Raw genomic sequence first — 144,179 nt, forward strand, 5'->3', positions numbered from 1 at the left:
TGACAAATGCTAAGCGAATAAAGGTTAATTTGGCCCCCAACAAACAGGCCATCTTGAAATTTTATCACTGACATATCATTCAATAAGATCGGATGATTTAGTGAAATACTTTCATCCCTCAAAATGCAGCAGACAAAAAACTACCCCTTTCCATAACCTGGAAAGGACTTCCCTTTCATTTTTATTTTCAAGCTCTCTTTTTGTACATTAGAACCCATGTGGGAAAGAAAAAGAATAACTCACCCTCAAAGAAGCTTCAGCTTCTCAGAGGAAATAGACACAAAAAGGACACTGAGAACAACTTTGTATAGTGTAGCACATAAATAGATTTAGGGGGATTCTTAATATATCTTGGCATGCAACATCTGCAGATATTTTCTGAAGGAAATGAGAGGGAAGTGAAATACCACAAAAGCTGTTCTTCTCTTATTCATTGCTTTTCTGAGTATCCCAAAGCTATCATAGATGCCAAGGAACACAGGAAACTGCATCAGAAGTGGTCCATATAGCTCAGCATTGTCATGTTGAGATTTTAGGGCTGAGATTTATGGGTGACTTTTGGTGATATCACAGATATAGTGGTGCTAGTGGTGCTACATTGACACTGTTACAAGGGGCAGGCCCAGGTAATGTCAATAAGCATGAAACATTAAACTTCAGTCACAGTTGCATGGTGTTATGGTATTCAAAATAAACACACACACAAAGTCTAAAAAACAAAGAAAACATATGTGCATACATTTTGCAAGACAGTAGCCTTGAGATATCCTTACTCTGAGGATCAAATAGGAGAAGACAGGCCTTGTGACCTGGGAACTATAGCCATGGTTCTTCTCTCACAGCTTTACCCCAGCAGTCTCTAGTCCACTTCATTTTCAATATTAGGCTACAGAATGTAGGAAAAGGGTTTCCTCCTATGGCATTTCTGTTGTTCTTCCCTGTGTTCTACTTTGCATCAAAATTATGGAGACATTGTAAGGCTTTAACATTCTGAAGAGCAAAGATTCAAGGGCAATGATACTGTGCTGATGGACTTCCAATTAGATCAAGCAGGGTTGCTCTTATAGTCTAATAATAATAATAATAATAATAATAATAATAATAATAATAACAACAACAACTTTATTTTTATACCCCGCCCCATCTCCCCGAAGGGACTCAGGGCGGCTTACATGGGGCCAGGCCCGATAAAACAAACAAATAACAGTAACAAAGCAATAAAACAATTTTCCCAGTAAAAAAACACATAATAAGATGAATACAAGTAATTTGGAATGTAAAAATCTGGAAAGAACAAAATACATTTCAGTATGTTGGGGAATTGTATGGTGAAGAGGGGAAACAAATGTGTAAAGAACCCTTGTGAAGGAGGGTCAGTTGGGTATCTGTTCATTCTTCAAACAAATTCACTTGCAATTCTTGTAGTTTTGGAGTCAGTGAGGGCAGGTCTCTCCGTTGTTTATGTTGTGTGTATTCAATTTATTTCTGATTCATGAGACTCTAAGGCAAACCCATCACAGAATTCTCTCAGCAAGATATATTCAGAGGTGGTCTGCCTTTGGCCTCCTCCGAGATTGAGAGTGTATGACTATTCTAAGATTATTGAGTGGGTTTTGATGGCTGAGTGGCATTCGAATCCTTGGACTTTAAACAGAGAAAGGGAAAATGGGGTAGTGGAGGAAAGAGGAGTGAAATGCCTTAACCTGTTCCCTCCTGTCTTTCCCTGTCTTTTGGGATGGCCAGCCATATCATGTGCCTACTGTGCCTTTCCATGCCTTTCCCTTGCTTTCTGCCATTTTCTGATGCTTGGATTTGGGTAACATCGACTCCTGAAGGTGGCTGCTAGGCTCTGTTTCCATGCACTGCAGAAATGGAGTCCCACGGGAAGTGCCCTGATGGTTCTGTAGGATTTTTTTAGGGCCTAACAACGTCTGATGAGATCTTTGATCTTCAAAGTCATAGACCAGTGTTCAAACCATACCACTCTGGCTTACAATATCAGGGTTTGCCCTGATTACAAATAATATCATACCTTTCAACCAATGACTGAAAGCAGTTTTAATCAAAGTCTTCATCAATCCACCCTGAATCCGTGAATCCTGAATGTGTGTGTGTGTGTGTGTGTGTGTGTGTGTTTTCAGGCAACAATGTCCTTTGCTCAGAATTCTCCATTGTTTTATCACTGCTTCTTCCATTTTTCCTTAACTCATAAACTGCATTAAGAAGAAATGGGCAGAAGAGCTGTACAGTGAAATCTAACTGCTAGTATGATAAGCTTTCCAATCTGAAGATGATCTGACCAGCAATCAATAAAAGGATACACTTCCAGGACATCCATGCACTATGTGATAAAAATCTCATTTCGTCTTGATAAGATTTACAATTAGCCTGATTTTGACAGCATCTAATCCCTTACAATCTCATCACTTTGACAGGGGAAATCATGGGTGACTATCCCGTTAAGAGTAGAGAATTGCCCCCTCTTATATTGTCAGCAGTCCTGTTTTGAATTCTGCCTCCCCATCACACTCACATGTGGAAACTGAAGAGCTGGCAATACATTCCTCTTACATTCATCACATGATCAGTATTATTTATAATAATAATAATAATAATAATAATAATAATAATAATAATAATAATAATTGTATTTCTTACCCGCCTCTCCCTGCAGCACGAGGTGGGTTACAACACAATTGTAATTAGGAGAAACAACAATATCCGAAAACCAAGAGATCCCTTGCCTGCCCAAAGCCCCTTACATTAAAAACACTGACACCAGTTTAAAAACCACTTCTTTCCATGGGATAAAATTGTTCTACCCCAAATCCCATTGGATATGAGACAGTGATCCAGGTTAAAACCCATGCTTTCCATTGGATCGTATTATTCTGCATCAAACCCCATTAGATATAGGAGACAGTGTTCTAGGTTAAAATCACTGCTTTTCATGGGGTCCTATTGTTTCACATCAAACACTATAGGATATAATAGACTGCTGGTAGTTGGGCCATGAAACAAGATGGGAAACTTTGATGCTTCCCATCCCACCATTTTTTCAGTTGTAAAAATGGGAGTAAAGAGGTATAAGAGGTAGGAGCTCTGAACACAATTGTTGGCCTGTGTTCAGATTTCTCTCCTTTCAGGACATTCCTGCCTCTTTTCAACCCTGGAACATGTGATGAACTCCATGCCTATCCATGCTTGAAAGGAGGCTGAAGTGTCCTACCAGGGGGAAAATTCTCAATGTGATGATTGATTGCTAGAGTTCCCTCTTTTCAGGACACTTCTGCCTCTTTTCAACCATGGAGGGCTACGCATGAGATCCAGAATTAATTTAACTCATGTGATGAACTCAGTGCCTCCCAATGCTTGGAAAGAGGCTGAAGTGTCCTACAACTGGGAAATTTCTCAATGTGATAACGTCGTTAATATGTGCACATGGGACCACAATAGAGTGTTCAAGATTGTGGTAGAATATGAACTGAAATTATAGTGATATCAACCTTATCATGCTCATACTTGTTAACTTTGAGTTTGTATGTCTCTTTCAAAAGTTTAGATATATAATGTATTCAGGTCTTTTCCTACTTGCTAGTCTGAGCTATGCCCTCTATATTTCTACATCATTAGTTTACAGTTAGTATGAGTTTCTTCATCCTCAGTTTTGTAGTCTTTAGTTCATGGAGCCCCTCCATGTTATAGGGCTTCTCATCATGAGATGCTGAGAAAGTTTTAATTTTTATATGTAAACCTTTTTATAAAGAGGACTAAACTGACTTCATTTATCCACTCGACCATGGCTTGCAATCTGTTAGTGACATATGCAGATATAAATGTATGTGAGAGAGACTTTTTTTTGCCCACCTTCTGCTTGTGAATACGAATTACTTTGTCAGATAACTACTCTCTCAAGTCTCTCAAGTTTCCCAACATACATTACTAGTGAGGACAGCAAATGTGGCAATCAGTTGTTATGACCTTTCCGCTTACATTTGCTTTAACTCAGCAATCAACGGTCTCACTCAATTGCCATGTTTACTTAGTAAAAATTTAAAGTACTGCCACTCAGATAGATCTAAATCTCTTGAGAGTGTCCATGAAAGTATAGATAATCAAGTCTACACTTAAAAGAATACGTGGACACTTATGTTTAAGCGACATTTCTTTTCCCCTGACAAATGCTGTTATTGTATGCCTTCAAGTTATTCTGATTTATAGTAATCCTAAGGAGAATTGATCATAAGGAGAATTGATTATGGGGTTTTCATAACAAACTGTAGTCAAAATTAGCAATCATTACTCCCACAAGTTTGAATACTACCACAAATTGCAGCTAAATTAAAGCAGAAGCTCCTTTGTATAAGATAATTCAGAAGGATGGAAAAACTGATGGTACTGAAAATCTTTAAAAAGTACAGAGGAACCAAAAGGGATATACACTTTTTGTTCTGCTCCCAGAACACATCATGTGCTGTAGTAGCCAAAGCTGTCTTTATTTCATAAGCAAAGCTGACTAAAATGGATCTAAATAATCCATTTTATCATGAAATCCTGAAACTGAGATGCCACAATGTGTTTCAGTATCTTGTCCAGGAATGGAGTCAAAGGTGGGCAATAATTAATTCACTGCATTGGAATTTAAGGAAAGCATTTCAGCCAGATTCTTACAGGGACTTTTTAGAGACATGTTGAGATTCTGCTTTGCTAAAAACAAGGTTGCCTTTACACGCTTGGCCAGTCCCTTATAAGTGTCCTCTATCACATAAGACAACATAATGACCTTTCTGAAATAGTGGGGACATGGGCAGAAGTTCTTTAGGAAATTTAACACAATGACTTTAAAATCTTAATGCTCCAGCAATTATTGTGATAACTAATTGGCACATAATTTAGACATACAGACTGGGAAATTTGGAATTACACTTCAGGCAGGTTTTCTGAGTGACATCCAAGTTACTGATCACCGTCTTCTTAAAAATCACTGGTTGAAATGAATTTGTTTGCTGATTATCACAGTTTGTGCAATAAAGCATGCCTCAAATATGCAGGGGGTGAAACAGATTTAATGAACCATAAAAATGCTTATTTTTTTTCCTTGCATCTATAATAATACCTAGATGGATGCTACTTGCCTGAAACAAAGTGGTTGAAAATACCTTCTCTTCACATTATTTATTCTCTCATGCAAGAAATGCATATCCCAGAGCACAGTATTAATTCAGCCATATTTGCCCTTTGTATTGCATTTCATTCCAAGCAATGAATACCTGAGGCATGAATCATTGGGTCCATCTTTATCAGAGGAGCATCAGGAGAAGCAAATAGATGGGAAGTATCAGCCTGTTAAAGGAGAAATGCTGAACTGGATTTCATCCACTGATATTTTAAAGCTTTTAAAGAGGAAAGGTTCTTAACTATAGTTAGACTGATGATGGATTAGCCAGGAATGTGTTTGTAACTTTGCAATGTCCTGGAGCTTTGGCCAAAGAATGTGTCCATGTAGCATAAGAGTTCAAAAGGGTATTGGAAAATAGGTTGCACGCTTCAATTGAGGAATGCTTCCATTGCTCTTCAAATAACTGAATCTTAGGCTGCACACTTAAAGACAAAGAATAGTGAGAAAAGCCCATTGATTTTAGCAGGATGCATTTTTTAGTAAAGAGGCTAAAGTACACTGTTATTTTTCAGTACATCTGAATTTTACAAGGTAATAATAAGTTTCAACATACCAGAGAGAGAGAAATTTAGATCAGAGATGTGGCACAGAAGGTGGGTTATTTAACATCTTCACTTAAAGAATACTGCCTTAAATTAACTTTGAGCATGCTCGGAAGCACTCACACAACAACCCAAGGCTATTCACAATGCAACAAAATGTGGTGCTGAGGCTGCATGTGCTCCCAAATTTCCTTCTGACCCTCAAAATCCTCTGGATTTTCTAGGCTGCCACTTTTCAGGACAAAATGGAAGGGTGTGTTGTCTTAAGGGCCTAATCACATGGAGGTCGAGAAGCCTGGTGAGAGTGGGGAAACCATGGGACAGTGTAAAGCTTTGTCCCCTTATAGTCAGTGGTCATGGGATCTCGTCCCATGGCATTTCCATGCTGTCCCCAGCTGCCAGTCACATCCTCCCTAGCTTCTTGTATGAAGAGTCAAGTGTACACCTGACTCCTTTGAGCTCTGCTTCTTGGCACTGCCAGCATGCTGCCAGCACAGAGTCCGATGGAGCCCCACCGAAAATAGACCTGTGTCATTTAATGGGCTCTTTACCACCAGTGGTCATGGGATCTCATTCCACGGTGTTTCTGTGCTGTCCCCAGCTGCTACCCGCATCCTCCCTGGCTTCTTGTATGAGGAGTCGGTGTACACCCAACTCCTCTGGGCTCCACTTCTCAGCACTGTCAGAGCACTGCCAGCACAGAGCCCAGTGGAGTCCTGCTGGAAATAGAGCTGCATCATTTGATGGGCTCCGGCAAACTCTATGCTGGCAGTATGCCGGCAGCACTGAGAAGGGGAGAAATTTACCCATGTGATGAGATCATAAAACATTTTAGCTTGAATCTCCACTGCCTAAACCTTTACATTTTATTATAAAATGGCTAGTAATCTTAGTTATGTATATGTAACTTAGTAGTGTCTTCCACCCTGCCAACCTGACTTACCAGGCAGTGGTCACTATGAACAGCAGGGGTTTATTCTTTTGTAGATCAGAATAAAGCAAACTGACCCTTCCAGCCCACCTTCACCTTGTGAGTAAGTCACAAAAAATATCCTTATTGCAATTTCATCTTTCACAAGAGATTGCTCTCTTGAATCAGTTATTGAAGCCTAACTCTCAGTTGTAGATTGTAGATTCCAATTTTCTGTAATTTTGAAATCATATTTTGGCTACATTCACTTGATTGATGTTGGGTTTTTTGACAGTCCACACAGCCCTCCAGAAAACTCCTAGACCTGCCATAGTAACCCACCTCTGCCTCATAAATTTTCATGCAAGAATCATTGAACAGATTCTTGGATTCAGGTTGGTTGTGTCATGGCTCATAGTATCCCTTTACCTGAAATCTCCATTTCTACAAGAGTTGTCCCCCCCCCCCCCCATTAAGTTTCAGAGTTGTTTCAGAAACCCATTTACTGTGGGGAGGGGATGAAGTAATGTGAAAAGCAGTTTTCTCATGGTTCCCAGATGGTGCCATTCTGCTTCTAAATTACTAATGCAAACAAAAGTACCGAATTGTCACCTATTCATTGGAGAAGTTAGGCTATACTGTCACCTCCTGATAACACCATTTAGCAAAGCATATTTTACAGCAAAACTTATTGGCCAGTACATACAGTCCTCTGGAAAATGCATCTGCAAGGCCATTACCCTGCCTGAAACCATTAATGCTTTGCCTAGATCTGAAGCCATTTGCAATATCTACAAACAATCAAGTGACAGTCGAAGATACAATTCCAGCCCCTCAAATGCAAAAATCCATTTCAAATAGACGGGAGCTGTAATCGGTACAAAAATGATTAGATTTCACACATCCACCAGACTATTTTGACAATTTAGTCCTTTGAAATTGGCCAGAATAACTATCCTACAAACAGAAAGGCATCAGCTCAGCATGATAAAAATTTTTAGATCTTCACTTAATCTTTACAAATAAAGTGACCAAGAGTGGAATTATTCAGCTTTTTGAGTCACTGTACTTTACAAAAAGTCAAAAGGCTCTTTCTGTTTGTTATTTCTCTCCTCATTTCAGGTTATTCTACCATATTCCAATTAATCTTACAGTTTAGTCAGATGGTTCTTTTTTCCTTTTGTGTATAAGGCCCAAGGTAAGTGAATTACATAAATAAGAAGGTCATTTGTTGAAATCTGACCCTTATTTATATATAAATGTGATCTATTTATGCTATCATTCTTTAAATTGCTGTCTGATTAATGTGCTTCCAACTTGATCTGAAGTACATTATCAAGAGGATTACTGAAATATTGAATGGGTGCAAGCATGTCAAAGGACCAAGTCTGATTGTAATTGAATCTGAGCACGCCACAAAGAAGTGAATAAGTCCTAAGGATGCTAAATCAGAATTTGAGCCCACAAAGACTGCCTGCATGTAGGTTGTCACAGAAAATAGCACAAAACAATTTGGTGTTAAAATAGGCAGCTAAATTGTGAAAGTTTTTTGATGGATAAGGGCAACAGTCAACCCAGTACCTAATTTTGCTTCCAACAGTTCCTAGATAGTTGCCTCAAGAGGCTAATATTCACAATGTTGAAGAACTCTTCCTGTTGTTAAATGCCATCATCTGACAATCTGAAACACGGTTGACGACAATAGTTGAGTCTGAGGACATTACTACATGAAGCTGCTATCCCATGGTGTTCCTGTGCCCTGGTATAGGGCTATTTATCAACAGTATCATTTTCTTCAGTGCACTGACACTAGCATCACGTCACGGGAATCCTTTCTGAATCGTTACAAGTAACAAGAAGCACCTCTCTTCTCTTTTTTTATTTGAAGTACCAGTGTAACACATTATCCTGTTTCAGAGGAGAGAGACCTTCTGTGAGTGTTCAAAGGCACAGGTCTGTTCTTCCACAAAGGAGAATAAGTATGGAGTTTAAGGCAAAGGTAAAGATAAAGCACCTTTCACCTAGTTATGTGTCTTCCTTTGTCTAATGGTAGGGCCATCCACATAAGGTCAAGATAGAAGATGCAGTGTAGTATAGAGCAAAAGTGTACTTAGGAAAGATGGATTTAAATTTCTGCTTAGTAATTATAAGATGAAGGCCAAGATCTCTGACAGTTTTCTAAAAGGCCCCTACTATTTGAATTTCAGGAAAGACCTCCTTTACAATGGGATTTTCCCTCAAAATGCAAACAGCAGCTTTAGGTAATCATTTTTTAACTTGTAGGGAAAAAAGGAGTTCAGAAGCAATACCTTCTGGCCTCCATGGTCCTGAGATTATTGTGCTCCAGAGAAAATGTTTTTGAACATACAAAAATATGCATTCTAATTTTATCTAACTTATTCAGAAGGAACCAGTGCAATAAATTAGTATTGGACTTGAACCGATGCTTCAGAGATTCATGGTCCAGCCCTTATTGACCAAAAGCATGAGGAACTGGAAATATTGAATAGAGAAAGTTTCTGGAAGTCATTGTCCAAGAAACATTACATTTCCAGTCTGATCTTGCATGGTATACATCATTCCTTGAACAGCATCTTTGTTAAAATAAACTATTCAGTGTTCAGATAGACAAGTCATAAACTGCTGAACTCAAAGCAGGCATTTTACCACAGACGTAAAGGCTAATTCTTCTGAAGTTCCCCATTCATGTAAGCCTTTGGCCCTAAATTAATCATCCAGTCCACTTAGGAAGGAGACAGTTTTCATCAACTTCCCCCATATCTGTAGTCTCCATAACATCTTTTCCAAGAGGCAATGGTCAAACATGAGCAGTTTTTGAAGGATCCAGAGGAAGGCTAAAGGGGAATGAAGGAAGGAAGGGGTATAAAGGTTGGACTGTCCATAGAAAGAAAACTGGGATCCAAGCCCAACTCTTTAAGCAGAATTGAGATGCCCAAAGCTTCATCTACTTATAGGAAAAAATATTTGAGAAAAAAATGCTCAGGATTTCCAGGTGTGAGACTTTCAACAAGAATCATTCCACATAATCTAGGATGAGATTTAGCAAAACAGAACAAAGTCAGTGTGTATCCTACTGCAAAATTTCAGCAGAGGCTAAATCAGATTTGTGCAGACTCTAGAATCAAGCTCTGAATAAATGCTACCTGTTCATTTTCAGCTAAATTGTGGCAGCTGCATAAGACTCCAATCGAAAGTGTAGCGGTACTGATTAAACCTAAGCAGAGCTGAAGATTAATGTATAAGGTTAGATGGAACTGAAGTGAACACATAACAGATGATTTCATGCTGTTCTAATACTGAATCATGTGAAAGCATGAGTATATGGGAAAGTATGTAATGTACTTCAAGTATCTGGGCCTGCAAACCCTGAAGAGGCATCATTGCAACAGTTCTAGCTGAATGAGCTCTAATTTGCCACTCAAGAGGCAACCTACCAAGTAATATCTATGAGACTTGTATGGTGCTCCTAATGCAATGTTCTGTAGCTCTGTTTTTAAGCCACCTGCTGATATATATGTGGACCAGCTTCATCTACATTTTCACTCACTATCTATGCTGTCGCTTCCTTCTTCGTCCCCTTCCTCTTCAGCCTCCTTTTCAGAAATTCAAAGTTGAGCAAACCCTAAGAAATTCAAATGTGCATTACATGAAAGCACTCAGCCTGCTTTTGCTTATTGCATGCTTCCATGCCTTTTAATGTGTTGAGATCTTGCTGTTATATCAACAGCCAAGCTAGGTGTGCAAAGGAGCCCAGGTTCAATCCAAGCTTGTTTGTATTTTAAAGGACCAGATGGTATCATCCTATGTATAATTGTACCACTTATTAATGGAACATGATCAAGTAATTGGCTTTATCTTCAATTGCTTATAATGCTTTTTTTTTTTTACAGATATTCAGTTATTTATTTTTCCTATTATTTTTATAATACTGGGATATGAGTGTGTGTGTGTGTGTGCGTGTGTGTTATTCTAATAGAAATCAAACTTCCATGCTTTAATGTAAGTAAATGGTATTTCCAAGAATTTGTCATAGGGCTTTAAAAAAAGATGGTAAATAAAGGTTTGTTAGCAACCTTTGAGATTTGCCATAAGAGCAAAACGATCACGTAAGAAAAGAGTTATATTCACAGCACTGCAGAAATTAGAATTCATTTATCACCCAAATAGAAATTGGTTCACACACTCACACTGCCAGCCAAATAACAACCAGTGGCAATTGATGGTTTCCATGTCAATAGAGTGATGAATATATCCAGAGTTTATTCTGAATTTTAGCAACTATCTAAGGTCCCTTCCACACAGCTGTATAAAATCCATATTAAACTGGATTATATGGAAATGTGGACTCAGATAACTCACTTCAAAGAGAATACTGTAGATTATCTGCCTTGATATTCTTGGGGCCCATCCAGACAGGGCTTTAAACATGGGAGTATTATTAAGGTACTCACATTAGATATTTAATTGGTTCATTTCAATTGGTTTGAAGTCTATAGATAATTCAGTTATATTTTAATAATAATCTTTGTATGTTTATATTTATGACTTCATTGTTGTTGTGTGCCTTCAACTCATTTCTGACTAGTGACAAGCCTAAGGCAAACCTATCATGAGGTTTTCTTGCACAATTTGTTCAGAGGGGGTTTGTCCCTGCTTTCCTCTGAAGCTGACAGAGTGTAATAAAGTCACCCAGCACTCATTGTCCCTGGTGGCGCAATGGGTTAAACCCTTGTGCTGACAGGGCTGCTGACTGAATGGTTGGATATTAACCTGAAGGTTGCTGGTTCAAATCCAGGGAGAGTGCGGATGAGCTCCCTCTGTCAGCTCCAGCTCCCCATATGGGGGTATGAGAGAAGCCTCCCTCAAGGATGTTAAAACATCAAACATCTGGGCATCCCCTGGGCAATATCCTTGCAGATGGCCAATTCTCTCACACCAGAAGCAACTTGCAGTTTCGCAAGTTGCTCCTGACATGAAAAAAACAAAACAAAAAAAAAAACAAAAAAAAAACAACCCAGCAACTTTCCATGCATGAGCAGGGAGCAAATCTTGGTCTCCTGGTATCCTAGGCCCCTTCCACACTGCCCCTATATCCCAAGATGTGATCCCATATTATCTTCTTACCCCAGATATCTGGCAGTGGAGACTCATATGATCAGCAGATAATCTGGGATCAGATCCTGGGATATAGGGCAGTGTAGAAGGGGGCAAAGTACAACATTCAAACCACAACTCCATTCTGATTCTCATTTATGACTTCGTAAGTGTTTTATTTGTTTGCTTATAATTGGCTTTTGTAAACCATGTTGAATCCCAGTATTGGGGAAAATGTGGAATATTAATGAAACAAACAGAGAACCAAATATACTTTTCCATCTCCATAAATATATTACATTACAATCGATTCCAAATTAACATTCCACTTTGCATCTCTTGCCACATCACGTTCAAAGAAACAGCAAAAAAACTAATCAAGCGACTCAAAATAAATCATACTTAAGGTGTAAATGAGATGAAAAGTACAAGAAAGGGAGAGAGGAGAAAGGATGGAGGAACAGCGAAAGAGGTGAAAGAATGAAGAAAATTACATTTCATGTCTATTTTGTTTATGTAAGTGCTGAAACCTGTCTTTCCACATTTCATTCTGTCAAGGTAGGCTTTTATTTATCTGTCTCTTTCTTTTGATACTTTAGAATTGCATCTCTATCTCTTTTTGATAAATTTTGTAGCTTAATTGATCATTAACAAAAAATGTTGTGTTGTTCAGGATTTTTCTACTCCAACATGGCTGTTTTATGCTGTTATCTGTTTCCAACATGACTTTCTTATTCTGTAGCTTATTTTGGTGGCCCATGATGGATGAAACTGGGAGAATTTATAATTTCTTGTTTTTTTAACATTTATGATTTTTCAAATACTGTATTTGTTTTGTCCTCAACTTTTGGCTTTCCCATGTCCAAAATCTCACTGTAGAAGAACATGCGGGTCAAGAATAGGGCTCCACAGTCACCTATGTATCCACTGCCAGGCCACTACACCTGGAAGACAATCATACTCAGACAACGAGGAATAATCTAAGTAAGCAATTTGAGTAAACTTAATTCTCAGTACATGTTCTCCTTCACACAATCTTCCTGAAGGGCCTCTTTGCAGTTGTATGGAATATTGGTATTTGTCAGAACTGTTTGGATCTGGTTTTTATTTACCAGTCAACAAATTTCAGAAACAGAAGAATCAATACAGGGCAGGCTCTAATAGCTATTTTCTAAAGTGAACATACTTGAAGTTCGGGCGGGGATGCCAACTGAGCTAGGCGTATCTCTGTCTGCTTTGCTCATGCGATTGCTGCCATTCATTGGTCTTGCCTGTCTCAAACATTGCCAGAAACAAGATGTTTAGATTGATCTATGCATTATGATTTTCCAGAACTCATGGCCAAGAGAAAGGAATATCATGCCACAAGAAGATTCCTTGGATGACCTCTCTGTGGAAAGCATCAAATGTGCCCCATTTCTTGACTAATGAGACACATTTTGAAATAGCAGTATGTCAGGGTGTGCACTATGGCATTTAGTGTCCCTATTATGTATTGCTGTCATTTTTAACACCCACTTAAAAATGACCCATTGGCCTGCAGGGAATCATATATGGCACAAGTAAATTGAAATATTAAATTTAAAATACAAATGAGTTACAACCCGAAAATGAGTTTGATATCAGTATAACAGTAGGTTGCTGTGAGATTTCTGGGCTGTAAGGCCATGTTCCAGAAGCATTCTCTCCTGACTTTTTGCCCACATCTATGGCAGGCATTCTCAGAGGTTGTGAGGTCTGTTAAAAACTAGGCAAGGGAGGTTTATGTAACTGGGGAATGTCCAAGGTTGGAGAAAGAACTCTTGTCTGTTTGAGGAAATGTGAATGTTGCAATTGGCTGCCTTGATTAGCATTGAATGGCCTTGCAACTTCAAAGTCTGGTTGCTCCCTGCCTGGGGGGACCCTTTGATGAGAAGTGTTAGCTGGCCCTGATTGTTTCTTGTCCAGAATTCCCCCCCCCCTTTTTTTTTTTAGTGTTGCTTCTGGAACATGGCTATACAGCCTGGGAAAACTCACAGCAATGCAGTGATTCTGGCCATGAAAGCCTTCAACAACACATAGTATAAAAGTAATTTTTAAAATAAAATTATTTCCTTGTTTTGCAAAGCTAGTTAAACCATGTAGCTGTTTTACTTTTAAACCACATCTGAATGCACTTAAAAGAACATGAACAATAAAGAGATATCCATCTTCCTTCACCATAACCACCACCACTGATTCACAGTACATCCTGATTAAAACCGTTCAAAAGTTACAATTATGTTCCAAAAGAGGTGGCATAATTCTTCATTAAGCTGAAAGTATAACATAGTAATGCAATCACTTAAAAAGACAACTAATTACTTATGTTATTTTTCAAGCTGAGGGGCAATGCATACTTGGGTGGCAGGTTGCTTTCATTTTCAATTTGAATGCAATGGAATTTCAATCTAGAAATTGGATGTTGGATTGTATTCTAAAAGAGATGGGATATAGCTGATGATCATAGCTCTTCATTGTTCCATTTGACCCTTAAGGCAAGTTGGTTTCTGCACCTGTCTGTGACAAGTTGCAAAAAATGCTGATTTACTTTAGAATTTGTTGTAAAGATTACAAGATAATAGAGTTGCAAGACTGGGAAAGCCTTCATCTGTTGTTCAACTGCATCTCCCAGCATTCCTCAGCATTGGCTATGCTGGCAGAGCTGCTGGGAGATTCATTCCGGAATTCTCTCTTGCAGTCTACATTGTGCAATTCTACACATATTCAATATGTAGCAGAGCTGCAAATGATGTATTGTGGAGATACATAACAGGACAACAGGAAGGCTGTTCTGTTATGCATCAGATTCTACTAATTCTCAGCATACGTTGGTCCCAATGAGAGTTAGTCCTTTGTGTTTTAAGTTATGATGCACATCAGTCCTATTTTGCATTGGTTATGGTGTGGATTGAGCCCCATTATGCATCAGTCCTAATGTGCAATAGTCACTTTCCTACATAGCAACATAACAGGAGTCCCTAGATAAATATGGTTATTGGAAAACTGTTAAATTCTATTTCCTGCAGACATAAGTTTGTTTACAAAGATGTAAGTCCCCAAGAGTATTCCAGCCACAATTTCCACCTCGGGGTAAATATATCAAATACAACTAACATTTGAAATTGCCTGGTGTGTTATTGTAAACTCAATACAGAGGAAGTAATATAGAGGAAGTAGTCAGAAGCAGTATGCTCAATGTACCATTATTGATTGCAACATCTTGTTGTTTCATGTTTAGTTTGTTATACATCATAAACCCTGGTATCTTAAATTGATCACTTTGCTTATGTTAGGCTATCTGTTACAACAAGTCAAATGTCATGGAACAGTGAAAGAAATGTCCCTGTGTCTCTGCATATGTATACCTTCATCTTGCCTGTTGACTTATGGTGACCCCATTAATTTCTTAGCCAGGGAACAGTCAGAATGTTGTCAGTTTCTTCCTCTGAAATATGCCTACAATACCTGGTTTTCATTAATGGCACCCCGCCCGAGTGCTCACCATGGCTGCCCTCGCTTACCTTCTAAGATTAGTCAGAATCTTGTGCTTTTTTATATTTAGGTAACATCCATGTCCAGTTGTTAGCAAATATAAAGATACTTGTTTTTAATGAGGGACACATTAGACAAAACTGCACTACATAGTTATATCAATTATATATCACTTTAACAGTCACAGCTCCATCCTATACAATCCTGTGGTTTATAGTTTATGGAAGTAATATGAATTTTAGTTCTAGGGAGACTACACTAGAGATCTTTAGAGCCAAGATTGTTAAATGTTTGAACAGACTACAAATCCCACAATTCTTTAGGAAAGAATTGCAATAGTTCAAGTTATCTCAAATTAATATAATTGTGTGGAAGAGATACTAGACGTGCTTTTGGGAAAAACTTTACGTGGTTTAATGTCCCATCTTTTGCTGGGGGCCCCAATCCATTTTTGGGAGCATCCTGAAATTGGGAGGGTAGATATTTGTTTTCGATTTGGGGCTCCAAAAATCAGGCCATGGGGGGGGGGGCTTCCCACCCCCATGCACTTTAAGGAGGCTTCCACTCTTCTTATCTGACACCTGCTGTTTTTAATCTAAAGTAAGAGGCACTCGGCTGCAGACACTGGCAGGCAGTCATGCTTGCTGGGCCTGCCGCCACACCGCACCACACACGCACTTTCCTTGGAAAGAAAATGCATGTGGCGTGGTGGCAGGCCTGGAAAGCATGTGTGCCTGCAAGTGCCTGCAGCCAAGTGCCTCTTACTCTAGAGTAAGCGGTGCTCCGCTGCAGGCACGCTCTGGGCCTGCCTGCTCCCCACCACACACACACTTTCCAAGGCAAGCAGGCAAGTTCAGATGCAGATGAAAGCAGGCTTTTGTGTTGAGCAGATTTTCATGTGGGGAGGGGGCTTCCTATTTCATGCTCCTGAAGAAACTGAAGACATGCAAAAAATGGTAGAAACAGTAGGAACGAATTCCGTGGACATGTCTAACAGATGCACCACCTTCTCTGCTATTTACTCAGAATTTCTTTGGCATTTTCATATGATAGAAAACATGTCCTCTTCTCTTAGCTGAGTTCAACATGGATGTCAGTTAGTGATCTATATTAAATCACTCAGTGATCTACCAGAATGCACTAATAGTATTTAGACAATAGAGGGAGCCATCCTCAACGAAGTCTGAGCCTAGCAAACTGCAGCAATAAACTAGACTGGGAAGAAAAATCTGAATGTATTACTTGTTATAATTTTTAAATTTTTTAAATATTGTTACCAACATTCCAGGAATGCCTTTAAAGGATTAAATAAATGGCTTTCAGTTATCAAATGTATCATCAGTTCTGCACTTGCATTATCTCATTTTCCCTTTCACAGATTTAATTATTTACCAATGAAGAAAGGTTTTTCAGGTCTCTGGAGATGTCTGTTTTCTGACAGTGCATTGCTAATATTTGTTTTTAACCTCTTTAGTAAGCTGCAATCCAAGTGATCAATTATCTAATAGAATGTAACACATCGATGCTTTTTCTTCAGGTAATGGTCAGAATAAATAAATTGTTCTAAAATCAACACTATTCATTATTAAACATACAGACCATCCTGAACAAAAGGCTTCATCAGGATTTTAAAAAATTAAAGCATTTTCCGAAAGGGGCAACTCAACCATACCCCCCCCCCCCCAAAAAAAAACCCCATTATTTTCACATGTTGTAGCAGGAACAGAGAACTAAAGGAATCTTGTTTTTCTCCATCTATAGACAGCATATTATATGCAAGGCATCTCTTAGCTCAAGGGTGGTGTTTCAAATCTGTGGATAGTCACTTTTGAGGACTTAAATGGGCTGCCAGCACTAATATTATGAGAATTGAGATCTCAGTCACTCTTCTAGGCATCTATTTATGCAAATTTGAATGGCAGATTACTTCATCTTCTTCTGCATCCTAGGCATTTTTGACAAAATTATATTGTTCAGACTAGATATCACAAAGAGTTTCAAAAGGCTTAAATGTGACTAAAATTGATTGTTTATGGCAAGCAAGGACGTAATGGTATATATCCCTAGATATGGAATATCTAATGTAATCCAAAGATTCCAAGTCAGAATGATTCCCTACAATTTTATTCAAACATGCCATTTCCATAGACCCATTTTATTCTGTTTCAGAACAGGGCACAGGATCAAAATGGCTGTAATGCTGGACTTATTAATCTTTCTGTATCTTTCAGTGTGCTGCACCCCTAGGCTGCGAAGGCACCTCAAAACCACACTGGAGCCCCAGAATATAAACAAGCAAGCTGTTTATTGAATATTATATGCAAGCAATAGCAAATCAAAGTTCAGGGTCAATAGAAGGGGTTTAAATCCACAAGAACAAAGTACTGTATATACTTGAGTATAAGCCTAGTTTTTCAGCCCTTTTTTCGGACTGAAAAATAAACCTCCTCAGCTTATACTCGGGTGGGCTTATACTCAGGTATATATGGTATATTTATTATTTTTATCTATTATTATCGGTATTGTTACATTTATTATTTTACTCTATTAATTATTATTATTACATTTGTTATTTTACTCTATTATTGTTGTTACTTTTACATTTATTTTACTCTATTTTATTATTATTAATACATTTATTATTTTACTCTATTCATTATTACATTTATTATTTTACTGCATTTACTATTATTATTATTACATTTATTATTTCACTCTGTTATTATTAAAAGGATACATAAGCACATTTACATTGAAGAAGATGAAAATAATGATTTAATCAGAGTTGAACAGTCATATCTTAAATCAAGGTACAAAACTGCAGGAAATAACATGGAATTCATAGGAGCATGAAGCAGAGATCTTCCTCTCTTGAATAAGCAAAGTTACCACCTCTGAATCTTTCAGAGAAAGCAGCCCTTCTGAAGGGAAACTCACATGTTGCAGACTCCACTTTGTAGCCCCATTTCTTAAGGTTGGCTCTACATCTCGTGGTGCCAGAGCGCAGTCTGTTCAGCGCCTTCCAAGTTGCCCAGTCTTCTGTGTGCCCAGGGAGGGGTCTCTCATCTGGCATCAGCCACTGATTAAGGTTCTGGGTTTTAGCCTGCCACTTTTGGACTCTCGCTTGCTGAGGTATTCCTGCGAGTATCTCTGTAGATCTTAGAAAGCTATTTCTTGATTTAAGGCATTGGCAGGCTGGCTGATATCCGAACAGGAGATGGGCCGGAGATGTCAATGCCTGTCACGACCCAGGCTACAGAGCACCAATAACCATACGCAGAGGCCAGATTCTATCTAATATCTTTATTAAGGAAATATATAAGATTAATAAAAATAAATGTAAAAGTTAGTTCAGAAGCAGACCTTTCAGGAAAGGTCAAAATTAGTCCAAAAAAGCAATGTCCAATATGAAATATTATGATCCAAAGTTGTAATCCAATAACCGAAACACTCACTTTGCCAGGCAAAGTGAGGGGAGATGACAAGGTCCTTTAGTCCATAAACTTGAGCAAGGCTAGGAAATAACTTGATACTTGAAGCAAGGCTTAGAACGTGGAACAAGGTAACAAGGAACAAGAACAAGGTCCGTGGAATAACTTGGTAAAATCCGTGATACAAGGCAAGGTATAGTCCTGGAAAACAAGCAAGGTCCGTAGGTAAACAAAGGCTGGAAACTGGAGCGAAGGCTGGAAAGCAGGGCAAGGCTTGAGCAGGAACGAGGCTTGAAACGGAGCGCGCTGTCCAGACACAACTCGCTCCGGAGGCTGACGAATTGACTCCGCGAAGTTACTACGCGGGTAAAACACCTATATAGAGTCTAACTTTCTCGCCGAAGCAGTTCTCTGGGAACCAGAAACGAAAGCTAAACTCTGGGACCAGATGTTTGACTCCCTAAAGATTCTCACGGAAAGCAGTCTTAATTGGCTACATTCTTAGCTGCAATTCTAGCACTCCTGCGCGAAGCTGCTTCCAAACCCCTCTGTTGTTTACAAAACTCACGGCGCAAGAACACGGGAGATGTGGGCTCTGGGTTTGTTTGACATACTTCTGGGACACAACTTTCTTGCAGGTGCAAGGTTCCCAGATCTGCCTGGGAAAGATCTGGCTGAGAAGATTCCAGTTCTGACTGGGAAGGTAAAAAACCCAAGTTTTCTTCTTCATCAGGGATTACAATGTCCTGAGCAGGACTACAAGGCCCATGGGTCATCACACTATCCCCCTCCTCAAGGCCCCTCCCAAACTGGGGCCCTCTCCCCGAGGCGCGAGGTCGCGGCTTGGCGGGATAGGTCTGATGAAAGCGACGGGTTAGATCAGGAGCATGGACTGTAGAGGCGTCTTCCCAAGAGCGTTCCTCAGGGCCAAAACCCACCCAGTCAATGAGATATTGTAGGCGGCGGCGGTGAAAGCGAGAATCCAAAATGTCCTCAACCTCGAACTCCTCCTCCCCATTCATCAAAACAGGAGGGGGGGCCGGTTGGTCTGTATCAGGACGCACACCATCCGCCGGAAGGAGCAGGGAACGGTGAAACACTGGGTGGATGCGCATTGAACGCGGAAGTTGGAGTTTGAAAGTCACGGGGTTTAATTGCGCCACCACTGGATAGGGGCCAATGAAACGGGCATCTAACTTCCGGCAAGGGCGGTGGGAGGGCAGAAAGCGAGTGGACAGAAAAACCCGATCTCCTACCTTGATTTCGGGGCCCGGCTGGCGATGTTTGTCAGCGTGGCGTTTATAGTCCTCCTTGGCTTGGTCTAGTTGCTGGAGCAAAAGTTGTTGTACCGCTGTGAGTTCCTGCAGCCAATCCTCTGCTGCGGGAACTTCTGAAGTTTCAATGACAGGGGGAAAGAAACGTGGATGGAAGCCGTAGTTTGCAAAGAACGGCGTTTCTTTTGTAGAAGCTTGAACTCCATTGTTATAGGCAAACTCTGACAGTGGTAACAGAGAAGCCCAATTGTCCTGTTGGTAGTTTACATAACAGCGAAGATACTGCTCCAAAGTGGCATTGGTGCGCTCCGTTTGCCCATCTGTTTGGGGATGATGAGCTGAAGATAAGCGAGAGTCTATGCCCAATAGTTTTTGTAGTGCCTTCCAAAAACGAGAGGTGAATTGAGATCCACGGTCTGTGACTAAACTCTTGGGCAATCCATGTAGTCTGAAAACATGTTGAAGGAATAGATCTGCAGTCTCTTTGGCCGTGGGAAGACCTTCACAGGGAATGAAATGGGCTAACTTGGTGAAAAGGTCCACCACCACTAGGATCGTGGTGAATCCACAGGAAGGTGGTAGGTCAGTGATGAAATCCGCAGAAATTATTTCCCATGGCCGAGATGGGGTAGGAAGGGGATGCAGAAGCCCTGAGGGCTTCTCCCTTCTTATCTTGGAGCGCTGGCATACTGGGCAGGTGTTGACATATTTTTCCACATCTTTGCGGATCTTGGGCCACCAAAAATCCCTTAGGATCAGATGCATGGTTTTAAATAGTCCGAAATGCCCTGCTGGTTTGCAGTCATGACACAGACGAAGCGCTTTCTCCCTGCCCGGTCCGGGTGGGATATAAACATGATTTCTATAGCATAGCAGTCCATCTTTAAGCGAAAAGGGAAAATGCAGACCTTGACGAAGTTGGTCCTGCGCCCAGGCATCTGCTTGCTGACTAGCCCTGATTTCTTGAGCACAGATGGGTCCTGGAGTAGAGGAAGTTGAACCAATGGGAGTGGATTTGGTGTTCCCCACTGTGAGCGTGGCAAAGTTCTCGGGTTGTAGTAATTGGGATTCAAAGGTTTCCTTGCGTCCTGCAGCGTATTCCGGTTTACGTGACAGGGCGTCTGCTTGCTTGGTTTGGGCTGGGGTCACATAATGAATCTGGAAGTTAAAACGTTCAAAGAACAAAGCCCAACGTTGCTGCCTCTGATTTAGTTTGCGGGCAGTTCTTAGATGTTCTAGATTTCGATGATCAGTGTGGACTTCAATGGGAAATTTGGCCCCTTCTAGCCAATGTCTCCAAGTTTCAAAGGCTGCCTTTATGGCCAGTAGTTCCTTTTCCCAAATGGTGTAATTTCTCTCTGGTGTGGTTAGTTGACGGGAGTAAAAGGCACAGGGATGAAGGTGGTCTCCCACCGGTTGTAAGAGTACAGCCCCAATTGCCACATCAGAGGCGTCCGCTTGCACAACAAAAGGGGTTCCAGGATCTGGGTGCTGTAGAATTGGCTGGGACGTGAATAATTTCTTTAGTTGCTGGAACCCTTTCTCTGCTTGATCAGTCCAGCGGAAGGGCTGTTTTCCACGGATGCAGCTAGTGATTGGGTCAGACCAGCGGGCAAAATCTGGAATGAACTTGCGGTAATAGTTCGCGAACCCCAAGAAACGCTGCACCTCTTTCTTGTTAGTTGGCGCCCGCCATTCCAATACTGCTGAAACCTTGGCTGGATCCATGGAGAGCCCTAGAGGCGAGATACGGTAACCAAGGAAATCTACCTCTTGTAGGTCAAAAGCGCATTTTTCCAACTTGGCATAAAGTCCATGATCCCGCAATCGTTGTAACACCATTTTGACGTGGTTCTCATGTTCTGATTGTGATCTAGAAAACACCAAAAAATCGTCCAGGTAGATTATCAAGAACCTATCTAGATAGTCCTGAAAAATGTCATTGACAAAATGCTGGAACGTTGCGGGAGCTCCGCATAATCCATAATTCATAACTCGGGACTCGAATAATCCGAATTTGGTCTGGAAGGCGGTCTTCCACTCGTCCCCTTCTCTGATGCGAACTAAGTTGTAAGCCCCCCGAAGATCCAGCTTGGTGTAAACCTTGGCTCCTCGAAGCCGATCCAGTAGATCCGAGATTAAGGGCAGGGGATAGCTGTTCCGCTTGGTGATATTGTTCAATGCTCTGTAGTCCACCACCAAGCGTAGTTCCCCTGACTTCTTCTTCACAAACATCACTGGGGAGGCGGCTGGGGATTGAGAGGGTCTAATGAATCCCTTACGAAGGTTTGTCTCTATGAATTCCCTGAGAGCTTCTTGCTCTGGTTCAGTCAGGGAGTATAGGTGCCCTCGCGGGATCGGGGCCCCCTCCACCAGGTCAATGGCACAGTCATAAGGTCTATGTGGGGGTAATTTCTCGGCTTCTTTTTCATTGAATACATCCCAATACTCGGAGTACTTCTTGGGCAGGGTGATGATGGGCTCGGTGTCTGTGGCATGGCAGACCTTGGCTACAAGACAATGGTTTTGGCAGTACTGTGAAGCAAACTGCAGTTCTCTGTTGGACCAGGAGATGCTTGGGTCGTGGAGAGTCAGCCATGGAATTCCCAAAATCACAGGGAAATGGGGAACCTCGGTAACAAAGAAGGAAATCTCTTCCATATGTTCCCTTATCCACATCCTGGTGGGTTCCGACCACTGACTTACGGGGCCCGTCTTGAGGGGGCGGCCGTCTATGGCTTGCACCACACGGGCATTCTTGAAATCATGATATTGTAATCCCAGAGAGTCGGCATACTCTCTATCAATGAAATTGTTGGTGGCTCCGGAGTCTATCATGGCGTGGATCATGACGGGTCCCCTTTTTGCTGACCATAAGGTGACCACGAGAAGGAACAGGACCCCGGTTGGCGGCTCTTGAACGGGTTTTTTGACCGGGTTGGCGAGCCTCTCTACGCCCGGTCGTTGGCTTCCCCCGCCGGCTGTGTGCCAGCCGGCTCAGACGCCTTCGTCTCCGTGGAGGACGCCGCCGCAAGACGGGCGGCGGGCTTCCCTTTGGCTGGGCACTCTCTGGCGAAGTGGCCCCCGTTCCCGCAGTACCAACAGAGGTTTAAGCGTTGACGACGGGCCTTCTCGGCGGCATCTAATCTGGGACGCACGTTGCCCAACTGCATCGGCACCTCCTCGCTTCCTCTGGGGTATGGGGTTGGTGGTGGGGGTCTCCACACTGGACGTGGCTGAACGCTGGCGGGAGCGGGGGGTTTTGCCCCAGCTCTACCGCTCTGGCCTCGAACCCACTGTTTCCTGTTGGCAATCATGACTTCAGCCCGTAAACATTGATCAATGAGTGCTTCGAGGGTCTGGGGAGGATCCACCTTGGAGATTTCCTCCAGCATTTCGATGTTGAGACCCTCCCGGAATTGTCCTCTGAGGGCTACATCATTCCAGCCGGTGTTGTGGGCCAGCACTCGGAACTCGGCTATGTACTGAGACATAGGTCTGTCTCCTTGGAAGAGGCGGCGGAGTTTGTGACCGGCTGCCTCCAAATTGTCCTCGATTCCCCAAGTCTCTTTAAGGTGGTCCAAGAAGCGTTGCGCGGATCTTAGGTGTGGAGAGGCTTGGTCGAACAGTGCCGTCGCCCAGTTGGCCGCTGGCCCATCTAGAAGACTGTAAACCCATGCCACCTTGATGTCTTCTTGGGGAAATTCGGCAGCACGGGCCTCTAGATAAGCTTGGCATTGGCGACGGAAAACATGAACCTTAGAAGCTTCTCCAGTAAACTTGGTTGGCAACGCCATGGCCGGTAGACGGATTCCGCGTTCCTTCAAACCTTTTATTTCTCCATCCTGGGCATTGAGCTTATCACGGATTCGATCCACCTCATCCTTGTCGATGGTGTAGGTAATCGGCTGGCCGCTCGGCCCAGGTACGGTTCCGGTAGACATTCTGGCCGAGGTTAATTGGTGCTTAGGGAGGCGGAGTCAAACTGTCACGACCCAGGCTACAGAGCACCAATAACCATACGCAGAGGCCAGATTCTATCTAATATCTTTATTAAGGAAATATATAAGATTAATAAAAATAAATGTAAAAGTTAGTTCAGAAGCAGACCTTTCAGGAAAGGTCAAAATTAGTCCAAAAAAGCAATGTCCAATATGAAATATTATGATCCAAAGTTGTAATCCAATAACCGAAACACTCACTTTGCCAGGCAAAGTGAGGGGAGATGACAAGGTCCTTTAGTCCATAAACTTGAGCAAGGCTAGGAAATAACTTGATACTTGAAGCAAGGCTTAGAACGTGGAACAAGGTAACAAGGAACAAGAACAAGGTCCGTGGAATAACTTGGTAAAATCCGTGATACAAGGCAAGGTATAGTCCTGGAAAACAAGCAAGGTCCGTAGGTAAACAAAGGCTGGAAACTGGAGCGAAGGCTGGAAAGCAGGGCAAGGCTTGAGCAGGAACGAGGCTTGAAACGGAGCGCGCTGTCCAGACACAACTCGCTCCGGAGGCTGACGAATTGACTCCGCGAAGTTACTACGCGGGTAAAACACCTATATAGAGTCTAACTTTCTCGCCGAAGCAGTTCTCTGGGAACCAGAAACGAAAGCTAAACTCTGGGACCAGATGTTTGACTCCCTAAAGATTCTCACGGAAAGCAGTCTTAATTGGCTACATTCTTAGCTGCAATTCTAGCACTCCTGCGCGAAGCTGCTTCCAAACCCCTCTGTTGTTTACAAAACTCACGGCGCAAGAACACGGGAGATGTGGGCTCTGGGTTTGTTTGACATACTTCTGGGACACAACTTTCTTGCAGGTGCAAGGTTCCCAGATCTGCCTGGGAAAGATCTGGCTGAGAAGATTCCAGTTCTGACTGGGAAGGTAAAAAACCCAAGTTTTCTTCTTCATCAGGGATTACAATGTCCTGAGCAGGACTACAAGGCCCATGGGTCATCACAATGCCTTGGTCCTTTCATTGTTGGCTGCTACTTCCTGATGGATGTCAAGTGCCAGCTAAGCAGTATAATTTTTTCAGTGGTGTAGGACGTAGACATCCTGTGATAATGTAGCATGTTTCATTAAGAGCCACATCCACTGTTTTAATGTGGTGAGATGTATTCCACACTGAGCATGCATATTCAGCAGCAGAGTAGCAAAGCGCAAGGGCAGATGTCTTCACTGTGTCAGGTTGTGATCCCCAGGTTGTGCCAGTCAGCTTTCGTATGATGTTATTTCTAGAGCTCATGTTTTGATTGATAGTAAAGCAGTGCTTTTTGTAAGTCAGAGCTTGGTCCAGGGTAACTCCCAAGTATTTTGGTGTGCTGCAATGCTCCAGTGGGATTCCTTCCCAGGTAATCCTCAGAGCTCGAGATGCTTGTCTGTTCTTAAGGTGGAAAGCACACATCTGTGTTTTAGATGGATTAGGGATCATCTGGTTTTCTCTGTAATAGGCAGTAAGAGCACTTAAAGCTTCAAAGAGCTTCTGTTCAACCATTTCAAAGCTCCCTGCTCAGGTGGTGATGGCATGATCGTCAGCATAGATGAAACTCTCTGTCCCTTCTGGCAGTGGCTAGTCATTTGTGTAAATTTTAAACATTGATGGAGCAAGCACGCTCCCCTGAAAGAGGTCATTCTTCTGTTTTCACCATCTGCTTCTCTAACCCGGGAATTCAACAAAAAAGCTCCTGTTTTGTAGCAGATTTCCTATGAAGCAGGTGAGGTGGTAGTCCTTTGTGATATTATAAGTTTTTCTCAGAAGAAGGCAATGGTTTACAGTGTCATAAGCTGCTGACAGGTCTATGAAGACAGCTGCTGTAATCTGCTGCTTTTCAAACCCATCTTCTATGTGCTGAGTCAGTTTCAACACTTGTGATGTTCAGCTTTTGCCTTTCCTGAAACCAGCTTGCTCTGGAATCAAGCATGGGTCTCCCCCCCCCCCCATAATTCTATTGAAAATAAGTCTCTCCAAAACTTTGTAAAGATGGCACCACAAGGTCTATAGCTTTTGGGTCATTACAGTCTTTACCTGGTTTCAAGATGGCTATGACTCTTGCTTTCCGCCAGATTTTGGGAATCTGACAGGATGCAATGCAGTTGTTCATCATCTTCAGCAGCCAGCACCTTCCTTTTGGGCCAAAGTTCTTAATTTGTTCCATCAGAGACCATATAACAGTGACCTTAAAACAGTTGCATTGACAACCAGTATACTGCATTGATGATATTAAAATCCTCAATGTCTTTGGAATCTGATATTTGAAAAAGCTATTGTTTTCCTCCCACCACTATAACAAGTTGGCACATTGTTTAGTCCACCATTTTTTCTGATTTCCCTTTGTGCTTCAGATGCTATTATGCAATTATTTATATTTCATACTAGCTTGGGGTCCTTTGTGCCAAGTTTGGTCCAGATCTGTCATTGGCTAGATTCAGGGCTCTCTGGACAAGGGTGAACTATAACTCACAAAATCAAGGTCCATTCCCACTAACCTCTGCAGTATGTTCAGTTAGTCATGGGTCTCAGTCCATTGTCAGTGGCAGTACCAGTGAAGGTACTGCAAGTCCCATTATCCATGGCACGTTTGGTCCAGATCCATCGTTGGTTGGGTTAACAGTGCTCTCTGGATGTAGGTCAAGTACAACTCTTGCAAATCATGGTGAATTCTCCCCAAACCTCTTGTTCAGTTCATCATCATCATCATCATCATCATCATCATTTAATTACTTATTAATCGCCCTCCATCCACGATGCTCTAGGCGATTTACAAGATAAAATTGTAAAGGATAAAAATACATACATACAAATATTGATAAAATTAACACAGATTAAAAGCTCTAGTAAAGAGCCAGGTCTTGAGTGCTAGGGTAAAAGGCCCTAACTCACGCATGGCTCTCATATAGGGCGGCAAGGCATTCCATAAGGCAGGGGCAGAAATAGAAAAAGCTCTGCGTCTGGTCCTTTCCAAGTGCACTTCTCTAGGACCCAGTACATAAAGTAAGTCTCGTTGGGATGGTCATTGCGACCTCCGATGATGGGAGAAGGAGAGACGGTCCGTAAGGTACGATGGGCCCTGGCCGTAAAGAGTTTTAAAGGTCAGAACTAGCATCTTATATAGACCACGGTAATCAGTTGGAAGACAATGCAGATGCTGCAGCACTGGTGTTATATGGCATTTCATAGGTGTTGTTGTGAGTAGCCTGGCTGCCGCATTCTGAACAATACAGAGCTTTCGGGTCATGGACATCGGAAGGCCAACATACAGGGCGTTGCAACAGTCCAGCCTAGACGTGACCGTGGCATGGATGACTGTTGCCAGAGCCTCATCAGATAGATAGGGTGCCAGTTGCCTTGCTTGTTGTAGGTGGAAAAAGGCTGGCAACAGCGACTTGAGCTTCCATTGTCAGCTGTGAATCTAAAACTACACCCAGGCTCTTAACGGTAGGTGAAGGAGATAGGGCAGCACCATCGAAGGTGGGTAGCAAGTGGGTCAGACCAGTCGAGTGGCCATGCCAGAGAATCTCAGTCTTCGCCGGGTTCACCTTCAGTCTACTAGCACGTAGCCAGTTCGACAGAGCCTCCAGACATAAGGTGAAATTGTCTGGTATTGACGTTGCTCCAGGCTCCAAGCGCAGAAGGAGTTGGGTGTCGTCCGCATATTGATAGCAGTCTAGGCCGAAACTCCGAGCCAAACCAGCAAGGGGTCTAACGTAGATGTTGAAGAGAAGAGGGGAGAGAATTGCACCTTGGGTTACCCCACATAGGAGGGGAGATCTGTCAGAGACTTGATCCATATACTCCACGCATTGGCTCCGGATTCGGAGAAATGAGTTGAACCAATTGAGGGCCTGACCGCGAACTCTGGACATGGCAAAACGGTGAATCATTAGATCGTAGTCAATGGTGTCAAACGTTGCGGTCAGGTCGAGAAGTACCAGAAGCGCTGATCTGCCACTATCAGACTGGCAATGGAGTTCATCTGTAATGGCAACCAGGACTGCCTCCGTCCCATGGCCAGGACAGAAGCCTGACTGGAAAGGGTCCAGGCCGGCTGTATCATCCAGAAATGGTTGCAATTGTCCCAGTACAGCCCGCTCTATCATCTTACCCAAGAATGGGAGGTTGGAGACAGGACGATAGTTGGCAAGGGTCATGGGATCCAAGCTAGGCTTCTTTAGCAAGGGACGAACCCTTGCCTCTTTTAGGTTGTCTGGGAAGACCCCCTGTTCAAGAGAGCCATTGATTATATTACTCAACGGATCGAGTAGACCTTCGAGGCAGCTCTTCACCAGCCAGGAGGGACACGGATCAAGGGAGCAGGTGGTTGGTTTTGCAACAGCCAGGATTCTAGCGACATCTTCCCTGTCAAGCGGAGTAAATCGGTCAAAGATAGGCCCACTAAGCAGCCACAAAGTCTCAAGCTCACTTAAGGTATCAACTGTAGGGGGCAGTTCCTGCCGAAGCACGGTGATTTTATCAGTGAAAAACTTCTGGAATGCCTCTGCTGTAAGAGCCGTGGTTGCTGGGTTTTGGACTAAGGGATCAGTTGCTGATCAATGCCTCTGTGTGCCATAGAAAGGGGTAGGAAAGGGTTAGGGTAGAGGCAGTGGGAGGGGTCATGCAAATGAAGGAATCCTGGGATGTCCATTTTGGAGGAAAAACAGAACATCTAGGATGAAATTGTCCCCGCATGAAAGCCTTCACTTGGGTCGGGGTCAGAATGATATCTGTGGAGGACACTGGCAGGGTTTGGGCTACATGTTCATGACACTCACTATAACTTGCATGTCAGTAGAGAGAGGGCCATTGGTGTCTCCTGCTTAGTGGGAACTATATCTGTCTGTGGAGGCAAGAGGCTGTCTCTGTAAGAGGACATCTCCTCCACATATACACATACACATTTTTCACTTTTATTATGTGTATAGATAGATTATCTATTTTCTCATTCTTCACTTTCATTATTTCTAATATTTATTTTGTTAACCATTTCCTTTTAAAATGTATATTAAACAATTGAAATTGTTACTGACCCTTCCTACTTTTGCCTCTGTTAGTTTGAAATAGGTTGCATTTATATCTAAGCTGTTTGAGGAGATGATACCATCGATACTGTCATGAATCCCTTTCCTAATAACTGTAGACAGAAATGGATTGCTTAATTGTTTAATTTCTATGCATTTTCTGCTTCTTTAATTTAAGATAAGCTACAGAAGCAAGAGGATTATGATTTTAATCCTGTTAACAAGTGTGAAATTGTGGTGGATTTCCAACACATACTCAGAAGCTGGAGTCTTACCAATCATAATTCATTCTCAGGTGATGGCCTGTGACCTGGGCAGTGGAGCTTCAAGAATGTGATATTAAAAAGCTTATAGCACCCTAAAGTATCTCAAACAAATTTGGGGAAAATGTTGATGAAAAAGGACAAAAGATTACTTCAGTGAGATGGAAATCACAGAACCAACAACCTGACTTCAAAACTTTCCAGCAAAAACTGATTCAACAATTTCTCAAAGTTTCATGTTACATTTTGTTCCTTATTTGAGATGCCCCAGGTTTTCCAGGGGCTCATCCACAAGGGGGGAAAGTCTGTGGAAGTATTAATAATTTTCAGATTGGTTTGTTTTGATTTGACTGACATATTCCCAGATTTCGATCCAACCTCTTTCTTGAAATATCCTGATTTCCCCATACCCCCTCCGTTGTAATTAACCCCAATGATAACACATCAGATATATACTCATGCAACAATAGGTTAAGTCTGTCTTAGGGACACTAGAGATTGGAAATGACTTGAAGGCACATAACAACTACAATAATGACATGAACATTTCAAATATTGTACTTTAATAATATTATACTAGTTCGACATTAAAATATTTTAATTTCCTGCAAACACATCTTTTTCCTCTACTTGATCTCTGTTGAATCTATGTCCTGAAAGCAATAGTTGTACTTTACTGGTGGTGGCAGCAGCCACTTTAGCTAGTAATACAAACAGACTGCCAAGTTGAGGTACATTTCATTTGGTAAAATACTGGATTAATTTAAACTAACTTGGAAAGGAGGAAGGAAAAGCCTTTAATAACTCATGGTTCTCAGTAAAATATGTTCCTTTTACAATCACATTGCAGACTTTAGCTAGTTGGATAAAGTACAATTGTGATGCTAGAGATGTGGCTTTCTTAATTTAATTCTCTACCATTGTGTCATTAGAGATTCAGCTTTCTCAATTACATTCCTTGCTGACAATTATATGAATTGATTGACCTCAATTATTGGGACCCCATTTTAACCTAATAAACATGTTAGCAAGTCAGTGGAATAGGTCAGTTATAGCATACAATAATGACCAAGTGCTTTGATAACTACTTCTTAAGCCAATACATTGCCAATGCCATACTATTATTCAGGGTTTACCAGTTGGGATGCAAATAGATTTCAGGCCATTTGGTCCATCCCACTTGCCCAATTACAATGGTGTTATTGCATTCCAGTCCTACTCATTATGTAATTTCATAGGTGATGGTTTGCAGGCCTTGGCTAAACCAGAGAGAAGATGGTGGGCACTCCACCATCTGCCACAGGCAATCATTACAAGCCTCTGCAAAACTCAAAGAGAGCATGGGGAGTGTTTCACCATCTGTCGCAGGCCTTTGCAAAACCCAGAGATGATGTGGGGAGTGCTTCATCAACATGCAACTGTTACAGTTCTCCAGCAAATGCAGACAGAGCCCACGGTGGTGCAATAGGTTAAACCCTTGTGCCGACAGGACTGCTGATTGAAAGGTCAGCAGTTCAAATCCAGGGAACAGAGCAAGCTCCCCAAGCAGGGACATGAGAAAAGCCTCACAGAGAATGGTAAAACATCAAATATCCAGGCGTCCCCTTGGCAACGTCCTTGCAGACGATCAATTTTCTCACACCAGGAGCAAACTTACAGTTTCTCAAGTTGCTCCTGACATGAATAAAAGCAAACCCAGAGAGAACATGGGAAGTGCTTCACCATTTGCCACAAGCAATCACTGTGGGTCTCCTACTGTCATATTGCCACAGTTGAGTGAGTGTGGAAGAGAGGCCTTAAGTGAAATGTTTTCTGGCTTCTACAGTTTGAGGAGCACAAGAGGTCTCCTCTGAACTCTCATTTAGTCATTCACCTCAGTGGGAATGACTCATGTTTGTTGAAAGGCAAGTGCTGGTGTTACTGGTTTTGTGTGATCTTTGTTACCAGCAAAGGTAACAAATAATTTGGTCTGATGTTCTACCATGCCAAGTTTGGTATGGAGAAGAGGACCCAATGTGCTTGGAGGTAGCGTGAAGAAAAGTGTACCAGAAAATTTTTAAAAGTCTTGAAAGAAAGGTTTGGTTATTATCTCCCACATGGCAATATTGTTTTTCAGAGGGGGATTATATAGGGCTGAAGGCATACAAGTTTTGGAAGAAGGCTTTTCCTGGGAGGTCTGTGGTAGGGAGCAAGTGTGGTTTTGGATGGCCTGTTGTGGGAAAGGTACTAGACAAACATTTCCATTGGCAAGGTTTGAGGGAGAAAACAACAAATCAGTGTACTCTTTGACAACATTTAACTGAAAGGTTAGACTCTGGAATAACATTTTTGTGTACGGTGTCCTGGGAGCTGAGAAGGAGCCTGCCCTTGGGGCAAACATGTGAATGGGCTCTTCTTTTTTGAGTTCTGGGGCTTGGGGGGGGGGATTTCTTAGGTCTGCCTTCCAAAATAATGGATCGTCCTTGGGGTTACGTGTTTTTGTCTCCCCTTGCCTAATCTCTAGCAAGCCATTTTCATCTCATACAGCACTACCCTATATCTTCCCAACCACCACTGACTGCCTCCTGTTTATTTTCTTTGAATTAGCAATTATCATTGGCTTCACAATCCTGGTCAAAATATGCCATAAGGCAGTCTAGGAATTTTGTAAGTGAAGAGAAAACTATTCATGATTTATTGTCTCCATATCCTGACATGATGCTGTGATTTGATGGCTGGACTAGCACCAAGAGCAACCAGGGTTTGATTTCCTACTTGACCATAGAAATCCACTGGGTGTCCAGTTCTATGCCAGAAACAGCCTCCCCCCCCCCCAACATCTATCCTCCAGACTGTTCCACTTTCATGTGTCCCTGTCCAAAGTGGAGTACTCCTCTGTCCCTCTCACTCCGAGTTTTTATCTTTGTGTCCATGCGGCCTGCCCTTGTTTTTACTGTTTCTTTGATTTTTTGATGTAATGTATATTATCATCCATTGTATTGTTTTAATTGTGTTATGATATGCTGTTTTATATTTTATTATATTGTATTGCTCTGGGCATGTTAGCCCCCCCGAGTCCCCGTTGGGGAGATGGTGGTGGGGTATAAATAAAGTTTTATTTTATTATATTATTATTATTAGACACAAGTGAAAGCAAATAAAAAGAGCTTTACTTCAGCCATAATAAAAATAATGCAATTTAGAAATCAGAAAGTACTATTACAATGTTAATCTTCAAGCAAATGCAAAACAAAAGTATTCACAGCAGACATCAGATAAAGTCTTTAATATACAGGCTTACGAGTTGCGAACAGCAGGAGGTTTCAGAGCTTTCACGGTAGACACAATGTTGGTAACCGACTCTTTCTCGAAAATAAGATGGTTGCAGCCAGCACTGGCCTCTAACCTTGCTGCTAATGTATAGCCTTGAGCTTTCCAACACAGCTGGCCCTAGGTCGAGGTCTGATTGTTCAGCGTTTTCTCTGCTAGCCCAGCTGACTTTCTTCTGCTTTCTTTCTCCCTTCATTGCTCCAAAAAAGTAGAGATCTCTGTCATATCTGTTATATCTCCTCCCAAGTCTTCTTCCTCACCAGTTAACCCTAAATGCCCAAGTGCTGCCTCTTCAACCAGCTGTCCTCCTTCTCCCTCAGAATCAGAAGAGTAATCCACAACACTGGGTGACCTCTTTCAGCCTCAGTGAAAGGCAAGGACAAATCTGCTCTGAATAAATTTCAATAAGAAAAACCCTGTGATAGGATCACTTTAGGCTTGCTGTAAGTCAAAAATGACTTGAAAGCACATATCAACAAACAAAAACCATTTATTCTTGCCATTAATATCATTATTTTGGTTAGTTATTACAGCCCAGCCTTGCTATACCCAGAGATACATTCTAAGATTCTAAGACCATGGATGACTTTGCTAGGACCAGAAGGCTATCATAGAACAGCACTGGAGGACTTGGGACTTCATCAGATGGGGGGGGGGTAGCGCTCTAGGACACTTTCACCCCATCTTCTGGATGAAGCCCCATGCCAGCCATCACATGGTTTTATGGGACTTCCATGGGAGGCCCCGCCTCTAACTGGACACTTTCCTCACAATATGGGAGGCTTCCAAGTGGGGCCTCACTGGGAGGGTGACACTTCCCCCATGTGATGGGGAAAACACCTCAGAGAGGGAGGTGCATGCAGGACAATGGATATGTCTTGCTTTTCCTCTCCTTTCTTGGTGAAGTGGGGCACTTCATCTGAGCTTTGTGATGAGGCCCCTAGAGAGGCCCACTAGCATGTCTGATGAGAGCTATTTTTTTGGAACATGAGTAGTTAAAACCCATAGATAAGAGAGTTATGCTGTATAGAGAATCAAGACAAATTATTGAAATTTGGTGTTTGCCCTGTTGTCTTCACATCTTGTTGAATACCTTGTTTGTAGTGAGATTAGAGTACATCACATCCACAAATGGCCTGGCAAAACAATCATTCCTATTACATGCCTCTTCTCCCAGCTGAATAACTGGACAGATTGGTCTTTATCTTTTATTCTTTGTTCACAAGATATATAATGATTTTTAAACAAACAATTGCTTTGTTCAGCTGGACCTCTATACAGGCCATCACATGATGCAGGGTGACCAAGGAGATCCAGCACTATCACTTGCATGAATCTGGTTCTTTCCCAAAAAAATATCTAACACCCTATCACTCCTATCCAACAGAGAGACAGCAGATGAGGCAGTTTATATCTTTCTGTGGGCTTCTTTCAATTCCATGAAATCGTTAGGATTAAGGTCTCCCTACTTAGTCTAGGAGTCATCTGACCCTCTGGTTAGCCACTGTAGAAACTGTGAACTGTAGAAACCCAAAAACTGATTTGACTTTGATCTAATATCACAATTTTCTTTGTAGTTTTTATTTTTAAAACAACACCATATCTGGACGATAGATGGTGGATGTTCTGAAGTGGGATGGTTGCTAACAACATGGTAAGGGTGATCCAGGATATAATTTCAAGAGGCTTTTTGCCTTTGTTTTGAGCTAAACAATGCTCTGCATATAGAAAAGAGCAGTTTCAATGATAAGGAAGAGAATCTATTGAGCCTTTTCTTATTTGCTCCAGCGATAACATTAAAAAACAAATAATCCCAGCACCAAACAAACCTACATCTGCATGCAAATCTGGCTAACTCATTATCCGAAAGATGGAAACCACAAGAAAGATCAAAGAGGAGCAACAAAATAATTATGGGCAGTAGGGATTTGCCTATAAGGAAGATTAAAAGAACCAAATAAATATGTAAAGTTTGGCTAAGCGGTATCTGAAGAGAAGCACGCTAACCATCTACAAATATTTGATTGGTTTAAACACTTGGGACAACAAAGGAATTGCTGAACACAGAGTGAACAGGTACAGTAGAAAGATGAAATTAAGAAATGGAAAATTTAGGCAGAAGCAGATCTCAGTGCCAATTCTCCTGATGGGAAACTGCACTAAAGTGCAGGCGATGTAGAGGCAAATATACAATGGGAAGGAATTCTGCACTGATAGGGAAAGGGAGTTGATGACCTACTGGGTCTTTCCAATCTCAAATATTTATGATTCTGTAATTAAGTATTATTAAATATAATTGCCTGTACCAATGGTTGTCCCTCAGAAATCTTTGGCTAATGCCTTAGGTCAGAAGTGTGCAATTACCACCTGAGCAAAGGCCTTTCACTTTAGCTCATCCACTCTACTGAAATTACCTTGCTGATTTTATGATTTACAAGTGCTTTCACAAAAACCACCTGTTTGATCTGGCAGCAGTTTGAAGGGTTGAAAATTGGTGCAAGAGTGGCATGTGAAGAACAAGTATTGAAGAGATGACTTGTGCATAACATTTGATTTAGATTAAAATGGGGCTCTTTCCAAGTTGTTAGACAATTGTTGCATATATGTATAGAAAGTACCCAATATATACCTTCAATATATGAATACACTGAACATGTTTTTGAATCTCCATGACCTCACCAGTTGAATGGCCTCCCTTTACTGTTATGGGTACTGATAACAAGGGTGGGTTAATATTGAGAAACTGATGTAATAAAGAAGTTTCAAGGCATCACCCTAAATAGCATATTAAAAATATGAGCAATATAATATAATATATGTGTAAGATAAATAGATACCCACTATTGCTGTATAACCACTCTTATGCACAAAATAAATTTTCATTCAGCTTTTTGAAGACTTTGGTAACTATTGATTAATCTAGTTGGTGGTTCATCCCCTTACTTGCCTCTTGTAGATGGCATAGAGAGCAAGGGTGGTACACATATTGCTATCCCTGTGTTTTCATACCTCAGTTACCAGCATTCCTCTCTATTAGCTATATTAGCATTTGCTGAGTTATAGTAGGTACCCCATAATTTTCATAGGGTTTTCTTAGACAAGGTATATTCAAAGGTAGCTTTGTCAGTTCTCTCTTTTGAAATATAGCCTACAGCACATGGTATTCTTTGACAGTCTTCTAATCAAGTACTATCCAAGACTGACACTTCTTAGCTTACAATAGTGGTTCTCAACCTGTGGGTCCCCAGATGTCTTGGCCTTCAACTCCCAGAAATCCTAACACCTGGTAAACTGGCTGGGATTTCTGGGAGTTGTAGGCCAAAACACCTGGGGACCCACAGGTTGAGAACCACTGACTTACACCATAGTAAAATTTGATGATCAAATTTACAGTTGACTAAAAGCACTAATAAAACTATCGGAAGCCAGACACTATTTGTTGCAGTGATTTAATAGAAATCATGCATACTTACAAACATGCAAACACAGGTTCTGTTCCTGATCTAAATTCCTATATTGGGAGACTTCCTTCAATTGCTTCTGTTATAACTGTTTTTAATAAAATTTTAACAGTTTATTATTTTCATAGCACAAAGCCTTATGCTATTGGAAAGAAGAAGCATACATAAACTTTGTAATGAGAAGACTTCCTTCTAAAACTTCAAAATAGTAAACACATACACATTCATCGGAGTGAAAACTAATTTATTCATTTCCTTTTACACTGGCTTTCCACTGAGTAGGAAGTAAAAATACATACTTTGGGAGTTATAAAATATATAGCTGTTTATTCATGCATGGAGAACAAATTACTTTCTGGTAGTCTCAGAATATTAGACTTCAGAATCGAGGATATTTGGCATTATCTTAAAGAATAATGTCAAATCTTCCCTCACAGGATAATTTTTTTAAGACAACAATAAGAAATTACTTTGTAGCAGTGATGCATTGTTAAATTCAAAGCACTCGCATATTCTGATTGTATTGAGGCCTTTTTTTACCCATAGTTTCCTGGATCACTTCTGTGAAAGACAATTTTCTTCTTTGACATCCTCCAAATAGTGTTCTGTAGATGGTCCTGAAGAAAAAAGAAATACACCCCTATTAGTGGCAGAATATGACTATTCTTTAGCAATCAACATTCTGAGAGAATTTTTTTTTCTCCCTCACATTTCTTTGCCTGGCTTAGAGTAATCTCTAGAGTAATTTTAAGCAGTTTTTGAGCCTGTTTCTCTGTGTACTGCAGTTATCTCTCTTAAAAATCAGGCTTAAGATAATATTTCGTTGTGTGCATATACATACATTGACATTGTTAAAGGAATTTCTAACATCTCCACAATAGAAATAAGCAGGGGCAGACTCGGGAAACAGGAAAAATCAGCTTCCAACATTAAAATAAACAAAAACAGAGTTATCACTATGTAGCCTGCAGTAAAGACAAGATGGCATCTTCCACCCATTCCACTTATGCCAACCAGAATGGTAGTTACATTGAACAGTTCTTCACAGAGGCTTTATCCTGGGGCTCATCCGGACTGTCAAATTCTGGTCCTGTGGCATTTTGAATGCCAATCTCCAGACTCCTTTAAAGGAGTAATCAGATCATAAAATCCTAATTATTCAGGAGCCATGTTGTTAAAAAAAACCCAATATAAGTAAGCACAGGCCCCTTTTCCCCTGCCATATAATCCAGATTATCAAAGCAGATAATCCGAATTAACTGCTTTGAACTGGATTATATGAGTCTACACCGCCATATAATCCAGTTCAAAGCAGATAATATGGATTTTATGTGGCAGTGTAGAAGCAGCCAAAGTTTCATAGCAGCTAAGCAGCAAGTAACAAGAATATTAAAAATGATGATGATGATGATGATGATGATGATGATGATGATGATGATGATGATGATGAAGGAATGGCTGTTAGAGTTTGATTTATATTTCAGGTTCCTTATAATACATGGGCTGAGGAAAGACAAAGGGGCAGATTTCCCACAAGAAAAAAAGTCAGGTCACATTTTGAAACAAGCAGTGGATAGTAAGGAGACAAAGTGTTGCAGGCTGTTGGAAAGGATGAAAGAAAGTTAAGTGGGTTATACTAGCAACCTGGAGACTCTCTGATGAATGAAGGCCTCTAAAGGGAAAGAAAGAAAGAACAGAATCAAAAACATGGTGCTCCTGAAGACATATGTAATGTAAAGAGAAAAGGGCAAAAGGAGAAAGGAGGTGCTGGCAGGATAGAAAAGTCTGAACCTATGAGAAGCAAAAAATCTGAGACTTCAAACAGCTTTACAAAAACAGTGAAGGATCTTTCAGAAAGCAAGATGGTCACATGTGGTGCCCATTAGAGACTCTCTTGGACAGATATTGAAAACACACGAAGAATAAAGCTAGGAGTAGGAAAGAGCACTTTGATTCCATATTATATTACTCACAGAGAGGGAAAACATCATTGTGTCTTCTTGAAAAGGATGATCGTGAACAGGACACAGATGAAGAATACTGCGCCATGCCAACTAAATGCCAGGGAGGCAATGAATATTACAGTTTGTAGCTGTTGATAGTATTGTTTTTCTAAATGGCTTCAACAGTTACAGAACAAAGTGTTAACAAGGGATTCTGTAAAAATGTCCCAGTTATTTCTGAGGATATTTCAGCCTTACTGTAAAATGGCTACACATATTCAGGACACGTATCTATAAATGTAGGAGATATTCTATTTTTGGGAAGGTGGAAGCATATCATCTTAAGGTCCCATATTCACCCTACTTCAGAGATAGGAATTAACTGATTAAAGCCAATTAAGTTACTACTTTAGTTGATGAAAAGGGGAAAATAAATGGGATTTATTTTAGCTTAATTGATTGATGTAGCATTTGAGTTTTTACTTAATTCTAAGTTCAAAATATTAAAATTATTTATTGATTAATTAATTACATTAATGGTAAGGAGAGATAAATTTACATTTCTTAGTTGAGGTAGTTTAGCCAAAGACAAGTTCTGGATTTTTGCTAGTATTTCTTCCTTTTTGAAAATTCTCCTGGATTGCAGAATTGCAGGGTTTAGGTTCAAATCTAGTTACTTTATTTCATGGTTATAGTATAAAATTATAGTTAATTACATATTATAAAAACCAGCAGTCTTCTTTGCAACTGACACAGATCTAAAACTATGAATGCTTTCACTTTACCCCAGAGTAACCTGGATTTCCAGGTTTACTCTAGGTTAAAAAATACCTAGAAAGATCTGGACCTTTCAATAAACTCCAGGTCCTTGCCAGTGTGGGTTTTGTGGGGATTGACTCTCAGGATTGCCTTCCACTGTTCTGAAGGTCAATCTTCATTCCAGTTTCTGAGGCTCCAGGAGCCTGAAGAACCAGGATGGCATTGTCATCCTCCCCTCCCTCATCCCCCTTTCTATCATTAAACACATTAAAATAAGAGATTTACCATTGCTGGAGTTTTGAAAGTGCACCATTACACCTGAAAATGATGCAACTGAGCTTTCAAGAGGGAAGCTCTGTTGCATCTTTTCCAGGTGCAATGAAGCACTTCAAGGCCTCCAGCAATGGTAACTCTCTACTTTTAACATTTTAATGATAGAAAAGGGATGAGAGAAGGCAGGAGGTCGATGGCCACCCCACCCCCCAATACCAATGCTGGCTTGGCATGGGAGGGAATGTAGTGATCACCCCCCCCCCCAGCAAAATAATGGGGTTTGGGGCTGCTTTGTAGCGTAAATCCCAAAAGAAACCAGTATTTTAAATGCAGGTTTCTCTCAAGATTTCATCCTGTTGGGAAGGGCCCATAGTCCTCTTGTGTTCTACAGCAGTAGTTGTAACAAGGTTCTTCCTCTATACCAGGGAATGGAATTTTGAAGCTCTCAACAATGGAACCTGGACTGCAGTCTATGTGGAGATCAGTAAGTTCAAGAATGAGTGGTAAGAAGAAGAAATTATAAAGGAAGGGAAACGGGGAAAACAGGTATTTGGTCAGGTAAGTATAACAAATGTTTTCAAAATTTCATATTGTTGGCTACTTTTCTGCAAGCTCTGGAAAGGACAAGAATATAGACGGGGCAGGAGTAATATCAGGGATGGAATTTTTCAGCTCTGCTCTAGTAAGACATTTTTCTAAAATATTAATAGTAATTCAAAATAAACAATTATACTTTTTCTCCTTTTCTAACTAGAATGTAGTTAAATAAGATGTGGATTTATAATAATAATAATAATAATAATAATAATAATAATAATCAACAAAGATTCACAATCAGAAACAAAATGTTCAGTGAAGGTGGACTCAAAGAAATTCAGAAAATCTGCAAAGTAAATTAGCATCAGGCCACAGTACAGAATGGTGGAGCAGACTGAACCAGAGGAAAGTGTGGTGCTTTTGCAAGAATTTGAAGAACCAGCACTTGAAGCACTGGTTGAACCGCCAAGAACCTTGACAGCAAGACAACAAGAGCTCAAGGATGAAATCATGGCCCATGCTGCAGAAAATACAGTAAGAAAGCGACTCCCAACTTTAAAAACTGTGCCCAAGAGACACCTGGCGCCTCTCATGAAAGATGTGAATACATTACTTTCTATTGTCCAAATAACATCCATTGAACAAACAAATCAGTTTGCCTACAATACAGCAGTGACAGTAACTGTGATGACTCATGGGCCTTGTAGTCCTGTTCCTAGTACTATTGTGGCAGACGAAGAGGAAAACATGGGGTTTTCGCCGGTTCAGCAAGAGCCGGAGTCTCTTCACCTGCAGGATGTTGATGTTTGCCCTCAAGAATTCAGCCAAACAGGCCTTGGGCAGAACTCCCCTCCGTTTCCCAGGAGGGAAAATTATTCTAAAGACAGGGGAGTCAGGGAGGCTAATTGGAGAAGCCTGAGAATCGCTGCCAAACAAATGGCTGATTAGGTCTGCTTCCCTTGGGAAATTCTAAGGAGTCTTGCATCTGGACAGAGTTGGGTTTCGTTTCCCGTTCTCTAGGGAAAGAGTTCTGTTGGCGGGAAAACGAGACCCAATATAGGTGTTTGGCGCAAGGGATTCTTTGTGGAGTCAATTGATCAGCTTGAGGAGAGAGATCGTGTGTGGACTTCGTAATCCCAGTTCCTTGCTTCCTGGATCAAGCTTCAAGCCTTGCCCTGTCTCACGGTTTTACCACGGACTCTGTTTCTTGCTTCATGTTTGCCTTGTCTCCAGTCACGGATCTAGCCAAGAATCAAGTTTATTTCCAGCCTTGTTGTCAAGCTTCATTGGACTCTAAGACTCTGCTATTTCCCCACACTATTGCTTGGCAAAGTGTGTGTTTCGGTCAAGTGGATTAAAACTTTGAACTCTAATATCATTTATTGGACAATATATTTTTGGACTATATTTGACCTCATTTGAAAGGTCTGCTTCTGAACTATATTCTTCACTTGTTTTTATTGATTTTATATATTTCTTTAATAAAGATATTAGATAGAGACTGGCCTCTGTGTAAGGTTATTGGTGCTCTGCTGCCAGGGTTCTGACAGTAACAGAAGAGCTTGAGTTCCCTCAACCAATGCAGAACCATACAAAAAAATCAACTGGAAAACCAAAATGGAAGGTCAGATTGGAGTTGAAAATCAAAAATCTATTATCAGATGCAAGTAACCTGAAAAATATGAAGGAGAAGAAACTGAAGAATGACAAAATCAAGCAATACCTGATCAGAAAGTACTGGCTGCACACCAGAGAAATTGAAGAAGCTTTGGAAATTGTGAAAGAAAAAATTACAGCAACAGCCAGAAAAATTGAAAGATATAAAGCCAGAATCTGTACAGACAAAATCAACTGTTTCAATCAAACCAAAGACGGTTCTACCAGAGTCTGAACGAAAAAAACAAACACAGTAATCATAAAGCCTGAGAAAATTGCAACAACTAAGTTTTGGAAAGAACTTTGGGAAAATAATAAGAACTACAACAAAAACACTGGGTGGATAAAGAAGTTTGAAGGAAAATTCTCACAAAACAAAATGGAACAGATGGAAATAACAACTGAAAAGATGAGCAAACAAGTGCAAAAAGTCAAGAACTTGTCATTGCCTGGTAGTGATCAACTGCATGGATTTTGGCTCAAACATCTGATTAGTTTACATGGAAAAATGGCCCAACAATTCAATGAGATGGTACAAAAATGAAGTATCAGTGACTGGTTAACAACTAGGAGAACCTACCTGATACAAAAGGATCCAACAAACAGAGCAGCACCAGGAAACTACAGGCCAATAACATGTCTGCCTACGATGTTTAAACTACTGACTGGGATCATAGCCAGGGCCGGCCCAAGGAAATTTTCAAGTGTAGGTGAACAGAATTTTGGCGTCTCCGCCCCCCCCCCCCCCCGAACCAATAACTGAAAAATAAAAGCATTGGATAAGCGAAAATGTTGAATAATAAGGAGGGATTAAGGAAAAGCCTAAATAAAGAACAACACTCTGAAAACGAGAAATCCAGACAGGAAACAATTAGGGCCAGCTAACACCTCCCAAACAAGGATGCCTGCCATAGATGTGGGTGAAATGTCACGAGAGAATACTTCTAGAACATGGCCATACAGCCCGGAAAACATACAATAACCCAATACTTGTATTGTTGATAATATTTTTCTTCCAATGAAATAATCTTGCTATTGCTGGTCTTGCTTAGAATTTAGCAAGTAGAAATCGGTACCCATTAAAAAGATATGCCCTTGCTTGTTTCCGAATGAAAAACTTGCTATTACTTATCTGGAGTGCTGAAATAATATAGTTATTTGGCAATGGGTGCAGAAGAAAGAATTAGATCAAATGATCAAATTGGTAATTTGCAATGAAGTGCTTAGTCCAGCAAAAAGGCTAAGGACACACATACTGTATGTACTTATATATAATGCGCCTTCATGTGCTAGTTGAAAATAGGGTTTGGGGCAAAATAGTAGCTTTTGGAATGACCCGTGGATAGGTCAAGGGTTATTCCATAGAAAGGGGACACCATCAGGGCTGCCTCAGTGGGCCAGCCATTCTTGCCCACCACTGCTGCCATTTTCCCACCTAGCCACTCAAAAAGGCAAGACATGGTGACATGGAAGAGAACAGGTCAGTGTTTCTTTTAAGTTCTTAACTTTTGTCTTGGAGATTTTGTACTTGGAGATTTTTCTTTCTTTTTTTAATAAGAATTAAGGTGCATTACTTAAATTGACTTGTAGATAAGTTGACCTACTTTTTGGAGATTTAATTTTTGACTCAAAGTTTAGACTTATTCATTGTACAATCTCCTGCCATGCCCATGGACATGCCCATATAGCCCTCAATAGTATACACCAAGAAGTTTCTGGAAATCTCATTGAGCATTATGGATATCAATTGACCTGACTAACGTTGTGAAGTGTTCCTAAAATAAAATACGGGTTGATTTTTGAACAAATATTTCAAACTTGTTTGCAAATTAAGCAACTTGCCTTCTTAGAACCCTTCCAGGCAGAATGAAAACCAGATAGAAATGAGCATTTTAAATGCCTGTTTCTACTGGGATTGTGGCCAAACAGAGGCCCCAAACACCTGTGATTATGGTGTTGGGTAAATACCCAGTGGAGTCAAAGATCGACCCAGGAGGTATTACTTCCAGTCCCCCTCTCACCCAGTTTTTCTAAAACCCCATTGGAGCAGCCTGCAAATGGAGAAAGACCACTGCTGCAGAGCTTCTGTCATGTCAAAATGACACAAGAGGAGCTCTGTTGCAGAAACCTGCCTCCATTTTCAGGTTAAACCAGATTAGCCCAAGGTGTTGCTTGGATGCCTCAATCTAATCTGGAAGCTAACACTGGTTTTACACCTATGGAAATGGGCCTAAGGGTTATTGCTGCTACTGAAGTTACCAGCAAACAAACAGGATTATTAGACTAATAGACTAAGTCCCCTTCCACTTGCCCCTATGTCCCAGGATCTGACCCCAGATTATCTCCTTATCCCAGATTACCTGGCAGTGGAGACTCATCTAATCCAGTTTAAAGCAGCAGATAATCTGGGATCAGATCCTGGGATAAAGGCAGTGTAGAACGAGCCTAAGTCTGCATCTGAAGAATGGACAAGGACCATGTTTACATCTATTAGATTAAAGTGCACTGGAGTTGTTCTGATGTAGTTCAGGACCAGTCTTGGATCCCTTTCAACAGACAAAACAAGTATATCATCTATTGACCATTGCATTAGCTTGGAATTAAGAAGACATAATGTGTTCTACATGTTATTCAATGTATTATTTTTAATTTTATTGTTAAAATATATGTGATTTTATTTTAAGATTACATGTACTTTCTGTTGTTATATTTTGGAATTATAGTAATCACATTATCATTTAGGACAGCTGGTAACAATGTGAAGGCCATTTATTCTGTAATGAGGTTATAGGAAGCCAGTCACAGAATACTGAATATTCAAAGTCACTTTCTGACTCACTCTGCTTATCCAATTGAATGTACCGTATGTACACCATAGCATACAATTTTGTTTATCCCTCAAGATTAGATTTTGTTGTTCAATTGACAAAGAACTAGACCTCCAATCTGTCATTGTCACTTGGAAAGTAGTGAACAATTTCCCCACATTTCAGGCATTTGCCATGTATAGGAGTGATAAGGGAGAAAAAACAAACAAACAAGAAAGCAACAGCTGAGACTGAAAACAATGGCTTCACAAACATACAACTTTGTACAGCTTGGATCCTTACTCATCTCAACCAATGTATGTTTTGGGAAGGAAAAATGACATGCTATTTTTCAATTAACATTAATCTAGCAAAGCAAAAGTAATGTGTTCTATTTTCTAGTAGATTGGTAATTCAAGGAGCTGCACTGGAAGTATTTTGGAGATCAGAAAGTATAAGGAGTGCCCATGAAACTGTAGTCACAATATTTTCTTTATGCTAATGATGTGTGCCCCCATCCCTCAGGCACCCTCCACTTTTCCTCAGTACATTGATATTCTCATTGCGGCTCCATAATTCATGCAAGTTTCTTTTTAAATACTGGTGGCTTCTTTGTTTAACTCTCCACTTAAGGATAAAGGGCAGGGGAATTACCAGTTAAGGCAGTATGACTTAATTCTGACCAAACATAAATGGGATTGTATTGTTAAGCCCTTCCTGAAAGCTTTGATACATTTCTCTTCATGATAAAATTGCTATGTATGGGGTCTGATATTGTAAGCTGACCCTCATGTTATGGTTTTATATACTGAGTTATGTAGCCAAAAAGAAAAACCTACAATTTGTTTTTCACAAAACTCATGGCAGAAGAAACAGTCAAACAATGGCATGTCAAGATTTTAGAAATGCGCTAACATTGAATACATCTGACTTACAAATAGTTGCACTAAATAGACCATCATTATCCCATTCATTCTTAAAAAGAGAGAAGAAAGTATGCAAATGTCTTCATAATTCTACATCCTGCTACACTTGAACTGTAGCTATTTGAGCTATGGATAGAAGCCCTGTTTAGGCAAGTCTTAAGTATGTGGTTCAAATATGTGAGGAAGGGAACACACAAGCTGGCCCATCTCTGTTGCCGTTTTGCTCACTCAAGAGTGATTGATCTAAAGAGGAGAGTATTTTTATCTAAAAGGAAGTTAACATTCAGAAAAATCAAGATGCTTCCTTGGAGATCCTCCATGGGTTAAGAAAGCTTTCCTCTTCACACCCATAGCTTTTATGTGAGTAGAGTTTGTGAGCAATGATGATGGGTGAGTTTGGAGGCCTATAGTGACCCATCTTCATGTGTTTAAAATTATCCTTACTAAAAGCCCAAAGAGGACTAGAATCTAGTGAAATTTTCAAAACTGCTGTAGAAATGAAGTTAAATTCTAACAGGTTGGAAAATACAAGAGAGGTGCAGAACTTTATCTATGTAGAACGTCCTTTCCACTTACAACCTCTTCCTAATTTTGTTAAGAGTGAAGTCAGGCATGCACTCTAAAGTTTGGCAAAAGTCGTTTTGAGACCTATTTGTTTGAGTTTTGTTATTGTTGAAATCGCTTCCAAGTTTCTCTTGAAATTGTACTTGCAATTTCATTTTAAAGAGCTGTAGCTATGATAGAACCTAGGGGTTACGTTTTTTCACATTTCCCAACATCCAGGTCCCAAAAACGACTGTGACTTCCTGAAGCCTTCTGTGCTATCCTTCTGTTTTGAAAAAGGCTAGACAGGAGCAGAAAAGAGACACATCGAGTACTGTGTTATTTTGGTTGCTACTAGTAATGTAAGTAAATGCCAGTAGCAATAGGGAAGCATATCCAGTTGAATAGACTGAAGTGCCAAACTAGATATTAAAGGGAACGTCATCTTTTCTACAATCTCTTCCTTTGGATAACAGGATTGCTAAGTGCAATATATGTTGGTGAAAAATGTAATGTGCTATGATGAAAATGACTGAAAAAATGTGATAAATGTATTATCTGGTCTTATCTTGAGGTCTAGTCCTGGTTTTACTGAAAGATGGACATCAGAAATACTAGAGTCAGAACCATGTGTTCATATAACTGTAACATATCCTCAAACACGATATTTGGGTTTTCTAATACTGAAGTAATGTTTTCTCAAACTGATTAAATAACGATACAAATACTTTAGAATTAAGCATCTCTTTGGATTGCTCTTTCATGCATGCCTGAGCTTCCAACAATAATTTATAGAGTTTGGGGGGTTTACACTTAGATTTTTAATTGTTGTTGAGCTACATTTGTACTGGAGATGGATTGTATATTTGAAAATATATAATAATGATCAGAAAACATGTTTATGGAATGATGGGAAACCCCAATCAGAAAAATTCTGATAAGAATCTTTACAGATCAATACTTGGTCCACATAACATTCACATGTGGGGATTTGCACAGAAATATTACTTTCTGTGCAGAAAATGCTGTTTTCTGCACAAAAATGTATAAACTTTAAGCAGAACAATAATCTCCAAACTCCACAGAATAAGTCCCAACACTGTAAATAATCTATTAAAACTGAAATTTTCAAAGTTTTTTTGTAGTGATAAAATCACTAAATTACTCGTTGCTTCCTTCAATAGCTAATTTAGTGAATCCTTCTATTTTGTACCAGTTATTAGAACTGTGCAAAATTTTGGACACATTGTAAGTTGTAAGTATTTTGGCAGAATTTCAAATATACAATGCAACTTTTGAGCCCAGAGCCACCCACAGCCAAATGCAGATGAAACAAAACACCAATTTCCAAAAGATCCAAAGAAGTTTTTTTTTTTTTGTAAGTCTCCATGGCCCAGTTTCTTTTGCAAACTCAAGCAAACTCTCCTGGTAGGCGTAGTAAAAAAGCTCCGTAACATGTTCACCACAGCCTATCAGGACTGAGAGACAATAAAAAAGAGGAGCTGGAGATTTGTTTTGAAATTGCCAGCAGCCACACTGACTCTCACCATCTTGAGGGGGGACTGAGCCGTTAGGAGCTCCTTTCATCTTTTCTCCAATGCTTTTGCAGCCGTGTTTAGCCTATCAGCTAGCCAGCAGCTAGCCACAGCTTCAGATCCCTTTAGGATCATTTTTTTTGCATGTGTAGGTTTTCCATTTATTAAGGATACGTTTCTGAATGGAAAAAAAGTACAGTAGAGTCTCACTTATCCAACATAAATGGGCTGGCAGAACGTTCGATAAGCAAAAATGTTGGATAATAAGGAGGGATTAAGGAAAAGCCTATTAAACGTCAATTTATGTTATTTTACAAATTAAACACCAAAAAACATGATGTTTTACAACTAATCAACAGAAAAGGAAGTCCATAATATGGTAACATTATGTAGTAATTACTGTATTTATGAATTTAGCACCAAAACATTTCAATCTATTGAAAACATTGACTAAAAAAATATTGCTACTAACAAATTGAGTACAAATAAAGATAGAATTGCATAAAATGAACTTACGGTAGCAACACTGTCAGAAATGAAATCCATAAAAAGTTCAATCCTTGCTGCCTAGAGAAACAGCTGTGGATCAGGGCAGGAGGTAAATTGCATTGGATAATCCAGAATTTTGGATAAGAGAATATTGGATAAGTGAGACTCTACTGTATTAGTCCCCTTTAGAGAGATTTTAAAAGCCAAGGCTTAGACTGTTTTTTTCCTCCTGCTTTTGATGGCTTGGTCCAAACGATAGATTTCTAAGTGTGTTAACTCACTTCTCTGAGGCTGAGAGAGAGTGACTTAGCCAAGGTGCTGAAATTGAAAAGAAATCCCTAAAATCAGTGGATGTGTGAATCTTTCTGAAAGTTTGGAGGAATTATGCCCTGGTTGTGTTGTGTCATTGTAGAGAAATGAAAGGAGATAGCTCTTGTAGTTTTTGTTTTAAGTGTTATTTGTAAAAACCTAAACAAATTCAAAAAATCCATGGATGAGTGAAATAGTCTGATACTTAGGAAGTTTAGTGTCAAAAATGTGTCCTACAAGTGTAACAAGTTTCATCTTGATAGACATAAAAATGACAGGAAATGAGCCCCAGAAGTGTTCCCATTGGCTCGAATGAGTGGAATAACAAAATGAAATAATACCTCATTTTCAAAATTTCAAATTTGAAACAAAACAGACCCCTAATGAGTTTTTAGAAACACTTAAAAAACAAAACAGAGGCATACGAATTTTGTATTTCAAAACAAAACAGATTTTGGTGTTTCATACACCTCTACTAATTATTATAGTAGATATGTTTTTTTGATGGCCATCTTGTTGGTACTTTTTTGTTTATTTAGTAGTTCTGGTTCTTTTTTCTGTATTTTTATTGTGTTCTTAAATTTCACAAGCTGCTTTGCAGAATTTTGACCAGAAAGCAGAACAGAAGTGTTTTGAACAAACATATGCCTAATTCTGCCTCTTTCTCCAACATTGCTTGTTCCCTGGATGTTCTTCAAGGCATTGCTATTTTAGTTTTATGAACACACATATTGGCTCTCTTTTAACTTTGTCAAAGTTTAATAATCTTTTTAGAATCAGCTGCCCACTCTATTCACAGAGCCTCAAGCATCAACTTCTAAAATGAGGGATTCTTCTCACACCAAAGATAATAGGTATTCAGTACCTGCAGAAGGCATTCATAACTTTATAAGGTTATATGTTGCATTGACAATGCTGTTATCTTCCTACTAGATAGGAGATAATAGTATAGCATAGAATGCAGCATTATATTGGAAGATCATACCTAATTTGTGGCCAATATTACCTGCTGAGCTCCTTGCAGCTCTGCCATTTTCCAAACTCCTCCTTTCTTCATAGCTTCCGAGTTGTTAATTACTCCCCAGATGTTTGAACTTGAAAAAAAATTAGAGTTCACACTCATTTTGTCATTTGCAAGGAATCTCTTTGATGATCCATAACTAATTGTACTGTATTTGTCACATAGCAGATGTCTAGGTACAGTCCCATAAGCATACGGTGTTCTGTTATTACAAAGGCAAGTATTCTCTAGTTTGACTTCTTTTTTTAAAAAATTAAGAAAACCATTTGTTGCATAGCTGGTTATTAAGTACTGTTCCATTCATCAACACATTCAACCTTGATTCTTTTGTAAATTCTTTGAACATTAAATGTATTACTTGCTTCCTGTACTCAATTGTCAGCATCCTTATCAATCTTAATATTTATTGTTTTATAATATTGATACTCCCCCCCCCCCAACTCCAGATCATGGCTTTTCAAGGTGGTTTTCCAAAACCAATAAAACTTTTAATACTTACATAATAAACTACTAAACTAATAACCAAATACACAGGTGATGCAAAAAGGAATAAATGTTTGGTTAGAAAAGAATCCATTTAATTTATAATATCCAAAGTCTTCAAGATCATTACCCAATTAGGAGGACAATCAGAAGGAAAAGCATGTCCAAAGAAAATTCTGTGGACTAAAACATCTTTACACATCAGAATAAAGCCAATTTATATAGTCTGGAACAAACCATCGTTAGGAAAGAGCAGGTGTTTCAGCCTTCATCCAGTTCATTCTCACTCACAAGAGTGAAAAATATAGCACATTTTTTCCCATCATGTGATGTTAAGAAAGTATTTGCGTGTTTGTGTGTTATGTATGATTCCCCACATTTGGGACTTCTTGTAGAAAAATTCACAAAAGAGCTTTTGAATGTACAAAAATACCTTCTGAATAAAATACAACTTTTGTGCAACATGATTTTTTTTTCTTTTGGGATACACCTCTTTTGGTACATGATGTCTCAGTAAAGAGTCTTATAGCTTGGGTACCATTTTGATACAGAACCCACATACATCCATATGTAATAGATTGGATCAAGGATAAGTTAGTCATACTTTAGCACCACTTAAATAAATGGGCCTTGAACCAACCACTGATTTCAGTTAAACTAACGCATGAATAACAATTTGGATTCAATTCAGTATATCTTAACTAGCTAGGGAACTCAAGAACAGTATATTTGGTTGAACTACAGTTTGGAGGAAGTGGTTCCATTAATGCTGCTGCTTTGAAGCCATAGTTTGCAGTCATGTACATAGGTGCAAAACTTTGGTTGGTGCCTAGCATTCCCAGCTACTGTCTCCTTCTCATCACTAACTCAGATTATGTTCATAAGCATGTTTGTTTTGTGTCTGTAGACCCTGGACATTTTTGGTGTGTTTGTTTAATTATAAACATAAAATGCAGTGGAAGCAATTGTCTCACTACACAAAAACTGAACATTATTTTAAAAGATCAAATGTGCTTCCATACTTATAGATGAAAACATAAAGGATGACTATGTTAGTGAGAGGTAGAAGAGGAGGAGAAGCAGAGTACAAACACACACTACACTCCTGCTAGGTAGACACATGAATTCAATCTTATCATGGCCTCCTCCTGCTGTGCAATGGGACAGACTGTTTCATAGACAAGCACTTAATTCCAATTTCCAAAACACTGCAGAGTCCTAGTCACAGTTTTACAGCCCCTGGCCTTGTATAGTAGCTCATCAGCTTGAGTAAACACTCTTGAGCTCTCTTTCACCCAAAATTCCTTTGGAGGTTTATTTTTAATTAAGTTTATTTATTACAACATTTCTACCCTGCCCTTCTCACCCCTGAAGGAGGACTCAGGGCGGCTTAAAATATAAAACACATGCATAAAACAGTTAAAGTTAAAAACATTTCAGTTAAAATTCATTACAATTTAAATTAATTACATTAAAACATTTATATAAATATACATTCAGGCGCATTCCGAGTCTGATCCGGGTCTGTCACTATATCTTAGATCAGGGGTCCCTGGGGGCCACATGCAGCCCATTGAAGCCATTTATCCAGCCCCCAAGGCACCAAGGCAGAAGGGAGTTGGGCTAAATGACCCAAGGGTTCTCCTCTTCTATATTATTATTATTATTATTATTATTATTATTATTATTATTATTATTATTATTATTAACATTGAGGCTGGGAGGCCATCTGTCAGGGGTGCTTTGCTTGTGCTTTTGGTGCACAAAGGCAGAAGGGGGTTGGACTAAATGGCCCAAGAGGTCTCTTCCAACCCTTTTTATTATTATTATTAACATTGAGGCTGGGAGGCCATCTGTCAGGGGTGCTTTGCTTGTGCTTTTGGTGCACAAAGGCAGAAGGGGTTTGGACTAAATGGCCCAAAGGGTCTCTTCCAACCCTCTTTTGTTGTTGTTGTTGTTGTTGTTGTTAACATTAAGGTGGAGAGGCCATCTGTCAGGGGTGCTTTGCTTGTGCTTTTGGTTCACAAAGGCAGAAAGGGGTTGGACTCAATGGCCCAAAGGGTCTCTTCCAACCCTCTTTTGTTATTATTATTATTATTATTATTATTGCTGCTTGGTGGCCAACTATAGTCTGGCCCACCAATGATCCGAAGGAGCGTGAACTGGCCCCCTGTTTAAAAAGTTTGGGGACCCTCGCACTATACAAACACTTGAAATTCACAAATCACTGCAGTCAGACTGATATTAACTTTTTTGGACATCAGGGTTTTTAAAAATGGACAGAAACTATCAGTGAAAAATTACAGCAAACCAACATATAAAAATTCTATCCTACATTTTTCCAGTTTTCATCATTATTCTCTTAAATCAAATTTACCATAGTCTCAGTTCCTATGATTGAAACATAATTCTAGCACTCAAAAGGACTTTGATTCTACAGCAGATATCCTGAAAAAACAACTCAGAGAGAGAGGATACCCCAACAGGATACTCAACACAGCCATTAGTAAGGCTAAGTCCATCAACAGAAGTGAGCTACTACAGGAACACCCTAGGAAGCATAATAACCACATAATTTGGCCTCTGACTCTGACACAATATTCTTCTGAAATCAAAAAGATTATCTCAAGACACTGGCATCTTTTACAAGACATCCCTGGATGCCAAAACATATCAATAATCACTCATAAAAGATCCAACAACTTAAGAAATCTTATGATCCATTCAGAATACAACTCTCCTACTACATCCCATAAACTGATCATGAAGGGTCACACGAGCTGTGGCCACTGCAACTATTGTTCGCAGTTGTTTAAGGGCAAAATATACTCTTATCCAACACTTAATATCAATATCACATTGCAGCATTTGACATGTTCCACTGATAATGTAGTTTACTTAATACAATGCCCCTGTGAACTGTTATATATTGGAATGACCATCAGACCCCTGAAAACCAGGATAAATGAACATCGTTCCCACATAAGAAATGGATCCACTGACTCTTCATTGTATGTACATTTTAATGAAATAGCCCACTCATACCATAGTTTTAAATTTTGTACTTTGGAAAAGGTATCGCCCAGACTAAATGCAGATGTTAAAAGGTATCTTCTACAAAGAGAGTCATTTTGGATTTTTAAACTACAAACACTATTTCCTCAAGGGCTAAATGTTAGGATAGATTACACCTGTTTTCTGTAACATGTAGCCTTACTTAAAAGGCATCCTGGAACTCTTTCATTTGCTCGTTAAAGAATTCCATTCAAAACAGAACCAAAGCTACTAATAGGAATGTAAGTAAATAAGCGTGTTTTTTAATCTTTATATATATATATATATATATATATATATATATATATATATATATATATAAACTTTTCCTAAGCAATGTTAATTTGGGGAGTATCATATATCTATTGTTTGTATGTTGTTTCACTCCTTTATTTAGTATACTCAAGCATAAGATAAAGACAGGCATAACACCCGAAGAAGTGATAACGAAACAAGGGGAACAAACCAGGAGACCTTGTTGTGTGCCAGTTCTTGGCGTTGCGAATCAAACGAAGAATTCCTTTGGATATAGAAGTTGTTATCTTGAAGGCTGAATTTCTTTACAACAATTGACATTGGCTCAAGATTCCATGCAGCTCTAGGAATTATATGGACTTGGGTGTCTCTTTATGTCTGTTATTTACGTCATTAAGTCATAATATGAAATTTTACCTTTACTTTTGATACTATGGAAGTAATTTCTTTATAAATAATATAGTTTGAAATAACTTACTCTCAGGCAGAGTTATAGAAAACAGATCTGTGTTACATTTTCGTGACTTTTACAAGAGTGTATATGCACATACATTGTTGTTCTATGTTGTTATAGATATCTGTGCATTACCCATTTAGCAGAGATGCTGCCAAAGTTTGTGATAAGGATGACTTTTCATGGGAGTCTGAGAATTGTCAATATCAACAAAGCCCAGGTGCAAATGAGGGGGATGAATTTGTGTTAGACAGGGATTCCAGGTTGAAATTGAGATGGCGCCCCAGATGCTCTGTGAGAATTGGAGGCAAGTGTGTGTGTGTGGTGGGGGGGTAGGGGGCTAGAGCTCAGAGGAATGTGTTTTTAGCTTGCAAGGAGGTTTTATAGGAGATGTAATTTGGAAAGATTTCAGTCAGAGCAACATCGTTGTTGAAGATTCAACTCTTGCTTAGTTTCAGTTCATGCCTCGTCTCATGTGTTTGGATTATACTTTTGAAACTCATGTTTTCTGGTTTCTTCGGAATTGCCTTGTTATTCTTGGGACTCTTAATTTACGAACACTCTGAACTGTGTTTCATGGATTGCACTCTCAACTTTCTTTACTGCTTTTTATTAAGTTTTGTTATTCTTTATCAATAAACTGAAAAACTCAAGCCTGCTGTGGTATGTGTGTGTGTGTAGCAAAGTGAACCAGCGCAGAGGTGCGACAGGGACTTTGTAGTGTTGCGGGGTGGACGGTATACAAAGATACTCACAACCTCAATAAGACCTTCACACAGTGATGGAAATGGATGAGATATGCTGAGAATCATGACAAAGCCTCTAAAAATGGCAGAAAGCAAGCCACATGTCAGAGAAGGAAACTTACATGCAAGCCACTCACATTCTTACCTCCAAAGGACAGGAAATGACTCAGCTGTCCCTCTGGGATCACATCTCTATTCTCTTAACCCTTTAGAGGACTGTGCTGTGAACACATGTCTAATAAGAACTGACGCTGACACAGAAACCACCCCTGCTTCAGGCTTTGGTGGAGTGGCAATGCTTCCCCATGTAAAATACATGAACCTTTAAAGCATTGGAGTGTGGAAGCTAGCCTAATTTTTTTTTGGGGGGAGGGGCATTCAAAAGCCAGGGGCCACCATCGAGATGGCCCTCTCTCTCGTCCCTACCAACCACTCATGACACGGTGGTGCAACCAAGAGGAGGGCCTCCCCAGTGGATCGTAGAGCCCATGGCGGTTCATAAAAGGAGATGCAGTCTAAAAGATAGGTTGAACCCGAACTGTGTAGGGCTTTGTAGGTAATAATCTGCACTTTGAATTGGGCCTAGAAACTTGTCGGCAGCCAGTGCAGCTTCTTTAATGGGGTGTGGTATGCTCCCTATAGCTAGCCCCAGTTAGTAAGCTGGCTGCCAACCTTTGCACTAACTTTAGTTTCCAAGCCGTCTTCAAAGGCAGCCTCATGTACACTGCCTTACAGTAATCCATTCTAGATGTAACTAAGGCATGGACCACCATTGCCAAGTCAGGCCTTTCGAGGTACGCTCATAGCTGGTGCACCAGTTTTAACTGTGCAAAAGTCCTCCCAGCCACCACCAACACCTGAGCTTCAAGCATTAGTGCTAAATCCAGAAAGACACCCCCCCCCCCAGACTGTGGACCTGTGTCCTCAGGAGGATTGACTTGTCTGGAATAAGACTCAGCTTGTTGGCCCTCATGCAATCCATCACAGCTGCCAGGAACCAGGGAGCTTTCTTGGAATAAGGTGGAAAAGAGTAGTAAAGTTGTTTGTCATCTACGTAGAGATGACACCCAACTCCAAAACTCTGGATGATCTCACCCAGGGGTTTCATGTAGATGTTAAAAAGCATGAGGGGTAGAATAGAATCTTGTAGGACCCCACAGGTCAATGGCCAGGGGTCCAAACAGGTATCCCCCAGCATCACCATCTGGGTATGATCCTCCAGGAAGGAGCAGAGCAACTGAAAAGCAGTGCCCCCAAGACCCATTCCGGAGAGCCGATCCTGAAGGATACCATGGTCAATGGTATCAAAAGCCACTGAAACATCCAAAAGAACGAGCAGGTTCACACTCTCCTGTCTAGCTCTTTGTGGATGTCATCCACCAAGACAAACAAAACTGCCTCCATTCTGTGACCAGGCCTAAAACCAGACTGCGAGGGATCAAGATAATTGGTTTCATCCAAGAATCTCTGTAGCTGAGAAGCCACCACTCACTCTAGAAACTTGCCCAAAAAAGAGAGATTTGAAATGGGCTGGTAGTTATTTAATATTGAGGAGCCTGGAGATTACTTCTTTAGAATTGGTCTTACAATTGCTTTTTAAAAGCTAGAGGGTAATTGTCCCTGCTTATGTTAAGCTACTTTGAGATTAAAGGGGAGATTAAATGGAATGTAAACAACAACAACAACAACAACAACAAAGAACAGCCAGATCCGTGCCATTATGTATTCATAAGTATGATTATAAGTATAGTAGAGTCTCACTTATCCAACACTCGCTTATCCAACATTCTGGATTATACAACACATTTCTGTAGTCAATATTTTCAAAACATTGTGATATTTTGGTGCTAAATTCGTAAATGCAGTAATTACTACATAGCATTACTGTGTATTGAACTACTTTTTCTGTTAAATTTGTTGTATAACATGATGTTTTGTCCTTAATTTGTAAAATCAATGTAATTTGATGTTTAATAGGCTTTTACTTAATCCCTCCTTATTATCCAACATATTCGCTTATCCAACGTTATGCCGGCCCGTTTATGTTGGATAAGTGAGACTCTACTGTATAATAAATTTCTGACTGTGTGTGTGTGTGTGCGGCAGGGGGAGGATTTTGTTAGGAATAACAAGTCTGATTATCTTGTACTTTCTGAATTTTTGTAGTCTGTCATTTCATGTTAAGAAGATGGCTGTTGACAAAACCTATATAGACATGCACTAATCATTTCTAAACTGTTTGGTATTTGTATTTACATTCCAAATTCTGCCTTGCAATGGATCAGTGAATGTGATAAGTAATTTCAGAGCAAAGGTGAAAGCTGGCTGCTTAAAATATATGAGAAATTATTTTTGGAAGTAAACCCAGTTACTTTGGAGTTATTTTATTTAATTATCCCTTAAGTTCTGCTACATTGTCTGACTTTTAAATGGAGCAATGACAGTTGGCTGTCATGGTTTGATTTATGAAACAGCTAATCTACATGGAATGGGAGCACTTTTTATAATCTTTAGAAAGGGAGGGGGTAATGCATTTGATTCCTGGCAATTTATAAATCAGCCATCAATATAACTGACTAAATTCTGAATGGAGTGGTAGGGAGGAGAGGGTGAGGCACTGTGAAATTGCATTGCAGTTCATTCCACAGCACCTCCTCTGAGACTGACTGTGTTGCTCACTCTAGACATTATCAATGTCTGTTCAGTATACTTTGCCAATAAATAATAAGGATAAAATGTACATGTCCTACAAGTGAGAATAACATGAAAAAAAACCCCATACTTAGCTCATAATAGAAAACCCCTTTTCAGACCTCGCCATTTGTTTTGCTTTTGGTTTCTGGACAATGGTTTGTTTTCTAACACATACAGAATAATGCATTCATGAGGAAAATAAATAATTGGGTGACAGTTCAAGGCAAAGGCACTATAGCAGGGGTCCTCAAACTTTTTAAGTGGAGGGCCGGTTCATGGTCCCTCAGATTGTTGAGGGGCCGAATTATAATTTGGAAAAAAAAAATGAACAAATTTTACACTGCACATGTCTTATTTGTAGTGCGAACTCCCCCAAAAATTATTTCTTTGTTTGCTTACTACATTTATACCCCACCCTCTCTCACCCCGAAGGGGACTCAGAGTGGCTTACAAGTTGTATGTACATACAATATATTATATTATTAGCATAGCACAATATTAGCATTATATATTATAGTATTGTACTATACCACACAACTATACTGTAATATTGTTGGTAATATTACATTTAATATATAATATATAATTAATATTATTATATTATACAATATTATTATATTATTATTATTATCAGCCGCCCTGAGTCCCCTATTGGGTGAGAAGGGCGGGGGTAGAAATACAGTAATAAATAAGTATTATATTGTATTACATTATAATATTACAGTAGAGTCTCACTTATCCAAGATAAACGGGCCGGCAGAACCTTGGAGAAGCGAAAATATTGGATAATAAGGAGGGATTAAGAAAAAGCCCTATTAAACATAAAATTACATTATGATTTTACAAATTAAGCACCAAAACATCATGTTTTACAAGAAATTGACAGAAAAAGCAGTTCAATACACAGTAATGTTATGTAGTAATTACTGTATTTACAAATTTAGCACCAAAACATTGCAACATTTACTACAAAAACAATGACTACTAAAAGGCAGACTGCCTTGGATAATACAGAACCTTGGATAAGTGAGCTTGGATAAGTGAGACTCTACTGTATTATCAATATTATATGTATACACAATATATTATATTATTACCATAGCACAATATTAGTAGATGAAAGAACAATACAATATTTAAAAATAAAAACATTTTTAACCAACATACTGTAAACCTATCAGGATTTCAATGGGAAGTGTGAGACTGCTTCTGGCCAATGAGATAGTCAAGCTAAGTAGGACTGTTGTTGTTGTGTGCCTTCAAGTCATTTCAGACTTTGGGCGAGCCTAAGTCTAAAACTGAGGGTGGGGGCCAGGTAAATGACCTTGGAGGGCCGCATCCGGCCCCCGGGCCTTAGTTTGGAGACCCCTGCACTATAGAATAGGAATTCTAGATAAAATCATGTGGCTCGGTAGTAAAGTGTAGATCACTACTAGGGGTGTGCATGACTAAAAAAAGACTGCTTAGTTTGTGCAACCCCTGTTTGGATTCTAAAGTGTTTTGAACAATTCCGAAAGGGCCTGGGTTGTATCTAATACGAAGTGATGAGAAATTAGTTATTTTTTCCTTTCATGATTAAAAAAACCTACAGGAACTAAGCTATACCTGGTGGAGGAGGAGGCCCCATGGGACGGGGTGGCTCTATTCCTTCTGCCACCTGGCATTATGTGAGCAGGCCCTGACCTGCACTGAGCCTGGGAAGAGCCACACACCTGATGGGGGAGGAGGCCTTGCCAAAGGCCTCTGACATGAGATTACTAGCCTTACATAAGCAGGCCCTGTCCTGTGCTAGGTGGAAGAGGAGGCCCAGCTAAAGGCCCTCGCCTATCAAGCTCGGAGCTTGCCCCAGGCCCAGAACAGGGAGGGAGAGAGTGGGAGAACAGCCCTAGGGCAGGGCCTGCTTGCTGCCCTCGCCGGGACTCCTCCTCTGCCATGAAAATGGTTTGCCATGAGGGGGAGGCTGAAGGAGAATGGGTGAGAGGGAGGAAGAGCAGCCCTGGACACAAGGAGGGAGAGGGAGGTGAATGGAGAGAGAGAGAGAGAGAGAGAGAGAGAGAGGGAGAGAGAGAGAGCGCGCAAATGAACTTCTTTATAAAAACTCAGGTGAGTGTTTTGATTAGTTTGTGTTCAATGGAGGATGGCTCTGGGGGGTTGTAAATTGGGTTGCATGCTCTGTATGGATTTTACAAAACACTTACAATTTATGACCCTCTTATGATTTTTGCACAGCCCTAATCACTATCAGTGCACATACACACTAGTGGTCAGAAGGAAGTGGCTGCTTCTTTGCTCAGGATGTACACTAGGCTTGCTCAAATAATTCGTTTTCCCCGTTAACCGTTATTAATTCGTTATTTTCGTTTGTTTTGAAGCAATATACGGCATTGGTTGTCCACACGTCTGGATATCGCGGTTTCAAATCGCGAGAGGCCGTTTTTCGTTATGTCGTCGTTTTTTTGTTAGGAAAAAAAAGCTTTTGCAAATCACCCAAACTCCCACCATTCAGGCCCTTTCCTTTTGCCCCTCAGCAAAAGGGGCGTCACGGGCTCAGCCAATGGGAGGGGGCGAGGGGGAAAGAGGCCGAGGAGGAGGAGGAAGACGGAGGGGGAAAATGGCCGCCGCCTCGCCTCAGCTCAGGCCTGATACTCAGAGGTTTTGACGTCTGTGCGAAGCTAGGCAAGTGGGGTTTATATATCTGTGGAAGGTCCAGGGTGGGAGAAAGAACTCTTGTCTGTGGGAGGCAAGTGTGAATGTTGCAATTGGTCACCTTGATTAGCATTGAATAGCCTTGCAGCTTCAAAGCCTGGCTGCTTCCTACCTGGGGGAATCCTTTGTTGGGGGGTATTAGCTGGCCCTGATTGTTTCCTGTCTGGAATTCCCATTTTCTGGGTGTTGTTCTTTTACTGTCCTGATTTTAGCTTTTCTGTAGCTAAAAATGCATATAAAATTGATTCTATAGGGAGGATAAATGATTGGATTTCAACTCCTACAGCTTAGCTTTCTCTGCCAATAATGGTACCATATCAAACTAAACCTCCCAAGATTCTGTAGCAGTGAGCCATCTTGGATATTGTAAGGGATTTATTATTATTATTATTATTATTATTATTATTATTATTATTATTATTATTAGACCTTGCTCCCAGGAAGGTGCCTTCGCTGTGGCTCCCAACTTATCTATCTACCTTTCCACATATTCTCCACATTGTGTGTATGTGTATGTATATTATATATACATGAGCCCCGATGGCGAAGTGTGTTAAAGCACTGAGCTGCTGAACTTGCAGACCGAAAGGTCCCAGGTTCAAATCCCGGGAGCAGAGTGAGTGCCCGCTGTTAGCTCCAACTTCTGCCAACCTAGCAGCTTGAAAACATGCCAATGTGAGTAGATCAATAGGTACCGCTGTGGCGGGAAGGTAATGGCACTCCATGTAGTCATGCCGGCCACATGACCTTGGAGGTGTCTATGGACAACACTGGCTCTTGGGCTTAGAAATGGAGATGAGCACCAACCCCCAGAGTCAGACATGACTGAACTTAACGTCAAGGGATACCTTTACCTTTACCTATATACATACACACACACACACACACACACACATTATGCAGGGACTATATATATATTATATATACACAGTATATATCACACACACACCAATTTAACAAAGTTTCAGCCACAAAAACAAAGTTTCTGAAGTAGAACAATGACTTTCACAGTAAAGACAACCCAATTTAACAGGAAATAAGACTTTCAAACCAGGAACAGATTTCTGCAATTATTAAAAAATGGTTTATTATAAAAGCTATGAAAATTCGCCAAAAATCAGAGGATAAGGGAAACGTTCCAAATTTTGGTGAGCTATCAGTGTTAAATGTGTTCTACCACTGTACCAAGTTGGAAGAAGATCACTCAAAAAATGAGGGTGGGAGAGTCCTGTAAAGTCCTCTCCCTCTGTGCTGTTTTTGGGAATTGCGCATGCGCGTCCGCCATTAACGAATTAATTTAGAAAATAACGAATTTTCATTAATTTCGAATTTTTTGGGGGGCCAAATTCGGAAATACCATCAGAAACGAAAAGCTGCCCCCCTCTAGTTTTGAAACGAGTTTAGAATCAAATTTTTCGTGGATCGATCAAGCCTAATGTACACAACAAACAGAGACTCCCAGGTGCAGTTCTGTCATTCAGCAATTGATCATAGGGATGCACCAACATGAGAATTTTTTCTCTTTGTGCAGCAGAGGAGGGGGATGAAACTTCATGCCTGGACAAGGGTGAAGACATCATGCTTTTTTCTGAAAGCAAAAGGACAGCCAGACAGCACCTGGGTTTGCAATTGCATCTAGTCAGTGTTTGACTGAATCAGACTGTTGGGTTCTCAAAGAAGTTGAGGAAGCAAGAAGACATCTTTGCTCCCTGGCTTCAGGTAAACTTTGGCTAAGATTGCATTGGAAACTGAGTGTGGGCTTGGCTCCTGTGTTCAAAGTCTAACTGCTGGGTGTGTGTTGTATTGAAAGAGAGGCCAGGTGTCGCACACTAACAAACCTTTACAGTACACACAGAAAACAAAAACAACATAAACAAACACACAAAAGGGGGGCTGGCAGTCTACACATAAAGTGCATATGAATTACCTAACACTATACAGATCCCGCTTGGTAACCTCACTCACCAAGACATGCAACAAAAGCAAAACCATCCCATCACATGCACAAGCTGTAACATGTTCAGTTTCTTCACACAACAACTAGTCAACTACATCTGCACCAAGTGTAAATGGATGACTCTGATGGAGCAGAGGATACAACAACTTGAGGACCGTATAAAGATCTTTAAGGACATTCAGGAACTCGAGCTCTTCTTGGACACTGAACAACACGCTGTTCTAGATACGCAACCCGCATCACACCAACACCACCATAATAAGGAACTTTATGGGGATATCAATTTGAATGTGGATAACTCTCAGGCATGGAAGGAGGTTACCCGTAGAAAGAGGCACAGGACCAGGCAGCCCCCGCAGAATACTTCTGCTCCGTTTGACTTACACAACAGATTCCAAATTCTTACACCGCTAACATCTGAACAGGAAACACATCTTGTGGAGGACCACCTAGATACCGCTCAATGGGTCACCCTTGATCAATGTATGCTGGATAGCCCTGACGGGGGCGATGCTTTACCACATTCACATTTACACAATCATGCAGATGCTCCATCCCCAATCATAGACCATGCACAACAGGAACACCCTTGGGAGAGTAATGGGCTCTTGGATGCATCTCAATGGATTGTCATTGACAAATGCACTGGGGATGTCAAGGAGGAGGACAACACTTTACACCTGCACAATTAACTTCAACTGAAACCCTTTTCAGGGGACCTACACACTATCTTGCATAAAAGGGACCCTATTAAGGGAAAACAGGTTGTGGTAGTAAGTGACTCCTTCCTCAGAGGAACGGAAGCCATCATTTCCAGACTGGATGGGATGGCTCGAGAAATATGCTGCCTCCTGGGGGCAAAAATACGCCATATCACTCAAAGGCTCACCAGGCTCCTAAAGTCCCATCATCCTCCCCCCTTATGTTGATTCATGTAGGAACCAATGATACCACTACGCATACTTTTCAAAAGATCACAAACGATTTTTGAGCTCTCAGAACAAAGCTAAAACTGTGTAATGTACATGTGATCTTTTCATCCCTCCTCCCCATTGTAGGACACTGCTCTGCAAGAGCCAGAAAAATAGTACAGGTCAATAACTGGCTCAGAAAATGGTGTCAGGAGGAGTGTTTTGGCTTCCTCGACCATGGCCTACTCTTACAGGAGGATGGCCTACTGGCAAGTGATGGGGTGCATCTCACACAAGTAGGAAAACACCTTTTTGCGCACAGACTCACAAACCTCATCAGGTTGAAAGAAATTGAAAGAAATTGAAAGAAATACTGAGCGGCATTCCATCGACGCCAATATTTAAAGACAAGGGAGTTAAGAATGGATGGAAGTTTTTCAAAAGTGAAATACTCAAGGCGCAAATGCAAAGAGTGCCAACAAAGAATAAAAATAAGACAAGTGCAAAGAAGCTAGAATGGATGTCCAAAGAACTTCTTACTGGGCTAAGACTCAAAAGAGACAAGCACAAGAAGTAGAAAAGGGGAGAAATCACCAAAGAAAAATTCAAACAAACAGCCAACTTCTGTAGGGAAAAGGTTTCCCTTTCTGTAGGGAAAAGGCTAAGATGGCTGGCCCCCTATCTGTCAAGGGATGACCTAGCTACAGTGATCCAGGCCACGGTTATCTCAAGACTGGACGACTGTAACAGGCTTCATTGGCCTTCCTTTGTCGGTGATCCGGAAGCTCAAGTTGGTACAAAATGCAGCTGCTCGACTTCTTGCGGGAGCCCCGATGAGATGTCATATAACACCAATCTTACTACAGCTGCACTGGTTACCAATCGAGCACCGGATCACTTTCAAAGTGGTGGTGCTTACCTTTAAGGCCTTACATGGTCTAGGGCCAATGTACCTGAGGGACCGCCTCACCCCCTACCAACCCCAGAGATCCCTCCGTTCTGAGGACCAAGATCTATTGGAAGTTCCCAGTTTTAATACCTTGCCTCTAACAGCAACTACATGTAAAGCTTTTACATCAGTGGCACCATCACTCTGGAACACTCTGCCGCCTGAAGTTCGTGCCTTGCGGGACTTACCAGTCTTCCGCAGGGCATGTAAGACACACCTTTTTCAGCAGGCTTTTGATCTCCGTTATTGCTGTTTTTAAATTGCTTAGATTTTAGCTTGTTTTTGTAAGCCACTCCGAGCCTTGGGGGAGTGTTTTTAAGATTTTTTAAAAAGATATTTTAAAGATGTTTTTAAATTGTTAGATTTTAGCCTTTCTTGTAAGCCGCCCCGAGCCCTAGGGGAGTGGCGGCATATAAGTTTAAATAATAAATAAACAAATAAATAAATAAATAAAATAAAGTGCAAAATGTGCTCAGGCTTGCCAGGGACATTAAAAACAACAAAATATGATTTTTTGCTTACATCGGTAGAGAAAGGAAGAACAAGGAGGCAATAGGCCCTCTGCGAGGAGAAGATGGGGTGATGGTGACAGGGGACAGGGAAAAGGCAGAACTACTTAATGCCTTCTCTGCCTTGGTCTTCTCAAAAAAAGAAAGCCGTCTTCAACTTCAGCAACATGGAATGGATGAAGGATTAGGGGAAATCCAACCCCAAATAGGGAAACAAGTTCTCCAGGAACACCTGGCCACTCTAAATGAATTCAAGTCCCCAGGGTCAGATCATGAATATTGAAGGAACTAGCTGAAGTTATTTCAGAACCACTAGCAATAATTGATGAGAGCTCTTGAAGAACAGGAGAAGTCCCAGCAGATGGCAGGAGGGCGAATGTGGTCCCTATCTTCAAGAAGGGAAAAATTGAATGACACAAACAATTACCAGTCAGCCTCACGTCGATACCAGGCAAGATTCTGGAAAATATTAAGGAAGTGGTCTGCAAACACTTAGAAACAAATGCGATCATCGCTAATATTCAACACAGACTTACGAAAAACAAGTTATGCCAGACTAATCTGATCTCTTTTTTAAATAGAGTTACGAGTTGGGTCGATACAGGGAACACCATGGATGTAGTGTACGTGGATTTCAGTAAGGCCTTCGACAAAGTCCCCCACGACCGTCTGGCAAACAAACTAGTAAAATGTGGGCTAGACAAAACTACAGTTATGTGAATCTGTAATTGGCTAAGTGAACGAACCCAAAGGGTGCTCACTGATGCGTCTTCTTCATCTTGGAAAGAAGTCATGAGTGGAGTGCCGCAGGGTTCCGTCCTGGGCCCGGTTCTGTTCAACATCTTTATTAACAACTTAGATGAAGGGTTAGAAGGCACGATCATCAAGTTTGCAGATGACACCAAACTGGAAGGGATAGCTAACACTCCAGAAGACAGGAGCAGAATTCAAAATGATCTTAAGAGACTAGAGATATGGCCGAAAACTAATAAAATGAAGTTCAACAGGGACAAATGCAAGATACTTCACTTTGGCAGAAAAAATGGAATGCAAAGATACAGAATGGGGATGCCTGGCTCAACAGCAGTATGTGCGAAAAAGACACCAAGTTAAACATGAGCCAACAATGTGATGTGGCATCTTAAAAAGCCAATGGAATTTTGGCCTACATGAATAGGAGTATAGCGTCTAGATCCAGGGAAGTCATGCTACCCCTCTATTCTGCCTTGGTTAGACCACACCTGGAAACCCCTTTAAATAAAGGTGGCAAAGGAATTTATTTATTTATTTATTTATTTATTTATTTATTTACTGCATTTATATATCGCTTTACTCACCCCTGGGGGGGGGGGACTCAAAGCAGTTTACAACATAATAATGGCAAAATTCAATGCTAACCATACATGTGAAAACACAACAAACAGATCAAATCATAAACAATAAAATGAACAACATCAGGTGTACTTAATAGAACAACTGAAAAATAACAAAAATAGAAATGTAAATATATAAATCAAACATTTAGTACATGTTTGCTAATAGATCTAATATTAATAAACAATTAAAACATTAAACATAAAAAGGCAGTTTGCGACAAGACAACAGGGCAGATGTAGTGTCTGAGTCAGAGTGTTTAAAGTGCTGGCTGAATTAGAATTATTATATTGCACCATTCCACAAGTTAAAAAGGACCAAGAAAAAAGGTTTAGTTACCATTCTCCTCCCCCACCTGCCTCCCGATTCCCTCCCCATAATGTCTAGTCCCAGTTTTTATGCCCTCCCAGATCATCACAGATAAGGACTCCTCTGGATACTGTTTAGGCACAGGAATGTAGCCCGGATCTTCATGGGGGGGGGCGGGGCGGTGTAAATTGTGATATGAGGTCCTTGGAGAAGTGGATGGGGGTGTTTTTTCTCGTGATGATTAGGTGTCTATCCATGTTGGTAAAAGTCCTAGAGTGCCAAGATCTTATTGATTGGCTTAACATAAGTGGATTGCACATGAACCCAGAGTCTCGAGCTTCTCTAGTCCTCAGGTCTTGCGCAACCCACCTCAACCCAGACCAAAACTAAAATAGCCCAACCCACCCTGAACCCAAAAAGACCCTTCATGACCCAAAAAGCCCTTGCAAAGGTGATGGCAAAATTCCCCGAGCCTAAACAACTAACAAAGATGATGGTAAGTCTCTAATACAAAATTGCACATCTGCAAGACAGGGTGGAACAAAGGGCCAGTGATGGCTGTTTTATCTGCTGCTGGATTCAGGTGAGAATGCACAGCTGTGGGGGCCACGCCCAGTATGTTTGGTGAGGCTAGCCCCAGGCAGAAGTTCTCAATTAGAGTTCTCACCCTCTGGCTGCCTCTGTTGCTTAGCAAAGAATGAGAAGTTTTTAAAAGACTAGCGTGATAAATATCACCATTTGTGCTTGCAGGTATCTTCATACTGCATTTATTTGGATCTGAATGCCATAGTTCAAAATCTGAGATGGGTGGATGTAGGAAACCAACTGGTCATATCATTTTTCATACTTTTCAATTTCATCAAAGTGAAAATATTTAGAAGCTGTGGCTGAAAATGAGGAAGATGTTGTAGCTATGGTTGTACAAGTGACTACATAATGTTAGTGAACAAGAGACTTTATAATGTCTGCTGTATTGGTTCCTCACACATAGACTGGTATTTTTAGGCTTGGTTCACTTAATTCCAGTTGCTGCTGCTTCCTCCACCTTCTCCTCTCAATCATTTTTCCTTAGATAGCACTAATATTTCTTTTTCCAAGATACTATCATTTATCGTAATAAAATTATTTCTTCTTAGAAAAAAATATGTTGACAATGATTTCAACTATGGGCTTCTATATAAGATCACATAATTTCCTGTATTTCTGATTTTTTATGTTGCTGTCTTTCAAATGAGGAAGGAAAATCCTTCCAATCTGGAGAGTAAAAATGAAGTGAATAGCAACTGTCTTCTCTGTGGTATATTGCTCTCAGCTATGATTTAATTCATCGCCTAAACATATAGAAACACTGTACTAGTAAGCTAATAGTTTTTTCCTCTGTCAGAAAACATGTGTTCTGCCCACAAATGAAAGCACCTCCCTTTTGTTGCTCAATGGCCCTGCTTTCTGTCACAATGGAGGCATCAAATAATGCCATTAGAGGGGATAATGTAAAACTCAGTTCCTTCATACACTATCAGATTAAAGTCTTAAAGGTTTTACAGAATGCAGAGTACTACAGGAGGCAGAAGAAGAAAGAATGCATTCACCCACTACTCTCATTCTCTTATGCAACAGTGAAATTTAATACGAACAAGTGTGTCTATTCATCTTTTCTCCATTTTTCAAGTATTTTCTTTTTAAGGTAATGTTGGTCCTTTTAGTCCCCCCCCCCTTTCCCCCCTCTCTTTAGCTTTCAAAAATTGCACTGACAGTGAAAGTCTAATTACCATGTTTAATTCTGCTCTTTTTAGCATGTGCTGCAATTCCTGTCATCATACAGCTGTGAAAAGAAGTTATTTCATTCCTGGTCTTGGGAGAATAATGCTGCAATGCAGAATCCTTTGATTTTTGGTTTGCGTTAAAATTAGCAACCATCCTGTTTTCTTTTGTTAAGCACTTCCTTTGTGTTTACTTTGTACTTTTGGAGGGAGGGAGGGATTTATTATCTTGCCACTTGTTTACTCACATGCATTCACACAGTGAGAAATAAAATATATTCCCTTTCATTCTTCCATTTTCTTGCTTTTCTGTATACGGTACAAATGATTTCAGTAAAATCTATTGAGTAATAATCCTATAAAAATACTTAAATATATGAAAAGAGAATGTTACACAGTAACAATTCACTGCTGGTTGATACATAAAGAAATTCCTATTGTGTAAAAGAAAATAACGTCTCATTAGAAATATATTTTTACTCTTTGTTGCTTTTCTGTTACTAAAATATTGTGCTTAGAAAACAAAACTTATACATCAGAGAGGAATGGTTGTAGGGGAAATCTGGACGACAAATTGAATTAAAAACAAATGTATTTAATCAACTTGTAATGCACAAATATGTTTACACTGACAGAAAAGAGAAAGTAGAGTATATTACAAATGTTACTATAAAAGGAACAGTCACTATAGGCACAGTGCAACCGGAAACACTTTGTCCACTTGGTTTTAGTTGGGAATGTAAAGGCAAATTGAATGATATTCCATTGAAGTTATTAGCCTAGACATATTTTTGGGTATGAATTGGGCCTGATCCTGCTGTCCACACTGCCCCAGACCCACAAGGCTGCTCCAAAATTTCAAACAAATTCCAGGTCATCCTCTGAATTTTCTAAATATAGAGATAATCCAGATTAAATATTTTATTCCGTGAGATCTATTGGAAGAGGAGGAATATAGTAAAGAGAATAGAAGCAAATACAGTTTATTAGGCCCATGTAAACAAGTCCTCAGACTTGTTCTGTGAAAAATTTGTCCTTGGCTTTTTGCACAGAGAACACTTTTGGGCAATGCAGAAGTACAGAGAATGCTGTAAAGATTTATTCTGTGTAAAATTGACATGGGGCATTTTTTTTGCAGAGAAAACAGTCTTTTCATCACAGCAGGAAGCAGGATTTTCTGCACCAAAAATATTTATTGGGCAGACATTGTGTGTTTGCTACAAAAAAAGCCACTTGTCAGTTTTTTCACAGAAGTCTTGAATTGCAAAGCTTCTTGTGAAGGTTTCTCAGAAGTACAAATAAAGTTACAACGAAAAGTGGAAGCATTGGAATTCAAAAACACTAAATTGGAAAAAATGCAGGAAAAAATTGAACAAAATGAGACTGAACATCAATTAAGATTCCGAAATGTAGAAGAGGAACCGAAAGAAAATATTAAACTTATCATAGCCAAACTAGTAGCCGAAATAATACAGTGTACAGAGAGAGAAGCCGCAGAACAAATAGACAGAGCTCATAGAATACACACAAACTATGCAAAGAAAAACAAAGTAGCCCGAGATGTGATTGTGCATTTTGTTAAAAAAAGTTTCAGAGATGAAATCCTCCATGAGAATAGAATAAAACAAGCCACATACAAAACCAAGAAAATTATGATTTTTAAGGAATTCCTGCAAATTACTCTAAACAACCGTAGAAAGTACTTCTTTCTAACAGATGAACTGAAGCGTCTCCAGATCAGATTTAGATGGGAGAAACAAGAGGATCTGATGCTAACCTATAAAGAAGAGAAGATATGGATAAAAACTGAAGAAAAAGCAGACGAAATCTATAGGAAATTAAAGAAAGACATTGCCCAAAAATCATCACCACAACCACCGAGTGAAGGAAATTTTTTTAAAACCCCAAAAAAAGAAGATTCGAATCACCAAAAGATGTCCCAGGAGCTCAGATGACACTTTTCACAGAAGATGAAGAAGAAGACTTAACTGAAGAGGAGGAGGATGAAGAGAAGATTACAGAAATTCCCAATGAATAGTTTTACGCAGACAATAAAGATTTTTTCAAATAATATAAATGGCTTAAATTTACCCACAAAAAGGAAAAACTCCTTAACTATTTAGGGAAAAGTAACTACAACATAATCGCACTTCAAGAAACTCACGTCGCCCAGAAACATGCAAAATATTTAATAAATACAAATTTAGGTAGGGTATTCTATTCCTCAGACATTAAAAAGAAGCGAGGAGTAGCGATATATATGGATGAAAGATTAAACCCAGTAGAGGAATTCAGGGATCAAGAAGGCAGAATAATCGCTGTGAAAATTGGCACAGATCTCGAAAAAATACTAGTGTGTAACATATATGTACCAAATGGCCCCAAGCGAAAATTTGTTAAATTACTAAGACAAAAAATAGATCAAGCTGAATTCGACCATATTATAATTTTAGGGGACTTTAATGGAGTCTTGGATATTAATTTAGACAAATCGATTAAACAAAGAAGAAAGATTAATAATACCCTCCCAAAGAATTTAATACAGTTGAAAGAAGAGTATGATTTACAAGATATTTGGAGATTAAGAAACCCAAATCAAAAAGATTTTACATTTTATTCTAATCGACATAAATCATGGTCTAGATTAGACATGATCTGGGTATCCAAAAGTTTAGTAACCAAAATAGATGAAATAAAAATACTGGCAAGGGATTTATCAGACCATAGCCCATTAATTATGAATATTAATAAAAAAAAGAAATTCGCAAATTGGAAACTTGATAGCAATTTGATTAAAAAAGAAACTGATATAAAAAAGATTAAATTAATGACTAGAGAATATTTCCAATGAAATGATAATCAGGAAACCAGTCCACAAATAATCTGGGACGCTTATAAAGCAGTAGCAAGAGGTTTTCTAATACAGCAAAAGGCTCTGAAAAATAAATTAAAAAATCAGAAACTATTTGATTTACAAAAAGAAATTAATATTACAGAAAACCAATTAAAAAAAAGACCGGGAGATGTGAAAATTTTGAAAAATTTAGAAACATATTTAAAGTTTATTGATGCTAAAATTGATACATCACAGGAAAGGCACTTGTCATTTGAAAGTAAGGAAGATATTAGGGAGACATGGAAGAAATAGTTGAAATCCTATTGGCTATTTGTAACTAATATAAAACACATTGAATCAAAAATTGAATTGAAACAAGTGAAAATGGTTGAGTCCCTGGCTTTACTCTGGCTGGTATTATATCACACCAGGAAGCAAAATGGAAAAAGGCACAAGAGTATAAGACACACCCACATTGTACATCACAACCTACATTAGAAAGACAAAAAATAAGTCATTTTCACTTTTTAATTGAGCTTTTCTTAAGTCAGGATGAATTAATTTGGATGAGGAAGTGACATAATTTCTCATATGGTGATATTAAATTGTATGGCATTATACAGCACGTCACTAGTCTGCATTAGACCATTGAAGGACATCAGATGATTTATGATTATTACTGCAAAGTCTACTTTTTGGGAATGGTGCCAGGAGAACTACAGAATTGTTTTGACAGATGGAAAGTCATCAGGATAAGGGGAAGGAATGGTGGCATGGTTGTTACATGAGGTTATGGCTGTTTTAATTGCTAGATCAGTAACTGAGCACTTAGCAAGTGTTCAGAATAATGCCAGGGCAGAAATAAATTGAAAAATCCCAATGGTCTCAACTGAGAGTCCTAATTTATTGCTGTCTCATGTTTCACCATACTTCATCACAACAATGGACAGAACTGTACAGGAAATTAAGAAACACAAGGAAACATTACTTCTTGGATCTCAGTTCTCAGAAGGCAGTGCAAAGTCCAAGCAAGTCGTTTTGCAAAAGTTAAAGAAAACTAGGGTTTTGGATAAAGAACTAGCTATGTAATGTAAACATATGTTGGCTTTTCAACACTGTGGTTCATTTCTTAATAGACTAATTAATAGCTTAATATTAGAGAAACATTTATGCTGAAACACTAAGCTAAGTAAATTATGCTAGTTAAACAATAAAAAGAATTAGGTTTTCCCATCCTGTTATCAAATTTCCAAAGTAATTCATGATTTAATTCCTTTTAATTAGTTAGTTCCTTTCACTGGTAGTACAGTACTTCACCACACTTTAACACATATTTAAGAAACAAGGAAATTTCTACTCATTAACCACTTGTTAAGTTGATTTAGTTTCTGACTCTCACATATTCTGAAAAACTAGCTAATTTAATTCTATTTTCATTAAAGGAATTACACTTCTGAAAAGATTTGGTAGTGTATTAACTATAGAAATCTGTATTTAAAATACAAAACGTCAAGTGCAGAAACATTCTGAGTTGCCTAAAAAAATCACTTATTTGTAATTGTTAAGTGGACTATGTTTTGATAAAATTAATAGTGTTTATTTCAATTAGCCATTTTTCATTAAACTAAAATGTTCTTCCCCTTGAAGAATTCTGATGAATATGAATGTTGAATCATCACCATATAAAAGAACATTAATTTAGAGTGAAAATGAAAATAGTCCATCCAGTGACATGTTGTAGTGCAATTCCCCACAACCCTAGCCAGCATAGCTAATGGTGAAGCATGCTAGGAGTTAAAATCTGACGGCATCTGGAGAACAGTCTGACTCCCACCTCTGTAATTGCTGGAAGATTTGGTGTTCTAACAGTTTAGTTTTCAAAGAAACAGTTCTAAGCAGGCAGCAACTGCAGTGCACATCTTTTTTTGGCCAAATTTCAAAGAGTGCACTTTTTGCAGCTAAGCACTACATTTGCCAGCAATTTTTTTTTTTTTTGGTTTCACAGTTTTGAAAATTGAGGTGTGAATTACATTCAATGGCACAGTAGATTTGAGTAAATATGGTAATGTATCAGGCATGGGTAAACTATTTGATGCATTGTATTTTAAAATTTGACAGAGGGGCCAGGCCAATGGCAGATAGATGGAGAGTGTTTGCGTCAACTAATTGAAAAAACTGAACAAATTCCTATGCACACTACAGATATCTCGTTTGTAGTGCAAAAGAAAAGGAAAGAAATGAAAATCCAATATTTAAAATGACGAACAATTTTAACCAACATATTAATAGCATTTCAGTGGAAGAGCCAAGGATCCACCCAATCCAACCCCCTTCTGCCATGCAGGAAAAAGCACAATCAAAGCACCCCCAACATATGGCCATCCAGCCTTTGTAATAATAATAATAATAATAATAATAATAATAATAATAATAATAATAATAACGACAACAAGAGCAACCCCATGGATCATTCAGTCCAACCCGATTCTGCTATGAAGGAAAAGCACAATCAAAGCACCCTCTGAGCAGAGGGAGGGAAATAGGGTTTGGAAGCAAGTAAGGTGAGGGGGAAAAGATATGGACAATGAGGAAGATGAGGAAAAAAGCTTTCGGCAGCAAGGGAGGTGAGGGGAGGATTTTGGTAGCAAGGGAGGCAAAGAAAAAAGGCTTTTGGCAGCAAGGCAGGCAGGGGAAAGGCTTTTGGTGACGAGAGAGACAGGGAGGGGGAGGAACAGGAAAGAGGAGGGAAAGCTAGGAGGGGGAGGAGGAGGGAAGTGTGGAGACCTTTGGTATGCTACGCAGAACCCCAAGGGCTCTGTGGAGCACACTTTAAGAACCACTGTTCTAAAGGTGATTGGTCAGAGAGTACTAGAATCTCATTTCTCAGGGATAATTGGACGACATAGAACATCTCTGGAAAGCTGAACAATAAAGAGCTCCCTAGCATAGTGTTGAGAATCATGTCACCCGTCAGATCTTTGAAAGGTGTCATCCTTCATTTCAATTCACTCTTGTTATTTAAGTGCCTATTCTCTCTCTCTCTCTCTCTCTCTAATGTATATATTAGGTATGTCCAAAAAATCATTTTGAATCTTATATCGGATTGATATCGGATTGTTCTCGCTTTTTGAGATGAATTCCGATACGTTGTCTCACGGCGCAACCGGCAATGTATTTTGAACCATTGTTGGCCCATTCTCATAATGTTTCATTAATTTCTTCCCAAATTTTTTTTAAAAAAAATATTTTTTAAAATATATTTTTTAATTTTTTTGTTTCTGCAGCCTACCTTGAATGGGAGCTTAGCGCAGCCTAACATGGCTGCCGCTCCCTGACAACTCAGAAGCTTCCAAGATGAACACAAAGGTGGGGGCTAGGGTCCTCTGCGTCCACGTGGAAGATTGCCATAAAAGCCCGTTGTGTAGCCCAGGCAAGCCATTCTGGGCTGGGCTTTGCGCGGAGAGGGTGATGGTCTGCAAACGGAGAGCAAGCAAGCCTCTTAAGGGAGAGAGAGGGTGAAGGGCCCAGTCTGGCTGTTCCCACAGAGGGGTTTGGAAAAAGGGTTAGGGTTTTGTTGCTGGTTCCTTCTCTTAGCAAGGGAATTTCTAGTTTTCAAAGTATCTTTGCACACCTTGCCAGGGCATTGCTTGGCGTGGTGGTCAATGGTCCATTTCTAATTGAAGGCATTGGGTTGAGGCTTGTGGGATCACATAGCCAGAGACACCATTGATTTCCAGTGTTCTTCTTGCTTACAAATACAGCAAAGGAAATTCTAGTTTTCAAAGTATCTTTGCACAACTTGCAAAGTCATTGCTTGGCTTGGTTACAGGTCCATTTCTAATTGAAGGCATTGAGTTGAGGCTTGTGGGATCACATAGCCAGAGACAACATTGATTTCCAGTGTCCTTCTTGCTTACAAATATAGCAAGGGAATTTCTAGTTTTCAAAGTATCTTTGCACAACTTGCAAGGGCATTGCAAATTTGATGATGCTAGCTCAAGAAATGAGGGTGGGAGAGCCCTGTAAAAGTCCCCCCCCCTGGTTCCTTTTTTTTGGCTATTGTGCATGCGCATACACCATTTTAGAGACATTTAGAATCATTATGAATTTTTGGAAATATCTGAAATTTTTGGGTGAAAAATTCGGAAATACTTTCTATAACGAAGCACCAGCACCCCCTACTTTAGAAACGAGAATTGAAACAGTTTTTTCATCGATCGGGCATGCTTAATATATATATATACACATACATACTTACATATATGTGTCTATTTGTGTGTGTGTGTCTAACAAGTTAAAATATGTTAAGGTAAACCATTGGAAAGACTGCACAACTGGATTCACTCCTTGACTTAAAAGCTTCCCACTTAACCCTTTCTATTTCTTTCTTTCTCTCTTTCTTTCTTTCTGGTCTGTCCTAGCTGCTTGCTCTATGGCAAAAGATAAAACATTACAAACACATTTTACAACTAGGCAGGGAGAGAACAGCACAGCTGATCTTCCTTTTCTTTTCTTTTTTTTAGTAAAAATGAATAAAATATGTTAACTCACAGGGAAAGTTCTGATAAAGAATTGAAGCCTATTCACTCTACACATTTATGGAACTATGATTCCACTGAAACTACAGAGTCCCATCTTGGAAGAACCAAAATATGTGGATTAGTTACTTAATCCAAACTCCATTCCACTACAGGATGTTGCTTTCCTTGCTGCAGTACTGCTTTCAATTTGTGCTACTATTGCAGCGTAAATACACTAAGGCACATGGGTCAAGGCTTATGGGCTGAATTTGGCCCATCATGTCATTTTATGTTGTCTTCTAGATGCTGGACTACAACTCCTGCATTCCTTATCATTAGACATGTTGAGAGCTGGTCCTATGATGTTTGACATTAAAGTTCTCTTGAACCTTTCCCCAACCTCAGAGCTGGAAGGTTATTGTTTGATTGCAATTCCCATTATCCCCATTCTGCTTGTCAGATAATTAGAAAGGGTTGGGAGTTGTCATTCAAAAACATCCAAGGACCCAAACTGGGTAAAAGATAAAGAGCACTGACTATGTAAAGATTATAGTTGTTTCTCTGTATCCATGGATTCTCTGTCCATGGATTCAATGGCCCTTGAAGGCAACTGTAAAAAAGACTGATGTGACCCTCCATGAAAATGAGTTTGACACTCCTGTTCCAAAGGCACCAGACCCTGACAGTTTGAGACACTAAGCAGGATCAGTTAGGATTTGGAAGGGAGAACACCAGTGATACCAGGACTTATTTCTTGCATAAAAATACTATGAAATGTATGCAGTTGCCTTAAGTTGGCAGGTGTCTTAAAGACATACACACAGTATGTGAAATAAAAATTGGACTAGACAATTCATTATCTTAAATCGAAGTATGTTGGTTTATTGGATATGCAAATCAAACTGATGGTTGTGGTATTTTTCATGGAGAATCTTTCCTTTCCAGTGGACTTATTTCCATGCCCTTAACACTGCAATAATAATGGCTTGGTGCTGATAATATTGTATATCCTTTGGATGGAAATAGTGCTGGCAGAATTTTCAGGTCCATTGTTTTATATTTCTCCTGGTAGAAATATCTATTGCATAATTGTGATTGGATTTCATTTCATTTTGACATGCAGATACTTGAGAGGTTATTTTCCACTTGTTATTTCCTTGCAAAATGCTAATAAAATTAAAGCTAGAGCCTGCAACTATAATTCTTAATATAAAATATGTGGAATGTGACTCTACATCCTGTTTGTCTTCCCTTAGGCAACATGTACTTATGCATGCTAACTTTGGTATGGAAAACAGCTTTAATAATGTATACCACCTTAAAGGTCTGCTCAACTTGATGTAATTTATTAAGGCCACCTAGAGCTTTCTTACACAAACCTTTAAAAAGTATAGAAGCTTCACTTTCTTTGAGTTGGAAAATTGGTTTAATCTACTTGCTGTGTGACAGAAGCCATGTAAAAACTATTTTGTCTATGTATGTGTAGTCAATTTTAAAGTGAGTTTATTTTCATTAAGTTTATTACTCCCTTCTGCTGAAGTCCCAATGACTACTTTAACATTTACAACCATGTTATACACATTTTCTGGGAATTACTTAACTCTTCTCAGTACAATAAATATTTATTTCCTATTTGATTTTATGCAGACCTCACATCTTTTCTTCTGTTCAAACAAGGTTACATTACATTTTTGAAACACTACTTTTATCTGGATGGTTGCTTCAGTGGTGTCAGTGACAATAGTATTAATTCATGTTAGGAGCGACTTAAGAAATTGCAATTCGCTTCTGGTGTGAGAGAATTATCTATCTGCAAGGATGTTGCCCAATGGACACCAGGAAGTTTTACCATCCTGTGGAGACTTCTCTTGTGTGTAGAGTCGCAATGCTTCTTTTGGACATTTGTTTTAATCCTGATGTATTGATTACAACAGACTACATTCTAGCCATTTTAGTTTACATTAGAATAGATGTATATGGGGAAAAATTCCAACTTATTTCTAGGAAATGGAGTTTGGGAAAGTTTGGTGGGCCAGCCAGTTTAGAACTTTGAGGTTACATGGAAAGGCTGGAAAGTCTATTGGAAGTAGAGACTATTCAAGTGCTGTGGGAGCAAATGTGTGTTTTTCTTTTTGGAAATTTGCAATTACATTTTGGAAATGTCATTATGAATTGTTACAGCTAGTTCTCACCAGAGTACTTATACATGTTGAATATTTGTTTTGTGCCCCATCACTCAGAGCAATATGTGGTAGAAGATCTTCTCTGCTGTGACATGGCAGTTGTGCAATATCTTTTCCTTGAAGGCCTGTTTCATGCAAACACTGTCCTCATTCTAAAACCAAACTAAATCCTTTCTGGACTAATTCACTTAGCACAAATAAGAACACATGCCTGGTTTAAACTATTGTAACTTACTTTAATATGTTCACTTGTTAAAATAATAAAACTTGTTTTTTAAACAATACAGTACAGTCTAATAATAATAATAATAATAATAATAACTAAGAACAAAGAGCACCTAACCCATTAGCATTATGGGGAATCAAACCAAAACGAAGACTATACTGGCTTGGTCGTCACCCAGGATAAAAAAGACCGTGGTGAATGTAGCTGATTCTGGACATCCATTGACAAGTAGGCTATGGAATCAAAACCTAAATGAACAGTCACAGAAGCGGCAGAAATATACAATGCCAGAAAAACGCACAGTTATGAAATGGTATTACAACTCTGAACCTCAAAAGCGTGGCTACCAAAAAAGGATGCATCAACTGTGGAAACAAGAGTACTCTGACTCACAGATAACAGAACCCCGACTGGCTGACCAACGAAGATTCATAATCAGAAACAAAGTGTTCAGTGAAGTTGAACTCGAAGAAATCCAGAAAATCTGCAAAGCAAATTACCATCACATCACAGCACAGACAGCAGCAGAGACTCCAGCAACACTTGGAATGGTGGAACAGATTGAACCAGAAGAAAATGTGGAGCTTTTGCAAGAATTTGAACAACCAGCACTTGAAACACCTGTTTTTTTTTAATCATCATCATTTAATTACTTATTAATCGCCCTCCATCCACAATGCTCTAGGCGATTTACAAGATAAAATTGTAAAGGATAAAAATACATACATACAAATATTGATAAAATTAACATAGATTAAAAGCTCTAGTAAAGAGCCAGGTCTTGAGTGCTAGGGTAAAAGGCCCTAACTCACACATGGCTCTCATATAGGGCGGCAAGGCATTCCATAAGGCAGGGGCAGAAATAGAAAAAGCTCTGCATTGGTCCTTTCCAAGTGCACTTCTCTAGGACCCAGTACATAAAGTAAGTCTCATTGGGATGGTTGCTGCATCCTCCAATGATGGGAGAAGGAGAGACGGTCCCTAAGGTACGATGGGCCCTGGCCGTAAAGAGTTTTAAAGGTCAGAACTAGCATCTTATATAGACCACAGTGATCAGTTGGAAGCCAATGCAGATGCTGCAGCACTGGTGTTATGTGGCATTTCATGGGTGTTCTTGTGAGTAGCCTGGCTGCCGCATTCTGAACAATACGGAGCTTTCGGGTCGTGGACATCGGAAGGCCAACATACAGGGCGTTGCAATAGTCCAGCCTAGTCGTGACCATGGCATGGATGACTGTTGCCAGAGCCTCATCAGATAGATAGGGTGCCAGTTGCCTTGCTTGTCGTAGGTGGAAAAAGGCCTGTTTGCTGGCAGCAGCGACCTGAGCTTCCATTGTCAGCTGCGAATCTAAAACGACACCCAAGCTCTTAACGGTAGGCGAAGGAGATAGGGTAGCACCATCGAAGGTGGGTAGCAGGTGGGTCAGACCAGTCGAGCGGCCATGCCAGAGAATCTCCATCTTCGCCGGGTTCACCTTCAGTCTACTAGCACGTAGCCAGTTCAACAGAGCCTCCAGACATAAGGTAAAATTGTCTGGTATTGACGTTGCTCCAGGCTCCAAGCGCAGAAGGAGTTGGGTGTCGTCCGCATATTGATAGCAGTCTAGGCCGAAACTCCGAGCCAAACTAGCAAGGGGTCTAACGTAGATGTTGAAGAGAAGAGGGGAGAGAATTGAACCTTGGGGTACCCCACATAGGAGGGGAGATCTGTCAGAGACTTGATCCATATACTCCACGCATTGGCTCTGGTTTCGCAGAAATTAGTTGAACCAATTGAGGGCCTGACCACGAACTCCGGACATGGTGAGACGGTGAATCATTAGATTGTAGTCAACGGTGTCAAACGCTGCAGTAAGGTCGAGAAGTACCAGTAGCGCTGATCCGCTGCTATCGGACTGGCGGCGAAGTTCATCTGTAATGGCAACCAGGACTTCCTCCGTCCCATGGCCAGGGCGGAAGCCTGACTGGAAAGGGTCCAGGCCGGCTGTATCATCCAGAAATTGTTGCAATTGTCCCAGTACAGCCCGCTCTATCATCTTACCCAAGAATGGGAGGTTGGAGACAGGACGATAGTTGGCAAGGGTCATGGGATCCAAGCTAGGCTTCTTTAGCAAGGGACAAACCCTTGCCTCTTTTAGGTTGTCCGGGAAGACCCCCTGTTCAAGAGAGCCATTGATTATATTACTCAACAGATCTAGTAGACCTTCCAGGCAGCTCTTCACCAGCCAGGAGGAACACAGATCAAGGGAGCAGGTGGTTGGTTTTGCAACAGCCAGGATTCTAGCGACATCTTCCCTGTCAAGTGGAGTAAATCGGTCAAAGATAGGCCCACTAAGCGGCCACAAAGTCTCAAGCTCACTTAAGGTATCAACTGTAGGGGGCAGTTCCTGCCGAAGCACGATTTTTATCAGTGAAAAACTTCTGGAATGCCTCTGCTGTAAGAGCCGTGGTTGCTGGGCTTTGGACTAAGGAAGCCGGACTGGTCAAAGCACAAACTATTTTGAATACTAGAGCTGGGCGCGATCTAGCAGAGGCTATTAAGGAGGAATTGTAAGATTTTTTAGCATCCTTGACGGCTGATTCGTAGGATCTGCAAAAGGCCTTGAAAGCGGACAGTGACATCTCGTCGGGTTTCCGTTGCCACCGATGTTCCAGCCGCTTTCGTGCTTGCTTCATTGGCCGTAGCTCATTAGTGTACCAGGGGGAGTGATTCCGGTGTGGGAGAAGGAGGCGTCTGGGGCAATCTCATCCAAGGCAGCCAACAAACTGACATTCCAGTTGTCGACCAGCTCATTGAGAGTGACGCACACAGTTCCCAGGCCCTTAAGGGCATTCAGGAACCTAGCAGGTTCCATGAGTCTCCTAGACCGAGCAAAGATTGGTGTGGCAAGATGGGGAGGAGGAGATGGAATCTCAGTCCGGGCCTTCAGGACAGCGTGATCAGACCAGGGAACATCAATTACTGCGGATAGAGATGATCGTACTCCGATATTAAAAATCAGGTCCAGAGTGTGGCCGGCCCGATGAGTAGGGCGAGTCTTGAGTAGTGAGAGCCCCAGAGCTTCAAAGGTTGGTACTAGGTCCTTAGTCACAGATGAAGATGGCAGTGCCTCGACATGTACATTAAAGTCACCCAGAACAATAAGTCTGGGGAACTTCAGGACCCAGTCCGCCACAAGATCTAATAAATTCAGCAGACTCTCTCCCGGAGACCCAGGCGTGCGGTAAACTACAAGAATGGCTAGGGATTCCCTTCTAGCCAGAACCACACCAACACACTCAATACCGGCTATCTTTGGAGTTGGAATAGCTTTGACGGTAAAATAATCATGGGAGAGTATTGCTACCCCTCCACCGGGAACCACCAGGAGCCTTGACAGCAAGACAACAAGAGCACAAGGATAAGATCATGGCTCATGCTGCAGCAAATGCAATAAGAAAGTGGCTCCCAACTCTAAAGACAGTGCCCAAGAGACACCTGGCACCTCTCATGAAAGATGTGAATACAGTACTCTCCACTGTCCAAATAACATCAATTGAACAAACAAATCAGTATGCCTACAGTGCAGCAGTGATAGTAACAGAAGAGCTTGGGCTCCTACAACCAAGGCAGCCCCAAAGAAAATCGACTGGAAAACCAAAGTGGAAGGTCAGGCTAGAGTTGAAAATCAAGAAACCTAGATCAGATGCAAGTAACCTGAAAAATATGAAAGAGAAGAAACTGAAGAATGACAAAATCAAGCAATACCTGATCAGAAAGTACTGGCTGAACACCAGAAAAATTGAAGAATCTTTGGAAATTGTGAAAGAACAAATTACAGCAACAGCCAGAAAAATTGAAAGATATGAAGCCAGAATCATCCAGTACAGACAAAATCAACTGTTTCAATCAGACCAAAGACGGTTCTACCAGAGTCTGAACCAAACAATAGACACAGTAACCATAAAGCCAGAGAAAACTGCAACAACGAAGTTCTGGAAAGAGCTTTGGGAAAATAATAAGAACTACAACAAAAATGCTGGGTGGATAAAGGAGTTTGAAGGAAAATTCTCACAGAACAAAATGGAACAGATGGAAATAACAACTGAAATGATCAGCAAACAAGTGCAAAAAGTCAAGAACTGGACATTGCCTGGTAGTGATCAACTTCATGGATTTTGGCTCAAACATCTGATTAGTTTACATGGAAAAATGGCCCAAAATTCAATGAGATGCTGCAGAAAGGAAGTATCAGTGAATGGCTAACAACTGGGAGAACATACCTGATACAAAAGGATCCAGCAAAAGGAGCAGCACCAGGAAACTACAGGCCAATAACATGTCTGCCCACTATGTTTAAACTACTGACTGGCATCATAGCTGACAGAATTCAAGACTATCTTGAAGAAAAAAACATCTTACCTGATGAACAGAAAGGTAACAAACAGAAAAGCAGGGGTACAAAAGACCAGTTATTAATTGACAAAATGATTCTGGAGAACTGTAAAAGCCGAAAAGCTAATCTTCACATGATATGGATTGACTACAAAAAGGCCTTTGACTCACTCCCGCACAGCTGGATCATCAAGTGCCTGGACGCCATCGGGATTAGTAAAAATGCTGGCACCTTTATTGAAAACATGATGGAGTACTGGAAAACTGAACTGTTTGTTGGAAATGAAAGCTATGGACTTGTCAACATCAGAAGAGGAATTTTCCAGGGAGACTCATTGTCCCCTCTGCTTTTCATTATTGCCATGATCCCTCTGTCAACAATCTTACAAAAAACAAACCTCGGCTATCAAACATCTAAGAAATCTCACAAAATTTCGCATCTGATGTACATGGATGACCTGAAGCTGTATGGGAAAACGGAAATTGAAATCCAGTCCCTGACTAACACTGTCTGAATTTTTAGCACTGATATCAGCATGGAGTTTGATTTGGACAAATGTTCAACAGTGGCATTGAAGAAGGGAAAAATCATTGAAAGTGAGGGCATAAATATGCCTATTGGCCAAGCAATAAAGTGTTACCAGCCAGAGGCCTATAAATATCTAGGCATATTACAGCTGGACAACATCAAGCATGAACATGTGAAAACTGTGGTCAGCAAAGAATACACACAAAGGGTCAGAAAAATTCTCAAAAGCAAGCTCAATGGAGGCAACACCATCAAGGCCATAAACACCTGGGCCATACCTGTCATACGATATACTGCTGGCATTATAAATTGGACACAGGTGGAACTGGACAATTTGGACAGAAAAACAAGAAAACTCATGACCATTCATCATTCACTGCACCCCCGCAGTGATGTTGACCGGCTATATCTGCCTAGAAGATCAGGAGGAAGAGGACTCTTACAAGTAAAAGAAGAAGTCAAAGAAGAAGAACATGCCCTGGCAGAATATGTAAAGCAAAGAGAAGAACCTGCTTTGATTGAAGTCAAAAATCAGAAACTCCTCAAAGCATAGCAGACAAAAAACCAGTACAAGAAAACCGCACTACAAACTAGAGCTGACAGCTGGCACAACAAAACATTGCATGGAAAGTTCCTTGACAAAATTGAACTTGCAGCCCAGGAGCAAGCCATCAGAACAAATGCAATTAAGGCCAAGATCGAAAAATCAGCTGATGACCCAAAATGCAGACTGTGCAAGGAAACCGATGAAACCATTGATCATATCCTCAGCTGCTGTAAGAAAATCGCACAGACAGACTACAGACAGAGGCACAACTATGTGGCCCAAATGATTCATTGGAACTTATGCCTCAAGTACCACCTGCCAGCAGTAAAGAACTGGTGGGATCACAAACCTGCAAAAGTATTGGAAAATGAGCACGCAAAGATTCTGTGGGACTTCCAAATCCAGACTGACAAAGTTCTGGAACACAACACATCAGACATCACAGTTGTGGAAAAGAAAAAGGTTTGGATCATTGATGTTGCCATCCCAGGTGACAGTCGCATTGACGAGAAACAACAGGAAAAACTCAACCGCTATCAGGACCTCAAGATTGAACTTCAAAGACTCTGGCAGAAACCAGTGCAGGTGGTCCCGGTGGTGATGGGCACATTGGGTGCTGGTTGAAAAGATCTCAGCCGACATTTGGAAACAATAGACATTGACAAAATTACGATCTGCCAAGTGCAAAAGGCCACCCTACTGGGATCTGCGCATATCATCTGAAAATACATCACACAGTCCTAGACACTTGGGAAGTGTTCGACTTGTGATTTTGTGAAACGAAATCCAGCATATCTATCTTGTTTGCTGTGTCATACATTAATAATAATAATAATAATAATAATAATAATAATAATAATAATAATAATAATAATAACAACACAACAACAACAACAACAACAACAACAACAACAACAACAACAACAACAGCAACAACTTTATTTTTATACCCTGCCTCCATCTCCCCAAAGGGACTCGGAGTGGCTAACATGGGTCCAAGCCCGGGTAGTTACAATAAAATGAAATAAAAATATATACTTAATATAGTTCATCAGAAGATAAAAATACATCACAGTAAAAACACAATTATACACGATAACATAGTAAAAAGTAAAATAGTGACAATAATATGAATAGACACAATATAAAACTGGAACAGGCATTAACAAAAACAAACTGGGCCAAAGTGCAAGGAGTGTATATTATAAACTCAATGGATGAGGTAGATGAGCAAAGTGCTACATTTAGTAGGAGACTTGGGGAAAGATAACACTGAAGTTATTTCAACTGATAGAACAGAATAAAGTGCATCAAATATAGTGATCGTCACTGAGACAGGGCCTATCATGGGGAATAATATTCATTCTCCAAAGGCACACTGGAAAAGCCAAGTTTTTAAGCTTTTCCTAAAGGCTTCAGTATCCATGGTTTCAATTACTCAAACTCCAAAAATATTCCCTACAGAAATGCAGGGTCAACCCTCATTAGTACTGAGAAGGCAGGAAACTAATGAATAGCAGGATCAGTTGTCTATGTTTCAGTTGTGAGTATTCCTTGCCTAAGAAAACCCAATGAAATTCAGGTCATCTGTCAACTTATAGGGACCCCATTGAAGGAATACTCAAAAGTGGTATGGCATATCCTTTCTCTGAAATATAGCCAACAGCATATGCTATTCATTGGATCATAACCCCTCAAATTCCCTTGGTAATATGGCCACTAAGCATACTCGTTGATAGACTCTGGGAATTATAATCCACCCAAAATCATTTTTCCAAGATTACCATCTCCTTTTCCTCTTCTGTCTTTGTCTATTTCCTCTTCCTCTTTCTCTTCCTCTTCTTCAGAAATTATTATATTGCAATATACAGGATAGCATGGATTTTTTTATCCAAATAAACAAATAGACATCATTTGAAGCTTTGATTTTCCTTCTGTAACATGCAAATCATATTGGCATATTTCTCAAAATTGTTGCAAACACAATTTACAGAAAATTTCAAAAAACATCCTTTGTATTTTTTCTTTAAAATGCTGAGAATTGTCCTGAAAAGATGTCAAAGGGCTGGCACCAGGCCTAGGAAATCTCAGTTCCTTCATGACATAGTCTTCAAGCTGTTAGCTCTCAGACAGAAGAGAGCCATCTTTCCTTTATGCATATTTTAGAAGCCTCTTCAACCCTTTGACAGACCACAATAAATCTTGCTCTTGGAGAGCTGAGAAAGGAGTGGGAGGAATAAAGGCTAATGTATATGAAGACATCGCTTAATTTAAAAGACAATTTGTAGCTCTTTCTGGGCTGCATTATTCCTAAAAAGCATACAAAATTAAAAGAGAAAGGATTTTTTCATCAACAGCCTGGATTGATTTAAATCATACCAAACCACAATGGAACAGCAAATAGTCCATTTAATTCAAGTATCCTGGTGCTTCCTAGCATATTGGTCTCTAAGCAGATGTAGAGTTGCTGAGGAAGTAAAATGAAACTATTGGATGATATATTTCACCTTAGAGAGAATAGATGAATAGAGTACTTACAGATAACTTTTTCCAAGCAAAGGAAAACAAAATGAATGTTGTTGCTTATTAAACTTGACTACCACAAACTTTATAAAATGATGCCCAGGCATACTGAAGTGAGGGACAATTAAACTTAATTAAAACTCCTCCACTCTTCCAGTTTACTACAAAGATTTGAAATGGCTGCTGCCATAGGCTTAAATTTATTGCATATGTTATTTAGAAATTGTTGTTTTCCAGCAGCTTCTCAGAACAATTTGGTACTTGCTACCAAGAAAGAAACATAGATGCAAAGGGAAGGGATAGAACCATCTTCATTCAATTCCTTCAACAGATGAGATGGAGAATTTTATCACACAATTTAATAGCCCAAATCTGATGGCATTTGCATACTGATTCCTACAGGTCCAGTCACATGGCACATGGTCTGTTTTGCCAATAACCCATAGGAAGCTATATTCAAAGAATCTGCAGACAGCACCTTTTGTAAAACTGGATTCCAGTTGTCGTCATTCATCCTTTATTTCTCCATGTGCATCAGAGGTGCAATATTTGACATATGATTGTACACCAATCTGCAAGTCAACAGCAGCTCACTCTCTATTAACAGAAAGAAATTGAACATGCAGTTGATTACATGTAAATCCCTGGAACTGGGTGGAGACCTGCACAGTGCTTAAAAACACCACAGATCTTGGCTACAATCCGGTTCTAGCCTCTGCAGTATCTGCAACTTCATAGTTGTGGAGGATTTAAGAGGTTTTTTTCATAGAATCATAGAATCATAGAATCATAGAATAGTAGAGTTGGAAGAGACCACATGGGCCATCTAGTCCAACCCCCTGCTAAGAAGCAGGAAATCGCATTCAAAGCACCCCCGACAGATGGCCATCCAGCCTCTGCTTAAAAGCCTCCTAGGAAGGAGCCTCCACCACCGCCCCGGGGAGAGAGTTCCACTGTCGAACAGCTCTCACAGTGAGGAAGTTCTTCCTGATGTTCAGGTGGAATCTCCTTTCCTGTAGTTTGAAGCCATTGTTCCGTGTCCTAGTCTGCAGGGCAGCAGAAAACAAGCTTGCTCCCTCTTCCCTATGACTTCCCTTCACATATTTGTACATGGCTATCATGTCTCCTCTCAGCCTTCTCTTCTGCAGGCTAAACATGCCCAGCTCTTTAAGCCGCTCCTCATAGGGCTTGTTCTCCAGACCCTTAATCATTTTAGTCGCCCTCCTCTGGACGCTTTCCAGCTTGTCAACATCTCCCTTCAACTGTGGTGCCCAAAATTGGACACAGTATTCCAGGTGTGGTCTGACCAAGGCAGAATAGAGGGGGAGCATAACTTCCCTGGATCTAGACGCTATTCCCCTATTGATGCAGGCCAGAATCCCATTGGCTTTTTTAGCTGCCGCATCACATTGTTGGCTCATGTTTAACTTGTTGTCCACGAGGACTCCAAGGTCTTTTTCGCACACACTGCTGTCAAGCCAGGCGTCCCCCATTCTGTATCTTTGATTTCCATTTTTTCTGCCGAAGTGAAGTATCTTGCATTTGTCCCTGTTGAACTTCATTTTGTTAGTTTTGGCCCATCTCTCTAGTCTGTCAAGATCGTTTTGAATTCTGCTCCTGTCTTCTGGAGTGTTAGCTATCCCTCCCAGTTTTGTGTCGTCTGCAAACTTGATGATCGTGCCTTCTAACCCTTCGTCTAAGTCGTTAATAAAGATGTTGAACAGAACCGGGCCCAGGACGGAGCCCTGCGGCACTCCACTTGTCACTTCTTTCCATGATGAAGACGACGCATTGGTGAGCACCCTTTGGGTTCGTTCGCTTAGCCAATTACAGATCCACCTAACCGTAGTTTTGTCTAGCCCACATTTTACTAGTTTGTTTGCCAGAAGGTCGTGGGGGACTTTGTCGAAGGCCTTACTGAAATCCAGGTAGGCTACATCCACAGCATTCCCTGTATCGACCCAACTCGTAACTCTATCGAAAAAAGAGATCAGATTAGTCTGGCATGACTTGTTTTTGGTAAATCCGTGTTGACTATTAGCAATGACCGCATTTGTTTCTAAGTGTTCGCAGACCACTTCCTTAATGATCTTTTCCAGAATTTTGCCTGGTATTGATGTGAGGCTGACCGGACGGTAATTGTTTGGGTAGTTCTTTTTTCCCTTCTTGAAGATAGGGACCACATTCGCCCTCCTCCAATCTGCTGGGACTTCTCCCGTTCTCCAAGAACTCTCGAAGATAATTGCCAGTGGTTCTGAAATAACTTCCGCTAGTTCCTTCAGTACTCTTGGGTGTAGCTGATCTGGCCCTGGGGACTTGAATTCGTTTAGAGAGGCCAAGTGTTCCTGGACAACTTGTTTCCCTATTTGGGGTTGGATTTCCCCCAATCCTTCGTCCATTCCGTGTTGCTGAGGTTGAAGATGGCTTTCTTTTTCTGAGAAGACCGAGGCAAAGAAGGCATTAAGTAGTTCTGCCTTTTCCCTGTTCCCTGTCGCCATCACCCCATCTTCTCCTTGCAATGGCCCTATCGCCTCCTTTTTCTTCCTTTTTCTACCAACGTAAGCAAAAAAGCCTTTTTGGTTGTTTTTTATGTCCCTGGCAAGCCTGAGCTCATTTTGTGCTTTAGCCTTGCGAACCTTTTCCCTACAGGTGTTGGCTATACGTTTGAATTCTTCTTTGGTGATTTCTCCCCTTTTCCACTTCTTGTGCATGTCACTTTTGAGCTTTAGCTCAGTTAGAAGTTCTTTGGACATCCATTCTGGCTTCTTTGCACTGTCTTATTTTTCTTCTTTGTTGGCACTGTTTGCATTTGCGCCTTGAGTATTTCACTTTTGAAAAACTCCCATCCATCCTTAACTCCCTTGTTTTTTAATATCGGCGTCCATGGAATGCCGCTCAGTAATTCCTTCATTTTTTGGAAGTCAGCTCTCTTAAAGTCCAGAATGCGTGTTTGACTTGTCTTAGTTTCAGCATTCCTTTGTATTGCAAACTGCAGGAGCACATGGTCACTTGCCCCTAAGGATCCAACCACTTCAACTGTATTGATCAGGTCTTCCACATTTGTTAAGATTAGATCAAGAGTTGCTGATCCCCTTGTTGCCTCTTCTACCTTCTGGACCATAAAATTATCTGCAAGGCAAGTGAGGAACCCTTTACCCTCACCTCAGTGTGCCTGTGCAGATTGCCAGAGTGCCCATCACTTAATCAGTTTTGTGGTACAATGTAGTTTACCGCTACATGTGCTGATGTGCATTACAAGTCCTATTTCCTGTGATTTTCCTTATCCTTGTTTAATTCGTGTTCCGGTAGTTCTTCGCCCATGCATCATTTAAACACCACTTTTTGAGCTGCCTCCAATCTATATGTAGTGCTTGCAATTGTGCTATCTAAATGTGATAGACAATGGATGATATCACATTAGCGTTTTAAAGTGGGCTCTCCCATTTTTCTATTGTGTTGCTGCCTCCTGCAGAATTATAGGGCTTGTCATTTAGCGGGGCCTATGGAATTCTCAGGTAAAGAGGTCCACAGCTTCCCTAAACTACAAGCCCCCCAATTCTGTTGGAAGCAACCACACAATAGGGAAGCAGGAGACCCCGTTTTCAAATGCTAATGCGATAAGGCCCTTTAACAAATCCCAGAGCCACCATAAAATTAACAGCAATGCATTAGTTTCAATCAAACTCACTTTATATACTATGAACAGTGTTTCTCCACCATCTTAACAAGCAACTTTTTATTTGGGTCGCTGTGAGTTTTTTTGGGCTGTATGGCCATGTTCCAGTAGCATTCTTTCTTGATGTTTTACCTGTATCTGTGGCAAGCATCCTCGGAGATTTGTTAAGAGGTCTGTTGGAAATGAGGCAAGTGGAGTGTGTGTGTGTGTGTGTGTGTGTGTGTGTGTGTATCTTTGGAATGTCCAGGGAGTGAGAAAGAACCCTTGTCTGTTTCAAGCAAGTGTGAATGTTGTAATTAGCAAGCTTGACTAGCATTGAGAAGCCTTGCAGCTGCAAAGCCAATCAGTGAGGATATTTGTATAGAGGTGGGCTGGCTGTTGTACCTGGAGGCATCCTTTGTTTGGGAGGTGTTAACTCTTTCTTTTCTATTCAGTGAGTCTTCTCTACTTTGATCAATTTTTAACATTACTTGTATTTCATATGGCTGCTAACCAACGCCAACTCCTATACTTTTTTCTTCATAGGTATTTGAATTTTGTGGGAGAAGGGGTATATGTCATTGTGGGTGAACTTATATTCAGTCCTCTATCATGGTAGAATAAACCAAACTATAATAGTTGGGAATGAATATAGTTTATATAGGTGGCATAATTAGCATGACATCTTCCTAAACTATGAGCCATGATAAATTATGAGATAATGTAGAAACTGTTTCCTAAGAACTCTCAAAAAAGTTCTTAATTTGAATATGTTACGAGACTTTACTCTCACTGGTCATTGTGTTACCATGGAAAAGCTTTCAAATGAGTCTAGAAATATCTGGATCGAGATCCCGATTGTGATATGAAGTTTACTAAGTGGTCCTGGCCAAATCCCTCTCTTGACCTAACCAATGCCACCAGGTCATTTCAGGATTATCCATATTTTAAATATATTTTGCTTTCTGAGGACAATTAGCATGCAAGTCTAATAAATAAATTAATCTAGCACAGAACGGAGTTATGGATCTATTTGTACTGCTCATTTTGTCTATTTCTACTAAACTAGTATTTATAGATGTTTTTCAAAGTAGATGTGTTTGACTTATATGGCTAAAATCCTATCAAGATTTTGACAGTAGGTAGCCATTATTAATTTTCTTTTGAAAAAATAGTGTTCCCTCACTACTTCATGGTTCACTTTTTGCGGATTCACTGTTTTGTGGTTTTTCAATAAACTCTAAAAGACTATTATAAATCATAAAAAATTACAATTTACATCCTAAGGAAGGAAGGAAGGAGTAGCTGAAGGGAGAGAAAAGGAGCCCAAGCGCCAACAGGAGGAGAAGGAGGTGATTTATCAACACACGATTGGTTGATAAAGGCTTAAAGTAGTGTATAACTACTAAAATAATGTATAAATATTAAAATAAACATAATGTCCCTACTTCGCAGATTTTCACTTATTGTGGGTGGTCCTGGAACCTAACCCCCGTGATAAGTGAGGGAACACTGTATATGCTTTTTTATAGTGTTTACAATGATGTGAGGTAACTATCTTTTTAAACAAAAAACATTTTAAGTTACACAGATCCAATCTAGGAAGCATTAAATTCTTTAATCTTTACAAACAAAATAAAAAATACTAAATAGTTGCATTCAGTTTTTATTAAACTTTAGGGGGAAAGGTGTGGGGTGCTCTGATTTATGCAAGTAGACATCAGTGATTATCCTTTAACTGACGAACATTCAAACATAGAGCAGTCTGCTTCAATAATCACATCACCTTCTGTAAATTGCCTGGAGCAAAGCCTTCTATGAAAAGAAATGGATTCCCACTGATTTGACATTTGAGAAAACACCTTTGCAAGACAGATATTCTGAAGATGCTTAACTCTGAACACTATAGAATCATAACACTGGGTCAGACAATGTGGTCTAACATACTGTGATGACAAAATTCCTAAGGATAAAAAAAAAATCTCCAAAAGACAGTCTGCAATCATCCTCCAATATAATAATAAAACTAATGAAGAATAAAACTTTATTTATGTCACACCCCATCTCCCAAAAAGAGACTCAGAGCAGCTTAATAAAATAAAATGAAGTCGATACTATAAACAAGGTAGATAACATATCAATTTTTTTTAAAAAAACCCCAAAATAATACAAAACAATCAAAACATCAGTAAACAATTATATCAAAAAGTTTAAACAACATTAAAAGTCCCAGACATTGCTCTGGTAAAGATAAGCCATAAAATCCAATTGATAGTTATTAGGAATTCTTACATTTTGCCATTGTCGAAGACCTGTTTTAAAAGCCAGTTTTCAATTCCTTCCTAAAGGTCATGAGTGTGGGTGCTTGCCTAATGTCCCTGGGGAGGGTGTTCCAAAGCCAGGGGGCCACTACCAAGAAAGCCCTCTCTCTTGTCCCCACCAACCATGCTTGTGATGGTGGTGGGGTCATGAGGAGAACCTCTGCAGCAGATCTTAAGGCCCGAACAGGTTCATAGGGTCACATAAATAGACTGGACCCAACCATGTAGGGCTTTGTAGGTGATGACCTACACTTTGAATTGGACCCAGAAGTATATAAGCAGCCAGTGAAGGTGCTTTAATAGGAGGTTGGTACATTTCCTAAAGTTCTCTCCTGTCATCAGCCTGGCTGCAGATCTTTGTACTAATTTTAGCTTCCAAGTCATCTTGAAAGGCAGCTCCATATAGAGTGCCTTTTAGTAATCAATACTAGATGTAACTACGGCATGGACCACCATGGCCAGATCTGGCTTTTTGAGGTACAGGATGTCAGGAATCCATCTGGATCCATAAGTCTCTTGGGGTAGGCCATTTTAGTTGGTCTCCCACCCCTGAAAAGGTTAGGAGCCACAGATAGTCTTAACCTGATCAGATGATGATCGGTCAATGACAAAGGAACAATAGAAAGTTCCTCCACACTGATCCCATCATCCCCTCTTGCTTTAAAGACCAGGTCTAAAGTAAATAATGTTTAGAGCCACACACGCAGTAATAGCGTGGGGGTGGAAGGATAAAAAGAAATGGACACTTGAAAAATGGTATATGAGAACAAATATAGCTGGATATTATGGACATTATAAGAAGAAAAAAAACATGGTCAGACAAACAGAAGAAAATTAAAGAAATATGGACTCCATTTAGCAGATGGCTACAGATTGTTAAACCATATGACGAAAACTGGAAGAAAAAAATGGAAAGAATGGAAAGAAGACTCATGTAACAAGAAAATAAGGTTTAAGTTGTCAACAGAGAAGGGGGCGGGGTGGGGGTGGGGAGGAAGAAGGGAATGGAAAAGGAAAATGTATGGTAACTATGATTATGTATTATAAAATAATAATGATTAATAAAAATTTCCTTGGGGGGGGGGGGGAGAAAAAAAGAGACTAGGTCTAAAGTGTGTCCAGCTACATAAGTGGGTCCAGATATAATTTGGGAAAGCCTCTTAGTTGTCATGGCAGCAATGAAGTCCTGAACTGATCTTGTCAAGGTGGCTTCAGCATGGACATTGAAGTCCCCCAGCACAATAAGCCACTGAGACTCCAATGCCGGGCTGGAGACTATCCCTGAACAATTAATAATCCAAATAAACAAATCATCCTTCCTAGCTACAGTAGTTTCCCATTCACCATCACCCCCTCCTCATAACAATCTTCAAGACCCTAAAGTGAATAATATGGACATACATATTATTAGAATGTGTAAGAAGAAGAAGATATTGCTCCATATCTGGGCAACATCCATAACTTTCCAGCTAATCTTCTTGTTGAGAAGACTTTGTTGATACAAAATTAGCTATTTTTCCTACAAGAAGAATCCAGTTAAATGTCTGTATTCTAGTATGCGCATGCAACATGTGTATGTGCTTCTTTCTAAATAGAGTCAGGGTGAACAAAATTTTACTACATATCTGCAGTAAGGAGGGCTGTGTTCTCCTCTTTCAAAGGTCACAGAACTTTCCTTAAGAGAAAATAATTTTCCACTAATGCAAATCCTAGCTCTTTCACAGAACAGCTGTAAAGGTGAAATTGAATACCTGCTAAAATTTGGCGCATCATTTTGGTATATTTTTCAAAGTACAGGAAAAACACTATTAATTTGCATGGAATTGATATACCTGGGAGAGAAGCAATAACAAAAGTTTCCCTCTTTTCTTTTGTAAACAAAACTTTTCCACCACTACAAATGGCAGCAAAAGGCCATTAATTTTCAAGTCATGGACATTTTTCAAGTTCACAAAAAAATTAAGGAAAGCAGTTGTAACGAAAACAGACAATGAGATGCTCTTGGACATGGGATTGTTGTGAAGATTAATACAAATGTATAGCTGTACATAATGCAATATGTAACACACAACAGTAGAAAACTACCGCTCTAAGGCACTGAATATTAAAACATATACATCATATTGAAATATAGATGTAGAAATAGCTACATATGATAAAGAAAGATATTAAAAATAAGTTCCACTGTCAATGTGATTGATACAAATAGTCTCAAAATTGCTTTGAAAAAAGGAGATTTGTGCATAGAGAAAGCACCATGGCAGTCTATAAGAAAATTAAAAATTCTGATGGCTGTCAATGAAACATAATTTTTTTCAAAGATGCAGTAGAAATTTCCATCCCACTTTTTAGCAGTTATGTTTCAAGTACTAATTGATAAAGAAAAACTTAGATCCACACTTAACTCCAGAAGATTGATTGAAACCAATGGGATTTAAATCCCATTCACTTCAAGCAGCCTACATTCAACAAGTCTGAATCCAAACAGTATTAGCATTATGTATGTAGTATTGTTCCAGGAATACTGTTGGGAAAATGAAGACCCCCTAAGACTTACCGAACCACATTCAGTATCTTTTCTAACTGATAGCCCACTGCAGTATTTCATTACATTACACCAAATTCTCGTCATTTTTGGAAGTACATGTAACAACTATGCTAGATAAATGCTTCCTCACTAGTAAATAGCTGTAGAAAGGGAAAAGATGCTAATCAGAGGAGTCATAAAAATATTACTCTAGAATTACATTTAGAAAAGCTAGTTTAGATCACTTTATTTCTATTCTCTTCTCTTTATATTAAGAATAGGAAAACTACTTTTAAGATAAATCGCACTAAAAACCGTACCCCTAGTAATTTGTACCTCCTACTAATAAAGAACTAAAGCTGAAGTAAAATTTGTTGAAATATTATTGCACTAAATGAAATTACATATTGAATATCACCTGTTCATGCATTTTTGATAACGAAATAGGAAAATATGTGCATATAGAACAAATTACTTATTTTAATTATTTTTTTACAAACAAACTACAGAGTATCTCCCAATTTTTATTAAAGTGGGGAAAATCAGTTCCAAGTCAGTTTACCCTGCAATATTTCTTGGAATATTATGAAGATAGCCATGAGCCAATTCAGGGTGAGTTTGAGGTTTTATAAAAAATGATTTTTATTAGATAATACATTTTCCAAATCAAAAAAGAAAGAGAAAGGAAAAAAAACAGCACACATTAAATTTGACAAAACAAACCAAATCACAAAGACACTACTTAAAATATATAAGTTGACTTCCATCTATTGTATGGTGTTGGAGGTGAAAAGTAGCCTTTCACCAGATCTTGATAAGTCTCTTAGTATTTCTTCAATCATCCCTTTTTCATCTTCTCTAATATCCAGGGCAGATATTTTTCTTCTGTTATTCATGTTACCTTCAAATTAATATTTTTATTTTCTCATTTTTAAGTAATCTTTTAACAGTTGCCAGTCCATTTTTGTTTTTTGTTTTTTGTTTTGTTTTTCCTGGTTAGTTGATAACAAATAAGTAAGCCTGTCGATGTTCATAATATCCATGTTCTTAGCAATCCACTATCTCCGGTACCTCTTTCTCTCTCCACTGTTCGGCAGAAATTATCCTTGCCATTGACACCATATATTTAAATAGTATTTCCTTGTTCTTCTCCTTTTCTATATCAAACAACCCCAATAGAAAAAATTTAGGTTCCATCTTAATCTTACTTTGTAAATTTTTTGCATTCTCTTATGGATTTCCTTCCAAAATATTTTGCCTTATTTTTATTTATATACAGGTTTAACTCCATTCTACATCAAGAAATCTCTGGGTGTCTTACAATGTTATTCAAACAAGTTAAACAACCTGAAAGAGTAAATTGTTTAAAATAAGCATATTAAATGCAATGAGTTTTAAACATTATTTTAAAAAATAAGTTAAAAAAAATTATAAGTAACCATCTTTAGGTTGCATTACTGAAACCCAAGAAGGTAAGAGCCCCCACTGGCATAGTGGATTAAAGCCTTGTGACTTGAAGGTTGGGTTGCTGATCTGAAAGCTGCCAGGTTCGAATCCCACCCGGGGAGAGCACAGATAAGCTCCCTCTATCAGCTCCAGCTCCATGCGGGGACATGAGAGAAGCCTCCCACAAGGATGATAAAAACATCAAAACATCCAGGCATCCCCTGGACAACGTCCTTGCAGACGGCCAATTCTCTCACACCAGAAGCGACTTGCAGTTTCTCAAGTCAATCCTGACACGAAAAAAAGAAGGTAGTGAATAGCCAAGTATTGATTTGACACATAAATGATAAAAGTGCTGGTGCCAGTTGGGCTTCCAGAGAGAGAGAGAAAGAGAGAGAGAGAAAGAGAGAGAGAGAAAGAGAGAGAGAGCGTTCCACAGACCAGGTATTACAGCTAAGGTGACCCTTTCCTATATCTTGACACAGTGTATTGACTTTACTGATGGATTCTTCCCCTCCCCCCCCCCCCCCAGCCACCAGCAGATGTCAGACAGGCACATATGGTGAGAGATGTTACCTCATGTGTCATGGTCTCAAGCCATTTATGGCTTTAAATGTCATCACAAGCACTTTGAATTCAGACTACAAAAAATGACAATCAATGCAATTCTTTTAAGACTGGTATTACATACTATCTAGATTATATTCCAATTAGCAGACCACCTACTACATTTTGTATTAACTGCAGATTGTGTGTCTTCTTCAAGGGCAGTCCCAAGTAAGGTGCATTACTGTAGTTAGTCTGAAAATTCCCAGTGCATAGGCTATTATGGCTACTTTATCTCTCACCAGGAAAGGCCATAGCAAGCACACTAGCCAAAGCTACTCCTCAGCATTTCAAGTCATTGAGTCCGCTTGGGCCTCCAGTAAAAAGGATGGATCTAGGAGCACACTCAAGCATATGACCCTGCTCCTTCAGTAAGAGTGTAACCTTATTCAGATTTCAATTCCTGCACCTGGGAACCACCGATTCATATTATTAGGATTCAGCTTTAATTTATTGCCCCTCATACAGCATCCAAGCACTCATTTAGGTCCTATACAAATCCCAGCTGACATCAGTGACAAAGAGAGGTAGAACTGAGTGTTATCAACATACTGATGTCAACCTACTCCAACCCCCTAATGGCATGTTCAAGCAACGCCATGCAGATATTGACAATATGAAGGACAAGACAGAAGCTGTGGCACCCCACAGATTAATTGCCATGGAACTGAACAGAAATTTCCCCAATACTATTTTGGAACCAGATCTTCTGGTGGGAACAGAACCATCATCAAATGGGGTCTCCTACTCTCATACCAAAGCACCAGTTCAATAAGATATTATGATCCATACTGTGGTCAGAATTATATTTTCATTGGAATCTTGGGAGCAATTATAATCAAGTACAAAAGTACATAACTGTTAATGCAAACAGAGTTGTTGCATAACAGAAAGTTCTCACCTGGTGAAGAAGGTTTTGAGCTAAGATGATATTTCAGTTTTTGATTAATTTTAATTTCCCGGCTTGGCTTCCAAAAAATGATCTATTGAATTATCATGGGGAGTACAATAACTTACAATTGGTGCAAAGTCACTGTGATAATGTGACCTAGACCTTAGGAAATGTAATTGCTTTTCAATATAACAGCCATGTCAATCATAGTGTAACAGAGTTTAGGAATAAGACTATGATCGGTTATGATACAATGTGTTAACTAATGAAAAAGAAAGAATTACTGTTGGAATCACAGACGCCTTAAAGGGCCAGACTTAAAAGTGACTTCAAAACAGAGTTGATTGAAACAAAAGGAAAAGGACGCAGGGATACTTAAATGCAGTTCCACTGGTCAAAACTCAAAAACCCAAACCAGACCTGGTCTAAAAGGTAAACAGAAATGTAATCCAGATCAACTGGATGCAAAGAGTAACGTCAAACAAAGTGCTCTAAGGCAAAACAAAAAGGCACGGTACACAAATGGTTAACAAAGGGAGTTGCAAGAAGAGAAGCATCGTCAGCTGCAGTCTAAGGTCGAAGCAGGAGGAATCCAAAACAGCGTTGCTCCAGTGTCCACAGAAGCGGCATCTTTAGACAAACCGGTTCAGGTCCAAACCACAGATCCGAGTCCAACGCCGAACATGAAACAGGCAGCAGCAAGACTACAAGAAACTTTCCCAATACACAGCACCCAGCACACAAACTCACATCAACACCTTGCCTTCTGCAAAGACTCCTCAACCCTGAACCCACTTTTATCTACAAATCACCATCAGAAGATGAACTGACCACCACCCCATCACCATCCCCTGCAGCTGCTCCCAGCTCTTCACATGAATTCCCTTGACTCTTCCTCCAATTCCTCCATCTCCTGTCAAGACTTGGATCCCCTCAAAGAATCAGTTGGATCCCCAGGTTGCCAGTCTTCACTCCCAGAGAACCCCATAAAGGTATCACTAGTTGTTGGTGCCTCACAAATAGCTTGCACTTCTCTTATCTTAGTCCAATCCATGGTGTCTCCTTCTTCTCCTTCACTCATTGACCCATCTTCCCCAGAGAATCCCTCAAATGACTCTTCATCTGTAGGTGCTGTAAGTATGTCCCGGATCCTCTTTCTCTGCTGCTCATCATCAGATTCCTGCTCCCAAGTAACCCTTTTCCCCTTCTGACACCCATACTACTGTCTGCAAGATTATCATCCCCAGAGAATCCCTCAAACGACTCCTTATCTGTAGGTGCTGTAAGTATGTCCCAGATCCTCTATCTCTGCTGCTCATCATCAGATTCCTGCTCCCGAGTAACCCTTTTTCCCCTTCTGGCACCAATACTACTGTTTGTAACATTACTCACAGGCTCTACTACAACAATTACAGTGATATTTAGTTAGTTGTGAACATCTGTCAACTGAAAATTACCTTCAAAAATTGCTGCAGCTGCTTTGTAATGGACAGAAAAGCATATTTTTTTCTAAAGTTACAGACATAGCAATCATGAGTGGGAATTCATGGAAATGTGAAGTGGGCAGAGGAAGATGCATCAGAGAGATATGTTGGCTGATCATTTTCCAGACAATTCTTAAGTAAGTGTCTAACCATTGACGTCTTCTGGACCCATTTCATCTGAAAAAAGCTGCTGGATATTTGATGCTTCATATGGGTCTAGCTTTGCAGCAGTCAGAATCATGGGTCATTGGCTCTCACCTCTCTTTAAGATTGCACGATCAAGCTTAGTAACAGTTTTTATTTGGATTCTTCATCAGATCACTAAGAAATAAGTTCATCTTGCTACTGAAGTATAAAGGGTGATAGAGACTAATAAAACTGTATTTTGAAACATTTAAATTAGACAATACATCAGGGAGTTTTATGTTGTGTGTGTGTTTTTTAAAACAAACAAACATATGAACAGAATGTAAAGCTTTTGCTAAAGACACTGAATTATAGTAAAGCACTGAGCATCTTCTCAGGAAATTCTCCACATCTAACATATACTTGTATTGCTACCACTTGAGTTTACTTCAAAAAAGATGTATAGGATTAATGCTTTTGGGGTCTGTTTTGCTTGCAATAGAGTCCACAGTAGTCTGCTAGTTTCTATATATCCTGTTGCACTGAATAAGAATCACAATATTTCAAGGAAAACAGACAACATTTCATAGAGCTTAGGGGGTAGGATGTTTCAAAGACATTTTAATCTTTAACAATAATTTGAATTTTCTGTAATGTTCATTTATTCTTGTCTACATCCTAAAGAGAATCAAGAGTTACAAGTTTCATTACAATAATGATGTAGCCAACCACTATAGACAAAATTGTACTAAAAACTTTTCTCTTGCCTCAAAGTGAAATGAATCTCCTTAAAGAGATTAATTTTGGGTTCATTTCAGACTCAATGCAAATTATATTACATTCTGGATTATTTTAAGGTAAATCTATGCTGCTGCTGCTCAATCACACAGTTGTTTCCGGCTCTTCGTGACCTCATGAACCAGTCCATGCCAGAGCTCCCTGTCGGCCATCACTGCCCCTAGTTCCTTCAAGTTCAAGTCACTTCAAGGATACCATCCATCCATCTTGCCCTTGGTCGGCCTCTCTTCCTTTTTCCTTCCACTTTCCCCAGCATCATGATTTTTTTCCAAGCTTTTCTGTCTTCTCGTGATGATATAGTTTTACCTTCTCTTTGGCCACATCATGAGAAGGTAAAGATATATCTACACTTAAAAAAGTATGTTATAGAACTCCAGTATGCTGATGATAATGCAGACTGTGCTCAATCAAAGGAAGACCTACAAGCTACTTTAAACACCTTTGCAAAAGCATATTAAAAGCTGAGCATTTTGGCTGAGCATTGAGAAAACCAAAGTGCTCTATACCAGCAGGCACCAACAAATCCCTCTTCAATGCCAGATATAAATATAATGGTGTAACTCTAGAAAATGTTGACCATTTCCGCTACCTAAGCAGGCACCACTCCACAAAAGTCGACATTGACACAAAAATACTGTCTGAGCTCTGCAAGTGCAGCATTTTTTTTTCAAATTAAGCAGAGAGTGTTGTAGGATTAGGACGTTCGTAAGAATACCAATATGTTTGTTTAGAAAGCTATTTTCCTTCCAATTCTTATATGCCTGCAAAACATGGGTTGTCTACAAATATCACTTTCAACTTCTGGAACAATTCCATCAGCATCGCCTTCAAAAAATCTTACAAATCTCTTGGGAAGACTGGCAGACAAATGTCAGCATTCTGGTAGAAGCAAAGACCACCAGCATCAAAGTGATGATTTTCTACCATCAACTTTACTAGACTGGCCACATTGCCCGAATGCCCAATCACTATCTCCCAAAGCAGATACTTTACTCTCAGCTCAAGAATGAAAAACAGAATTTCGGTGGGCAGCAAAAGAGATTTAAAGATTAACTTAAAGCTAACCTAAACATGGAATACACACAGAGAACTGAGAAACCCTGGCACTTTAGAGGTCAGTTATTACCAACAGGGCTGTGGATTTTGAGGAGGTACAAACAGAGGGTGAAAGGAAGAAACATGCCAAGAAAAAAAATGCAGCAAGCAAACCCTTATCAGGACCACCTTCCACCTGGAAATGTATATCCTCACTGTGAAAAACCATGTAGATCCAGAATAGATCTCTCTACAATCACTTATGGGCCCACGACAAAGACTCTATCCCTGTATACAATTTTATGCAGCCATGAAGAATAGCTTACGATATGATGTCTACACCGATCACTTAATTTATTTATCATTTATTTACTGTACTTATACCCCATCCTTCTCACCGCCAAAAGGGGACTCAGGGCAGCTTAGAAACTATGGCAATGCCAGATTCAGACAACAACAATATCAGCAAAACACAGTAATATAAATATCAGTATTATAAAACTGTGAAAAACATATACATATCAATTAAAATAGTCTTTCAAAAAATTTCAACATATCAAGCATATCAAAATCTGGCCCCAGATTGTTTATGCTAATGGCCACTCACACTAGGGCAAATCCTTTGTGATGCTGCATTGGTATATAGCCAGTCCAGCCAGACTGAGACCACATTATCCACACTAGCCCATCCTCTTCCCTTCATGTCACCATTGCCACTGGCTCACTGGCCAACGACCCCTTATTTGTTGATCTAATGCAATGCAATTGCATGGTATCAACCCCTTATTTGTTGACCTCAGCAATGCAACTGCAACAACCAGGTTCTCCCATAACTGCTGAATAGTGCAGAGTGATAGCAGTAACATGGGCTTGACCCCCATCCCCTTTCCTGTACTGATCAGTGCAGGGGAAGGATGATGGAGACAGGGTGTACATTTGGACAGTGGACTGGGCCAAACCAATGCCAATTCAGCTGTCCACAACCTCGAGAATGTTCCAGAGTTTCTTGCAAACTCTAGGATATCCCCCAATTTTGCTTACTGTAACTCAAGTTTGGATTGAGAGACATTGGGGTTGGATTCTTGTAAGAAGATATGGTGCACCATCAAAAACGTTAGCCCTGGCTTTGGAGTGAAAATATCTTTTTGTTTTGTTTTTTGTTTAACTAATGTAGACTCACCCCAAATTCCAGGTCTGACAATGTTATTGCTAATAATGTCATTGAGAAGATAATGATACCTCAAGGCTCCTTAACCTTAATACCTTTGTATCATTTTTCCTTTCTTCTTTCCTCCCCACCCCATGGACCTTGTAATATAAGAATGTGTGCATTAGGTTCTGAATCCCTACAACTTCAGTAGAAGTTAAAGCCTTAAAAATGGAAACCTTGGATTTAGCCTGGAAGCACACTTGTACATGACACTTTCTAAAGACAGATGATATATTATATGCTCTTTGCAACTGGTACCTGAAAAAAGACGCACTGCTGCTTTCTGGACCTGCAGAAGTTCCCAGATTGTCTTCAAGGGCAGGACCATTGATCACGTCACATAGATTACATTATCAGAGTGTTGGTTACATTAATCATGTCCTTGGCAGCTGGTATAATTTTTGACATAGTCTGGAATATAAAGGACTGATTACTTTGGGTTTCAAGACTACAAATGTGATCTATAAGGAGATTATCACCACATTCAGGTATGTGTTCCTCATCTGATTTAGCCCATGCTATCAGGTTATCAACATTCTCTGGATTACAATTCCATTTACGTATCCTCATTGAATCCTTTGCTAACTCTATGGAACTATTTATAGAGGTCACAATTTGGTCACAATTAAAGAAGAGGAAAAAGAGATTACAAAACCTAGAAGGAAGAAGACTAAACTTTTCAGAATTTCATTAACATATTGATACCTTTATGTCCTTAATCCAAAGCAATTTGATACAAATGTTAATAGTAAGTAATTGGGTTCCTGGTTATGCACCAAAGTAATAGATACCCACAAATACAGTAATATGCTTTAGTAATGTTCAGTCAACAGGTATGAAGTATAAACTCATATAGAATAAAATACAATATGTTCAGAATTCACAAATGTAATAAACATAATCCATACATCAAAAATGACTGTCTAGCTCAACAATGTATGTTCTTTATATAATTGTTCACTTATTCAATCAGTTAGTTGAGCTGAAGAGCAAGTAGATCACAGTAGATCATGACCGGTTTCGACTAGGTCTTCTTCAAGTGAATTAATCTGGGAAAATTATAATGAATTAACGAAAGCATATAACACATCCACATAAATGTCATTATAAATTTGACATAGAAACTTACAATAGTACATTCCTATGTATACCCTTTATGTTCCTCTTCCTAGTTGTGTACACAACTATTGTAAGTTTCTATGTCAAATTTATAATGACATTTATGTGGATGTGTTATATGCTTTCGTTAATTCATTATAATTTTCCCAGATTAATTCACTTGAAGAAGACCTAGTCGAAACCGGTCGTGATCTACTGTGATCTACTTGCTCTTCAGCTCAACTAACTGATTGAATAAGTGAACAATTATATATAGAACATACATTGTTGAGCTAGACAGTCATTTTTGATGTATGGATTATGTTTATTATAATTGTGAATTCTGAACATATTGTATTTTATTCTATATGAGTTTATACTTCATACCTGTTGACTGAACATTACTAAAGCATATTACTGTATTTGTGGGTATCTATTACTTTGGTACAAATGTTAATAGCACAGATAAAATGGAACTTTGGAGATCCTAGAAGAAAGTTTATATGGTTACATATCATCTTCCATCAGGACTTAAAAATTGTTCTCTCTCAGTAGAATCAGAACAAGTAGAAGAAAATCAATGCTTCTTACCCCATCTTGTTCAAATTAAATATAGCCACTGAAAAATGTTTTAATATTCCCACTCCCTCTTGGTTCCCCCCAGAATTCCATATTAGCTCCATACCCATTTTCGAAGTATTGGAGTTTTTAAAAAGGAAAGCTTTTGTCTGCCAATCCTTCGTCACTCTACCTTTGTAATATCACAAGGACACCCCTTCCAACATCTTTGGCCCTGAAATTCATGGAAATAGAAACCTTAACATCGTGTCAGAATTCACCATCACAACAGGCAAAGATAAGGCAAATATACGAACTTCGGACTGCAGTTATTCAATAACTAAGAAAGAGAATTTTTGCTAAATGTATCACATAGTTACCAAAGAAGTCAGTTTTTCCCATATCTTTACATGAGTTTCCATATACTATAAATGTTCCCATGTCATGAGCCATTTTTTAAATTATTTTTTACAAACTTGTGTCCTTTTCTTATTTTTTCTTCATGCTCTCTACAAATTTTTTACATTGAAAATAGTTTGTATGTGGCTTGTTTTTTTTTTTTAAAGTATTGGATGTACTTTCAAGAGGTTGGAAAATACGCAGTTTTATGCAGCCCAATTGCTGTGCTGCTGACAGAACGATCTATCTGAACATTTGAAAATATTTTACTTCAAGAATAATCCTCTAAGGAAATATCCAGCACAATTCCAGAAGCTGGCCTAAAAAATTGCCTCCACAGTCATAGAAATTACCTTGTGACTCAAACTGCAATATTTTGCATATTTTGCATTGCTTGGAATCACTGTTCAGCAATATCTGATAGGCCTCGTGATTTCTATTCCTGATTGAAATCTAATTGCTAGTCCCTATTAGGTAGATCAATTGAATCATTTGAAGTCATAAAAGCCATTGAGTCAGTGGGTCTGCTCTAGGATGAACAATTAGATTTAGGCAATTACCCCAGCATAAAATACTTCAAATCTGAGGTATTAGGTATATATGCTGGTGAGGAGGGGAAGCATTACTGATTAGAAGTCATTGTTGAACAGTGTGAATTCTTAATAAGCATGTTTTTCTAACAGCCATAACTCAATAACCAGCTCTTCAGGCATGTATGGGTTGGCAACAGTTTGCACAATATCATTGAATCAGGTAGAATAAAGCACTAAGACAAGCTTTTACAATACATTTGTAAGAGGAAAAATGTACACTTGAATGGATGTGCACTACAAAATGGACTCATTGCTAAGCCTCCTTGGGATCCAAAGACAGGTTAATTAATATTTGTAGCATGTGATATGGACCATTTTAGTTGAAAATAACTAAATTTATTCTAGATTTTTAGTTGTGTACTTTGAGTTACACTGTCTGAAAACCAAACACCTTTGAAAACATAGTGGGCTACCACTCTCAGAATTCCAGTCAGCTGCCTGGATGAACTCTAAGAGTTGTAGCCCAAAATTTTTCAATCCCTAAAACAATGATACTTGCTTTAGGAACAATGCAAGGAATCTTTCATAAGCCCCAGGAAAGAAAACTGTGAAAGAGGTCTATTATGTGTCTGCTCTGTTTCCATTTACTTCACCTGAGAGAGTCCTGTGGCCTTTCACAATATAGAATACAACCACTTCAACTGTCATTGGTTCTCTCCTATAGAATCTCAGAATGCGTAGTTTCATGAGGTGTTTAGCATTCTCTGCCCCGTCAATGGATTGTCACCTTGTCATGGTGAACCTGCAGGCGTAACCACCGGAGCCATGTATTCCCAGGAGGGGCCGCAGGGGAGGATGCAGATGAAGAACAATCTGAAGACCTCAACAGCAGAGCAGGCTAAAGATAAAATTGTACATGTTACAATGGCTGTGAAGGTGGAAGAAGGCTGCAACAAATTGAGAAACCACTGTCATTGTGTTAAACATGCCACTGGATGTGCACCTTACTTTGCGAAGACTGTGTGTTGATCAGTTGTGCATCAGCCTCCACACATTACAAAAACCTCATGCACAGACGTCTTCCAAGTAAGTATGCAAGCATTCTCTGCCAAAGAGCTGTAGTGCCAAATCCCAGCATTCCACAACTTTCCACTGGCAGTTAAAATGGTATCAAAGTTCTATATTTGTGCCATGTGAATACAGCCCACATCATGGGCTGAATTGAAGGACTGCTGTACTGCAAATCATCTTTAGAGGATAGAAGCAGAAGAAACCAAAGTGGAATGTTTGCCTTAGGAACAAATTTTTGGAACATGCCTTGCAGTTTGCTTTTTAAGTTAGACTGCTGTCTCCAAATATGATAGATAATTCTCTCTTAATGCAAGTGTTGAAGAGAAACATAGTTGCCAGTCTAGTCGCATTGTGTACACAGAATGAAAAGGAGTACCATTTGGATATGCATGCCTCAGGCAGTGAAATGTCTTGGGATGGTCTTCTGCTAAATATATGAAAGAGAGAGAAATTTTGGCTTTACGTGGCATAACTGTTTTTACAACACCAGTCTTATTCCGACTGGGATTCATAATTAGCATATCTAAAAGACAAAGGTCTAAACTTCATCAGCTAGAATAGATAGTGAGTCCAAGTCATTCCCATTGACTTAGAAGTTTTCAAAATTTCTATGTGTCAAGTGAAAATAATGCAGATTTTGTAGTTTCATACAAAAAGGCACTCATCCTGAAAACAAATAAAGATGGAATGCCACTATTTAAAAGAATAGATACCTACTATTCCAAACAGTTTTTGGTGTTTTGTAAACCATCAGAATTGGTCCTAGAAACATGGTTTTTTTCTGGTTTATGGCTTGAGTCTATATTATCTCCATTCATTTAATGGTGTGGTTCTGCCATTGATTTTAGGATGCAAGAAAGAAGGATCCTCCAGGTTGTGTGCATGTGTGTTTTAATACTGTTCCACTTCATTATTAAGCAATAATGCCAAGCTGTTCACCAAGATTGCTGCTAGCAGGCTTGAACAGCTCCTGCCAAACGTGATTAATGCAGATCAAAGTGAGTTTATTCAGTGGAAGAGATTGGCAGATAACATATATCATCCCTTTGAGAGAGAGTTGGGATTTCCAGGTTGTCATTAGGCTGGTGATAAACTTCAGAGCTGAAGGGTATTAGTACGAATAGAAAGTAGTAGTTGGTAGAAACTTGCATTAGTATCATTAGCACAGAAATTCGAAGTGATTCTCGGGGAATTGGATTTGCATCTAAAAAGCTACTCTTGGTAATGAACATTTTTCCTGACAAAAGGCAAATAGGCATCCTGCTGGCAGCAGCAATAAATTAATTTTTAAATTTAGGAACGTAAAAAATGCAATTAGAGGTTGAGCCAATAGATTGCTTTGTTTCTTATAGGCTGTTTCCATTGACTTCACAGGGAATTAAAGAATCTTGTGTTATATATGATTCCCCTGTTTTCCTCCCAAACAAGGACAATCTTATAGTTGGGCTGCATTCGGACAAGACATTTTTCGGTAAATAAAAATGCTATTATTTTACCTGAGAGGACACCTCCATAGAAATCTCAGGCAGAGGTTAACTATAGAGCTATGATGGAGCACCTAGAGGTACTCTTTCAAGGAAACTCTAGTTTTTCCAGCATGACTTGATGGCCAACATTTGGCAGAAGATGCCCATAGAGTCACACTGGAGTAATTAGATATTCTTTGGAAAAACATTTTAATCTAATTCCTGTATAATCAAATCAGTGAAAGTAAGCCCATGAACACAGAGGGCTAAGTGTTTTCCTGGAATTCTCAATGGCCAATTACAAATGGACAACTTGGAGTCACATGCATGACTATTATGCCATCATCGTACCTACGTAGTCCCTAGTTTGCAAGTATGTAGGGACTGAAATTCCTCTAATCCTTATTTCCCAGCCAGCAGCTGCTCTTACCAATGAGGGATTGTTTGCCCTGTTAATAGAGAAACAGCTGGCTGATGTTCCCACCTCCCCTTGCACAAGCAATATCCAGTGTGACAGGGAATTGTGATCTGATTTTGACTTTTGCAATGGAGATCACTTATGGAAGGGGGTGGAAATGGCAGCTACTTCCCAAATGACATTCCTCCAACAACTACAGCGGCCAGTTCTTTGTAAGGGGTGGAAATGGGTAGTTTGATGGGGATTCACTCTGTAGCACTGTAGTTATACATACATATCTACCATACAGGATTCTGGGATATATAAATACACATACATACACATAGGGGAATCCTATTTCCCACAGTGTTTAGCTTTCTAACTAAAAGGAAGTTAACCATTGTGTCTTCTCATGATTACAGACTTTTCTTCTCTCAAAAACTTTTTACTGGAGTCAAGTAATTTTTTTTTTGTATTCCAGCATTCCCACTACAGACATATAAATGGTAAAAAAATATCTGCCCTTTAGAGGAGGAATGTCCTAAACTTTGGGTAGAGGGTATATCTCAGCAATTTATGTGCAAAATGTCCCAGATTCAATCTCTGGCAGTTCCCTGGCAAATGCCGTTTAAAAGATGAGGTGATGGATGAGATTTCTGTCTCCCTAAAACCCTAAAGAGTGATAGCACATTAGCGTTATAGTTTAATCTTATACATTTCCACGTGGAAGCAAGATCGATTGACCCAGACTCAGCTAAATGAACCAATAGGCCTACCTCATATAAGACAGCTCAGAAAAATGTAGTTTATATTTGCCAGAATCAGGACCTATTCTAGGAATTATTGTACAAAACAAAACTTTTCTAAGTTCTGGGCAGCTGGGCGTACAGAGGGGAAAGCTTTTCTGAGCCTTTTGACATGAAAGGGTTAAGTATGTGTTTCACTTCAATTGAGAACAAGATACCTTGCCCACAATATATTCTAAAATTTCAGCTCTACAGGACCTTTTCCCATGGAGTTTGTCACCCCACAGTCAAATATGGATTCTAGCCACGGCTTTGGAAAATCAAGAGGAAAATCTCCTGCTGGTGCAACCCTGGAGAAGAAAAGGCATCTACTTCTTCCAGACCTTCCTAGAAAATAATGGAGATTCACAAAAGAGAGGACTTGAAAAGAACAGAGCCTTAGCAAATTGTACTCATAGCATCTGAACATATAGAGGGTGCCTTTATATATGTCAGTGGGATTCCAATCAATCCACTTTATTGAGCTCAGCTCACCAGTGAGGTCAATTTTGCAACAGCCCCAAACCCAAGCTTTCTTTTAGTAGCATGTAAGTGTTTAGAATGATATATGGCAACAATTCTAGCACTCTAAAGTCATAAAACAGAATGCTGCAATGGCTTCCTGGCAACATTACACTATCATTAGAGTTATGTCAGGCTGGTGATACTGCAGGCAGATTCTTCAGTGTGAAAGTTCAGGGTCAGGGCATTTGTATTTTTCACCTGATTCTGAAAAACTGTTTTCTCGCAACATTACAGCATGTCTATTCATTATTTTCTCTCTTTAAGAAAACTGAGCTAAAATGATTATTTACAACAACTGTTTTAGACATGAAATATCATATTAAGAGTCATATTTTAATGTATTTTTATATTATTCTTCCCCTAAGGAGCTGAGATTGGTAGATGCAGTGCCACCTCGTTCATTTGATCTCCGCAACAATCCTGAAAGACAGCTTGAGAAGAAGTAACCTTTCTCAGATTGCTCTCTAAGCTTCAGGGCTGTGCTAGAATAGCTTCAATGAAGTTAAGGTCTCCTTTCCTCTACATATTACTACCCGCATGACATATCAGCCCATGCATGTCTGATTACATGGAGAAACAACTACAGGCAGAAGCAATTACAGGCATATCTCAGTTAACAAATAAACTTATTTTTACAAAGACTGTTTTTCACCAGTTTCTTTTTGTCCCACTAGTTGGATGCTTTTAGCATCATTGGAAGGATTGCGAAGGAAAGGAAGATAGTGAAGGAAGGCCAGAGAAGGACAGACTTTCAAAATATGGTTGTGCCTGCAGTAAACAATGCAATGAAATTCAAGCCAGGAAAGAATGGAATTTTATTCTAGAGGATCCTATCATAGACGTTTGTGCCTACCTACAACAGGAAAGGTAATTTAGCTGTTGCTCCCAGAATCCTTTCCTAAGCATGTGTGAAAGAGAAACGAGAGAAACAGGGAAAATTGGATAAATCTACTTTACCAGCTGCCTCCAGCATGTAAGAAAGAGTGGTAAAAGCATCAATCTGGTTACCAAAATTGAATTGTAAGAAAAGGTTTGTGAAAGAAAGAAAAATCACCCCTACCAATGGGATAGCAGAGCACCTTCCATTACAACTGCGAGGAATAGGATAGGTTATTATTGGGACATGTGAAAAATAAAAAGAAGAATTAATGCAGTTTGACACCATTTCAACTACCATGGCTCAATACTATTGAATCATGGGAATTGCAATTTTACAAGATCTTTAGCTTATATCAAAGAGTGCTAGTGCTTCACTAAACTACACCTCCCAGGAAGCCATAGCATTGAGCCATGGGAGTTAAAGTGGTATTGAACTGTATTATTTCTATGGTATAGATGTACTCTTAAAGAGGGTGGAAGGATGATCCGTAAGTGGCAAATTGTGGAGTTATAAACTGTTCCACCTGAGGTAAGTGTTTTGCCTAACATTAGGGCCTGTCCTGTAAGTACCATGTTTTTATAGTGACGAATACTTGTGATGACACTTTCTTCTTCTCAATAGAATCCAGTTTTGTCTAAAAGCATTGTTATGACTGGTGGTGTTTGTATACTTTTGTTTAGGGTCTCCATCCCACACACACACACATTATTAAAATCTGATTTTAGATTAAAATTGGATAAAGCATCATAACACCAATGGTATAAATTCACTTTTTAAAACCTGTTAACTTTCCTTTCATAATGCATACAATTTTTCATCCCACGAGTGGTTGTTCTTTTAAGCAGTCCCCACAGAAATAAGCAGGAACATAGAAATACATCTTTCAGTCCTTTCAATGCACCTTGTCAACTGTAGCTGACATTCCTGGTGGGCTGTGTCCTATATTAAGAATGAGTTTTCATGTTAAGTGAAAAGTGAAACATCATGTTAGAGAGTTTGGGAGCCCAGCCCGCTGGTATCAGTTGAAGGCCAAAAGTGCTTGTCTTGCATGTCTATTTGTAACCTCTGAGGTCCCTTAGAAACCCAGGGAGCAGAATTTGAGCCTTTCTCTGAAAGCATATGGTGTCTTGTGACAGCATGACCTTACAATTGTGTTCAGATAAACAAAGTGGGTCAGGGATCATTTCTCCTCCTTTCTCCCTGTGCTGCTGTCTTTGCTATTTTTTATACTGCTGCAGTGAAAAATCATATGGATGACGTCAGCATGCCCTGATCTTCAATATTGCAATAGAATTTAAATCAGGCTGGGCTGATTTACCATCGCTGAATTAGAATTCCATACAACTCATGTCACAGACTGCAGAACCTTTCCATATATGAGAAGACAAGAAAAGGAGGCTATAATAACTCTAGCTTTAACTAGAAAAGGAATCCTTAAATGAAAAAATCAGTATATGGATTCTTCCCCATATAAACATCCTGAAAACTGTGCTGAGAGGATGATTACAAACCTCCAATTAGTTTCAAATATAGGTACATTTCAAGGATAGTTTTGTTTGTTTTAGAATGTTTTTTAAAAAAAGGAATGAGCCTATTTTACATTTGTTACTCATACAGCTGAAGCTGAGCTGGCTTTTAATAATTCTCTGTGAATGCCTTGTGCAATCCACTTGGAGACTTAATCAAAAGCAGACATGTTTTGACTATACCTGCAGATTTGGAAAGAGTTCCAGGAGGCCTCCACCTGGAGAATACACAGAAGGTAAATATAGATAGATCACCAGGCTTCCAACTTAGAATATCCATTAATTGGTAGAATGCACCTGGTATATTTTCTCTAAAGGACCTAATGGAATGGGATAATAAAGAAATAATTGTGTAATAACCTGATTTTTTAAAAAAAAAGAAATGAAAATCACAACTTAATTGCAAAAGCTTTCTCATTTGAAAGCTTAAAGATGAAGTTTGTTGGTGGTTTAATCTTGTTCTTATACCCTGGCTTTTCACCCATGTCTGTCTTCTCAATATAGTGACTTGTCTATATTGAGACAAGATGCTGAGGACCTGCTAAGGACATCCAAAGGGGATACAAAAACTAGAAATGAGAAACGGTTATTTTAGCAGAAACAGCTAGGATAAATCATCATGTTCACATTGTTGTATTTTAACTCAGTGATCAACAAGGAGTGATCAGGAGAAGACTTTTAAACCTTTCTTTTGCTTATTTTGAAGGGTTTGAGTCATTCAGCTAAGACCCATGATCAGAAATATGTTTCTGATAATGGGCGGCCCCTTAGAAATATTTTAAACATATTTTTCATTATAGCAAATGTGCATAATTACTATAATTGGGGGAACTTCCGGGGCTCCTTTCTCTCATTTTTACAGCTATTAGGGTGAAACTCACTACAATGGTAGCACATATTAACCAAAGTTCATAACATTTCACTTATCCATAGATTTTTGGGGAATTTTCAGTTTTTTAAAATAAACAATATGTTTTTAATAAGAAAACATGTTCCTAGTTTGAAAATATTATTTCTTATTTAATTGTGTAGTCTTTACTTTGAAAGTAGTAGCTCTACTCCAGAAACTTTGTTTTTGCACCAAAACATTGTCAAATGGGTGTATGATGATGTTGTTAAGTGGGTGGACTGGATATACTACAGCAAAATGTGCTATAACATGATATCCCTTGTGCCAAGACAAAATTATTGCAGTTTAATAAACTTTTGCTATTTTAATGATAGAACCAATTAGTAAATGACATTACTAACCCAGGAACAATAATAATAATTTATTGACGCTCTGGCTGGCTACAGAGGGGCAAATCTCTCTGATGTTGAGCAGTGCACTGCATTCTGGGAAATGTAGCTTAAGGCAGGGCCTTTTGAATTCTCTGGCATACTGTGTTTCCCCAAAAATAAGACATCCCCAGAAAATAAGACCTAGTAGAGGTTTGGGGGAATTGCCAAATATAAGCCCTCCCCCGAAAGTAAGACCTAGCAAAGTTAATAAGAATGGGATCTTTCAGGCTGCCGCAGAGTTCCATTGGGAAACAAAGCTGCAGGGCAGAAGCAGCACTCATACGCACTGGAGGGAGGGAGGGATAGTGCCTGCTTTCTGTGCTTCCACGGCTGGCCCTGCTCTGCCTCCCACCTGTTCCCCGGCTGCCAACGCATATATGTAGCTTGAAGAACCAAGGCACCTCCTTCTCTCACTGCCGTTTCTGTTAATGTGGGATTTGTGTATTAGTAGTGTTTAAATGAAATTTGTGTCTAGCATGTATTGCATCATCCAGGAAATGCTATAGTATGTAAAGAGTTAATTTGGTAAGAAGCTGTATTGATCTTGGATATGTGGCTGGAACCAGATAGGAGTGTCCAGACTACAAGTGTGTTTGTATCATTGCTGATTGCATCAGATGAGTACTGTTTCTGCCTGCTGAGAAGATCTGTGCTGTTTGCCTAGAGTGGAAGTCCTATGTCTATTGTCTACAAGTCTGTTTGTCTTGTCAAGTAAAACTTTGTAAATATTTTTTAACATCGTCTCTGATGTTCCTTCGTTCTGCGCTCCACTGACATCAAACATCTGCTGCTACGCTGCGCGCATTACTCTGACAGTTTCTTCCCTCCGAGACACGGCTCCATCGTGGCCATGCCCCCTTTGCCCCAGAGGCTTCTGATTAGCTCCTGCTGCCAAGGCGAGGGAGGGTGGAAGGAGGAGGGCTTGAACGTGCTTCCCACTCACCCCTGCTCCTGCTTCTTAAAGGCACAGGACGCCTTCAGGTCCTGGCCCCAAGTATCTCATACTTTAAGTCCCCATCTACAATGCCCTATAGGGAAACTCATATAATGCAGTTCAATGCAGCAAAACTGCTTATATGTGTCTGCTACACTGATCATATATAATGCCCTTTCAAACTGCATTATATGGCACTGTAGATGGGGCCCCAGGTTTTGAAAAAGGATGAGGATTGCTTTCAGTGACATTCTGTTAAAGCAAGATATATTCTGATAAGACCACCCCATAAGAGAGGAGTCCCACCCACCCCCCAAAAATAGCGTCCTTAAAATGCATGCAACATCACATCTGCTATTTTTGTATTTTCAAAAAAAGTAAAATCAGGACAGTAAATAAAGAACACCACTCAGAAAACAGAGGAATTCCAGACAGGGCTTGAATGCGCTTCCCACTCACTCCTGCTCCTGGTTCTTAAAGGCACAGGACGCATTTGGATTCTCCTTCTCCTATTCTTATTCCTATGCCATGAAACTTATTTTCTGCTATTATTCTATTACCGTATTATTATCATATTCTGTTATTCTTACTATACAGTGCTCCCTCACTTTTCGCGGGGGTTAAGTTCCAGGCCTGCCCGCGAAAAGTGAAAAACCGCGAAGTAGCGGCACAGGGGTTATTTTTAGAATTTTTTTATTTTAAGCAGTAAAAATTAACAATAAACAGGCAGACATGAAGAATGGAAGCAAATTAATCCATTTTTATTTTCAAACCCTTTCTTCCCTCCCCTCCCCCTTCTTTTTTTTCTTCATCTCCACCCCTCTCCCCCCTTTTCAAAAGCAAAATGTGAAAAATCTTAATAAAATAAATGTAAAAATATTTTTATAATACAGTACAGTACCATACAAAAGGAGCCCCAGTGGCAAAGTGCGTTAAAGCACTGAGATGCTGAACTTGCAGACCGAAAGGTCCCAGGTTCAAACCCCGGGAGCGGTGGGAGCGGCTGCTGTTAGCTCCAGCTTCTGCCAACCGAGCAGTTCGACAACATGCCAATGTGAGTAGATCAATAGGTGGGAAGGTAACAGCGCTCCATGCAGTCATGCCGGCCACATGACCTTGGAGGCAACTACGGACAACGCCGGCTCTTCGGCTTAGAAATGGAGATGAGCACCAACCCCCAGAGTCAGATATGACTGGACTTAATGTCAGGGGAAACCTTTACCTTTACCCTTACAGTACAGTACAATGTATAAACACAGTTACGCTTCTTTGCCAGGGTTAACAAACCCTTCCCTACCCTCCCCCTTCCTATCTTTCTTCCTCTCTACCCCTCTCCCCATTTCAAAAGCAAAATGTGAAAAATCTTAATAAAATAAATGTAAAAATAATTTTATGATACAGTACAGAACAGTACACTGTACACTATTTTAAGCTTTTAGAAACTCCTCAGGTTCATCCGCTGAAGGCGTTGCCATCACTATGCAAGCCATAAACATAGTTATGGGAAGTTGCTGGCGCTGCTTCTTTGCCTGTGTTAGCATGGTTTTGTACACAGACATGCAGCCATCAATGGCATTCCTGAACTGCAAGGAACACATCATATTTCTATCCCAATCTTCAGCACTTTAAGTTGGTTAGCCATTTTCATCAAGGCGTTCAAGCGTTAAGCCAACCTCCTCCTCTTCCTCTGGCCATTGTTCTTCTCCCTCCATCTCTTCTTCGCTTGCTGACTTGACCAGCTCCTCCAGGTCTTCATCTGTCAATGGTTGGCCGTGCTCCTCAAGAAGAACATTCACATCTTTGGCAGTCATATCACTAAAACCCTCTCCACCCAGTTGTTTTGCCAGCCTCACAGCTTTATCAACTTCAGAATGATGGACTTCATCCAGAGAGAGTCCCTGGTGACCATGCACCACTTCTGGCCACAATTTTTTCCAGCATGCATTTAAAGTCTCAGTTTTCATCTTTGTAATGGCCGTCTGAATAATTTGGAGGCATGATGCTATCATGTAGTCATGCCAGTATATCTTCAGTGAGAACTCGTCATGTTCGTCCATAGCCTCAATGAGTCTTTGCAGGGAATACCTTGTGTAAAGCACCTTAAAAATGCAAATAATTCCTTGGTTCATTGGCTGAATGAGCGAGGTGGTGTTTGGTGGCAAGAATTCAACCCTGACCCCATCATGTGTTATGTCGACAGCATGGCCTCCTTCATTGTCCATCAACAGAAGAACTTTGAACTCAAGACCTTTCTGTGCCAGATAACCCATAACCTCTGGGATAAAGCACTGATAAAACCAGTCCATCACGAGGATTTTTGTCATCCAAGACTTGGAGTTATGCATCCAGTGGACAGGCAACACATTCTTGTTTTTGTTCTTTAGGGCTCTTGGATTTTTGGACTTATAAATAAGCCCTGGCTTTATCATAAATCCTGCAGCATTTCCACACATGATCAAAGTGACTCAATCTTTTTGAGCCTTAAAACCAGGGGCTTTGGCTTCCTCCTTCATTAAAAAAGTGTGAGATGGCATCCTCTTCCAAAATAAACCTGTTTCATCCATATTAAAATCTTGTTCTGGTACGTAACCCCCTTCTTTTATGATGTCCTTGAATGTACTACTGACATACTCCTTGGCTGCATCTGTATCTGCAGAAGCGGCCTCTCCATGCAGGGAAACACTCTTAAGTCCATAGCACTTCTGCAATTTATGAAACCAGCCCTTGCTGGAAGAGAATCTGGATGTGCTGGGAGAAGGAGTCAATGTGGATGGTCTTGCTGCATCACCCCCACCATCCTCCCCTTCCCCCTCAAGGACCTCCACATTGTCAGTCATGCAGTCATAAAGTTGCTTTCTCTTAGTCCTTATGGTGTTTGTATCCAAGGGAATGTTCTTATGGCAGTCATTAATCCACAAGGCTAACACAGATTCCATCTTTACGATTTACTTATTGCAAGGAGTAATCTCCCTTTTTGCCATCTTGTTGAAAGTCACTGTTGCCATAGACCGGATATTCTTCTCATCCTTCTTAATATAATGAACTGTGGATTCATTAATCCCATAATGGCAGCCAACAGCAGCATAAGATATCCCTTTCTCGATCATGTCAAGAAGCTCAATTTTCTCTTTTATTGTAAGCATCCTTCGCTTACACTTAGGCTCACTGCCACAACCCGTTGCCTGACGTTGGGGTAGCATCATAAGACATACAATACAGTACGCACACAATACAGTGCAGTAGAACACAGCAGCAAGACAGCTCCCACAGCTTCCACAGAGCTCCGGAGGCAGAAATGGAAACGGAAGAGCAAGAGGGAAGCTGTGCATGCACACACCCTCAAAAACCATGAAAGAGCGCAAATCCCGTGATACTTGGGAACGGTATTTTTTAATTAATTTTTTTGAAAAACCGTGATATAGCGAATCCGCAAAAGATGAACCATGAGATTGCGAGGGAACACTGTATCCCATTATTATATTATCCTATTGATATATTTTATATCATTATATTATTCTATTATTATTCTATTCTATTATCATATTATTATATTATTATTATATCCCATTATTATATTATCCTATTAATATATTTTATGTCATTATTAGGCTTGATCGATCCACGAAAAATTTGATTCTAAACTCGTTTCAAAACTAGAGGGGGGCAGCGTTTCGTTTCTGAAGGCATTTCCGAATTTTGCCCTCAAAAAAATTCGAAATTAACGAAAATTCGTTATCTTCAAAATTAATTCGTTAATGGCGGACGCGCATGCGCAGTCGCCCAAAAACAGCCCCAGAGGGGGGGGGAGTTCAGGGGCTCTCCTGCTCTCATTTTTTCAGCTATACTGATCAAATTTGGTACAGTGGGAGAACACAATCCACCCTGTTTGTTTGCTAAATTGCAGAGCGTTTGCCCTTTCCTAAGATTTATTGCGCAATTTTATAGTTCATATAAAAAAACTTTACCAATTGCAAAAAATCTGTTCCTGCTTTTGAATTGTTATTTCCTGTTCATTCAATAGGGGTTCCATCACTGTGAAAGTCCTTCTTCTACTTGTGTAACATTGTTTCAGTGCCCGTAAATCTGTCAAAATTTTAGGGCATTGGGGGCCATTGGCCAAGAGACACATTTTGCTGCCTGCCACTATGCGCAATGACTTTCCCAAGGCATCCATATTGGAGGCCATTATACCCCAGTGGTCAAGCCCCTCCCCTCCCAAGAAATGTAAGATTTCTGCGACGTTGGTTTGATTTATTGCCTGATGGCAAAATGGGGGCTTGGATCCCACTCCCCTGGGGAGCCGTCCACTGTGGCCCATCTCCCACCCCTGCCCCTTTCCCCAAAGCAGCAGGGCGTGGGCTTACACTGCGGAAATAGACATGGGGGCATGGATCCCACACCCCTGACCCTTTTCCCTAAAGCAGTAGGGCGGGGGCTCAGCTGCTGAGATACACATGAGGGTTAGTATCCATTAAAAGCACTGGCAGGGGTAGTGGGAAAAATTGGAGCAAAAAGAAAGAAAAAATCAACGTTGTGATCCGAACCGCAATGTCCAAGATGGAGAAAAAAGAAGAAAGAAAAAATCCCCGTGGGGATCCGAACCCCAATGTCTATCTCAGCATCAAAGACCCCATCCTGCGCCGGCGACAGTTGGCCGGCATGCATCCCATACAGAGAGAGAGAGGAAAAAACCAGAGGACCCCGTCCCAAAAGAAGGATCTGTGCAAAATTGCCCAAAGGGGTGCGGAACGACAGCCGCGAGAGAAGAGAGATGCGGTGCAACGTGGGAAACATGACCACGTAGGCCGAGAGGCAGCAAAAACAAAAGAAAAGAAAAGAAAAGAAAAAGCCACAGGCGGCAAGTCCCACACATTAAAATCGGCCGGCCACAGTTGGCCGGCACGCATCCCAGAGAGGAAAAAAGAGTGGCCGCCCCAAAGGAGGCATCTGTGCTAAATTGCCCAAAGGGTTAAAGAATGACAGCCGCGAGAGAAGAGAAATGCGGTGCAACGTGGGAAACACGAACACGTAGGCCAACAGGGAGCAAAAACAAAAGAAAAGAAAAGAAAGAAAAAGCCACAGCCGGCAAGGCCCACACTTTAAAATGGGCCGGCCACAGTTCGCCGGCATGCATCCCAGAGAGGAAAAAAGAGTGGCCGCCCCAAAGGAGGCTTCTGTGCAAAATCGCCCAAAGGGGTAAAGAACGACAGCCGCGAGAGAAGAGAGATGCGGTGCAACGTGGGAAACACGACCCCGTAGGCCGACAGGCAGCAAAAACAAAAGAAAAGAAAAGAAAGAAAAAGCCACAGCCGGCAAGGCCCACACTTTAAAATGGGCCGGCCACAGTTGGCCGGCATGCATCCCAGAGAGGAAAAAAGAGTGGCCGCCCCAAAGGAGGCTTCTGTGCAAAATCGCCCAAAGGGGTAAAGAACGACAGCCGCGAGAGAAGAGAGATGCGGTGCAACGTGGGAAACACGACCCCGTAGGCCGACAGGCAGCAAAAACAAAAGAAAAGAAAAGAAAGAAAAAGCCACAGCCGAAAAGGCCCACACTTAAAATGGGCCGGCCACAGTTGGCCGGCATGCATCCCAGAGAGGAAAAAAGAGTGGCCGACCCAAAGGAGGCTTCTGTGCAAAATCGCGCAAAGGGGTAAAGAACGACAGCCGCGAGAGAAGAGAGATGCGGTGCAACGTGGGAAACACGAACACGTAGGCCGACAGGCAGCAAAAACAAAAGAAAAGAAAATAAAGAAAAAGCCACAAGCGGCAAGGCCCACACATTGAAATACTAGGCCGGCCACAGTTGGCCGCCACGCATCCCAGAGAGGAAGAAAGAGTGGCCGCCCCAAAGGAGGCTTCTGTGCAAAATCGCACCAAGGGGTAAAGAACGACAGCCGCGAGAGAAGAGAGATGCGGTGCAACGTGGGAAACATGACCACGAAGGCCGACAGGCAGCAAAAACAAAAGAAAAGAAAAGAAAGAAAAAGCCACAGGCGGCAAGGCCCATACGTTAAAATACTAGGCCGACCACAGTTGGCCGGCATGCATCCCAGAGAGGAAGAAAGAGTGGCCGCCCCAAAGGAGGCATCTGTGCTAAATCGCCCAAAGGGGTGCGGAAAAACAGCCGCGAGAGAAGAGGGATGCGGTGCATCGTGGGAAACACGACCACGAAGGCCGAGAGGCAGCAAAAACAAAAGAAAAGAAAAGAAAGAAAAAGCCACAGCCGGCAAGGCCCACACATTAAAATAGGCCGGCCACAGTTGGCCGGCATGCATCCCATAGAGGAAAAAAGAGTGGCTGCCCCAAAGGAGGCTTCTGTGCAAAATCGCCCAAAGGGGTAAAGAACGACAGCCGCGAGAGAAGAGAGATGCGGTGCAACGTGGGAAACACGAACACGTAGGCCGACAGGCAGCAAAAACAAAAGAAAAGAAAAGAAAGAAAAAGCCACAGCCGAAAAGGCCCATACTTTAAAATGGGCCGGCCACAGTTGGCCGGCATGCATCCCAGAGAGGAAAAAAGAGTGGCCGACCCAAAGGAGGCTTCTGTGCAAAATCGCCCAAAGGGGTAAAGAACGACAGCCGCGAGAGAAGAGAGATGCGGTGCAACGTGGGAAACACGAACACGTAGGCCGACAGGCAGCAAAAACAAAAGAAGAAAAGAAAGAAAAAGCCACAGGCGGCAAGGCCCACACATTGAAATACTAGGCTGGCCACAGTTGGCCGGCACGCATCCCAGAGAGGAAGAAAGAGTGGCCGCCCCAAAGGAGGCTTCTGTGCAAAATCGCACCAAGGGGTAAAGAACGACAGCCGCGAGAGAAGAGAGATGCGGTGCAACGTGGGAAACACGACCACGAAGGCCGACAGGCAGCAAAAACAAAAGAAAAGAAAAGAAAGAAAAAGCCACAGGCGGCAAGGCCCATACGTTAAAATACTAGGCCGGCCACAGTTGGCCGGCATGCATCCCAGAGAGGAAGAAAGAGTGGCCGCCCCAAAGGAGGCATCTGTGCTAAATCGCCCAAAGAGGTGCGGAAAGACAGCCGCGAGAGAAGAGGGATGCGGTGCATCGTGGGAAACACGACCACGAAGGCCGACAGGCAGCAAAAACAAAAGAAAAGAAAAGAAAGAAAAAGCCACAGCCGGCAAGGCCCACACATTAAAATAGGCCGGCCACAGTTGGCCGGCATGCATCCCATAGAGGAAAAAAGAGTGGCTGCCCCAAAGGAGGCTTCTGTGCAAAATCGCCCAAAGGGTTAAAGAACGACAGCCGCGAGAGAAGAGAGATGCGGTGCAACGTGGGAAACATGAACACGTAGGCCAACAGGGAGCAAAAACAAAAGAAAAGAAAAGAAAGAAAAAGCCACAGCCGGCAAGGCCCACACATTAAAATAGGCCGGCCACAGTTGGCCGGCATGCATCCCATAGAGGAAAAAAGAGTGGCTGCCCCAAAGGAGGCTTCTGTGCAAAATCGCCCAAAGGGGTAAAGAACGACAGCCGCGAGAGAAGAGAGATGCGGAGCAACGTGGGAAACACGAACACGTAGGCCAACAGGGAGCAAAAACAAAAGAAAAGAAAAGAAAGAAAAAGCCACAGCCGAAAAGGCCCACACTTAAAATGGGCCGGCCACAGTTGGCCGGCATGCATCCCAGAGAGGAAAAAAGAGTGGCCGACCCAAAGGAGGCTTCTGTGCAAAATCGCCCAAAGGGGTAAAGAACGACAGCCGCGAGAGAAGAGAGATGCGGTGCAACGTGGGAAACACGAACACGTAGGCCGACAGGCAGCAAAAACTAAAGAAAAGAAAAGAAAGAAAAAGCCACAAGCGGCAAGGCCCACACATTGAAATACTAGGCCGGCCACAGTTGGCCGGCACGCATCCCAGAGAGGAAGAAAGAGTGGCCGCCCCAAAGGAGGCTTCTGTGCAAAATCGCACCAAGGGGTAAAGAACGACAGCCGCGAGAGAAGAGAGATGCGGTGCAACGTGGGAAACATGACCACGAAGGCCGACAGGCAGCAAAAACAAAAGAAAAGAAAAGAAAGAAAAAGCCACAGCCGAAAAGGCCCATACTTTAAAATGGGCCGGCCACAGTTGGCCGGCATGCATCCCAGAGAGGAAAAAAGAGTGGCCGCCCCAAAGGAGGCTTCTGTGCAAAATCGCCCAAAGGGGTAAAGAACGACAGCCGCGAGAGAAGAGAGATGCGGTGCAACGTGGGAAACACGACCCCGTAGGCCGACAGGCAGCAAAAACAAAAGAAAAGAAAGAAAAAGCCACAGCCGAAAAGGCCCACACTTAAAATGGGCCGGCCACAGTTGGCCGGCATGCATCCCAGAGAGGAAAAAAGAGTGGCCGACCCAAAGGAGGCTTCTGTGCAAAATCGCCCAAAGGGGTAAAGAACGACAGCCGCGAGAGAAGAGAGATGCGGTGCAACGTGGGAAACACGAACACGTAGGCCGACAGGCAGCAAAAACAAAAGAAGAAAAGAAAGAAAAAGCCACAGGCGGCAAGGCCCACACATTGAAATACTAGGCTGGCCACAGTTGGCCGGCACGCATCCCAGAGAGGAAGAAAGAGTGGCCGCCCCAAAGGAGGCTTCTGTGCAAAATCGCACCAAGGGGTAAAGAACGACAGCCGCGAGAGAAGAGAGATGCGGTGCAACGTGGGAAACACGACCACGAAGGCCGACAGGCAGCAAAAACAAAAGAAAAGAAAGAAAAAGCCACAGGCGGCAAGGCCCATACGTTAAAATACTAGGCCGGCCACAGTTGGCCGGCATGCATCCCAGAGAGGAAGAAAGAGTGGCCGCCCCAAAGGAGGCATCTGTGCTAAATCGCCCAAAGGGGTGCGGAAAGACAGCCGCGAGAGAAGAGGGATGCGGTGCATCGTGGGAAACACGACCACGAAGGCCGACAGGCAGCAAAAACAAAAGAAAAGAAAAGAAAGAAAAAGCCACAGCCGGCAAGGCCCACACATTAAAATAGGCCGGCCACAGTTGGCCGGCATGCATCCCATAGAGGAAAAAAGAGTGGCTGCCCCAAAGGAGGCTTCTGTGCAAAATCGCCCAAAGGGGTAAAGAACGACAGCCGCGAGAGAAGAGAGATGCGGAGCAACGTGGGAAACACGAACACGTAGGCCAACAGGGAGCAAAAACAAAAGAAAAGAAAAGAAAGAAAAAGCCACAGCCGAAAAGGCCCACACTTAAAATGGGCCGGCCACAGTTGGCCGGCATGCATCCCAGAGAGGAAAAAAGAGTGGCCGACCCAAAGGAGGCTTCTGTGCAAAATCGCCCAAAGGGGTAAAGAACGACAGCCGCGAGAGAAGAGAGATGCGGTGCAACGTGGGAAACACGAACACGTAGGCCGACAGGCAGCAAAAACAAAAGAAAAGAAAAGAAAGAAAAAGCCACAAGCGGCAAGGCCCACACATTGAAATACTAGGCCGGCCACAGTTGGCCGGCACGCATCCCAGAGAGGAAGAAAGAGTGGCCGCCCCAAAGGAGGCTTCTGTGCAAAATCGCACCAAGGGGTAAAGAACGACAGCCGCGAGAGAAGAGAGATGCGGTGCAACGTGGGAAACATGACCACGAAGGCCGACAGGCAGCAAAAACAAAAGAAAAGAAAAGAAAGAAAAAGCCACAGCCGAAAAGGCCCATACTTTAAAATGGGCCGGCCACAGTTGGCCGGCATGCATCCCAGAGAGGAAAAAAGAGTGGCCGCCCCAAAGGAGGCTTCTGTGCAAAATCGCCCAAAGGGGTAAAGAACGACAGCCGCGAGAGAAGAGAGATGCGGTGCAACGTGGGAAACACGACCCCGTAGGCCGACAGGCAGCAAAAACAAAAGAAAAGAAAGAAAAAGCCACAGCCGAAAAGGCCCACACTTAAAATGGGCCGGCCACAGTTGGCCGGCATGCATCCCAGAGAGGAAAAAAGAGTGGCCGACCCAAAGGAGGCTTCTGTGCAAAATCGCCCAAAGGGGTAAAGAACGACAGCCGCGAGAGAAGAGAGATGCGGTGCAACGTGGGAAACACGAACACGTAGGCCGACAGGCAGCAAAAACAAAAGAAGAAAAGAAAGAAAAAGCCACAGGCGGCAAGGCCCACACATTGAAATACTAGGCTGGCCACAGTTGGCCGGCACGCATCCCAGAGAGGAAGAAAGAGTGGCCGCCCCAAAGGAGGCTTCTGTGCAAAATCGCACCAAGGGGTAAAGAACGACAGCCGCGAGAGAAGAGAGATGCGGTGCAACGTGGGAAACACGACCACGAAGGCCGACAGGCAGCAAAAACAAAAGAAAAGAAAAGAAAGAAAAAGCCACAGGCGGCAAGGCCCATACGTTAAAATACTAGGCCGGCCACAGTTGGCCGGCATGCATCCCAGAGAGGAAGAAAGAGTGGCCGCCCCAAAGGAGGCATCTGTGCTAAATCGCCCAAAGGGGTGCGGAAAGACAGCCGCGAGAGAAGAGGGATGCGGTGCATCGTGGGAAACACGACCACGAAGGCCGACAGGCAGCAAAAACAAAAGAAAAGAAAAGAAAGAAAAAGCCACAGCCGGCAAGGCCCACACATTAAAATAGGCCGGCCACAGTTGGCCGGCATGCATCCCATAGAGGAAAAAAGAGTGGCTGCCCCAAAGGAGGCTTCTGTGCAAAATCGCCCAAAGGGTTAAAGAACGACAGCCGCAAGAGAAGAGAGATGCGGTGCAACGTGGGAAACATGAACACGTAGGCCAACAGGGAGCAAAAACAAAAGAAAAGAAAAGAAAGAAAAAGCCACAGCCGGCAAGGCCCACACATTAAAATAGGCCGGCCACAGTTGGCCGGCATGCATCCCATAGAGGAAAAAAGAGTGGCTGCCCCAAAGGAGGCTTCTGTGCAAAATCGCCCAAAGGGGTAAAGAACGACAGCCGCGAGAGAAGAGAGATGCGGAGCAACGTGGGAAACACGAACACGTAGGCCAACAGGGAGCAAAAACAAAAGAAAAGAAAAGAAAGAAAAAGCCACAGCCGAAAAGGCCCACACTTTAAAATGGGCCGGCCACAGTTGGCCGGCATGCATCCCAGAGAGGAAAAAAGAGTGGCCGCCCCAAAGGAGGCATCTGTGCTAAATCGCCCAAAGGGATGCGGAAAGACAGCCGCGAGAGAAGAGGGATGCGGTGCATCGTGGGAAACACGACCACGAAGGCCGACAGGCAGCAAAAACAAAAGAAAAGAAAAGAAAGAAAAAGCCACAGGCGGCAAGGCCCACACATTGAAATACTAGGCCGGCCACAGTTGGCCGGCACGCATCCCAGAGAGGAAGAAAGAGTGGCCGCCCCAAAGGAGGCATCTGTGCTAAATCGCCCAAAGGGGTGCGGAAAGACAGCCGCGAGAGAAGAGGGATGCGGTGCAACGTGGGAAACACGAACACGAAGGCCGACAGGCAGCAAAAACAAAAGAAAAGAAAAGAAAGAAAAAGCCACAGGCGGCAAGGCCCACACATTGAAATACTAGGCCGGCCACAGTTGGCCGGCACGCATCCCAGAGAGGAAGAAAGAGTGGCCGCCCCAAAGGAGGCATCTGTGCTAAATCGCACCAAGGGGTAAAGAACGACAGCCGCGAGAGCAGAGGGATGCGGTGCAACATGGGAAACACGACCACGAAGGCCGACAGGCAGCAAAAACAAAAGAAAAGAAAAGAAAGAAAAAGCCACAGGCGGCAAGGCCCACACATTGAAATACTAGGCCGGCCACAGTTGGCCGGCACGCATCCCAGAGACAGAGAGAGAAGAAAAAAACCAGGAAATGTGGGCCCAAGCCCCTCAGACCCGGGGGGCCGGCCACCGTTGGCCGGCCCCACACCCACACCCCACAACCCACGGGGAAGGGCATGTTTACTTTCCGTCTGCTTTCGAAATGTGGGCCCAAGCCCCTCAGACCCGGGGGGCTGTCCACCGTAGGCCGGCCCCACGCCCACACACCACAACCCACGGGGAAGGGCATGTTTACTTTCCGTCTGCTTTCGAAATGTGGGCCCAATCCCCTCAGACCAGGGGTGCCGGCCACCGTTGGCCGGCCCCACGCACACACCACAGAACCCACATGGGGAAGGGCATGCTTTCATTACGTCTGCTTTTGAAATGTGGGCCCAATCCCCTTAGACCAGGGGGGCCAGCCACCGTTGGCCGGCCCCACGCCCACTCCCCACAACCCATGACACAAAGACACACTCCATGACAGCAAACCATCTAGCATCTGGAAAAAACAAGCCATTTATGTAGTCAATGATTCCATTATATCGTGATATTTTGCAGCCAAATTCATAAATTAAGCAATAACAACATAACATTACTGCATATTGAACGACTTCTTCTGTCACATTGGTTGTATAACATGAATTTTTGGTGCTTTATTAGGAAAATCACAACCTCATATGATGTGTAATACGCTTTTCTTCTACAAGTCCAATCCAAGATATTTCCTTATTTAAGCTTAGGTAGGCCCGTTCAGCTTTGATCATTGAGACTCTTCTGTATTCAAGGAAATGTTGGGTCAATGAGACATAAAATATAACTGAAGTCACAGTCAGCATACAGCATTACCAGCTTAAAAAACAGTGGTGTAAAAACACGGCTCTGGTCCGAGGGCTGAATAGAGAGGAGGTAGTTTGACAGTTAAAAAACAATACAGTGCGAAATACTATTGGCCTGGCAACTAATTCTTCAATAGGCAATGAACGACCACACAGACCTCTAAGGCTTTTTGGAAGAGGAAGGTTTTAAGGCTCTGATGTTGGGTTCATGTTTCTATGGAGTTGCACTTCAGGGAAGACTTGTGTGTATTTCTGGTGTTATTAAAGTTCTCCAGCAGATGAGCTGGATAGAGGGAAATGACTTCTGTTGGTATACAGTTAAAGTAAAGTTGAGGAAGTACAATTATGAAAGATATTGTGTGTAATGGAGTAGTAATGAATCCAAAGTAGAAACAAAGCACAAATGTTGATTCAAAAGGGAACATGAAGACATAAGTAATTGTTTTTAATAGCAAAACAGAGTTTCTGAGTGGATTGATTCTCTACTTATGAGTCTGCGGAAGATTATCATCACATACTGTCGACTACACCCGCTCAAGGCAATGGTACAGTGAAAGAAGAGAATTTTGAGAAGTGGTAAAGGCCAAGGTGTCCCACTTTTTTCAGTGATTCCACCATCTTCTATCATTATACCCACAGGCCAGCAAAAAACAGTTCCCACGAGACGGAACCTGCGCCCACACCTCAAAAGCAGCCGCAAAGGCACACGCCCTGACGGGCAAACGCCACCGTCCGCGTGCGCGGCCAGAGGGCAAGGGGACCCAAAGGCGGCCGTTCTGCGGCCACAACGTTGAGTACACTGCCTTTATAGGTGAATGGGACACTGTCCCACTGTCTTTGATCATTCCACCCTCTTCTATTGTTATACCAACAGGCCAGCAAAAAACAGTTCCCACTCGACGTAACCTGCGCCCACACCTCGAAAGCAGCCGCAAAGGCACACGCCCTGACGGGCAAAAGGCACCCTCCGCGTAAGCGGGCAGAGGGCTAGGGGACCCAAAGGCGGGCGTTCCGCAGCAACAGCGTCAATCACAGCCTTTCAGGGTGATGGGACACAAGGTTTACATTTGGAGAAATGCTGGCAAAATCGTAGGTGTCCCACTGTCTTTGATGATTCCACCCTCTGAGTTATACCAACAAGCCAGCAAAAAGCGGTTCGCACTCGACGTAACCTGCGCCCACACCTCGAAAGCAGCCGCAAAGGCACACGTCCTGACGGGCAAAAGGCACCCTCCGCGTAAGCGGGCAGAGGGCTAGGGGACCCAAAGGCGGCCGTCCCGCGGCCACTGCGTCGACCACACCCGCTCAAGCCGATGGGACAGTGAAAGATGAAAATTTAGAGAAGTGCTGGCCAAGGTCGAGGTGTAGTATTAATCCCTGCGGCAAAACACATCCTCAAAGGTTCAGATGGACAGATATCTCTGTAAAGTGAGAGTCTGGCGTATTCCTTCACCTAAAATGATTATCCGAAGTATCCACATCAAATATAACAGTGCTCTTTCTGTACAGGAACTGCGAGGATCTGGAGAAGACCAAACAGTCATGGCTCATGAGGGAAATATTTTTTGACCAAAAAAAAAGAAAAATAGAGAATTGAATGAAATCCGTACTGAACCCAAAGAGGAAGCATTTCCTACCTTGGCTTTTATGGACTAATTTCCCACAGAATAGCCTTCTACCTCTACAGCGTCAGTATTACAGGAGAGAAAAAGTTTTGTAACTTCAGACTACAGAGATGGGCCAAAAGTAACTTTATTAAGTTCAACAGGGACAAATGAAAGCTACTTCACTTCGGTATAAATAATGGAAATCCAAGCGACTGATTTTTGGACGCCTAGCTTGACAGCAGTGTGTGAGAAAAACATCTGGGAGTCCTCGTGGACAACAAGATAACAATGAGCCTACTATGGGTTGCGGCAGATCAAATATCCAATGTGCTTTAGGCCTGCATCAATAGGGGAATAGCGTCTAGATCCAAGGCAGTCATGCTCCCCCTCTACTCTGCCTTGGTCAGACCACACCTGGAATACTGAGTCCAACTTTGGGCACCGCAGATAAATGGAGATGCGGACAAGCTTGAAAGTGTCAAGAGGAGTGCGACTAAAATGAATAAGGGTCTGGAGAACAAGCAGTATGAGGAGAGCCTTTAAGAGCTGGGCATGTTTAGCATGCAGAAGAGAACTATGTGAGGGGAAGTCATAGGGAGGAGGGAGCAAGCTTATTTTCTGCTGCCCTGAAAACAACGGGACGGAGCAGTGGCTTCAAACAACAGGAATGGAGATTCCACCTGAACATCAGGAAGAACTTCCTCACTGTGATGGCTGTTCGGCAGTGGAACTGTCTCCCCCGGACTGTGTTGGAGGCTCCTTCTTTTGAAGCTTTTAAGCATAGGCTCGATGGCCATCTGTCGGGGATGCTTTGAATGAAACTTCCTGCGTCTTAGTTGGGGGAGAACTCGATGGCCCAAGAGTTCTATTCCAACTCTACTTTTCTATGATTCCATGATTCAATGATTCGGGAAACAGCCCCTTGAGATTGATGAACCCAAAAATGACAGTGGGCAACGGTGAGTGATGATAAAGATGAGAAAGGAAGGGAAAAGAGAGAGGAAAGCATTGTAGGTTAGAGGAGAGAGTTGTTGGACAGAGTCCAAAGGGGCAACCCCCCCCCCCCCCCCGGGCACCCACAAAATTAGCCAAAGTTACTCTGAAGCAGAGCTGCTTAAAGGAGGAGAACTGTTGCTCTAGGAGCTGTCGGTGTCAAAATCCAAATCTGGGAAATTCAACACGGGAAGGTTGGCCTTCAGGAAAACCAGTTTCTCAACTGTTTGCGGGTCCAGCAAGCTGCGGTGGGGCGTGACTACATCTCCCGCTAGGCTGAAGACCCTTTCGCTCTGCACGCTGGTGGGAGGACAGCTGAGGAACTGCCGGGCTACGTGTGACAGATCCGGCCACATGTGTTCACGTGAAGCCCAATAGGCCAATGGATCACAAGAAATTATCTCAGGAGGCTCCTCAAAGTACCTGTTGACCGAGCATTCGGCCAAGTCTACCTTTTGAGCAGAAGCCAGCAAAGAGGATTCTTCAGAGCAGGCAAGTATGGCCACCGTCTCTGCAAAAAAAACGTTTCCTGGTCGCGGCTGGAGATCCGTATCCCTAAGGCAACCCCATACCGGCTCCCCGGGACTTTCAGTCTCGCCACTAGCGCTAGTGCTGGGGGTGACAGGCATTTCCGGAAGAGGGGCCGCTGTGCCCGTTTCCTCCACCCTGGCAGCAAAGACCTCCCTCACAAGGTTAACTAGTTGGGCCTTCCACACGGTAAAGTCTTTTAGGCAGACGTTGTACTTTAGCCGTGGATCACACAAGGCCGCCAGCATATGGACCTTGCTGGAAAGAAGTGGCTCAAGGCGTTTCCGTACAGCAAAGGACAACCTCCTCACCACCTCCTCGGCCGGCGGTGTCAGCGGTCCAGCCAGGGAGTCCAGTGTTCGACCGGCCCCAAGCCTTTCTAGGTGCCTCCTTAGCCTCAAGACCATGGGCACTGCCTGGCTAACAAGGGCTTTTGATTCCGAAAGGGTCTCAGTGGCATGTTTGAATGGCTTTAGTATGTCTACTAGCTGGGAGATGGTGTCCCACTCTTGCTTATTTGGAACAAGCTTGCTAACAGGCGCAACCAATGTGAGGGAGATGCCATGTACCGCCTTCTGCTGCTCGACCATGCGTTCAAGCATTTTAAAGGTTGAATTCCACCGAGTTGAGACGTCCTGGAGCGGCTTGTGCTGCGGGAGGCCTTCAAGGCTCTGCCTGTCTCTCAGCTGCCGGGCTGCCTTGATGCTCCTGTGGAAGTAGCCCGCAATCTTTCTACAGCGCTCGATCAGCAGGGTGATGTTTGCGTTGCTGGCTGGCTGCTCTTCCGGGCTCTTTAAACCTTCCTTGACGGTATTGTGAAGCAAGTGGGCCATGCAGGACACATTCTGAAACCCGGCACTTTCAACCGCTTTGATCATATTTTTACCAGCGTCAGTCACCATAAAGCCCCTCCTCATTTCTTCCGGCCTACACTGCATCCACTCCCCCATCATGTTTTCCAGATAGCTGCAGATGGTCTCTGCCTTGTGATCACGATCAACTACCTCCAATGCGAGGAGTGCCCAATGATGGGATGTATCCATACTGCCTTCCTTCTCCCACCAATGTGCCGTGAGAGAGAGGTAGGAATGGCCTCCTCCCAAGCTTGACCAAATGTCAGAGGTAAAATGGATGTGTCCTCCCATGGCGCTACGCAACATCTGGATAATGCGTTCCTTACAGCCCTCGTACAATCCGGGAATAACTTTTCTGGAAAAGGTGTGACGGGAGGGGATTTTGTAGCGGGGGCACAGTCGTTTCATAAGGCGTACGAAGCCTTCTTGTTCAACCAGGCAGAAGGGATGGTGATCTAGGGCAATCATCTCTCCCACACTTTGGGTTATCTGCTGGGGTGTGAGTAATGTTTTCCCCATTTTCTTTCTGGGTAATGGAATGGCCCAATCCTCCAAGGTGGACTGTGTCTGCCTTCCACCATCTTCACCAGGAGAACTTTGTGTGCTAAGGCTGCCACTGGAAGGGCTTGCAGTTCCCCCTCCTACCGAAATGGAGGGATGGTGTCGCTTCATGTGAGAGCTCAACCCCGAGGTCGCAAGATGTCTCAGGTCTCTGCCTCGGCTGATATTTGCCCCACAGTGTCTACAAACTGCCAAAGTAGCACGCTGAGAGTGGACATGGAAATGGTCCCAAATATATGACCTTGGCCTCCCCACAGCCACTGTGGCGACGCCCACAGAGATAGGAGTCGTGGGCACCCTTTCGTCAGATAGAGAAAGTTTTTGGTTTGATGGTACAACCTCCTCTACCTCCTCCTCACTGTCAGTAGCGGGTGGAGGGGTGGGGTTATCTATATCCTCACTATCCACCACCTGTAGTTCCAGGACTGCAACACCTGTATGTTCCATTGATCGTCCTGTGGTCTCAGCTTCATACGACAACTGGCTCCGAGTGGAGGGCTGTGAACTTTCTGCATTCGAACAGCCAGCTTCTTCATCAAGTCCACCCACTCCCATAGTTCGGCGTTCCAGACGGATGGGACCCACCCTAACTTTTTTGGCCCCCCACAGTGTCCTGGCTGTTGCTTTACCACTAGCAGGACTTGCTCCCCCAGACCCGCGTACAGCTGAACGCTTCATGATAACGGGAGTGTTTTCAGGAGACAGAAGGGAGGATGGAAAGGTGTTGTGTAACTGGTGGAAAATATTTGTTGGCAACGTGTTCTGTTCAGGGTCTATTAACTGCCGCAAAACCGTCTATTACAGTTTTAGTTATTTTTATTCGTTTACAAGGGGATACCTGTACTTTCCAGTTCTACAAAGAAGTATGGGAGGTGCAATCCTTTGGCCAAACTTGGCTTTTGATTCACAGACAGCGTCCCTGGCACGGACAAACAGCCCTGTTTGAGCAGGCAAGGGCCAAATCACGCTCCCTTGTTTCCCAAAAAGGAGGTGTAGTTCTACAAAGGACTATGGGAGGTGCAATCCTTTGGCCAAACTTGGCTTTTGATTCACAGACAGCGTCCCTGGCACGGACAAACAGCCCTGCTTGAGCAGGCAAGGGCCAAATCAGGCTCCCTTGTTTCCCAAAAAGGAGGTGTAGTTCTACAAAGGACTATGGGAGGTGCAATCCTTTGGCCAAACTTGGCTTTTGATTCAGAGACAGCATCCCTGGCACGCACGAACAGCCCTGTTTGAGCAGGCAAGGGCCAAATCAGGCTCCCTTGTTTCCCAAAAAGGAGGTGTAGTTCTACAAAGGAGTATGGGAGCTGCAATCCTTTGGCCAAACTTGGCTTTTGATTCACAGACAGCGTCCCTGGCACGGACAAACAGCCCTGCTTGAGCAGGCAAGGGCCAAATCAGGCTCCCTTGTTTCCCAAAAAGGAGGTGTAGTTCTACAAAGGACTATGGGAGGTGCAATCCTTTGGCCAAACTTGGCTTTTGATTCACAGACAGCGTCCCTGGCACAGACAAACAGCCCTGTTTGAGCAGGCAAGGGCCAAATCAGGCTCCCTTGTTTCCCAAAAAGGAGGTGTAGTTCTACAAAGGACTGTGGGAGGTGCAATCCTTTGGCCAAACTTGGCTTTTGATTCACAGACAGCGTCCCTGGCACGCACGAAGAGCCCTGTTTGAGCAGGCAAGGGCCAAATCAGGCTCCCTTGTTTCCCAAAAAGGAGGTGTAGTTCTACAAAGGAGTATGGGAGGTGCAATCCTTTGGCCAAACTTGGCTTTTGATTCACAGACAGCGTCCCTGGCACGGACAAACAGCCCTGCTTGAGCAGGCAAGGGCCAAATCAGGCTCCCTTGTTTCCCAAAAAGGAGGTGTAGTTCTACAAAGGAGTATGGGAGGTGCAATCCTTTGGCCAAACTTGGCTTTTGATTCACAGACAGCGTCCCTGGAACGGACAAACAGCCCTGTTTGAGCAGGCAAGGGCCAAATCAGGCTCCCTTGTTTCCCAAAAAGGAGGTGTAGTTCTACAAAGGAGTATGGGAGGTGCAATCCTTTGGCCAAACTTGGCTTTTGATTCACAGACAGCGTCCCTGGCACGCACGAACAGCCCTGTTTGAGCAGGCAAGGGCCAAATCAGGCTCCCTTGTTTCCCAAAAAGGAGGTGTAGTTCTACAAAGGACTATGGGAGGTGCAATCCTTTGGCCAAACTTGGCTTTTGATTCACAGACAGCGTCCATGGCACGGACGAACAGCCCTGTTTGAGCAGGCAAGGGCCAAATCAGGCTCCCTTGTTTCCCAAAAAGGAGGTGTAGTTCTACAAAGGACTATGGGAGGTGCAATCCTTTGGCCAAACTTGGCTTTTGATTCACAGACAGCGTCCCTGGCACGGACAAACAGCCCTGCTTGAGCAGGCAAGGGCCAAATCAGGCTCCCTTGTTTCCCAAAAAGGAGGTGTAGTTCTACAAAGGACTATGGGAGGTGCAATCCTTTGGCCAAACTTGGCTTTTGATTCACAGACAGCGTCCCTGGCACAGACGAACAGCCCTGTTTGAGCAGGCAAGGGCCAAATCAGGCTCCCTTGTTTCTCAAAAAGGAGGTGTAGTTCTACAAAGGACTATGGGAGGTGCAATCCTTTGGCCAAACTTGGCTTTTGATTCACAGACAGCGTCCCTGGCACGGACAAACAGCCCTGTTTGAGCAGGCAAGGGCCAAATCAGGCTCCCTTGTTTCCCAAAAAGGAGGTGTAGTTCTACAAAGGACTATGGGAATTGCAATCCTTTGGCCAAACTTGGCTTTTGATTCACAGACAGCGTCCCTGGCACGGACAAACAGCCCTGTTTGAGCAGGCAAGGGCCAAATCAGGCTCCCTTGTTTCCCAAAAAGGAGGTGTAGTTCTACAAAGGACTATGGGAGGTGCAATCCTTTGGCCAAACTTGGCTTTTGATTCACAGACAGCATCCCTGGCATGGACAAACAGCCCTGTTTGAGTAGGCAAGGGCCAAAACAGGCTCCCTTGTTTCCCAAAAAGGAGGTGTAGTTCTACAAAGGACTATGGGAGCTGCAATCCTTTGGCCAAACTTGGCTTTTGATTCACAGACAGCGTCCCTGGCACGGACAAACAGCCCTGCTTGAGCAGGCAAGGGCCAAATCAGGCTCCCTTGTTTCCCAAAAAGGAGGTGTAGTTCTACAAAGGACTATGGGAGGTGCAATCCTTTGGCCAAACTTGGCTTTTGATTCACAGACAGCGTCCCTGGCACGGACAAACAGCCCTGCTTGAGCAGGCAAGGGCCAAATCAGGCTCCCTTGTTTCCCAAAAAGGAGGTGTAGTTCTACAAAGGACTATGGGAGGTGCAATCCTTTGGCCAAACTTGGCTTTTGATTCACAGACAGCATCCCTGGCATGGACAAACAGCCCTGTTTGAGTAGGCAAGGGCCAAAACAGGCTCCCTTGTTTCCCAAAAAGGAGGTGTAGTTCTACAAAGGACTATGGGAGCTGCAATCCTTTGGCCAAACTTGGCTTTTGATTCACAGACAGCGTCCCTGGCACGGACAAACAGCCCTGCTTGAGCAGGCAAGGGCCAAATCAGGCTCCCTTGTTTCCCAAAAAGGAGGTGTAGTTCTACAAAGGACTATGGGAGGTGCAATCCTTTGGCCAAACTTGGCTTTTGATTCACAGACAGCGTCCCTGGCAGAGACAAACAGCCCTGCTTGAGCAGGCAAGGGGCAAAACAGGCTCCCTTGTTTCCCAAAAAGGAGGTGTAGTTCTACAAAGGACTATGGGAGGTGCAATCCTTTGGCCAAACTTGGCTTTTGATTCACAGACAGCATCCCTGGCATGGACAAACAGCCCTGTTTGAGTAGGCAAGGGCCAAAACAGGCTCCCTTGTTTCCCAAAAAGGAGGTGTAGTTCTACAAAGGACTATGGGAGCTGCAATCCTTTGGCCAAACTTGGCTTTTGATTCACAGACAGCGTCCCTGGCACGGACAAACAGCCCTGCTTGAGCAGGCAAGGGCCAAATCAGGCTCCCTTGTTTCCCAAAAAGGAGGTGTAGTTCTACAAAGGACTATGGGAATTGCAATCCTTTGGCCAAACTTGGCTTTTGATTCACAGACAGCATCCCTGGCACGGACAAACAGCCCTGCTTGAGCAGGCAAGGGCCAAATTAGGCTCCCTTGTTTCCCAAAAAGGAGGTGTATTTCTACAAAGGACTATGGGAGGTGCAATCCTTTGGCCAAACTTGGCTTTTGATTCACAGACAGCGTCCCTGGCAGAGACAAACAGCCCTGCTTGAGCAGGCAAGGGGCAAATCAGGCTCCCTTGTTTCCCGAAAAGGAGGTGTAGTTCTACAAAGGAGTATGGGAGCTGCAATCCTTTGGCCAAACTTGGCTTTTGATTCACAGACAGCGTCCCTGGCACAGACAAACAGCCCTGCTTGAGCAGGCAAGGGCCAAATCAGGCTCCCTTGTTTCCAAAAACCCTTTTGCGTTGAAAAAAGAAAGAAGAAAGCCCACCCCGCCCGCAACAGAAAAAATGGCGCAGCAGAAAAATTGCTGGCCGGGTGGGAAAATGGAAAACGCCAATCTCGTGAGGAAAAAAACACCCACAGGCCCTTTGCAAAAAATTAAAAAAGAAACACCCAACAGTTTCCAAACCCACACCACCCAAACTCACCCACCCAACCTTTTCTCCCGGTCTTCTGTAGCCTAGCTCTAGCTCAGACACAGCCAAGGAAGCTGTGACGCAGCAATCTTGCCTGCCTGCAGAATCTCCCTTCCACCCTCTTCAGATTCCCGGTGCAAATGAGCCACGAGGCTCCCTGTGCTCGCTCTTTTCATTCAGGACGTCCTACCAGCCCCTCCCCCTGGTTAAACGTGCTCTCTGATTGGCCACAAGGTGCAAACAACACGCTAGGTTGCCCCAGTGAACTTAAACAAGTTTGGGTGATTTGCAAAACCTTTTTTTAAAAACGAAATAAAACGACGACATAACTAAAAACGGCCAGTCGCGGTTCGAAACTGCGATATCCAGACGTGTGGACAATCAAGGCCGTATATTGCTTCAAAACTAACGAAAATAACAAATTAATAACGGGTAACGGGGAAATCGAATTATTTGAGCAAGCCTAGTCATTATATTATATTCTATATTATTCTAGTATTATTATAGCATTATATTATTATTCTATTATTCTATTCTATTATTATTATTATTATTATTATTATTATATATTATATTATTCATTATTCATGGCTACATTGAAACTAGAATAGAGATAAATCAGTGTGGAAACTTGGCGAAGCCTAAACTGCAAGAGGTACCATAGATTGTTGTACATGGAAATAATGGTAGTAACAAGACATTCTTGATAGGATTCACAGTTTGTCTGGTAATGGTGGTTTGTGATGACAACTAATTTACAGTATATAATAAATGTTTTTTGTTCAACAATAAATGTGAATTCTTCTTCATGGAAAAATAAGACATCCCCTGAAAATAAGACCTAGTACATCTTTGGGAGCAAAAATTAAAATAAGACACTGTCTTATTTTTGGGGAAACAGGGTAGGGCTCATCTATTCCCAAACGACATTTCTCAATGTTCTGAGCTGTTCCTAGAAAACACTGCTCCCTCTTTTCCCTTCTCTTAATGACAAGAGGCTATTAATTTACAGAGGAAATGAAAAGTAGGCACCAAGGCAGCCTTTTTGGCTTTGCTTTTTCAGCTTTGCTTCTTTACACTGAATATGAAACTGACTTTGGGAACCTTCCGAGATTTGCAAAAATAAAACAAAAAAGTATAGGGAAAAATTAGATTCTTAAATTTTTGGTGTGGGCCACACCCATGTATGGAATATTGCCTCATATGTACAAATTTAACAAATTTGATCCCAATTACAAGGACTAACAAAAAAAATGCACACCCCTAGCAAACATAATTACAGTGCTCTTTGTCCTTAGGTGGGTACCTATAATACCATTCTCAACCAAAGTCTACAGTAGTATACGCAATAGGTCACAGGTCTGAATATTTTTTTTCCTTATTAGAATAGGCCTATGAGGAATGGTGCTATGAGAGGGGCTGTCTCAAACTAATGATCAGTATGTGCTGAAAGGAACTTCTATCACACAAGATCCGTCTCAAGATGTAGGGAGAGGTGGGTAAGAAATAAAATTATTATTCTTATTCTTACAAGAGGAGGGTGCTGCTTTTATCCCTTCACTGAAAGATACAGCTTTTTGTGGCCTTTGGATTCTTGACAGCCCCTCTGAAACATCCTATAATTCAGAAGCCTGAAACCTGACTACAATTTGGATTTGACATCCAACCCAATATCACTAATAATTTATCACTTCTCTCTCTGTTCCTTGATTACAATATGGAAGTGTTCCATGCTTCTTGTAAATCTGTAGCAATCTGTAAAGAGGGTATAACTTGTTAATCAATACTCTTTCAACCAATATGTAATCAACATTAACTATTGTAACATGCTCACCATTTCATTGAGAAAATCTCAGCATTAGGTTTCAAATATACTATACGTTTCTAATTTGTTGGACTAGATGGCCCTTATAGTCCCTTCCAATTCCAAGATTCTATTATTCTTTGCCTTAATTCAGATTACACAGGTAAGACCTGCAACAAAATGGAGTGTGTGGAATGTTTATTTACTGTTCTTGTACGTGGTGTCCCATTTCTCTTGTATCCAGTATTTCATTTTTCTCTGACTTCCAATTGTAGCAGTAAACACTGGACTATAGTAAGTTCATGTATTACACAAGTTCATGTTATGTGGTTTCAGGTGTTTCTGTGGATGAAGGTGAGGGCAGCAGGAGATCAAGTTGTCCACAGTGAGCTATGGAAGGTAAACTTTTACCCAGGTGTCAAATCTAATCAGAAGCCTGACTGTGCTTCTTCTGGCAGAGGAAAGAGACAAACTCCTTCCTTTACTGACAGAAGAAAAGAGAGCCCAATGACCTCATCATATGGGCTGATTTCCCTGTCATACACCATTTTCATACCCCTTTCGCCACAGAATCCATGACACAATGCACATCTCCTTCCAGGCTCCATGGTGAAAAGGGAGAAGAAGCAGTGTATGCTGTAGCAGCAGCAACATGGGAGTCTTCCTGTGTTGCCTTTAATACAGTCAGGGGAAGCTGGGGGGCAGATTCTTCTCCCTGTGGGATGGGGCCATTGGTAAATCAGGCAATGCAGGGCATGGGGCAATAGGTTCTCCATGCCCCTCACTAGGACCCCATGGATTCACCACAATCTGTGACAAATCCCTTACTTAATGTAATAAGGTCCTGAGTGTACTCATTTCCTACCCTCTTTTCTTGGCTGAGAAAGTTCTGTGCAGTCAGATTTCCTGCTGGATTTGGTACCTATGGATGAACCTGGTTTTGGGACCCCAGCACAGAAAACCTGAACTTGAACAAGTGAGTCTTTCCTTCAACTACTCTTTCTTTCACAGGACAGCTGGTGAGCTGGAGCAGATGGGGATATTTTGATGATGCACAATATTTTCACTGGCACACTTATTGCGAGGGAGGACCTGATGAGTGAAATCTCCCCATGAAAAAAATGGGTTGCATAAAAGGTGCAAGAATTGATTCCTTGCATAATGTGAGTGGGCCTACTTATTTTCTTTCCTTCCTTACATTTACTTCCCCACAAAGTATGTTGCTGTTTCCCTCTAGAACTGCATTTCAGACCTAGAAGGAAGGGAATCAGCTCCAAATGTCTCAGCATGAAAGCACAATTAATGACATATTGCCCAAAATTTCATGACTTTCATTTTGTTTGCACTGTTAGAGAAAACTAAAGTTGAGCCAAATTATGCTTAGTACACATGAAAAGAGAATTCCCCCATTAAATTGGTGCCTTGGCACTCTCACTGATGCCAGTCAGAAAGGTTACAACTGCAAATGTACTGAAACCTTAAATTAACAGCTTTGTGAGGCCTCCTGAATTTATATAGTTCAAGGAAGATTGGGCTGTTCGAAATATACTGCCTTGGCTGCATGCCATTACACAAATAATGAGTGCCTGCAGTAGAAAGTTGACTAATTTGACCTATAATGATCTCCTTTTCTTTGCAAACTTTTAAGTGGTAACTAATAGCAGTGTGACATGATATTGCTACTTTTGGCATCTACCTTCCAGAACTTGATCAGTGTCACCGATTTGTGACAGGGAAACTTTCTTGAGCAGCCTTTGAGTGCAGACACCTGGTGAGCAGGTGGGTTGCCCTGGCAACAAAAATGTAGCAAAGGAAAACTAATTGCAGAATAGATCTTCACATCAGGGCCAAACGGAGCCTATTGTGGGCAGAAACACCACATAATCAGAAGGCTAATTAAAAACAACCTGAGAAAAGCCTAGATTGCTCAGGCGATCATGACAGAGACAAGGAAATGAAGGATGGTACTGAGGCTGAACTGAAAGGCATATGCGTTAAAAGAAGGTTGAGAGACGTCTTCTGTTATGTCCCCTTTTGCCCCCACTGTCAATATTGAACTTACAGTCATCTGTTATGTTTTGTTTTTACATCCAAAAGGGACAGAAGTATGCATCCTCATTCAGCCTGGTGAAATATTGTGGCTTGCAGCTAACAACATTCATAGAGTAGTAATATTCTGGTTTGAAGTCATTAATCTCAAAGAGCAGTTGTGCCCCCCTCATTTGATAGAATGCCCGTTGTTTGTTTGTTTGTTTATATCCTTTCAGCCCTCCAGGTAATGTACAGCAACTAAAAACAGACAAAAGATGGAAAAGACACTTTAAGAAACAGACTAAAACAACTTTGTAAAAGTTAACACGAGGAAAAAAACACACGGAAAATGATTAGAAAAACAAGTCTTGTCAGAAAAACAAGGCTTATTACAATAAAAAAAATTATACCAAACAATGTAGTCTTCACTACCTCCTGGAGGCTTAAATGAGGTAAGAAGGCCAAAGGAGCACAATATTACCCAGAGTTCTACCTCCTTTTGATTGTCGTAAATTAATGGTATTGTACTTTGGACATATGAGATGACATGACTCGTTTGAAAAGAAGGTAAAGCTTGGTAAATTTGAAAGTACAGTAGTAAGAAAACAAGACAACATTGTAAATGGATTGATTCAACAAAGGATGCCAGGAGACTGAATCTGCAAGACTTAAAAAGGACTGCGATGACTAGCATTTATGGATGAGTCTCATTCATAGGGTCCCCATTAGTCAATATTAATTTATTACAAATAATAAAACAAATACTCACTTCAGATAACTCCTTCCTCAAACAGTTGTGGAGGACTAGTATAGAACTGTGTAGACAGGGGATCTTTTTTGTCGTCATCACATCAAATGCATAACCCTCAGGGCCATATCCAAAAGATTGAAATACTGGAGTCCCTGTGTTTCTGCTCCCTAGCTATATATGAAGAACATTGTCTGAAGCCGTGTTGAAAAGAAATTTGCATTTGCATTAAAAAATGTAATAAGAGTTTTAGCGAAATTCCACAAAATACAACAAAAATGTAAACAGACATATTTTCAATTCCTTAGTTTAAAGCTGCTCATAAATTCTACTTCAGTCTCTCCAAGTCTTGTGTGATTATATAACTCAGATCTATATTTCTGGATGGAGGACTGCTCTATATCATCCCAGTTCATATTTCAACATTCTACATTAAATATATTGCTCCAAGTAATCATAATTCTTGGCTCTCCTAGGCCAATTGAATTTCCCTAGACCAGCTATTTTCAAACCCGTGCTCCAATGAGCTCTTGGAACTCAGCAAAGCATTCTGAGGGACTTCGGGCTTCCCTCTGTCCCCTCCTCCTCCCCCTGTCTAGTCCAAACTGATCATTGCACATGCCCAGCCCTGCCTGCCTGCCTGCTTGCCTTTGAGTAAAGGATTTTCCATGGCCAATGTCCAGGCCTAGCACCACCTTCTTTCCTTCTCTTTCTTTCTCTCTCTTTATTATTTCCCACATGGCAGAGTCCTTCCTCCTTTCCCCTCTTTCCCCTCCAGGCTTTCCCTCCTCTTTCCTTCCCACTGTCTCCCTTGCCACAAAAAGCCTTTTACTCTCAGTCCCATCACCACCAAAGCCATTTTCCCTCAGCCATCTGTTGGGGGTGCTTTGATTATGTTTTTCCTGCATGACAGAATGGGGTTTAACTGGATGGCCCCCAGGTTGCTTCTATAATAATAATAATAATAATAATAATAATAATAATAATAATAATGAATGGCCATTTGTTGGCGGTGTTAGAATGTGTTTTTCCTGCATGGCATAATGAGTTTGGACTGGATGGTCCCCGGGTTGCAATAATAATAATAATAATAATAATAATAATAATAATAATAATAATAATAATAATAATAATAATCCCCCCTGTAGGTGCCACCTTGTAGTGGTGGCGGGGGGCTTAATTGTTCCAATGATGCTGAGAACTGTGCTGACATTAGTGTAACTACCGGCAGGTCCAACCAAGCCAGAGAGGTCTCAGCTGAGAAGTGGAACTAAGAACACCTAACCCATTAGCATTATGGAGAATCAAACCAAAACAAAGTCTATACCGGCTTGGTTGTCGCCCAGGATAAAAAGGACAGCGATGGATGCTGCCGACTCTGGACATCCATTGACAAGTGGGCTACAGAATCAAAATACAAATGAACAGTCACAGAAGCAGCAGAAATATACAATGCCAGAAAACTGCACAGTCATGAAATGCTATTACAAATCTGAACCTCAAAAGCACGACTACCAAGAAAGGATGCATCAACTGTGGAAACAAGAGTACCCTGACTCACAGATAACAGAACCCTGACTGGCTGACCAACGAAGATTCATAATCAGAAACAAAGTGTTCAGTGAAGTTGAACTCAAAGAAATCCAGAAAATCTGCAAAGCAAATTATCATCACACCACAGCACAGACAGCAGCAGAGACTCCAGCAATACTTGGAATGGTGGAACAGATTGAACCAGAAGAAAGTGTGGAGCTTTTGCAAGAATTTGAAAAATCAGGACTTGAACCAACAGGAACCTTGACAGCAAGACAACAAGAGCTCAAGGATAAAATCATGGCTCATGCTGCAGCAAATGCAGTGAGAAAGCGGCTCCCAACTCTAAAAACAGTGCCCAAGAGACACCTGGCACCTCTCATGAAAGATGTGAATACAAGTACTCTCCACTGTCCAAATAACATCAATTGAACAAACAAACCAGTTTGCCTACAGTGCAGCAGTGATAGTAACATAAGAGCTTGGGGTCCTACAACCAAGGCAGCCCCAAAGATAATTGACTGGAAAACCAAAGTGGAAGGTCAGGCTAGAGTTGAAAATCAAAAATCTTAGATCAGATTAAAGTAATCTGAAAAATAAGAAAGAGAAGAAACTGAAGAATGACAAAATCAAGCAATACCTGATCAAAACGTACTGGCTGAAAACCAGAAAAATTTAAGAAGCTTTGAAAATCGTGAAAGAACAAATTACAGCAACAGCCAGAAAAACTGAAAGACAATAATAATAATAATAATAATAATAATAATAATAATAATAATAATAATAATAATAATAATTTTTATTTTTATACCCCGCCCCATCTCCCCAAGGGGACCCGGGGCGGCTTACATGGGGCCAAGCCCAGGCAACAAGCAGTATAAAACTCAGCAATAAAAACAAATCATAAACAAATAAAATAATATATTTTATATATAAACAAAAGCACACTTTGATAAAAGCATATATAAACAATAAACACACTTTGATAAAAACTTGGGTTGGCTCCTAAAAAGGGTAGTGGGCCCAAAAAGTGCAAATAGTTTTATACAGTACAGATTAGGAAAGAGGTAGGTACCAGGGACTATTATCCCATTAAGGTGCTGGAGGAGGCATACACCTAAAGACTATATACGGCAAGGAGTAAAAATGCTATAAAAATAGAATGGACAAACAGGGCAATCTCAAACTAAGGAAATCAGTCGCCAAAAGCCTGTTGGAAGAGCCAAGTTTCAGGCTCTTCCGAAAAATAAGGAGGGTAGGGGCCTGCCTAATCTCCCTGGGGAGAGAGTTCCAGAGCCGGGGGGGCACTATGGAGAAGGCCCTCTCCCTCATCCCCACCAACTGCGATTGCGACGGTGGTGGGATCGAGAGGAGGGCCTCCCCTGACGAAAGGAGAGACCGTGTAGGTTCAGAGGGGGAAATATGGTCACGAAGGTAGGTGGGTCCGAATCATCCAGTACAGACAAAATCAACTGTTTCAATCAGACCAAAGACAGTTCTACCAGAGTCTGAACAAAACAACAGACACAGTAACCATAAAGCCAGAGAAAACTGCAACAACGAAGTTCTGGAAAGAACTTTAGGAAAATAATAAGAACTGCAACAAAAACACTGGGTGGATAAAGGAGTTTGAAGGGAAATTCTCATAGAACAAGATGGAACAGATGGAAATAACAACTGAAATGATCAGCAAACAAGTGCAAAAAGTCAATAACTGGACATCGCCTGGTAGTGATCAACTGCATGGATTTTGGGTCAAATATCTGATTAGTTTACAGGGAAAAATGGCCCAACAATTCAATGAGATGCCGCAAAAAGGAAGTATCAGTGAATGGTTAACAACTGGGAGAACATATCTGATACAAAAGGATCCAGCAAAAAGAGTCGCACCAGAAAACTACAGGCCAATAACTTTAAATTACTGACTGGCATCAAGACAGAATTGACAGAATTCAAGACTATCTTGAAGAAAAGATCAGCTTGCCAGATGAACAGAAAGGCAACAAATGGAAAAGCAGGGGCACAAAAGACCAGTTATTCATTGACAAAATGGTTCTGGAGAACTGTAAAAGTCAAAAAACTAATCTTCACATGACATAGATCGACTACAAAAAGGCTTTTGACTCACTCCCACACAGCTGGATCATCAAGTGCCTGAATGCCATCGGGATTTGTAAAAATGCTGACACTTTTATTGAAAATATGATGGAGCACTGGAAAACTGAATTGCTGACTAGGCGATCCACAATGCGCATTGTGCTTCTTTCTTGGGGGATACATTGAATCTTGTCTCAGTGCTCATTACGGATCAGAAATACAGATTTTTGATAAGCGAAGTGACATTTTGGCACCTTTATTGAAAACATGATGGAGCACTGGAAAACTGAACTGTTTGTTGGAAATGAAAGCTATGGACTTGTCAACATCAGAAGAGGAATTTTCCAGGGAGATTAATTGTCCCCTCTGCTTTTCATTATTGCCATGATCCCTCTGTCAACAATCTTCCAAAAATAAACCTCGGGTATCAAACATCTAAGAAATCTCACAAAATTTTGCATCTGATGTACATGGATGACCTGAAGCTATATGGGAAAACGGAAACTGAAATCCAGCCTCTGACTAACACTGTCCGACCTTTTAGCACTGATATCAGCATGGAGTTTGGCTTGGACAAATGTTGGACAGTGGCATTGAAGAAGGGAAAAATCATTGAAAGTGAGGGCATAAATATGCCTAATGGCCAAACGATCAAATGTCACCAGCCATAGGCCTATAAATATCTGGGCATATTACAGCTGGACAACATAAAGCATGAACATGTGAAAACTGTGATCAGCAAAGAATATACACAAAGGGTCAGAAAAATTCTCAAAAGCAAGCTCAATGGAGGCAACACCATCAAGGCTATAAACACCTGGGGAATACCTGTCATAAGATATACTGCTGACATTATAAATTAGACATAGGCGGAACTGGACAATTTGGACAGAAAAACAGGAAAACTCAAGACCATTCATCATTCACTGCACCCTCGCAGTGATGTTGACCGGCTATATCTGCCTAGAAGATCAAGAGGCAGAAGACTCTTACAAGTAAAACAAGCAGTCAAAGAAGAAGAACATGCCCTGGCAGAATATGTAAAGCAAAGAGAAGAACCAGCTTTGATTGAAGTCAAAAATCAGAAACTCCTCAATTCACAGCAGACAAATAACCAGTACAAGAAAACTGCACTACAAACTAGAGCTGACAGCTGGCACAACAAAACATTGCATGGAAAGTTCCTTGACAAAATTGAAGGAAAAGCTGATAAGGAGAAAACCTGGCTATGGCTCACAAATGGGACCCTGAAGAAGGAGACAGAAGGCCTGATCCTTGCAGCCCAGGAGCAAGCCATCAGAACAAATGCAATTAAGGCCAAGATCAAAAAATCAGCTGATGACCCAAAATGCAGACTGCAAGGAAACCGACAAAACCATCGATCATATCCTCAGCTGCTGTAAGAAAATTGCACAGACAGACTACAAACAGAGGCACAACTATGTGGCCCAAATGATTCATTGGAACTTATGCCTCAAGTACCACCTCCCAGTAGTAAAGAACTGGTGGGATCACAAACCTGCAAAGGTAATGGAAAATGAACACGCAAAGATACTGTGGGACTTCCGAATCCAGACTGACAAAGTTCTGGAACACAACACATCAGACCTCACAGTTGTGGAAAAGAAAAAGGTTTGGATCATTGATGTTGCCATCCCAGGTGACAGTCGCATTGACGAAAAACAACAGGAAAAACTCAGGACCTCAAGATTGAACTTCAAAGACTATGGCAGAAACCAGTACAGGTGGTCCCGGTGGTGATCGGCACATTGGGTGCCGTGCCAAAAGATCTCAGCCGGCATTTGGAAACAATAAACATTGACAAAATTACGATCTGCCAACAGTAAAAGGCCACCCTATTGGGATCTGCACGCATCATCCGAAAATACATCACACAGTCTTAAACACTTGGGAAATGTTTGACTTGTGATTTTGTGATACAAAATCCAGCATATCTATC

At 41.2% G+C, this 144,179-nt stretch overlaps 1 long non-coding RNA gene across 1 annotated transcript; it reads right to left on the bottom strand.

Moving 5' to 3' along the window:
• Window positions 1-36,187: 36,187 nt before the first annotated feature.
• Window positions 36,188-101,222, bottom strand: LOC134298065 (uncharacterized). The gene is made up of 3 exons (XR_010005041.1): window positions 101,069-101,222; window positions 48,796-48,883; window positions 36,188-36,629 (listed from the first exon to the last, which is right to left on the bottom strand). It is a non-coding gene; the product is annotated as an uncharacterized LOC134298065 (long non-coding RNA).
• Between the last annotated feature and the right edge of the window lie 42,957 nt (window positions 101,223-144,179).

Source organism: Anolis carolinensis, chromosome 3 (genome assembly GCF_035594765.1).
Source record: "Anolis carolinensis isolate JA03-04 chromosome 3, rAnoCar3.1.pri, whole genome shotgun sequence".
NCBI classification, from domain to species: domain Eukaryota; kingdom Metazoa; phylum Chordata; class Lepidosauria; order Squamata; family Dactyloidae; genus Anolis; species Anolis carolinensis.